Source organism: Scleropages formosus, chromosome 11 (genome assembly GCF_900964775.1).
Source record: "Scleropages formosus chromosome 11, fSclFor1.1, whole genome shotgun sequence".
Lineage (NCBI taxonomy): Eukaryota > Metazoa > Chordata > Actinopteri > Osteoglossiformes > Osteoglossidae > Scleropages > Scleropages formosus.
Genome location: NC_041816.1, coordinates 8,499,047 through 8,643,225, shown reverse-complemented (window position 1 = coordinate 8,643,225; position 144,179 = coordinate 8,499,047).

Below are 144,179 nucleotides of genomic sequence, written 5' to 3'. Positions count from 1 at the left end.
CTCGAGCGAGGACAGAAACACTGGCCATGAGGCAGGATTGTGCACCAGTCCATTTTAGGGCAAGGACACACACACTGTGGGCTATTCAGAGTCACCAGTTCACCTGAACACGTCTTGTGAAAAAATCAACACAAACATGGAAAGAACATGCAAACTACACAGGCTTGGATTCAAAGCACCCCAGGACCTGAAAGACACCAGTGATACTTACATTGCCATCCATAAACAGCAGTGGTAGGAATAGGACTTGAACCAACTGAGTCATTGTCCTTAACTGCTATACTGCTGGCTCTCGCTTTTTTTCGTGGCTATCTGGAGCTCAGTCTTACTGCATGGGTCATTGACCTTTTTTTACACAGTGATGTATGACACCACCAATGACAAAAATAGTTATGCCTTTTGTGACGATCTAGAAAAAAGTAATGCATGTATTTATTCATGAGTGCATTACATTATTTTATTCAAGGAGAGCTGTTCTCATAGAACACAGATTCTCGCTGATAATTTTTTTAGTTACATTTACATTTATTTAGCATAGGCTTTTCTCCAAAGCAGCTTCCAATGAACTCTATGTAGTGTTATCAGCCCACACACCTTATTCACCAAGGTGACTTAATTAGTTCTTTTTTTTTAAATTTATTCTCATTACAAGCAGTTTACAGAGAAGAATGAAAATATCATATAATTGTATCCTTTAAACAAACCCCATCCTCACCCAAACTTAACTGGGACTAATAAAATAAAATAAAATAATAAGAAACAGCATACATCCTATTCCTCCACATCTTCAGTGGCACAAAATACTGGAAATGAAGGACAAATCATTTTTAACATAATCATTAACATCAGGAAGAATTATATAAGATGTAGTTGGTTTATATAATGTGTGTGTGTGTGTGTGTGTGTGTGTGTGTGTGTGTGTGTGTGTATGTGTGAGAGAGAGAGAGATTATATTTTATATACTGAATGTAGATTGAGCTGCGGCACAAAAAGCTTCACACCCACACACTCCCCACAAAGAGTTGTGTTTGACACGCTCTTCAAAACATTCTTTGGTTTTTACCTCCTTTTTTTATGAAGCGCCAGTTCTTCCTTAGAGTGTCACTGTTCACAACAGGATGTGCTGTAATTCTCTTCACAACACACATTAGTAATGCACAGCTGGCTGACAGTGCACTGTCTTTAGAGTCCTTTTCTATCAGTATACAGTAAATAATTTTATGCCAGCTATCCAATATAAGCACTAATATTATTGTACAGTTCTGTTTCTGTACTGTTTCTATTCTGCTTCTACAGGGTGGCACGATGACACAGCGAGTAGCACTGCTGTCTCACAGGGCCTGGGTGGTGCAAGAGGACGTGAGTTTGATCCATGCTCAGTCTGTGTGGAGTTTACATGTTTTCCCCATGTCTGCATGGGTTTTCTCCCATAGTCCATCGGACATGCTGTTCACCAATCAGAGTTGAGGCCACTCTGAGAACAGTTGAAGTTAGAAGTGAACTTACACTGTTACAAGGCAGCATGGTGACACAGTGAGTAGCGCTGCTGTCTTACAGTGCCTGGGTGGTGCGAGAAGACATGGGTTTAATCCCTGCTCAGTCTGTGTGGAGTTTGCACATCCTCCCTGTGTCCGTGTGGGTTTCCTCCCACAGTCCAAAGACATACTGTTCAGGTTTTGCTATAATGTGTGAGTGACAGAGAGAGAGTGTTTCACTGATGTATGGATGAGTGACTCCTTGTAAGTAGTGTATCTAGCAGTGTAAGTCACCTTGGTGAATAAGGTGTGTTGGCTGATAACTGCATAGAGTTCAGTGCAAGTCGCTTAGGAGAAAAGTGTTGGCTAAGCAGTAAACAAAGTAATACAACTTACAAATAGTATTTTTCATAAATATGATTTCTTTCATCTGATAGCCAAACGGTTAACATGACATCCTCCACACCAGGCATCTGGACACACACGTAAAATTAATTATCACCAGTTTCACTGAATTTTACATGTTTTATTTACATTTTGCACTTCAGTGATGTGTGCAGTCACACCTGGGTGACTGCGCACTTCAGTGATGTGTGCAGTCACACCTGGGTGACTGCAGGACAGATGAGGCTATAATAAAGAGCAAATAGCATCAAATGCCGCATTCAGGAGTTCATGCACACACAAACACACACAGAGTGATATTATTTCTGGTAAATGACCTCTACAGATCATACATTCAAAAAAAGATGTGTAGATAATGACTAGGGATGAAGTTGGTTAACAGGTGTAACTCAACATTGGGTGAAGACCCACAATAGAGTGATGCCTTGAACCCAATGCAAGTGATGGATACCTACACTTTTATATAATGTTTTCTGACACGGTGTCACATTTATCTGAAGGCCAAAACAGCAGAGCTTCGTTGGAATTTCCACTTTCTGGTTACAGGTCCAGTTATGGCGCCACCGTGCCATGTTTATTGCTGCACCGATGGTGTATATTCTGTCCCACGGTACTGTGGCAGGGTGGTTATATTCCAAATCTCTCATTTTGTATGGTGCACCTGTGTATGGCAGCCATTGTGGATGGTGCCTTAGGCAGGAGTTCAGCGACAGGCCCTGAATGAAACCTACTGAGGGGCTGCTGGAAGAGAGACGCCAGGAAAGCTGGCGTCACTGGAAACACAATGGCTCAACAGCTTCTCTGACCTGCACCCACTTGTGGGCTGCCTTTCATCATGGGAAAGTGTCCCTTGCTGCTGCGTTTGGCAACCTGCAATTAATTTCAAATTCTATCCTTTAAAAATGACCTGCAGCATCAGGGAAGAGAGAACCGTTTTGGAGGTATTTCAAGCGGGTTGCCAGACACCCGACACTTGGCATGGTGGGAGTGCATTTGCCATCAGGGAACAAAAAAAGTGAGTCGTCAGGTGCAGCCACAGAGAATCTTGCAGGTGCTGCATCTCCTGTTGAATGAGAACCATGGTAACACTTTAACTTGAGGAAAAGTACATTACACGATCCACAGGGGGAACCCGCACACCGTCACCGATACTTTGCTTATAGAAGAATTTGTAATTTTTTGCATTCCATGTGACCATTTCTCATATATAGTTTAGTTCTATGGCAGCTCAGTGGTTAGCGATGCCCCCCAGGGTAGCCTTGGGGTTGTAGGTTTGAGTTCCACCTATGTGGAGTTAGCCTTTTTTTCTGTCTTTTTGAATATATTTTTAAGCTTTCCTGCTACACTGCAGGGCCAGCAGGTGGCACAGCAGTTAGAGCTGCTGCTTTCCAATCATTGCTGATATTTTGAATACCTCCCCTGCTGTCATGCCTTTGTTCTAGTTACTTACACTGAATTGATTTAGTAAAAGCTACCTAGATAAATACCACACTGCCTTGATTCTAAGATGCTCATTTTTTTCTGCTTTTTAAGAATTTGAAAATTATAATGTGTCTTGCTAACTGTCGCATTCATACTTGAGACAGACACAGACACACATTGCTGTAACATCCAGACACAGACGTACGGTATAATGACCCCACGTGCAGAGTGTATTTATAACTGTAGAGTGCAAACTGGGAAGTACAGTGTAGAGGTGAAATGATGAACAAGGGACCAAGATACACAGAATGTATTCTCAAAAAGTTGAAAGTGAAATACAGCTCTGTGAGTGGGTCTTAAATATGGAGGTTGGACAAAATACGGGACTGAAACACTGAACCTTGACAATAGCACAAATGGAAGGCGTAGACAGGACCATCATTTGGGTTTGGAACCTAAACACCTATGGAATAAGACTTGGGAAATGGGCAACAAAGGTTTGCAAGGAAATTTCAGGGTCTGGACTAGTGGAACTGAGGGCTGCCTTCTCTGGTCACTAGGGGTATTGTCCCTGTGGGTCATGACATAAGTAACTAAGGTTTGCGAGGAAAGGCCTTGCACAAAAGGCATGTGTTAAATTTAAGCAAAAATGTTTGATATTTTGGAGTATGACAGTCACTAATGTTAATGCTTATGAATGCAACATTGATTCAGAAGAATCTGACTTCACAGGCTGATAAAAAAGAGAAAACTGATTTAAAAAACTGATGAGAAAAGAAATCTTTTGCTCATTTGTTTTTGTGTTTCATCCCTCTATTGTTAATTATGGCAAAAATGCACATTTTATGTAAAATGTAACAAATCATTAGTTATTAAGTTTTGTGATTTGTTTTGTATGTGTATTGCTCGGGAGGGTGCGGTGGAGCAGCGGGCTTGGCTGGGTCCTGCTATCTGGCAGGTCTGGGGTTCGAGTCCCGCTTGGGGTGCCTTGTGACGGACTGGTGTCCCATCCTGGCTGTGTCCCCTCCAGCCCTACGCCCTGCGTTGCCGGGTTAGGCTCTGGTTCACCGCGACCCCGCTTGGGACAAGCGATTTCAGTGTGTGTGTATTGTGGTGTCGGTATTTCTTTTCCGGCTAAGATGCATGTATAAATCTGGGATAGACGCAGGGTGAATCATTATTTCCCTTTTGTGGTCAATGACAAGTTTGCTCAGAACAGAGTTCTGCAGATATGGCGGCTTTTCAAAGGAAGTTAAACATAAAGGGACATAATGAGCTGTGAAAAGGTGACCCCTTATTCAACCGCTACTCAGGAAACATGCTTCCCTGTGGGATGAAAATGTTGACTTGCATCTGCAGGGACCGACTGCAGTAATTCCTCTCCATCAACAGCCCTACCCTAAACCTTTGTCCATGCCTTTCCCTCTTCAGATGGTAATCACAGCAACTGATCGAGGTTGAGGCCCAAAGGAAACATGAGGGTCCAGTTTCAAGGTTTTTTCAGGCCTCAAGGTACTGATAAGATTGGTGATGAGTCACTGTGAAAGTGGGCAGAAACCCCATCCACCGAGTGCGAAAGTTTTCATAGTATTAAGATTCAAGATTCAAGAGTTTATTGTCATGTGTACAGTAAACAGTTCGTTACACCATACAATGAGATTTAATTGATAATAGTAGCTTATTATTGACTCAAACTTTTGATGAATTGCAGTGAACTTGATTACCTCTCATTCCACACATATAACAACATCTGGTTGGAGTTGCTACATGCCTAAACTTGTCAGTTAATTACTGCCAGAAAAGATAAAACTGACTATGGATGTAATCATGTACATACTACACCTTTGTTCTCTTAAACAGAAAAAAAAAAAAAAAAAAATATATATATATAATATTATTTTTTATATTTTATGTTATTATATTTATTACCATTCTGAGCTGGGGATTCAAGCTACCATACAGCAACAATATAATTTTTACTTATAATGTCTGGGTGGTGTTCTTGGATATAGCAAATGCTTATGGGTCGGTTCCGCACAGTTTGCTCTGAGGCGTTCAGGTTTTTTAAGGTTCCTTGAAGAGTTACGAGGCTGGTGAAAGCCCACTTTGCGGATATTCAGTTTTGTTTTAGTATGGAAAGTTATACAACATCTTGACATCGATTGCAGGTTGGGATTATGGCTGGATGTACAGTTTCACCATTGGCTTTCACAATGGCAATGGAAGTTATTATAAGGGCTTCCAAATGGGTTGCTGGTGGTGAGAGGCTTTAGGATGGGACACACCTACCCCCATTAGAGCATTTATGGATGACATGACGATCGTTACGGCTACGCCTCCTTGTATGCGTTGTTTGTTGTCTAAGCTCAATGAAAACTTGAACTGGGCTAAGCTGAAAGTTAAGCCAAGTAAATCGAGGAGTCTCTCAATTGTTGGTAGGAAGATGGTAAAGGAGAACTTTCGTATTGATGAGGAAGTAATTCCTTCTATTTTGGAGAAGTCAGTTAAGAGTTTGGGTAGATGGTATAGTTCTGTGTTAAGTGATAAGGAGCAGGTTGTTGCACTCAGGGAGGTGATTGTGGAAGGCATAAAGAGCATTGATGCATCCCTTCCTCCCTGGGAAGTTAAAGTTGTGGTGTCTGCAGTTTGGGCTCTTGTCATGTGTTAGGTTGCAGCTCATGGTGTACTAGTTTTCTGTTGGGGAGTTGGAGAAGCTCCAGTGGATTATTAGTGTGGTGATAAGGAGATGGCTGGGAGTGCCATGCTCTTTGTGTAGTGCTATATGGTAAGGGCATGTTGGAGCTACTGGTATCAAGTTTGGTGGAGGAGTATAAGTGCAAAGGTGGGTTTGGAGCTGACTCTAGTGGACTCAAAAGATGAGTTTGTGAGAAAGGTGGAACTGTCAGTGAGGACAGGTGGGGGGGTTAGAACCCCAGAGATGCTGTTCAGAGCATGAAAGGGATGCTGATGGGGTTGGGTATGTGCAGAGAAGGAAGGCAGGGTTTGGCTCTGGCCATTGGTGGTGGTTGTGGAGTGCTGCTCTGGAGGCAGACAGATGCTGGTTGGTTGTTGAGCAGGTCTGAGGGCAGGAAGAGGAGGTGAGGTGTGCAAAGGTGGTCACATTGGTGAAGCAGGGTCAGTGGGTGAACTGGGAAGGTGTGGAGAGGAGGAAATTGTGCTGGCAAGCTGTGTGGGTGATGGTGAGTTGCCTTAAGTTTGTTGTTGGAGCAACTTATGATGTTACAATGCCACAGAATGTTAAGCGATGGGCAGGTGGTGTTGTGACAATGTTGAGGTACATTTTGTCAGGGTGTAAGGTTAGTTTGGGGCAGGGGTGCTATACTTGGTGCCATAATCAAGTTCTTAGATGTTTAGCAGGTGTGTTTGAAAGTGGCAAGTTAATTCTCTGCCTGTTGGCAGGTTAGCTAGAGCAATTGGTTTTGTGCAGGCAGGAGAGAGTAGCACTATGCAATGGCAGATGTACCCTGGTAGGTGGGGTAATACATAGGACTGGAAGCTGTTGGCTGACCTGGGCAAGCAGCTCCAGGTCCCACAGGTCATTGCTGTTACTTCACTGCGGCCGGACATGGTGTTGTATTCGGAGGGTGAATGTACTGTTTACTTTGTAGCGTTAACAGTACTGTTCGAGGATGCTATTTGGGGAGGCATATGAGCAGAAACTGTTAAAGTATGGTGGGCTCATGTGAGGCCAGTAGAGGTTGGTGTTAGAGGGTTTGTGGCTAAATCGGCTACAGTATTGTTGGGAGAGTTTGATATTACAGGCCGCTTGTTAAAGGAAGTGGTGAAGCTGTCTGAAGCCACTGAGAAGGCAAGTCAGTGGTTGTGGTTGAAAAGAGAGCAGGGTAGTTGGGGTTATAGGCTGGAAGGAGGTGTGTGGTGGTGGAAAATTTAATGTCAGGTGATGAGTATTGGGAGGCAGCTGGCAATAATTAAGGTGTAGCCTTGTTAAGTAGGATAGTTTAAATTTGTGGAGTGAGACATTTGCAGTTGGTTTGGTAGCAGGTATGGAGGTAAGGTTAATAGGTATGTATAGAACTGTGGTTTAGCTGGCTGAGTTAGTGGGGTTGTAGTAGTTGTTGAGGATGAAGGGTATCAAACATGTGTATGGCAGGGGGTGTGTCTGGGATGCTGAATTGCACTGTGGAGTCTTCTGGAGGTGTTGTGTAATTCAACAAAACACTGATGAAGGGAGGTGCCCACTTGATGACTTCAATGAAATGTTCATGTTGGTGCCTGGCTGGTGTGGATTGTTGGTTTGGTTGGGTTAAGCTTGGTCTGATTTGACTTTTCTGAGGTTGGTTGGTGTTGTGTTGGTGGTGGTTCAGATGTGGTTTCTTTGTTGGTGGGTGGACTTTTTTTTTTTTTGTGTGGGTGGGTTAGACTTGGTTTGTTTTGGTTTTTGTTGGTGGGTATGGGTTGATGGTTGTTAGGCTTGGTTTGTTGGCTTGGTTTTGCTGATGGTATGGGTGGATGGTTCTGAGTTGGTGTCTTAGACCTGGTCTGTGTGATTTGGTTTTTTGTATTGGTGGGAGTAGGCTTGGCTGGTTCGATGGTTGTGCTGTGGTCTGTAGGTTTGGTTTGTTGGGTGTGGTTTGGTGGTTGGTTATTGTTAGTGGGTTGGATGGCTGGTTTTTTTGGGTTAGGCTTGCTTTAGGTGTTTTGTTGGTAGGTGTGGCTTGGTTGGTTATTTGTTCGTGCATTAAATTTTGGTTTGGATTTTATTGGTGGGATAATTTTGGTTTGGTGGGTGGGTTAGGTCAGTTAAGTGTCTTGGTTTCAGGGCATGATGTATGTTGGGTGTTCTCTGTGGTTTTAGGGTGGTGAGTGGACTGAGTCCATGTATGCAACTGTTGAAAAATATGCATGGGGTATGACATCTTTTCCTGTGTATCTTGAAATGTAACCTGGCTGAGAATTGTTACTTAAGAATTCCCAGGAGGGGTGGGCAGCCACTGGCCCTTGGACACCCAGAGGTGTTTCCTCCCTTGATTTTCAGTTGGGCATTTTTGTTCCTTTCCTCCATGGCCAGTAGGCATACTTATATTATAATGCTTTTATAGAGCTATGATAGTCAGTAGTCAGCTGTCTTCTGTGTTTTATATGATTGATTTTCTTGGCTTATGCCTGTGTTAAAGTGCTCTGTCTCACTGCATGAGAAGACATGCTATAAAAATAAACTGAACTGAATTATCATTAATATAATATTTGTAAAAGACCCCAGTTAATGTTTAAAAGTTGTCTTCCTTCATGAATAGACACATTTTCTGAACCACTTGTCCCATTTCAGGTCACAGGGAGCCGGAGCCTAACCCGGCAACGCAGGGTGTAAGGCTGGGGAGGGGACGGGACACCAATCTATCGCAAGGCACCCCAAGTGGGACTCAAACCCTAGACCCACCGGAGAGCAGGACCTAGTCCAACCCACTGCGCCACCGCACCCCCTTTTGTGAATACCTTTGTTAGGTTTGTTTTCCTTTTTGTATTTGTACTTTTTTGTCATTATTGTAATGGCATACAGTTATTAAAAGGGGGCTTTTATTTTGATATGGTCTCATTTTCACGAAAACGCGTTTAGGATTGCCGAATTAGTTTAATGCGGCTGGCGTGCAGCTATAACTTAGCCGAGACTATGATTAGCTGTACACTATCGAAGGAATTTAATTTAAGGATCAGCAATCCTCCGAAGAGGCACAAGGTTTGTACATATAATGTACTTTAAGTGTATTTGTTTTCTCTGTTACAACTGATGGCGGGGAAGGAGCCTGAGCTGGTGCAGGAGGTTGAGATATACCGTCTAGATATAGTCGGGCTCACTTCCACTCACAGCTTGGGTTCTGGAACAACTCTTCTTGACCAAGGGTGGACTCCACTATTCTGGCGTTGCCCAGGGTGAGAGGTGGCGGGCGGGTGTGGGCTTATTAATAGCCCCCCAGTTTAGCTGCCATGTGTTGGAGTCTACCCCGGTGAATGAGAGGGTCGTCTCCCTACGCCTTCGGGTCAGGGAACAGTCTCTCACTGTCGTTTGTGCTTATACACCTAGCGGCAGTGTAGAGTACCCGGCCTTTTTCGGAGTCCCTAGAGGGCGTGCTGGAAAGCGCTCCCACTGGGGACTCTGTCACTCTACTGGGGGACTTTAACGCCCACGTGGACAGCGACAGTGACACCTGGAGGGGCGTAATTGGAAGGAACGGCCTCCCTGATCTGAACCCGAGTGGTGAGTTATTGGATTTCTGTGCTAGTCACGGTTTATCCATAACGAACACCATGTTCATGCATAAGGGTGTCCATCAGTGCACTTGGCACCAGGACACCCTAGGTCGGAGGTCGATCGACTTTGTAGTTGTTTCTTCTGATCTTCGGCCGTATGTCTTGGACACTCGGGTGAAGAGAGGGGCTGAGCTGTCAACTGATCACCACCTGGTGGTGAGTTGGATTCGGTGGCAGGGGAAAAAGCTGGACAGACCTGGCAGGTCCAAATGCATAGTGATGGTCTGTTGGGAATGTTTGGTGGAGGCCCCTGTCAGAGAGGTCTTCAACTCCCACCTCCGACAGAGCTTCAACCAGGTCCCGAGGGAGACTGGGGACATTGAGTCCGAATGGACTATGTTCCACACGTTAAACACCTCCACTGTTGGGGTGGCGGTTCGGAGCTGCCATGAAGTCTCCGGCGCCTGTCGTGGCGGCAATCCCCGAACACGGTGGCGGACACCGGAGGTAAGGGATGCCATCAAGCTGAAGGAGTTCTATCAGGCCTGGGTGGCTCACGGGACTCCTGAAGCAGCTGACTGGTACCGACGGGCCAAATGGAATGCGGCTCTGGCAGTTGCCGCAGCAAAAACTCGGGCTTGGGAGGAGTTCGGTGAGGCTATGGAGGAAGACTTTCGGTCAGCCTCAGAGATTCTGGCAAACCGTCCGGCGACTCAGAAGGGGGAAGCGGTGTTCCACAAGCACTGTTTACAGTGGAAGTGGTGCATTGCTGACCTCAGCTGAGGATGTCCTCGTGCGGTGAAAAGAGTACTTTGAGGATCTCCTCAATCCCTCCGACACGCCTTCAGTACTGGAAGTGAGGCTGGGGACTTGGAGGGGCACTCGTCCATTACCCTGGCTGAAGTTGCTGAGGTAGTCAAACTCCTCAGTGGCAAGGCTCCGAGGGTGGATGAGATCCACCCCGAGTTTCTCATGTCTCTGGATGTTGTGGGGCTGTCTTGGCTGACACGCCTCTGCAGCATTGCGTGGAGCTTAGGAACCGTGCCTCTGGACTGGCAGACTGGGGTGGTGGTCCCTCTTTTTAAGAAGGGGGACCGGAGATTGTGTTCCAACTATAGGGGGATCACACTTCTTAGCCTCCCTGGGAAAGTCTATGCCAGGGTACTGGAAAGGAGAATCCGACCGATAGTTGAACCTCGGATTCAGAAGGAGCAATGTGGTTTTCTCCCTGGCCGTGGAACACTGGACCAGCTCTATACCCTCACCAGGGTATTGGAGGGTTCGTGGGAGTTTGTCCAACCAGTCCATATGTGTTTTGTGGACCTGGAGAAGGCATTCGACTGTGTCCCTTGTGGCATCCTGTGGGGGGTACTTCGGGATTATGGGATTCGGGGCTCGTTGCTACGGGCTGTTTGTTCCCCGTATGACCGGCGCAGGAGCTTGGTTCGCATTGCCGGCAGTAAGTCAGACCTGTTCCCAGTGCATGTTGGACTCTGCCAGGGCTGCCCTTTGTCACCGATTCTGTTCATTATCTTCATGGACAGAATATCTAGGCACAGCCAGGGAACGGAGGGTGTCTGTTTTGGTGGCCGCGAGATCTCGTCTCTGCTTTTGCGGACGATGTGGTCCTGTTGGCTTCATCAAATCAAGACTTGCAGTGTGCACTGGGGAGGTTTGCAGCCGAGTGCGAAGCGGCGGGGATGAGAATCAGCACCTCCAAATCCGAGGCCATGGTTCTCAGTCGGAAAAAGGTGGCTTGCCCCCTCCGGGTTAGGGGGGAGTTGCTCCCTCAAGTGGAGGAGTTTAAGTATCTTGGGGTCTTGTTCACGAGTGAGGGGAAAAATGGAGCAGCAGGTTGACGGACGGATCGGTGCGGCGTCCGCAGTAATGTGGTCATTGTACCGGTCTGTTGTGGTGAAGAGGGAGCTGAGTCGTAAGGCGAAGCTCTCAGTTTACCGGTTGATCTACGTTCCTACCCTCACCTATGGTCATGAACTCTGGATCATGCCTGAAAGAATGAGATCGCGAATACAAGCGGCAGAAATGAGTTTCCTCCGCAGAGTGGCTGGGCGCACCCTTAGGGATAGGGTGAGGAGCTCAGTCACCCGGGAGGAGCTCGGAGTAGAGCCGCTGCTCCTCTGTATTGAGAGGAGCCAGTTGAGGTGGCTCGGGCATCTGTTCCAGATGCCTCCTGGACGCCTCCCTGGTGAGGTGTTCTGGGTATGTCCCACTGGGAGGAGGCCTCAGGGCAGACCCAGGACACGTTGGAGAGACTATGTCTCCCGGCTGGCCTGGGAACGCCTTGGGGTTTCCCCAGGGGAACTGGAGGAGATGTGCGGGGAGAGGGAAGTCTGGAGGACTCTGCTTGGACTGCTGCCCCCATGACCCGGCCCCGGATAGCGGAGGAAGATGGTATGGTATGTTACAACTGTTTACATAATGTACCTTGGTTTCTGAATGGGATGGAAATAAAATGTTAAGTTTCTTTTAGCACCTACGTTAGTGGAGGTTGTCACTTTTAAAGTTTCAATAAATCAACTAACCATCAGTCAAGTCTTGGCCATCACTCAGGTGGGTCTGCTACAATAACATCAACAATAATAATCTTTAATCCAAGTTTTTTTTTCTTCAATTCCCAGTCAGGGAATGCTGTCTCGGGTGGAAACAAAAAAGGCCTCAAACAGCCCTTTTTTCTTCCTATCGGTCTTGTCTTCATATCTACTCTTTTGTCCAGTCCTATTGCATTTCTAATATGCAATATTCACATTTGATATTGTATTAGCACACAGGTATTTCATTTCTTATCTCCTGTATTAATCTTATTACCTTTCCTCTTTGTATTTGTCTTAATGTGTCTGCGTCTGTACATGTTTTCTAATTCATTGATTTATTGATGGGTAAACAAGCAAAAATATTTGGACAAACATTCTTGTAGAGCTAGATAACAATACTGCTCATTGCCTTTTCTTGAGAATGATGCTGTGGATTTTCAAAGAGCAAAAAAAGCACATTTACTGCTTCTCAGGACTTGTTCTGCCACCATTTGAAAGAGTGGTCCTACTTTTATTGGTGTCGATGGCCCCCCCCTTAGTGATGCAAACACTATTACAGGCCATCCAAGGAACTTAAGATGCATTCCTCTTGGAATGAAGCACTTTCTCTGAACATGTCATGCCCCACATCAAAAGTGCTGCTCAAAACAGTGGCTTGATGGGATGATTTTGGCAGGAATGTTAACTTTAATCCATTCTTTTGAGGTGAGCTGATTTACATAATGATTAGACTTGTGGTGGATGACCTTTTTTTTTTTCTTGGAATAAAATTACAGTGCAGCTGTTGCCCTATGTAAAGAGCCTCTGCTGAGACAAGGCAATGGGATCAGAAATATTCCTGACTCTCTTGTTCATTATCTTCACCTCAAGACTGAACTTCCTCATGGCTTCAGTAGTTCCCCACTGCTCCCTGCAGTGTCAGTGACTGCATTCACAGGAGTGTTAATCTTTTCATAAGACTGCATGTTTTTGAGTGAATTGATGTTCTTGTTTAACAGTCAGTATAAATGCACTGTGAAAAATGTTATGATATTGTTTTAAACAACTTATGTAAAAAAAAAAAAAAAAACATGAGAAATTCCATTTAACAAGATAATGTTGAATTAATCACATTTTCATATTTAAGAACTGTCTTCCCCTCACAAAGAATATGATTAACTAATGTAAAAATATTTTTTTCAAGTTCAGTCAAAACTGATTACCCTCTAAGTATATATCCTCTATATATACCCTTGCCTTTTCTGCACCCATTGTCATCTGCTGCCACAACTTAAAATCTTTCACTTTCCTGCTTTGCCTCTGCCATGCTGTCCACTCTCCCTTCTGCTGCACAATTCTTGGGTTAAGAGACAATGGCACTAATACTTTCCTCTGCCCTATCTTCCTCCCTTGACCCTCTGTCCACTATCTTTCAGAGCAGCATGCCGCAGTTCCACCCCATGGCTGACTGATACATTACAGGCTAACAGGACCACACTCCAGGCTGCAGAGCAGAGATGGCGAAAATCCAAGACTTGTTTGGACCTGGATGCCTAGAAACAACTCTTAGCTACTTTTCACTCTGCTGTTTCTTCAGCTAAAACTACCTTCTACCACAACCAAATAGGCTAAAACTATAAAAAAAAAAAACACCCAGACTCTTACCACCTTCTCATCCCTTGTGTCTTCTGCTGCCTCCTCCTTCTCCCACTGCTGATGACTTTGCTTTGTTATGCAGAGCCATTGTCAATGCAATCATGGACAAGGTCTCAGCCTTGCCCTGCCTGATTTGCACAGGGCCTCCCTGTGAAGTCATGCTCTCCCAATTCAAACCTCTCTCTGAATCTGAAATCTCCAACTTCATATCACACAGAGCCACCACCTGCCCACTTGATCTGATTCCATCATCACGCCTATTGAAAATTTTCCTGCAACTCTCCACCTTCATCTTTAAGATCATCAGCTCTTCACTTTCCTCTGCCTGTTTCCCATTTGCCTTCAAAACTGCTCTCGTTTCACCTCTGTTAAAGAAACCTTACCCGGATCTCAATTCGGTCCAAAACTACAGAGCAGTCTCCCTCCTCTCCTTCCTGTCTAAAACTCTAGAGTGGGCAGCCTGTGATCAAGTATCTGAATTCCTTACCTGGAATCATCTCCTCGATGGTTTTCAGTTAGGGGTGCGGTGGTGCAGTGGGTTGGACCATGGTCCTGCTCTCTGTTGGGTCTGGGGTTCAAGTCCTGCTTGGGGTGCCTTGTGATGGACTGGCGTCCTGTCCTGGGTGTGTCCCCTCCCCCTCTGGCCTTATGCCCTGTGTTGCTGGGTAGGCTCCGGTTCCCTGTGACCCCGTATGGGATAAGCGGGTGTGTGTGTGTGTGTGTGTGTGTGTGTGTGTGTGTGTGTGTGTGTGTGTGTGTGTGTGTGTGTGTGTGGTTTTCAGTCTAGTTTCAATGTTGGTCACTCTACGGAGACAGCGCTTCTGGCGGTGTCTGATGGTCTCCGGTCAGCTACAGCTGCCTCCCTCTCCTACGTCCTCATCCTCCTTGATCTGTCTGCAGCATTCGACACTGTCAACCACCAGATTCTACTCTCCTCTCTTAACCAGCTTGGGATCAAAGGAGCGGCACTAAGATGATTTGAGTCCTACCCATCTGACAGATCCTGTCAAATGGTCTGGCAGAGCTTCCGTTCTTCTCCTCTGCCTCTCTCAACCAGTGTACTGGAGGGCGCGGTACTGGATCTTCTCTTCTCAATCAACACCTTCTCTCTCGGCCCAGTCATAGACTACCATGGATTCAAATACCGCTGCTATACGGCTGATACTCAGCTCTGCACACGTTACTGCCTGTCAGATGTTTTTGCTTGGATGTCTGATTATCACCTCCAACACAGAGATTCTTCACCTCCAACTGCCGTATCCTCCTGTCATGATCTATCGATAAAACTGGATAACTCAGTCATTTTGCCTACCTCCTCGGCTAAGAGTCTAGGAGGGATAATTGATTCAAATCTATCTTTCTCTGAGCACATCGAAGCCACGACCCGGACCTGCAGATACAGTGCTATGAAAAAGAATTTGCTCCCTCCCTAATTTTTTTTTTTATTAATTATTTTGTGCATATTTGTCACAGTTAAATGATTGAGATCAAACTAATTTTAATACTACATAAAGATAACCCGAGTAAATACAAAATGCAGTTTTTAAATGATTATTTCATTGCCCTGTATTGCCGGGTAGGCTCCGGTTCCCCGTGACCCCGTATGGGACAAGCGGTTCAGAAAATGTGTGTGTATTTCATTTATTAAGGGAAAAAAGCTGTTCAAACCTACCTGGCCCTCTGTGGAAAAAGTAATTCTCCCCCCCCCCCCCCCCCCCCCCCTTGTTAAATTGTGAATGAACTGTGATTAACCACATTTTTTGGAAAGCTGAGTTAAATTTCACTTGCCAGACTTGTTGAATCAAGAAATCACTTAAAGTGAAGCATGCTAAAAGATTTCAAAAAGCAACACATCATGCCGCAATCTAAAGAAATTCAAGAACAGATGAGAAAAAGTTATTGACATGTATCAGTCTGGAAAGGGTTACAAAGCCATTTCTAAGGCTTTGGGACTCCAGCGAATCATGGTGAGAGCCATTATCCACAAATGGAGAAAACTTAGAACAGTGGTGAACCTTCCCAGGAGTGGCCGGCCTACCAAAAATACTCCAAGAGCGCAACGAGGACTCATCCAGGAGCTCATAAAAGAACCCAGAACAACATCTAAAGAACTGCAGGCCTCAGTTAACGTCAGTATGCATGATTCAACAATAAGAAAGAGACTGGGCAAAAATGGCATCCATGGGAGAGTTCCAAGGCAAAAGCCACTGCCGACCAAAAAGAACACAAAGGCTCGTCTCACATTTGCCAAAAAACATTTTGATTATCCCCAAGACTTTTGGGCAAATATTCTGTGGACTGATGAGACAAAAGCTGAACTTTTTGGAAGGTGTGCGTCCCGTTACATCTGGTGGAAAACTAACACAGCATTTCATAAAAAGAACATTATACCAACAGTCAAACAAGGTGGTGGTAGTGTGATGGTCTGGGGCTGCTTTGCAGCTTCAGGACCTGGACGACTTGCCATAATTGATGGAACCATGAATTCTGCGCTCTACCAGAAAATCCTGAAGGAGAATGTCCAGCCATAAGTTCGTGAGCTCAAGCGTACTTGAGTTATGCAGCAGGACAATGATCTGAAACACACCAGCAAGTCCACCTCTGAATGGCTCAAAAAAAACAAAATTAAGGTTTTGGAGTGGCCTAGTCAAAGTCCGGACTTAAATCCGATTGAGGTGCTGTGGCATGACCTTAAACAGGCCCTTCATGCTCAAAAACCCTCCAATGTGGCTGAATTAAAACAATTCTGAGAAGAAGAGTGGGCCAAAATTCCTCCACAGCTATGTGAAAGACTCATTGCCAGTTACCGCAAACGCTTGATTGCAGTTGTTGCCGCCATGGGTGGCACAACCAGTTATTAGGTTTAGGGGGCAATTACTTTTTCACATAGGGCCAGGTAGGTTTGGACAGCTTTTTTCCCTAAATAAATGAAATCATCATTTAAAAACTGCATTTTGTATTTACTCGGGTTATCTTCGTGTAATATTCAAATTTGTTTGATCTCAATCATTCAACTGTGACAAATATGCAAAAAAAAAAAATCAGGATGGGGGCAAATACTTTTTCCACAGCACTGTACACCCTGCCTAATATCTGCAGGATCTATCCTTATCTCACAACTGACTGTGCCTAACTACTTGTCTGGGCCATGGTGACATCCTGTCTAGACTACTGCAACTCTCTCGTGTGGCCTTCCCCCTACTGCAATCAAACCTTTGCAGCTGATACAGAATGCTGTTGTGGTTGACTTGCCAAAGCGTTCCCCTGTGTCTCCCTTACTCATTTCTCTGCACTGGCTTCCTATAGCTGCCCGGATCAAATTCAAGAGGCTGGTTATTGCCTACAACTGCATCAATAGAACTGTTCCTAGCTATTTAAAAGACTTGATCAGCTGCTACATCCCAACCAGACCGCTTTGCTCATCTACTTCTGCTCGCTTGATTGCATAGATTTTTTTTAGTGTTCTGTCTCCTTAAGTTACAGTATGCATAAAATTGGAATCAGAAGTTTATCCACTCGTTTTGTTCCGTTATGTTCAAACAGACAAAACACAGAAGTTAAATGTTAGTACTTTGTGTTACGTTAATATAAAAAATAAATGATTGAAAATAAAATGTTATCTCCACAGACTCTAATTCACTGTAGATTATTGACTGATTCATCCTATAAACACACACAATGTTCCTCATCTTTTAATTGATCACCAACCCTCAGGAACAATAAACATGAGCTATAAACACTATGGAAGTCAGTAAACTGCTAAATTATGACAATTTTTAAACAGACAGCTCAGAATTTATACCTTATCCAAATGAAAAAATACACTGTTCCAACATAACAGGAAAATGTATAAGGATCTATTGCTCTCCAGCAAGAGGAAGTGTGGTGGCACACCAGGTTTGGCCAGGTCCTGCTCTCTGGCAGGTCTGAGGTTCAAGTTCCACTTAGGATGCCTTATGACGGACTGGCATCCCATCCTGGGTTTGTCTCCTCCCCTTCCAGCCTTGTGCTGTGTTGCCGGGTTAGGCTCCGTCTCACTGCAGCTTTGGCCAATGTGTATGTCCTACAGTAGAGTAACCAAGTATACTTCATTAAAATTTTTAATTGGACATTTATACAAAATGTTTTGATTTTATTAACTGTTCTTACCTCAGAAATCCAACACCGGATTGAGTAAAGGCACAAAATAACTGCCTGATTCTCAAGTGAGCTTCCAAAAATGGCATACGTGGTCGGCAATTACAGGCAATGAGCAACACAATTAGTATTGAGAGATCTACCACTGCTGTCGTGATTTTCCACAAGCACATAATCGCTCACCTTTTATATTGTATTCTATGAGGGAGCAGGTTGCATGGTAGTTAGTGAGACATAAGAGGGACCCTGCTTTTGTACCCTTTGAAAAAGCACCAACTGCTCCAGTAAAGCAGCCTGCAATGTAGACAAACCATATTTAATTTTGGATGGCTAAAGGCATCAGATGAGCTAAATAAATAAAATTATAATAATGAACACAGGGACTGTAATTTGTAGTCAGTAAATGCATTTATTATTAAGAAGCCAAGTTTCGCTGCCCATGCCTGTTTCAGTCCCACAGAGGTATGAGCACATTCTGACCACACACACACACTTTCTGAACCGCTTGTCCCATATGGGGTCACAGGGAACCGGAGCCTAACCCGGCAACTCAGGGCGCAAGGCTGGAGGGGGGAGGGGACACACCCAGGACGGGACGCCAGTCTGTCGCAAGGCACCCCAAGCGGGACTCGAACCCCAGACCCACCGAAGAGCAGAACTGTGGTCCAACCCACTGCGACACCGCACCCCCTCTATTTAACAGACATTTCTTGAAAACAATGTAGAGTTCAGAATAATTAAAGTATAAGTAATATGACTAAACTGAAGGACTCCCAAAGTTTTCAGGAGCTTGGGAGGGAAAGAGGTCTGAAAGAAATTAGTCTTGGGAATCTTTTTGAATACTGGAAGGGATTCAGCATTTCTGAGGGACAGAGAGAGTTTCTTACAGCACACAGCTGAGAACTGACTGAGTTTAGATTTTGGGCACCTGACCACAGAAACAACCAGCTGGCCAGATGCCAGATACCTTATTAGCCCACATTGCTCTGCTGGTCTTCCAAATTGGTTAAGTCTCAGACCATTTACTAGAAGGTGCTTGGCTCATACTTTTCACTTGAGCAAAGATCTCCCGAGTGTTCCCGGATAAATTTTTCCAGTGTTCTGTAAATGGTTAACATGTAATGGTTACTCAAGTTGTTACCGATCCTACTCATTCCCGTAACCATACGCTCGATCTCGTCATAACCTACAGCGTAGATGTTCATCATGTTAATATTATTCCTTTAAACAAGGCTATTTCTGATCATTACTTATTAACCTTTGATCTATACCTGTCAGTGCCGTCTGACAATAGTAAGACCAAATTCGTGCGGCATATTGATAAAAATACTACTGTTAAAATTGTTGATATTAGAAGCTCAGATTTTGGAACGAGAGTAAATATTGATCAAATGGTTTCAGATTAAAATTCGGTGGTAAAATTCGCTCTAGACTCTGTGGCTCCACCAAAAACTAAATTTATTCAAACTGTAATAAAATTGCTGTGGTTCAACAAATCAACTTGTGCAATAAAGTTAGAATGTTGTAAATTAGAGCGTAAATGGCATTCAACTAAACTAAACGTTTATTATGTTGGCTGGTCCGATTGTCTCAAAAAAACATAAGAAAGCACTTTTTCATGCCAGATCCGAATACTGCGCAAAGTTAATTGATGAAAATCAGAAGAACCCTTGCTTCCTGTTTAATACCATCGCTTACTTAACTGGTAAACACAAAGATAAACAATGTATTTCTGCTACCATTGCTAATGATGAATTTATGTAGTTTTTCAATAATAAATTAGAGAATATCCGCAAATTCATAGTACCCTCTTGTTTGGTTTTAGCCAGCATAAGCGTTTTTGACCATGATAATATTAGTTGTCCACATCATCTCAGTAGCTACGACGTAATAATTGTAGAGAAACTTACCATGCTAATTCACTCTATGAAAGGTACTACCTGTTCTTTAGACCCAATCCCCACTAAATTACCGAAAGCCGCAGTTTCCGTGCTTGCAGAACCTATTGTTAATATTGTTAATACATTGTTAATAAATGGCTGTGTTCCAAAAGCTTTTAAAATCGCCGTTATTAGACCCCTACTAAAGAAATCGGATCTGGATTGTAATAACCCATGTAATTATAGACATATCTCCAATCTACCATTTTTATCGGAAATTCAAGAAAAAATCGTATCTTCCCAAATTGTAAAATATCTTAATCATCATAATATATTTGAAAAATTTCAGTCTGGTTTCCACACTGGTCACAGCACTGAAAAGGCACTCATACGTGTTGTTAATGGTACTCTCATTTGTTCTGATGCTGGTCAGATCTCTATTCTTATGTTACTGGACTTGAGTGCTGCATTTGATACTGTAAACCATAGTATCCTACTGAGTAGACTTGGAAACCTGGTTGGACTAAGAGGTTCCGTTCCGAAGTGGTCTGAATCGTATCTAGCTAACTGTGAACAATTTATACTGAAATCTGATGACTGCACCTCCTCCATCTCAACTATGGTTCAGTATGGTGTGCCGCAGGGCTCTGTGTTGGGGCCATTACTGTTGTCACTCTATATGTTACCACTGCGTGACATTATTCGCAAACACAATGTGAATTTTCATTCGTATGCCAGTGACACACAGCTATATGTATCATTTAAGCCTGATGATCCATTGCATGTGGTGTCATAAGCTAATTGTTTTACCAGTAGAAAATTATGGATGAGTAAAACCTCCAAATGCCAGTAAAACAGAGGTACTTGTGGTGGGTGGTGATGCCAAAACTCTTGACGTGACCTCATCAATCTTTACAACAAATGGTATTACCTTCAAGCGTATAGATTGTGTCAAGGATTTGGGTGTCCTGCTGGATGGAAAGCTGTCATTTGTATCTCATGTAAATGCTTTGACTAAGTCATGCTTCCTTCAGTTAAGAAACATAGCTAAATTGCGGTGATTCCTGTGTAGATAGGATGCTGAGAAACTGATTCATGCTTTTGTTTCAAGCAGGCTGGATTACTGTAATGCTTTATTGTCAGGTTGTCCATACCAGACTGTATCCAGGTTACAGTTGGTGCAAAATGCTGCTGCGAGAATTGTCACTAGAACTAGGAAGTTTGACCATATAACACCGGTACTTACAGTTTTTCTCCATCAATTTGACACATTACTCCAAACTCCAGTCACTGCTCTCAAAACAACACAGCCATCTGAACACTTCATTCATTGCCCTAAATAGACTGTAAGTTCTTGTCTATCTCATACTACTTTCAAATGACACGCATGCTTTTCCCAAAACACTGTGCACAAAATTCTGCAATGTTTACACAACAGTTCATACAGCCAACCAGAACTGTAATATATGAGGAAAAAAGCAATTGCATGACTTTCATTGGTTTAACACAAATCACAAACATTTATGTACCTTTTGCTAAACACAACAAGCAAAACTCTGTCATTTGTTCAATGCTCAGTTGCACATGGTATGTTCTCAATGAGCCCCAAATTGATATCTGCCAATTTAGTAATACACACAACACAGGAAATGCAAATTTTATAATTGATTACACAGTTATCACAATTTCTCCAACTAGAAAAGGGAAAAAGAACAAGAATGAGAAGGGGAAAAGGAAGACATGTAAGAGTGAGAGGTGGTGGAGAGGGTAGAGGAAAATGAAGAGTGGAAGAGGTAGAGGGAGATGAGGGGAGAGGAGGTGAGGATGTAGGAAGAGGAGAAGGGAGAGGAGTAGAGGGAGAAGAGATGGGTACAGTGGAGGGCAATGGTGTAGTAGAAAGCAAGAGAAGAAAACGTAACAAGATATGAGCAGATAGGAAGGGGACAGCAGGGTGGAAGAGGAGGGAGGAGATGCAGAAGGACTAGGTACAGACTGGTTTCAAATGAAATGAGGGCCACCCCGATTGACCATGTCATAAATCATGGTCTCTCCTTCAGAGAAGTTGGGCAGAGAGCTCAGCCCAACATAAACAGATCCACAATGACTTCAATTATCTGCACATTTCAGAGTGAAAACTGGTAAGTAACCATACCATTGTACTGCTATGGTTAGACTCTAGTACTCTAGTTCTCTGCTATAAATGTTCATACTCATCCAAACATTTGTCAGAATAGAAGTTTGACAACATTCAGGTGGACGAACAAGACTCTTTTCAATTGAATTGCATGCCATTGTTGACATGGTGGTCTAGAACAACACCACTGGCCTCAAAGAAATCCAGCAAAGAATAATACAGGACAACCAAGTATTCCAGAATATTCAGCAATGCAGTCTTGCCACAGTTGATCGTGTTGTAAGGAGAAATGCCATCTGGATGAAGCAGGTATACAAAGTGCCCTTTGAGAGGAACTCTATCAAAGTGAAGGAGTTGCAATTCCAGTTTGTTCAAGTACGTGTAAGCCACACAATTACTGCACTTTTACCGTAAATACAAAGATATTGTCTACATACTATTCTACTGTAAGTGGAAAAATTCAGGCATCTCTTGGCATAGTGCTGTGTCAAAGGGGGAACCCAGAATGTTCTGCAATAGTTACAGTATAAACTGTATCAGTGGCATTACTTTAAAAAACACTAACTTATTGTACCTTGCGTTCTTACTCCACAGGATTTTGGAGTTGGATAGCAGTGCTACTCATTTTGAGTACCAGTATATTGATGAAGCTGGCTTCAATCTTGACAAAAAAAGAAGAAGAGGGAGGAATGTGATTAGATGTTTTAATAGCAATATCACACACACACACGCTTGGGACAAGGACTTTTTGAAATTGGTTGGTTGTTTTTATTGATGAACCAGAGTACCCATGTGATAAGTTCTGGAACATTAAATGCACTTCTTCACAAATTTTTGAGCTAAACATTAATGGGCTACCAGAGCTGGACTTTATATAATCTGGTTAACCCTGCTGAACTAATTAGCTGATGCAGACCTTCATTAAGTTCTTCTTGCTACGGGGCTATTTAACAACAAAGACATTTTATGTAGCCAACTTTGCAAATTATTTACATCTGCAAAGCATTGCTGAATGAGTCAAAGTTACATTGTTTTGTGCAAGATCATAGAGCTAAATCAAAAGAATGGGGAAAACAAAAGGGTTTCTGTAACATTGTTGATTTGACAGTCCTTGCAAATTAGTATCCCAACAACTTAGTGATTTAAAGCCATGGTACTTTGGAGAAAGAGAGAGCAAAGTTACACAAAAAAGATCATGGGAATAAAAGGTTTTACAACTCAACTGACAAAAACAACATAGATCTACAGGGCATCGTTAAAAAGGTTCTTCACAAAACATCTTTTTTTTTTTTTTTTTCACTGTAGGTCTACGTTGTACCAATCGCTATACTGCATAACTTTATCTTTTGACTTTCAGAAAAGTGTTTCGGAACCATCCAGATTTGAAACACATGGAAAGGAATTGCTTGAAATAAATATGGGGTAGAAGCTCACACCACATTATATGCGATCCCGCGTTGTATTGAGCCGTGTTATATTGGGTCTACAGTGTACATATATATTTATAGTACATATATGTGTGTATATATGTACACCGATTAGCTACAACATTAAAACCACTGACATGTGAAGTGAATAACACTGATTTTCTCATTACAATGGCACCTGTCAAGGGGTGGGATATATTAACATTCAGTGGTCAAAAAAAAAAAAAAAAAACTTTTTAATTGGATCAGAATGGATTACCAGCACACCAAAGGTGTCTGGCATCACAAACTATCCAGCTCGAGAGGAAAAATTTCTCCATTCACTTCAGCCATACAAAATCTTTATTAAGTATACAAAATGTTATGGTGGTATTAAAATTGACAATACAACAAATAAAATCAAAAGCTTTCTTACTGAAACCTAGCTTGGTGAGTCTGACATGGTTCCGCTAATAGAAACCACTTGTCCTGAGTGGCATTGCGGTGAACCACAGCCTAACCTGGCAACACAGGGTGCATGGCTGGAGGGGACATTTTGACGCAAGGCACCCCAAGCAGGACTCGAACACCAAACCCGCCAGAGAGCGGAACGAAAAGATGGCGCCGAGGATGGCTGCCGTGTTGCATGCTCCAGCACAGCAATGTAGTTTTTTGTTCATTTTAACTATTTTAGCTATTTATTTATTGTTTTTAGTAGTAGAAGTAGTTAGTTTAATAACGTATGACAGAGATACACTTATAAGACTAGGCCATTCGGTTGCTCACCATAAACCGGACTTTAATTTCCTAAAGGCCAACGCTCTGTTTACAAACAATGGAGCAGAGCCCTCTGTCTGGGAGACCCGGCGGCGCCGACGGAAACGCAACCGGAGAAGGGGGAAGAGAGCCGGCGTCCTCGTACGACTGAGACAGCGGGCCTTCCGTCCTTCATTACCCACCATTCTGCTGGCCAACGTACGGTCTCTGGAGAACAAGCTCAGCGAACTGGGGGCGCGGATTAGTTACCAGCGAGAGACGAGGGACTGCTGTGAGATCTGTCTCACAGAGACCTGGGTGTCCGGAGAGGTTCCGGACTCGGCCATCGAGCCCGCGGGCTTCTCGGCGCACCACGCGGACCGGACGAGAGAGCTCTCAGGGAAGAGCGGAGGGGGAGGTGTGTGTTTCATGGTGAACAACTCGTGGTGTGACCGGAGGAACATACATCTCATCAAGTCCTTCTGCTCCCCTGACCTGGAATACCTCACGCTCCTGTGTCGGCCACATTGGTTACCGAGGGAGTTTACGGCGGTTATCATCACAGCTGTCTACATCCCCCCCAGGCCGACACCGAGCAGGCACTCAAGGAGCTGTACGGGAGGATCAGCGAGCAGGAAACTGTGCACCTTGAGGCCGCGTTTATTGTTACTGGGGACTTTAATAGAGCTGACCTCAGAACAATAGCGCCCAAACTCCACCAGCACGTAACCTTCAACACACGGGAGGACCGGGTCTTAGACCGCTGCTACTCCCCCTTCCCGAACGGCTACAAGTCCCTGCCCCACCCACCCTTCAGCAAATCGGACCACTGCTCTGTGCTGTTCCTCCCCGCCTACAGGCAGAAGCTGAAGCGAGAAGCGCCTGCCCTCAGGACGATCCGCTGCTGGTCGGACCAATCAGACTCTGTGTTACAGGACTGTTTCGATCACGTCGACTGGGAGATGTTCAGGTCCACTTCCAACGGTGACGTCGACGCCTAAGCAGACACCGTGACGTGTTTCATCCGGAAGTGCATAGACGACGTGGTCCCGACCAAAACAATTTGGGATTACACGAACCAGAAACCGCGGTTCAATAGTGAGGTCCGGGCAGCTTTAAGAGCGCGAACCTCAGCGTTCAGCTCTGGAAGTGTGGAGGAGTACAAACGAGCCAGCTACGCCCTCCGTTCAACCATCAGATCCGCCAAACACCAGTAGAGAGTCATAGTAGAGGGATATTTCAACTTCAACAATGCCAGAAGTCTGTGGCAGGGGCTTAACAACATCATGGATTTTAAAAAGAAAAATATCCACCCTGCACACACTGCTGCCTCTCTGCCTGATGAGCTGAACGCTTTCTATGCTCGTTTTGAGGCGGGTAATACCATCAGCACAGAGAGAGCTCCCGTGGCTGCAGAGGTTAGTCCACTTTCTGTCTCTGTAGCAGATGTAGCCCGATCCTTCCGTCGGGTGAAGACTTGTAAAGCTGCGGGTCCAGATGGCATTCCGGGCCGAGTGCTCAGAGCATGTGCGGTCCAGTTAGCGGGTGTATTTACGGAGATTTTTAACCTCTCCCACTCAGTCGTCCCACTGTGTTTTATAACATCAACCATTGTGCCTGTCCCAAAACAATCAAAAATTACATGTTTAAATGACTGGCGCCCTGTTGCTCTGACCTCCATAGTCAGTAAGTGCCTGGAGAGATTGATTAGAGACTATATCTGCTCTGTGGTGCCTGCCTCATTAAACCCTCTCCAGTTTCCCTACAGGAACAACCGCTCCACAGACGATGCCATTGCCTTCACTCTCCACACTGTTCTTTCCCACTTGGAGAAAAAGAACACTTACGTGAGAATGCTGTTCGTAGATTACAGTTCAGCATTTCACACCATTGTTCCCTCCAAGCTCAGTGTGAAGCTCCGGGCTTTGGGTCTGAACAACTCCCTGTGCAGCTGGATACTGGACTTTTTAACTGGCAGGCGTCAGGTGGTCAGAATAGGCTGCAACATCTCCTCTCCGTTGACCCTCAACACTGGTGCACCGCAGGGCTGCGTTCTGAGCCGTCTCCTGTACTCCCTGTACACTCATGACTGTGTAGCTACGCACAGCTCCAACGCCATCGTAAAGTTTGCCGATGACATGACGGTTGTAGGCCTGATCACTGACAGTGATGAGGCGGCCTACAGCGAGGAGGTGCACACTCTGACACATTGGTGTCAGGAGAACCACCTCTTACTCAACACCACCAAGACCAAGGAGGTCATCGCGGACTTCAGGAGGCAAGAGAGGGAACACACCCCCATCACCATCAGCGGGACACCAGTGGAGCGGGTCACCAGCTTTAAGTTTCTCGGTGTCCACATCACCGAGGATCTCACATGGACCAGTCACACTGATGCAGTGGTGAAGAAGGCCCATCAGTGCCTCTTCTTCCTCAGACGGCTGAAGAAGTTGAGGATGAACCAGAACATCCTCAAAGCCTTCTACACCTGCGCAGTGGAGAGCATTATTACTGGCTGTATCACCTCCTGGTATGGTAACAGCACTGGCCTCAACCGTAGGTCTCTCCAGAGGGTGGTGAGGACAGCCAGACACATTGTGGGGGTTGAGCTTCCCTCCCTCCAGGATATCTACAACAGGCGGTGCATGAGGAAGGCACATAAGATCATTAACGACCCCAGCCACCCTAGTCACGGATTGTTCTACCTACTCCCCTCAGGTAGACGATACCGGAGCATCCGGTCCCGCACAAGTCAGCTGAGGGACAGCTTCTTTCCTCGGGCCATTAGACTGTTAAACACGCAGGACTGAGACCGAAAAACAAATCTGCTGTTTTATTTCTCTGTATTCTTTGTACATACATATAGATAGTTTATGTTTATTACTTATTTATTTATGTTTCTGTTGTATATTTTGCGAATACAATTTTTATATGTACTGTGTTTAACGTAACTTATGACATACTCCCAATACAGCATTTTCTGGAGCTGCACTAAAGATTTTCACTCTTCTCTACATGTTATGTTGACGATGATATGACAATAAAACTTGATTTGATTTGATTTGATTTGAACCTGGCAAAGCTCGCCGTGCCACTGCGTCCCCCGCATCTGCTCCAGACAGATCTAATTTTTACCATATATCTTGTTCTGTATGTCGTGGAGGTGGAGTTGGTATTCTTTTCAATAATGGTGTGGCACACCTGGGTGAACAGAGAGCGGGGAGGGGAGAGGGAAGGACCCCCCACAACTGGGGCTAAAAACTACTGCTATTTCAAACATGGATGTGTGTGAAAATCCCAGTAGATCAGCAGTTTCTGAAATACTCACACCAGCCCGTCTGGCACTAACAACCATGCCATGTTCAAAGTCACTTAAATCACCTTTCTTCTCCATTCTGATGCTCAGCCTGAACTTTAGCAGATCGTCTTGACCATGTCTACATGTCCCATATGCATTGAGATGCTGCCCTGTGATTGGCTGATTAAATATTTGCGTTCACGAGCAGTCGAACAGGTGTACCCAATAAAGTGGCTTCTGAGTGTAAATAAACTCATAGGGGTTCAGCCTGTTTACACCAGTGTGTTTCACCCACAAACGGATGGCTTGGTGGAACGGTTCAATAAAACTTATCTCTAAATTTGTTGCTGAGGATCCCCGTCAATGGGATCTATTATTGGAACCCCTGTTGTTTGCCATACAGAAGGTGCCCCAGGCTTCCACAGGGTTCCCCCCTTTTGAACTGCTGTACGGCCGGCTCCCGCATGGCATCATTCAGGAAGTTTGGGAGATGGGACCTAACACCAGTGAAAATTAAGTGCTACTCGTCCTGGACCTGCGGGCTCCTATCTATTTCCTATCTTAACCTCCTTAAATGTTGGCAAGACATACTGGTCTCCTCGCTGGCTGCATGACACCCTGTACGGGATGAGCTGTGTCCGGAGCTGTCTGACTTCAACGCGGACCCTTCCCTCGTAACGTTAGGGTCATGTCTCTTGGACCAACAGCACAGGGAGGTGAAGCAGTTGCAGGAGGAGTCTGCTGATGTATTCTCCCCTCTGCTGGGCCAGACACCCCTCATACAGCATCATATTCGGAACCCTGACTGGAGAGACTGTTCGAAGCCACTCGTGTTGTGTTCCTATGCACAAATGCAAGGTGATGCAGGATGAAATTGACAAAATGCTGGGGGTTAAATTGGGATTATTGAAGAATCCCACAGTGACTGGAGTAGCCCGGTGGTGTTGGTTCTGTATCCAGCCAGCTCCATTTGCTTTTGTGTGGATTATCGAAAGGTTAGCGCGGTCACAAATTTGATGATGAACTGCTGGACCGACTGGAAACTGCTCCATTTTATTCCACACTGGACCTCACCAAGGGCTACTGGAAGATTCTCTTGTCACCAGAAGTCCAAGGAAATCTATGTAAGTACAGCACAATTGAAAAAGAATGTCTTGCAACCAAATGGGCCGTGCTCTCACTCCGGTTCTACCTCCTGGGACTGGATTTCTGACTCTGTACGGACCACGCCTCCCTGCAGTCCATGAAGGACTCAAACCCCCGTATCACCCTGTGGTATCTTGCCTTACAGCCTTTCCGCTTCTGGACTGTCCACCAGCCGGGACGGGGTCTAGTGGTCCTTGACTTCCTCTCACGGCGGGAAGGGTGGAGGGGAGAGCATGGGACAGAACCGTCACTCCCCCTGCTAGATGGGGCATGGGAGTGGCAATGGAGGAGTGTGGCACACCTGGGTGAAGAGGGTGTGGGGGTGTGGGAGGGAAGGACTCACCACACCTTGGGCTAAAAACGACCGCTCTTTCAAACCCTGTGCCCAACAGTAAGATAGAGAGATGGAGAAGGCACAACAGACGGATGCCACACGCACCCACTCGGAGAACAAAGCACAGACGAATTTGCCCAACCCCGACCGCACCTCAAGAGCCCCCTCCCCAAGTGTACCACTTCCCAGTTCTCCCCTTTCCTCCGCTCCCTTCCCCATGAACCCTCTGTGTTGAGCGACAATAAACACATGAGCATGCAGCAGCAGCCATCTTGTGTCACAAATGGATTACAAATCACTCCCAGAAATCAAGATCATTTTGCCTCATTTAAATTTCTACCGCTAGATATGAAGACGAAACCTAATACAGTTATGTTTCTTGTCTACCGACCAAATATATTAAAATCACTGCATTGCCTCCCAGTTACGCTTAGGGTTGATTATAAAATCCTAATTTTGACCTATAAGGCAATACATGGCATTGCATCGGTTTACCTTTGTGAGATTATTGATTCTTACATTCAATTCAATTTATTTTTATAGAGCACTCTTCTCACGCAGTGACAGAGAGCACTTTAACACAGGCATAAGGCAAGAAAGACCCCACACACACACACACACACTTTCCAAACGGCTTGGCCCATATGGGGTTGCAGGGAACCAGAGCCTACCCGGCAACACAAGGCATAAGGCCGGAGGGGGAGGGGACACACCCAGGACAGGACACCAGTCCGTTGCAAGGCACCCCAAGTGGGACTTGAACCCCAGACCCACTGGAGAGCAGGACCCAGTCCAACCCACTGCACCACCATGCCCCCCACAAGAAAGACCATTCCAAGATAATATCTTTGTTCATTAGATGTGGGTTACCTTAAAGTACCCGTGATCAATAAGATCTCAGTAGAAGGGCACACCTTGAGCTATAGAGCACCTAAACCGTGGAATGGTCTACCAGTTACTGTCAGAAATGTCCTGTCTGTCTCAGTCTTTAAATCCAGACTAAAGACTTATGTTTAGTCAGGCATATCACTAACAGATGTCATTCCACTTGGCTTTGTTTCTTTTTTTCCCCTCTCTGTATTAAACTGTCTAATTTCTAAGTCATAAATTACTAACAATTTCTTCTTGTTGAGCATTGTTTCCCTACAGTTAGACCTAAGAGGGCTGGCTGACCATCACATAAGCACCCTATGCTGACTGAAATTGATTACCAACTGCCATGATGGACAAGGCATACATTGGTGAACAGGGAAATTGAGTTATTTAGTAATGCTATTATTAGTTGTAAACTGACTTAGAAGTCTTGTTTAATATAGAATGCCTAGGAGGGGTCAGCAGCCACTGGCACTTGGACCCCTTGAGGCTTTTTTTTTGTCTCCCTTAGCTTTCCATTGGGAGTTTCTTGTTCCTTTCCTCCGTGGCCAGTTGGCATACTTATAACTTTGATAAATTCACTGATAATGTATTATGCTAGTCTGTAGTCAACTGTCTTCTTTGTTGTATTTCTTTGCCTTATGCCTTTGTTCAAGTGTTCTGTCACTGCGTGAAAATAGCGGTCTATAAAAATAAATTGAATTGAACCAACAAATATAAAGACTGCGTGAAAGGACCTTTAAGACACTAAAAGACATACACCAAGGTTAAACCATAAATAATTAAAGGAAATTAACCCGGTAACTCTACCGTTCAACAGGGGCAGTCCCCTGGCCTGTTCCCAGAGTCTTGCCGAATTCCTTACCTACCGTTCTTCTGGATGTTTTCATTTTCACAACATGTCTCCCCTACTCACATTTTAGTAAAACAGGTGAATGATACGAAAACACACACACACACACACACATTTTCAGAACCGCTTGTCCCTGACGGGGTCACGGGGAACCAGAGCCTACCCGGTAACACAGGGCGTAAGGCCAGAGGGGGAGGGGACACACCCAGGACGGTACGCCAGTCCGTCGCAAGGCACCCCAAGGGGGACTCGAACCCCAGACCCACCGGAGAGCAGAACTGTGGTCCAACCCACTGCGCCACCGCACCCCACTCTGATACAAAAACATTTAACCAAATACTCAAAATACACAAAAACAAGAAAATTCATAAACACTCACAAACACAAAACTAAACTAAACCCTGAATAAATAACAATAAATAAATAAATACAAACACCCCCAGGTACTCATTTTAAATGAATACTTAAAAGTGCATAAAGTACCATAAATTAGAAGTTATTGTACAATTAAATAACATGAGTACACACACACACACACACACACACACATACACTTTCTGAACCGCTTGTCCCATACAGGGTCATAGGGAACCAGAGCCTACCCTGCAACACAGGGCATAAGGCCGGAGGGGGAGGGGACACACCCAGGACAGGACACCAGTCCATCACAAGGCACCCCAAGCAGGACTCGAATCCCAGACCTACGGGAGAGCAGGACCCAGTCCAACCCACTGCGCCACCGCACCCCCATCGTGAGTTCAAATAGATATAAAACCCTACATGTAACATAAAACACACCACAAAACACAACCTTTACATTAACCAAAGATAAGGGTTGTGGTGTATTGTAAGTGTCAAAGAATGTGTGTTAATTACCCAAGGATTGAAAATCTGCCACAAACGTGTGGGATTACAGCCAAAAGAGGCCTTTCCACCGCTCTTTGGCTTCTGAGTAACCGCATTCTGTAATGTCCTTTTCCATCCTAAATGTTTGGTTGGCCAGGATATTATGATACACACCCGGGATGCCCAAGTCTACTTCTGCAGTTCCAAAGCATTTGCTTGGCAAAGCTAACAACCAGCTACGTTCGGTCAACTGCTAGGTTCTGAGCACCAGGGTTCCATCCCCTCAAGACTGTCGTATGTCAAAACCATCTGTGGATCAATCTTTCTGCATAGGCAGGTCACCATACGCCAGACCTCCCGCACCTGTCCTTAGTCCTAAAAAGCATGTGCAAGGTTTTTGCTCCAGCTGCACTGGAGTTACAGGGTGGTTTTTCAGATTGTGCCTGTACAGGACCACTTTGACCAGCAGCTTACTTTGTAAACAATGCCAGTTCAAGTCTTGCAGATGGTGGTCTAGCCCCTTCGGCTGAATCCTGAACCACGTGCCATCCTTGAGCCCTAAGAGAATTCAAGTTCCTCTGCTTTCGACCAGGGCCTTACACAAGGCTGTGTGGTCTTCCTCCATTTTACAATGTGGTTGTAACGAGTGGGCAGTGTCTTGGCATTTAGCCCGGTGTTGGACTAGGACTTCGCCAGCTTGTACATCAGAAGGACCAATCAAAGACGCAGAAAGTACTGGTGGGGGTGCTCGATCAGATCAGTTACATAACTGGGAGAGGAAAAGACAATCCAGTTTTAAGAGGAATGTCTGGCACATCCCTCCTTCCCCCCTCCTTTAGAAAGCACAACCTCCCTGCTCATGTACTTGTACCTGCTACCCCAGACAAGATCGAAAAAGTCTTTTGTAATTGTTCACCCATTGTGTGTAGTGGCAGAGAGAGTGTGTTCCACTGATGTATGGATGAGTGACCATTCTAAGTTTGTATGTAGCGTTGTAAGTCACCTTGGTGAATAAGGTGTGTGGGCTGATAGCACTCCATTCATCAGAGTCGGTCTGGAGAAAAGTGCTAAATAAATAAATGTAAGACTTCTCCACATCATGTGGGGCAAAGGGTACACCTGCGCAAGGCAGAGCAAGGGGGGGAGAATGTCCACCTTCAATGGAAGCATTTTTCTATCAAGGAGAGTGCCCTGGTCTTCCACAATCCCATTTTACATTTATTTATTTAGCAGACCCTTTTCTCCAAAGGGTCCTTGTATCACGGCAAACAGAGGACACAAAGGAGGCTGGACCCAAATGCAGGATCATTTATTCAAAACCAAAAGACTAGGCTAGTTCTCATGGTTGGGGATGGGCAACTGTTCAGTTGATTGGCAGACAAGGCTGGAGCAAGGATCCCAGTTCGAGGGACATAGCTAGTAGTTGTGACCAGGGAGACATGAAGCCGGGCCAGGGAATGAAGAGGAACAGCACATGGTTACGAGGTAAGTTGAGGAGCGTAGAGGGGCCAGTTATCTCAAGTCAGATTCCACAACTGGGCAGTGGTGCTCATTATAGCCGGTTGCTCTAATTAGAGCCAGATGCTTCTCGTTGAGGTGCAGGTGTGGTTGTGACACCTTAATTCTCATTTCAAATTAACATTAATTTTCCCACAAAGATTAATAAAATATAAACCATAGATAGAAGACAGCATCGTCTATTTACATTAAAAACAATTAAGTACATTTGCATTTATTCATTTAGCAAATGCTTCTGTCCAAAGTGACATACATCTCATAGAAAATAGAATGTGTGCATTACATTAGCAGAAAGAGAGGCTTATATGTAGACACGTGATTCTAAAGTAGCCTAAAGTTAGTTTCTTATTTTCCACCATGTGAACCATTGTACGTCACTCTAGTAGTTGCATAAAACTTCATCCCAATATCAATGATTCCTAATCACCTTTCTAATAATAATACACACACATACACACACATATATGTATGTGTGTGTATATAAACATTTTTGTCACATTACAGGAGTAGCTGTGTAAAGGTTTATCCATTGTTTAACAGGCATTAATTTAAAGTGCATGAACTCAAATCATGAATTCAAAGTGCAAGTGCATAAACAGAAAATATTTGGACTTAAGAGATCATGGATGAAGTAAGTCTGGAAGAGGTGAGTTGTGGACAGAGATTCAGAAGTTCTGAGCGAGAAAGAGAGGTCATTCCAGCACATTGGAGCCAGAACCTAGAGCCTTCGTGTTTTTGCTTTTGGAGCTTTTGTGCGTAGGACCACCAAGTAGGTAGAGGTGGAAGAGGACAGCAGTCTTGTTGGGGTGTAGTGGATGATCAGGTCTTGTAGATATCTGGGAGCAGTTCCACTGATGCTTTTGTAGGCCATAACCAGGGTCTTAAAGCACCGTCTTGGTGGAGCGTACAGCTTTGAATCCAGACTGATATCCTTCCGAAAGGAAGTTGACTCCCAACACCTTGAGAGGACCATCGCATCGGAAAAAACCTGTTATGCAGTCCTCTCTGCTTTTCATGCTGCTGAAATACTTGATAAGGGACTTGCTGGGGTTCAGCGCCATGATTGAGGCATGCCCAAATGCCCGTACCAGGCCAAGCGCCTGCCTGAGCAACCGGTCCAAGCACAAGAACAATGTAGTGTCGTTCGTGTACTTAGCCAGCTTCACCACCTCGCTGCCATTCACAGGCAGGAGCAGGCTGTCAATCCCCAGGTGGGCATGAATGGTGGCTGCCAGTGGCTTGATGTAAAGAGCACAGAGGAGCAGGGAGAGCAGACAGACCTGCCTAAGATGGGGCACCCACCCGAAGAAGCCATTGATGGCTACCTACCTAGGTGTAGTGTGCATGCACCCACCTCAGGAAATTGGGGCCAAAGCCCAATCTGCTCAGAGTACTAAACAGGAAGCAGTGATCTTCTCAGTAAAATGTATTCTCCTTGTTCAGACTGACCAGCACAAGAGGGACCTTTTGGTCCTCTGCTCAGGGTATCGGGTCCCGGACTAGCTGCAAATTCCAGACCGCAGAACGTGCGAACACTCCGCTTGTCTGATCACGATGGACCATGTGAGGGGTCTCCAGTTGGCAAGATTGGCTTTATCGCCTTTCTTGTACAACAAGGAGAACAACCCTGTCCTCATTCCCCTGTCCAGCACCTGCTCGACAACACGCAAAAAAGTTAGTCTCTAGACGTCCCAAAACATGGAATAAAATTCCACAGGTAAACTTTTGAGGCCAGGAACCTTGCACTGATTCACCTTACTAAGGACCTTCAACAGCTCGAGCAAAGTGATGAGGCTCTCTAAGCCACCTCAGAAACCCGCAATGTCAATTTCTCTACAAAGCTCCTTTATGTTTCTTGGTTTGTTTCCATTACTTTAAAAAGATTTCTATAAAAACAATATGCAAACATCTCCAAGATCTGGGCAGTGTCCATAAAGGACTCACTCTGCTGGTTCTGCAGAGAGGTAAAACTTCTCTTGCGTTTCAAGTCCTTTACCTTGATGAAAAAGTAGGAGGAAGACTTTTTGTTGTCCTCTATCTCCTTGACTCTGGCACCAAACAGAAAGGCTAAGGGCTGCCGCGCCTCATGCAGTGCCTATGCAGCGCCTATGCAGCGCCTCAAAGTAGCCTTTATCTCCAAGGCCATATCATGATCGAAGATTCCTCCGCTGTTGTGGCAGGAATAGATCCTCTGGAGTTCCTCCTCAAGCATGCTGCTTCCCTGCATTGCAAAGCAGCACATCCAATACAACATCTTATGGTGAGGGTCTTGGCTTGTGCCTTGACCCCTTCCCACCAATTAGCCATTGAGGAGTAAAAATCCATGGATTCCTGACAAATGCAAAAAAAATCTTATTAAAAGGTCTATATACTCCTTTTCTTGGAGGACTTTGATGTTCAGCATCCAGTAGCCACAGCCATGGGTCGGGGCTGCGATGGAAATCGTGGCCTCGACCATCATATGGTCCATGGGCTGGTGGGCAGTCAAGAGAACCTTCTTAAAAGTAACGGAGCGAGATGCTAAAATCTAAATGACTACAGACGCTGTGGCTGTTGTGACAGTTAATACCCTGATTGGTGGAGTTGCATTTTCTAAAACCGTCAAGTAAGCTCTTTAAGGGCTAGGAAACTGTTGTTTTACACCTCCCTTGTGACTGTGGTAGGAAAGAACAACATCAACTTCTCTCTCAGGTTACAGAAGCCTTTAATACAATACGTGCACACAGGTGAGCCTCCCCAGAGAGTCACACCGAGGCAGGCAAGCAGGCAGATGTTTATACACAGGGGTGGGGTTGTTACTTCCACCCCAAGCTTGTCTGTAGGTGTAGGCGCAAAAGACATCATTTTATCACAACATACCAGTCACGTTTAGTCATGTATGCAGGTCCTCATTTTCGGATACTCTCATTCTATTCTAAGCATACATGCCCTTAACTGAAACCATTGTGATTTCTGGTCTCGCGCTAGGGCGTTCTCGTACAAGCACATGCTTCCTTATCTTAGAGCAACAGTCTTCATACAAACAACAGCTCGAAAACGTGTACAAAGTTCACATGATTACTGCACAACAACTTAATGTTACAGAATAGAATAAGTAAAACAGAATTTCATTCCACTTGGCAGACTATACTTTGATCTTAGCCAGCCAGTCAGAAAGCAATTTGAGAATTTGACATCTATATGAATATTTATATCACCCATCTCTTTTTTTTTTTTTTTTTTACATCTGATGTATTTGTTTGTTTATTTGCCTTATGCTTGTGTTCAAGTGCTCTTAAGTCACTCCATAAAAATAAATTGAATTGAATTAGGAATATAATTATGTTAAGCCTAGACTTCAGATCTAGAGCTAGAACTGCAAACAAGGCAAAGTTATCATGATTTCTGGGGTTATTTCAAGAATTTCATGGTACTTGTACACGGTGCTTGTACCTATGACAATAAACCTTGAAACCTGAGACTATTTGTAATCTATTATTGGAAAGAATACCTGTAACACATAACATGTAATGTAATGTGTTCTCCTTAGGCCAATAGGTTCGTCTGCAGAGGCATAAATAACAAAGGACCACTCACTTTGGGCAATTGAAAACTGTATTCAACTTTACCAAAAACTCTGTGTTTCTCTTTTGGTTTTTCATATATACATTATTTTCAGTAAACCATTACCTTCATTGAAAAACATGAAACTGAACTCTTTGGTAACTTAAAGCAAAGGAAAATAACAATTTGGTTACGCAACAATACAAAATGCAACAACTAAGGGTGCACCCTAATAACTATTACGCATATACCAAAGATAATACATGTAGACAATGTTTAAACACACCAGTTATTAGTGAAACAAACAATCAGCATCAACAGTTCAACATCAACACTCACCTCATCTGAAATCGCTCGTCCCATACAGGGTCGTGGGGAGCCGAAGCCTCACCCAGCAACACAGGGCAAAAGGCCAGAGAGGGAGGGGACACACCCAGGATGGGACACCCATCCATTGCAAGGCACCCCAAGCGGGATTTGAACCCCAGACCCACCTGAGAGCAGGACCCGGTCCAACCCACTATGCCACCACGCCCCCTCACCAGCAACACTTCCAAGTATTAATTTCTGTAGTGGTTCCGGTTTCAACAGTTCAATCACCAGTTCAAAGTTCCAACAGTTCTAATGTGTCCGACTCTAGGATGAGGGAACAAGTTCAAGTAGTGTTCGTTACAACAGTTATGAAAAACTCCTCAACTCGAAGGTCGGAAATCATCCAAGTTAGTCGAGAAATTGGATGGAAGTTGAATCCTTTCTAAAACTATGAATATCAATTCAGAACTTTCCTACCACGCTCCTATGAGTATGAAACTTCTGCATACTGACTCCACACGCACGATGTACAGAATGAGATTTATAATTGTATCCTTCTGGAGTGGCTTCAGTTAGCAGAACGGTATAGAAGTCACCAAGCCAGGTGATCAGACTGAAATTTAGTATTATATCGTTTATCAAAGCAGGAAACCATTAATCATGTAAGTTGTTCTGAATGTAAATATAGAAGTGCTTGTCGATCAAGTCTTGTTGAGATCTATGACATTTAGACGACCAGTACAACGCTTTAATCATCCTTCAGTTACCCATGAACATGCATGTACTGTTGGTGCATAATACCAACTTTTTCCTCTCTTTGTGTAGTGTTACCCTGTGTGGGCACTTCTATTTATGTGCTATATTTTAAGTTTGCTGGTATTAATGTTTCACTATTTTTTGCCGTCAACAAATGACAGAATATCAGGTAATTAAAAATAGCACTAGATTATAGAAGAAGCGTGCCAGAATGGAGGGAAAACATTAAGCCACCAATTGGTTCCATGTAGTAACTAAATGTAAATAATCAGTTGTCAGACATGTCTGGATTTACAGAGTACACAAACATTACCTCAGTAGTTCTTACAAATGTGTTGTTGTGCGCTGCAGTCTGGGTTTGGACGGGGCGAAGAAGGACACATGAACATTTATTGCGACACCGGCACACAGAGAGAGGTATAGGCACAAACACAAGGAAAAAAATGTTTCTGGTCCAAAACCTCTTTTCCTTAAGGACCTGCAACTCAAGCCAGCCCTCCTAGCCTCCTTAGCGCCTCTCAAGCTTTCCTTCACTTATATTCCCCATAAGCCCCCATAGCAGTTGAACACTTAATCCACATTTTACCCAGAATTCTCAACTATTTACAATAAAACCATTTTCCACCTGAAACATGAAATTCCCCAATAACGTGGGTCATTGTACGATGTACATTTTAGACCGAAGCCACTGAGCAGTTGTTTCAATATGCTACTATATCTCTGCATTATAGTGTGCTTTTAGTTGAAATATTATAATTAATAGAAGCTCTATTAGTAAAATTAATGGGGGAGGAGGTGAATGTATCACCCTGTTTTAGATAAAAATTTTTAACACTCGGTTTATTTAAAAACTAAAGACTCTATTGGTCGACATGTTCAGTGAGAAGGAAATTCTGTAATGTGTAGTGTGCATTTCCACCTACTTTGAACACACTCATCTGCACTCCAAGCAAAGCAGAAGCATTTGCTGGGGAGAGAGGAAAAAACAAAAGAGCTAAAGGAAAATAGGATGAAGTTTGAGTTCTGTCACCATCTCTGGCCTCCCTGCTAGCGCGGACAGACTATCCTGCAAATTCCCTGCAGGAACAGGTCGCGCTCCAGGGAGGAGGAATGTGGTGCCAGGCTGTTTTCCGAACCTAGGAACATCTGTGTGAGCCATCTGCTTGCACTCGATGGCAGGCACCTGAAAGAGCGTCAGTGCCGTCTCCCATTTGCCACACGCAAAGGGGTGATGGGCTCCGATCTACCCTGCAGCAGACTTTAATGTCTTTTCTTTTCTAATATCAGTCCAAGGGCCACTTGTTGGCCAGCCAAAACACCATCTGCAGCATCAGCCCATAAAGCTGCTGAAATAAATGTGATTAAATGGTGGTTAGGTGAATTTTGTAATTGGTTAAGCTGAAATGAAGACAGGCAATTTTTAGTTTTTTAACTTATAAGCTGCAGGCTCATTTGAACCATTTGACAGGGCAAGTATTTTTCTTTGTGATCTGTTGTACTATTCTGTCTAATACTAAGTTTAAAAACAATGTCATGGTTTTGATTGTTTATTTTTATAGAGCATTGTTCTCACCAATGACAGTACTGAAAATAATGCAGTATTACATGATGCTATAAATGATCCAAAATTGCAGTTATAACAGTTTCAGGTGACCATAGAGTGACCCAGCTGGCAGGTGAGGAGAGGAAAACAAAACACTAAAAACTGCAATGAAAGGGAAAAAAAAAAAAAAAAAATCTTTGTACCACTGAAAAAAATCTGCCAAAAAGGTTTCTAGATGTTGGACTCTGTGCAATTTCTCATTTCAACCTCTTGTCAGCGTAACACCCATCAAGCATTCAGACGAAGGTGAAAGAGTTCCATAACAGACCACCAGTGAACTGATAACGGACTTTAGAGTTGACAGCTTTCTGCTGATAGAGTCTTTCCTTACATGGAAGAAAGAGCAGAGATCTTGTAATTTGTTCCAACATCCCATGTTTGCTTTCTTGGTCATCCACAGTGTCCAGCACCTCACTTGCAGCACGTTGTGAGAAAGTATCACAACATATTGCTGCCAGCGGTCAAATGGTGTTCAGAGGAAGAGGAGTAGACTGCGTACATCCAGTTTCACAACAGTGTAAACCAGCATACAACTTGATCTGACAACTGATGTGAAATGCAATATATTTAATGCAACAAAACAGTCAACCCTGCTGTTGTTTTTGGATTTCTCTTTTTTCTTTTACGAGGCCATATTTTGCAGTTTTCTACATGATTAGTTATGAATAATTTTTACAGTGTTTCTCCAAAAAGTTAGTTTGTTTCAATCCACTTTGGGCAGCAAATTAACTGAAGGAAAATATAATTATTTCTGTTTTGTCATTAATACTACTTAGCATTACTAATAATCAGATAAAGCAAAGTTACCCATTTTGATCACAAATCTTCACAAAATAAAAACAACTAAATTAAGTAGTGCACTACTGTCACAAACCAACAAAGTATGTAAAAGAGAGGCACATATGAATGGCAGACTGAATGTGAAGATATTGTGACACCTATATCTAATAAACTTCAAGATACTGTGAGAACGGACAATTCAGGGAGCATCAGGTTGCACTGGCTTTTGCAATAAATATGCAATGCACAAAACACTTAACGTACATCCAATGGAGATTGGCAAGGGCCAAAGGTGGTCATAGAAAAAAAACAATGAGCGACCAAATATTAGAGAAAAAGGCATGTAAAATAATATACCTGTGTGAGGAATTGTGTACTTGGCCAGTGGTACATGTATTTACAACAAAAGTCCAGTGCTTTTCATCCTCTCTTTGATTCGCTCATCCTACCATCTCCCCTGGAAATTAAACAATAGTGATAATTTCAGTAAGTTAACATTATCAATAGCTTTATTAATTTCATTTTATAGTTTAATTTTTTTAATTCTGAGTCATTGTAATTTTTTTCATTGCAGCTCATTCATCTTTTCTATTAATCTTTCTTTTTACTGTAAATAGGGGACAGCTGAGAGTGTAGTGGTTAGAGCTTTTGCCTTTGGACCCAAAGGTTGCAGGTTCAATCTTCACCTGCAGTACCCCTGAGCAAGGTACTTACCCCAAAAAAATTGCTCCAGTAAAATTACCCAGCTATATAAATGGATAAATAATTGTAGGCAGACTAACACTGCGTCACGCCCACGACCTCGTTGTGACCCAAAGCACCTGCGAATGAGCAGGGAGACGGAGCATAAAAGGACGATGTCAAACCGCCCGGATCGCGGAACCTCACTGAGACTTCTGCTCACACCCGCCTGCATTCTCCTGCAGTCTCTTCTGCTTCCTGGTTCTTCTCATTGCCCCAGTTCCTGTTCCTTCTCTTCCCTGCCCTGTTCCTGTCCTCCCTGAACTCAGTTCCCCATCTCCTGGATTTCTCAATACTGTGACTGTTGGCTTCATTTCATGGACTACGGCATCAGATTCTCCTTGGTATTGACGTCTGCCCATCGTTGACCCTCGCGATGACTTCCACTACGCATTCAGTCTGCCTGTTCCTTTTGCTGAACTTGTGGAGAATAAAACTGTGCAACTGCACTTGGGTCTGTTTCATCCTGGCTGACATGACATTACACATTGTAAGTTGCTTTGGAGAAAAACATCAGCTAAATGCATAAATGTAAATACCTTTGAGCAGCTGCTTTCAAAGGTGTTATATAAAATAATGTCTGTTCTTACATCATGTGAAAAAGAGCAGAAAGTGTCTCCATTGAGCCTTCCAGTGTTGGATGTGTTGTGCTCTAGTGTAAAAGATTTTCTTGAGGATCTGCTACTAAACCTTTTTAAACTGGTGAGGAATTTGCTTTCAAAAAGTTAGAATTTTCCCATATCTACAGTGTTTTCCAAAGTGCATTTTAATAGAAATAATGCCTTGGTCTTCATTTGGTAACTGTAGCTGTGACTTTTAAATAGGAAAAAAAAAAAAAAAAAACATAAAAATGCAGCTTTTCTCAATGAATGGTCAAACTAAGAATTTTTTTTTTTTTTTTTTTTGTTTTTGAAAGTCTTGTACCATACCAAAACTGATAACTTTACACTGAGCCAAGTTTTTTTGGAACTTTTCTCTTGTTGGACTAGCATATCTGACTTATACATTCTAAAAACACTATGTGTTGCTGCCAATAGATCAGTTTTACCGGCATCAAACTAGAGCCCTTGAGGTTTATTGCTTTAAATACTGCTGATTTTCAGTGCTCTGTGAGAAACTGTAGTCAGCAAAAAAGGTCAGTAAATAGATTTTACTCCACTTGCAAGTGAAATATTGACAGCTCAATCAGATGCTTTCATTCAATATGTGTATTAAACTCCAACTATGGCAGTATGGGCGAGATATCGACCCTGTGACCTAAATTCTTCCCCTGGGTTGTTTTTTTTTCTACTGTACTCCAAGCAATAAGAATTTATAAAACAAACCTGTCACTGTTTTGAGGGATGTCTCAAAGCTGATACCTTGACTTGTAAACAACATTGGAATGACTCACAGGATGGTATTTCTCATGATTCATGCAATTTATATGAAAGTATACACAAATAACAATAGTGTCAAATTCTTTGGTTCATTATCCCCTAAACATCTTGTGCACTTAATTAATATTCTGAAGAGCCATTGTTTAAGTGATCACAAATCACTTTATACATTTACAGAAAGTTGTATTTTGTGTACTCCTCCGTGAACCGCCACCTTATCGTGGTGGAGGGGTTTGAGTGCCTGAATGAGTCCAGGAGCTATGTTGTCTGGGGCTACATGCCCCTGGTAGGGTCTCCCATGGCAGACAGGTCCTGGATGACAGACGAGACAAAGCGCGGTTCAAAAACCCCTTATGACGGAAAAATCAAGGCGTCCGTTTACCCCGCCCGGTATGGGGTCACCGGGGCCCCACCCTGGAGCCAGGCCTGGGGGGGGGGCTCGCATGCGAGCGCCTGGTGGCCAGGTCTATGCCCACGGGGCCTGGCCGGGCTCAGCCCGAAGCCACAACGTGGAGCCGCTCTTCGGTGGGCTCACCACCTGCCGGAGAAACCGTAAGGGGCCGGTGCATTGTGATTTGGGCGGTGGTCGGGGCCGAGTGCCCGGCCGACCCAAACCTCGGGCGCCAACTCTGGTTTTTGGGACTTGGAATGTCACCTCACTGGCGGGGAAGGAGCCTGAGCTGGTGCGGGAAGTTGAGAGATACCATCTAGATATAGTCGGGCTCACTTCCACTCACAGCTTGGGTTCTGGAACCACTCTACTCGATCGAGGGTGGACTCTCCACTATTCTGGCGTTGCCCAAGGTGAGAGGCGGCGGGCTGGTGTGGGCTTATTAATAGCCCCCCAGTTCAGCCGCCATGTGTTGGAGTCTACCCCGGTGAATGAGAGGGTCATCTCCCTACGCCTTCGGGTCAGGGAACGGTCTCTCACTGTCGTTTGTGCTTATGCGCCTAGCGGCAGTGTAGAGTACCCGGCCTTTTTAGAGTCCCTGGGGGGCGTGCTGGAAAGCGCTCCCACTGGGGACTCTGTCGTTCTACTGGGGGACTTTAACGCCCACGTGGGCAGCGACAGTGATACCTGGAGGGGCGTGATTGGGAGGAACGGCCTCCCTGATCTGAACCCGAGCGGTGAGTTGTTATTGGATTTCTGTGCTAGTCGCGGTTTATCCATAACGAACACCATGTTCATGCATAAGGGTGTCCACCAGTGCACTTGGCACCAGGACACCCTAGGTCGGAGGTCGATGATCGACTTTGTAGTCGTTTCTTCTGACCTTCGGCCATATGTCTTGGACACTCGGGTGAAGAGAGGGGCTGAGCTGTCAACTGATCACCACCTGGTGGTGAGTTGGATTCGATGGCGGGGGAAAAAGCTGGACAGACCTGGCAGCCCCAAACGCATAGTGAGGGTCTGTTGGGAACGTTTTGCGGAGGCCCCTGTCAGAGAGGTCTTCAACTCCCACCTCCGACAGAGCTTCAACCAGGTCCCGAGGGAGGTGGGGGACATTGAGTCTGAATGGACTATGTTCCGCTCCTCCATTGTCGGTGCGGCGGTTCGGAGCTGCGGCCATAAGGTCTCCGGTGCCTGTCGCGGCGGCAATCCCCGAACACAGTGGTGGACACCGGAAGTAAGGGATGCCGTCAAGCTGAAGAAGGAGTTCTATCGGGCCTGGCTGGCTCATGGGACTCCTGAAGCAGCTGACAGGTACCGACGGGCCAAACGGAGCGCGGCTCTGGCAGTCGCCGCGGCAAAAACTCGGGCTTGGGAGGAGTTCGGTGAGGCCATGGAGGAAGACTTTCGGTCGGCCTCAAAGAGATTCTGGCAAACCGTCCGGCGACTCAGAGGGGGGAAGCGGTGTTCCACGAACACTGTTTACAGTGGAAGTGGTGCGCTGCTGACCTCAGCTGAGGATGTTCTCGGGCGGTGGAAGGAGTACTTTGAGGATCTCCTCAATCCCTCCGACACGCCTTCCGTAGAGGAAGCTGAGGCTGGGGACTCGGAGGGGGACTCGTCCATTACCCTGGCTGAAGTTGCTGAGGTAGTCAAAAAACTCCTCGGTGGCAAGGCTCCGGGGGTGGATGAGATCCGCCCCGAGTTTCTCAAGTCTCTGGATGTTGTAGGGCTGTCTTGGCTGACACGCCTCTGCAGCATCGCGTGGAGTTCGGGAACGGTGCCTCTGGACTGGCAGACCGGGGTGGTGGTCCCTCTTTTTAAGAAGGGGGACCGGAGATTGTGTTCCAACTACAGGGGGATCACACTCCTTAGCCTCCCTGGGAAAGTCTATGCCAGGGTACTGGAAAGGAGAATCCGACCGATAGTCGAACCTCGGATTCAGGAGGAGCAATGCGGTTTTCGCCCTGGCCGTGGAACACTGGACCAGCTCTATACCCTCACTAGGGTGTTGGAGGGTTCGTGGGAGTTTGCCCAACCAGTCCATATGTGTTTTGTGGACCTGGAGAAGGCATTCGACCGTGTCCCTCGTGGCATCCTGTGGGGGGTGCTTTGGGATTATGGGGTTCGGGGCTCGTTGCTACGGGCTGTTCGTTCCCTGTATGACCGGAGCAGGAGCTTGGTTCGCATTGCCGGCAGTAAGTCAGACCTGTTCCTGGTGCATGTTGGACTCCGCCAGGGCTGCCCTTTGTCACCGATTCTGTTCATTATTTTTATGGACAGAATTTCTAGGTGCAGTCAGGGAACGGAGGGTGTCTGTTTTGGTGGCCGCGAGATCTCGTCTCTGCTTTTTGCGGACGATGTGGTCCTGTTGGCTTCATCAAGTCAAGACTTACAGCGTGCACTGGGGAGGTTTGCAGCCGAGTGCGAAGCGGCGGGGATGAGAATCAGCACCTCCAAATCCGAGGCCATGGTTCTCAGTCGGAAAAAGGTGGATTGCTCCCTCCGGGTTAGGGGGGAGTTGCTCCCTCAAGTGGAGGAGTTTAAGTATCTTGGGGTCTTGTTCACGAGTGAGGGAAAAATGGAGCGGCAGGTCGACAGACGGATCGGTGCGGCGTCCGCAGTAATGCGGTCATTGTACCGGTCTGTTGTGGTGAAGAGGGAGCTGAGTCGTAAGGCGAAGCTCTCAATTTACCGGTCAATCTACGTTCCTACCCTCACCTATGGTCATGAACTCTGGATCATGACCGAAAGAATGAGATCGCGGATACAAGCGGCAGAAATGAGTTTCCTCTGCAGAGTGGCTGGGCGCACCCTTAGGGATAGGGTGAGGAGCTCAGTCACCCGGGAGGAGCTCGGAGTAGAGCCGCTGCTCCTCCGCATCGAGAGGAGGCAGTTGAGGTGGCTCGGGCATCTGTTCCGGATGCCTCCTGGACGCCTCCCTGGGGAGGTGCTCCGGGCTTGTCCCACTGGGAGGAGGCCTCGGGGCAGACCCAGGACACGTTGGAGAGGCTATGTCTCCCGGCTGGCCTGGGAACGCCTTGGGGTTCCCCCAGAGGAACTGGAGGAGGTGTGCGGGGAGAGGGAAGTCTGGAGTACTCTGCTCGGACTGCTGCCCCCGCGACCCGGCCCTGGATAAAAGCGGAGGAAGATGGATGGATGTATTTTGTGTAGAAATTGAGAACATCACATTTTCATTTATTTTTTTAGCAGACGCTTTTCTCCAAAGCAATTTCCAATGAACTCTATGTAGTGTTATCAGCCCACACACTTTATTCACCAAGGTAACTTACACTGATAGATGCATTACTTACAATGGGTCACTTATCTATACATCAGTGGAACACACTCTCTCTGTTACTCGCACACTATGGGTGAAGCTGAACAGCATGTCTTTGGACTATGGGAGGAAACCTCAACCTGGAAAGGCGTGTGACAGAAAGGTACAGTAGACGTGAGAAATGACTTTCAATGTACAACATTCTATTTTGTGCAGACATTGAGAATCTCGCAATATTAATTTTGTAAAAGAGGCAGAATCACAGGATTCCCATATTGATGAAGGCCATATTTTGAAGGCATAACAGCGTGTATTTAAAGTATGTGAAAATCTAGCGGAAGAGATCAATGAAATTGTGGGCATGCTAAGTGTGCTGTATTTGAATAGCATCTACATCCACAACAAGCTGAGCTCTGCAGTGTGACAACCTCAGCCCCTTGTCTGTTCAGTTAAAAATCATTGTTACATCTGACCTTCATTAATTCAGTAGAGAGATGGGCATGGCCATACTCTTGTGTGCCATAAAGTTTGTAATGTTATATTGACATGATTGGTAAAACAGTTATTTAAATCTGCAGTAACCATGTCCAAATTCAGTCATTTTAAAATAATCTACAGATGTTTCTGCTTTGTACACCACAATAATAATAGTTATAAGGAAAACATCACCCATCCTTTAGAGATGATCCATGGAACGATCTGTAGGAATCCACAATTCAGGGTCACTTTAAGATCAATTGACCATCTGTTTGTCCCATGTTGTCATGTGAAAACATCAGGATAATACACATTGCTTGTGGGTATTCAAGACAACATGTGTTGGATGATTAGATCAAATGTACAGTTGAATGGGACTGCCTGTTGATGTGATCACAGTGATTGCTTGTGATTGTTTGCATCTAAATGAAACTGTGTGAGAATGTTGACATATCCCAGTTCTTGTTACTGGATGGTGGTCAGACCATTTGGTGATGAGGAAGTTCGGTGTGGCTAGCAGTTGGGGGTTGGTTCCTGTGAAGGCTTCCTTGCCTTTGATGCTTTGTTTGAGAGTATCACCTCTAAAGCTTTGTGTAAGGTCACACCTTTAAGGACTGCCCACTGAATGCCTATAAAACCACAATGTATGTCTCCCTTAGTTAGACTTGATGACTACAGCGCGAAACGGCATGTTCTGATGTTGTAGACTGATGCTCTCATCTGCAATAAAGAATCCTGCTGAAGGTACTTCCAAGTCCCCTGGTCTCCTCTCAGCAAAATTCCCAGCAGAGTACATTCATCAAATGTTGCTGTGCTATCCCTTACACAAATAAGACGACATAAATGGCAATAAATCAGAGTTTGGTGTGATGCATTAGTGTAGCTTCACTGCCCTCAACAAAGGAGACAGGGGCTATGAGGGACCCAGATCTGCACCTTTGTGGCTGAATTCCTCTGTCCCATGAAGGCAGTGGCACCTTTAATGCCTTCCAACAGAAGTTTCTCAAAAGAAAATTCCCAACTGTTCCTGTACTGCCAAGAATTGTCAAACCCCTTTTCCAAAGTATCCCTTTCATTATCCTCTGAATCTCTTGGCCAAGCTTGCTTCCCACTTACAAGACATGAGACATTCTCTTGACGGAACTTCACTGTTCTGGTTTGCGCCAGTGAGTGTTACTCTTCAATCAATATGTTTCTTACTGATACATATTTACGAATTGACTCTTTCCAACATGTGTGTTGAACACAGCACGGGAAATGTTCACGTTATCTTGAATTATTTTGACACTGTTTTATCCACTTCCTGCATCACAGGCAATTTTACAGTTGAGAAAACACACCTGCAAACAGACACAGGTACCTGAAAAAATGTTGTTTTCATTATTAAAATGTTAGCTTCACTGAGCCTATGTTCAATTATAAAATATATGTAATGCGAATGTTTCCAACAGTGGGTGGCTTGGGGTTGACATGTAAGGGCTCTTTAAATAGAGTAGATTAGGCTTTGACAACATTAATGTAAACATGTATGTATGCATGTATATTTATGTCTAGGAAAGGACTTGTTGGACAAGTGAGGGTTTTGTAGGTATTTTCAAAAAATGGTACTTTTTTGCAGTAGCCCTATCTATTTTTATATTTAAGGCTAATATTTGTTCATTCTTTAACAGAAATAATTATTCTCAAATTATGTGCCTAAATTTAATGTTCTCAGAGTGGTATCTAACATTTTCTTGTTGTTGCGTTGATGTTGACTCTTGTTGACCACATAGAGTCCTTCCGGAATGTTCTGTCCTCCTTTTATGTCCTTAGTGTGGGGGTGTGTCTGCTGTGCCAGTGATTTTGTCCATCCATCTGGGTACTGCTTATATTCTTCTCATGACATATCCAAAGTATGATGAACTTAGTCTCATTATTTCTTCTTCCAATGAGAGTTCTGGTTTTATTTATGGTAACTGGTAGTGTAGTGATTAGAGCTGCTGCCTTTACATTACATTTATATAGCAGACACTTCTCTCCAAAGCAACTTCCACTGAACTCTATGTAGTGTTATCAGCCTACACACCTTATTCACCAAGGTGACTTACACTACTAGACACATTACTTGCAATGGGTCACTCATCCATACATCAGTGGAACACACTCTCTCTGTGTCACTCACACACTATGGGGGAACCTGAACAATATGGCTTTGGACTGTGGGAGGAAACCAGAGCACCTACAGAAAACCCACATAGACACAGGGAGAACATGCAAACTCTACATGGACTGAGCAGGGATCAAACCCATGTCCTCTCACACCACCCAGGCACTGCAAGGCAGCAGTGCTACTCACTGTGCTATCATGCTGCCCAAAGGCTGCATGTTTGAATCCCACCTAGTAACTTTGAGTAATGTACTTATCATAAACTTAAATTTCTCTCTCCCACACACACACACACACAAACACACACACACACACACACACACACACACACACACACACACACACACACACACACACAGAGCCTGAAACCGCTTGTTCCAAACAGTGTTGAGGTGAACCAGAGACTAACCCAGCTACACAGGGCGCAAGGCTGGAGGGGGAGGGGACACACACCCAAGATGGGAGACCAGTCCACTCAAGGTAATCCAAGCAGGATTTGAATCCCAGACCCACCAGAGAGCAGGACGCAGCCAAACCCACTTTGCCACCACGCTCCCTAAATTTAAATTTCTCCAAGAAAATTACCCAGCTGTATCAATGGATGAATAATTGTTAGTTGTTTTGAAGGAAAGTGCCAGCTAAATGCATAAACAATTTGTTCAAACATCCTCCATTTGCTCTCATCATCATCCACAGTGTCCGTACATCTCCTTTGGCACCTCATTATCAACATTCTTTGCTTCTAACTATAAACAATTAATTTAAACAATAATAACTTTTAAGCTATTTAGTTTACACACAGCACCAATGTCACAGACAGGGATGGGAGGCAGGAGGTAGGTGGTTTACATTTACATTTATTCATTTGGCAGATGCTTTTCTACAAAGCGACATGCATCTTAGCAAAAATACAATTTGTGCATTGCATGAAGAGAAAGGGACATGGCTGCAGATATGTGATTTTTAAGTAAACCTAGTTTGTTACTTTCCACTTGACGCGTTGATGTTCGCTCGAGCAGGTGCATAAAATGCAAGATAAATAAATACCGATAACCTTCTTACATTTTTAAAAAAAAAAATAAGTTACACAAGCAAGCATTCGTATACAATGCCGGAGTAGCAGCTGTGTAAAGGCTTATCTGGGGATGATCATGAAGTTACGGTGCATGAACATTTACACCATACAGGAGCTGGAGAGATCTTGGGCAAAGTGGGTCTGAAAAAGGTGAGTTTTCAGACCCTTCTTGAATGTAGACAGAGTTTCTGCAGTTCTGAGTGAGAGGGAAGGTCATTCCACCACAACGGAGCCAGAACCGAGAATCTCCGCGCTTTACTTTTCATGCGCGGGACCACCAAGCGAGCAGAAGTAGACGAGCAAAGTGGTCTGGCGGGGGTGTAGCGGTTGATCAAATGTTTGGACCCAAGCCTAGGTGAGGTCATATCGGATCCCACAAACCCACAGAGGCAGACAAAATCAGTGGTCAGGGACAAGCATTGGTCAGTTGAGGTGCAAACATCGTTTTGGGAGCAAGACAGTACTCAGAACAAGGGAAAGTAAGCAGAGGTTGAAAGCCAGGTAAACACGGGAACGAGGAACAGGGTGCAAGGGCTGAACTGCTGAATTTGCAAGCCAAGGCACTGCAAAATTCCACAACCTTGTGCAGGGACGGAGCTGTCTTTATCCCTGGCCTTGTTGATTGTCATTAGGTGTTGGCTGCTTAGCTTGTGGGCATGACAACCAAGCAATAAAACTGGTAATCATAAATAAAACCGTAGATATTTTTACCTGATATCTCAGGACATGCTAGCTGTGCTTTGTGTGCACATGTTGGAAAACTGTTTATTAGCATGAACAGTTTCAGCTGGTCACCAGGCTCTTGGGAGACTCTGACATCTGAAACATCAGCCTGGAAAGGTGTGCAACAGAAAGATGCGGCAGATGTGAGAAATGACTTTCTTTAGCTGTGCTTTTAACTCAGCCTGGAGTCGAGGAGTCATGGTTTTTGAAGTAGGTCCCTGGCAGAGAGGAAATTGAAGTCAAAGGTTCACACCACCTAATACCAAAAAAAAAAAGTCATCCGACACCACTTGGGTTTAAAGGGGAAAAGGGGAATTAACCCGAACATGTACTGTTAAATTAAAGACAAAAATAAAAAAGATATGTAAAATCACACACACATTTGCTAAAGCCACTTGTCCCGAGCGGGGGTTGTGGCGAACCGGAGCCTAACCTGGCAACACAAGGCATAGGGCTGGAGGGGGAGGGGACACACCCAGAACGGGATGCCAGTTCATCGCAAGGTACCCCAAGCGGGACTCAAACCCCAGAGCTGCCAGAGAGCCAAACCCACTGTGCCCACTGCACCACCGCGCCCCCTTTGATATGTGAAATGGGTACTAAATTAAAAGTGAAAGATGTAAGTGGCAGCTGTTCTGCAGGGTAGTCCCACCAAAGGCTGTTTGTCCACTGCAATCAGGCCATTCATTTTAATATGCGTGAAGGCAAGATGAAAAAAGTGTGGCTAACAAAAAATATTTATGTGACTTGCAGAACATGATTTACAGCTGTGAACCATTTACATGAAGAAATTCTAGAATTATCTGGTATACATTACTTTGATTACTTTGTACATAATTTATATTTGAAGTTGTAACATAAACAGTGTTGGATGAAGTTATGTTTTTTTCCTGATATAATGGGAAGTACAAATGAGCAGGTGATGGTTGGAACTGGTAATCCTGGACAATGAGCAATTAGAATGATTAATTCAGTGATGTCAGCGGGTTTCCTATGGTGCTTGGTGTGTCATTTTTGTCCATGCATCAGTTTCAGTTTATTTGCTGTGAGCTGTTATCACAGACCTTCTGAACTGGGCCCTGAGCCCAATGGCAGGGTGTAAACCTTGATCTCCGAGGCGCAAGAAAATTACTGGGTGGCTAAACCAGCCAGCTCCGTAACCAGAGGATTATCAAGGCCTCTTCTGATGATGTCAGCATCAGCAACTTTCTGGAAGTCACTTACAAGTTTGCACTCATGGACACACTTGGACAAAAACACACCCAGACACGCACACACTTATCTGGGTTCACAAATCTCCCCCACAAGGAAAAAACTGTTTCTACCTTTCTGAAGGATAATGTTAAAGAACATTGTACATGAAAATTTAAAGCCCATTAGTTCTCAGTCAAGGGGATGTGAGGAGGTGGTGGAGTGGTGGGTTTAGCTGGGTTCTGTTTTCTGGTGGGTCTGGGGTTCAAGTCCTACTTAGAGTGCCTTGTGACAGACTAGCATCCTCTCCTGGGTGCGTCACTTCCTCCTCTAGCCCTACACCCTGTGTAGCTGGGTTAGGCTCCACTTGGCTGCAATCCTGCTTGGGACAAGTAGTTCCTGTGTGTGGTTCACAATCTTGGCCCTAATGCGGTGGAATTATGCCCCTCAGAACTGCTGAATCCTTTTGAATACTCAAATAGGACCTCCTTCATACCAATTCCTTTCTCGATCTCTTCTATGAGTTAGTATTTCACCACCTGCTCCTTATTATACACATATTTTAATGTTCATAAATTATTTATATATTTCAATATATACATTATATGAAGCTGTGTTTCAGTAATGAAATGTTTTCATTTAAGCTCTCTACTGTTGGATACAGATTTGTTTACTCTGAGTTGTAAATCACTTTAGAGAAAACCATTTGTCAAATGTATTAGTATATATATTAAAAATTTTACCAGGATGGACATAATTTTTTTGTTTTTTTATTTCAAATTTCAGATTCTGTAACAATCAGAGGTAACAGACTGAAATCTAAATGCTTCTATGCTGTCTTCCCAGCTTGGCTCACTGTAGTGACAAGGGTCCCATTCCATAATGGAATGATTAGGAACACGTCTTGGCTGATGTCAGCTACTTGAGTCTGTCACTGGGTTTACTGAGTAAAGCTGTGCTTTTCCAAGCGGTGGTTTAAAAAAAGAAAAAAAAAAAAAAAACTATACAAAACTTTTCAAGCATAATAGACTCTCATCTTACACAGGATCCTGATGCATCTTCTCTGATGCCAAACTCACCCCAAAATGTCAGCTCCACATTAAATTCATCAGGTAAAATAAATAAAATAAAAAATCTTGCTAAAGGGGTTAAACACTTCACTGTGTTGAAGGTCTACTGCCAACATATTCATGCAAGGGAAAGACTAGATCGTCCAGTAAACTTTATGTTTTTTCGCTATCTTATAATTTCACACTTCACCCACTTATACAGCTGGGCATTTCACTGAAGCAATTGTATTTAAGGATCTTTCCCAAGGGTATAACAATAGCGGCTTCTTTAACTGGCCAGCAAACGGAAATCTCTTACTCTGACACATGCCCTTAACAGGCACCACAACACTACCTTGTTCCATGCTGTTTGCATTTGTAAATAACTGCTCATCCTAAGCAAACCAATAAGCAAATGGCCTTTCAGACTGAATTAGATTTATTACAGCTGAGGACATCACGAATTATACAGAATGAAAAACCAGTTTTATTTTTGTTATAATATTTGGACTATCGAGGGGGTGCGGTGGCGCAGTGGGTTGGACCGCAGTCCTGCTCTCCAGTGGGTCTGGGGTTCGAGTCCCGCTTGGGGTGCCTTGCGACGGACTGGCATCCCGTCCTGGGTGTGTCCCCTCCCCCTCTGGCCTTACGCCCTGTGTTATCGGGTAGGCTCCGGTTCCCTGTGACCCCGTATGGGGCAAGCGGTTCTGAAAATGTGTGTGTGTGTGTGTGTGTGTGTATGTGTGTGTGTATTTGGACTATTATCGGGGAAGATGTAGATTTTTGTTATCTGTCACTACAGACAGCAGCAGTAAGGAGTATCAAGGGAAAGAGGTATAATTTACTTATTGTTTACACAGGGAGAAAAATAACTTAATTGAATTCTTTAGGGAGCATTCTTGTAATGTATCCTTGTTTGTGATACATTTAAATTTTTCATTTAGTAGGGGCTTTTCTCCAAAGCCACATATAGTTGAAATGCATTTCATCATGGAGAGATTAAGATGCAGACATGGTGCACACAATTCCTGAAGCCAGTCAGTTTGTGCAGTATTGCTGTTTACACTGACACACATTATGTGAGTTGCTGCATATAGGATTGATAAGGAGTACAGAAGTTTGTTTTTTTACAGATAATGTTGTGCAAGTATATGTAGCTGTCAAGTTATCACAAAAGAAGTGGGATTGAAAGAGATGTCTTTGAGACAGTTCTTGAATACTGAGAGGGGTTCAGCTGCTCTAAGGGACAGAGGGAACTCATTCCACCACATTGGAGACAAAATCGAGAATTTTTGGGCCTTCAATTTTGGACATCTTGTGAGTAACACTATCACAGAGGCAGAGGTGGAAGAGTATAATGATCTTGTTGGGTTGTAGCAAGTGATCTAACCTGCAGGTATAATAAATGCTGGAGGATTTTACACACACACACACACACACACACACACACACACACACTGTCTGAACCGCTTGTCCCATTCGGGGTCCTGGGGAGCCAGAGCCTAACCCAGCAACACAGGGCGTGAGGCCGGAGGGGGAGGGGACACACCCAGCACAGGACGCCAGTCCATCGCAAGGCACCCCAAGTGGGAATTAAACCCCAGACCCACCGGAAAGGAGGACCTGGTCCAACTCACTGCACCACCGTGGCCCCCGCCAGAGGATTAGTGAGCAATATTTTCTGTCCCTGAAAAAAACTAATGATTCTAAATGTAAATGTGTCCAAAAAGCAAACTCTTAAAAAGGTGTCTGAAACGTGGTTCTGGGAAAATCATTTCTGGTTCCATAACAAGCCCTATATATTGATTCCCAAGATCAAAACCAATGCATGTGTCATTGCCAAAGAGCAGTAGCCAGAAGGCTTGCATTTTTGGACCAGAGAATATCAGTGAGTAGCATTGGGTATAGTAAAAATTACCCTGCAGTATAAATGAGATTAAACCCTCAGTCTTTTTATCAGCTTATCTTATCATCTTTCTAGTATTTTTATTTAAATATACTTATGTATTATTGTTGTTGTTTTTTGTTTTGTTTTATTTTGTCCAGAGTTTTTAGTTTCTATGTGGTCACAGGTAATGGGTTGGTTTGCGTAGTGGAATCTTCCACAAAGTATCTACTTGTTTGCTGTATCCTCGCTATATATGTATCTGACACTATTTAAAAAAAAAAAAAAAAAAAAAAATAGCAATACTGGCTACTGGAGAGAGACACACCTGCACTCCTCTGTCTAAGGCCATACCACAGTAAAACAACAGCAAAGTGTAAGGATGCCAGGCTGAGGTTTCCAACCAACACTCTTCCTTCCCAGTTTTGGCCAGACACATGCTAACAACTCTTACAGTAACATTTTATATGCTAACAGCTGGGAGCAGAACAACATTTTTGTTACTGTGGCACAGTGGCACAGCAAGTAGTAGTGATGTCTCATAGCATCTATGTGGTATGAGATGACAGTGGTTCAGTCCCACCTCAGTCAATATGAAGTTTACATGTTTTCCTCATGCCTATGTGGGTTTTTTTCTGGGTGCTCCAGTTTCCTCCCACGCTCCAAAGACATTCTATTCAGATGGATTGGTGACTGTAAAAGTCTCCCTTACTGTGATAGGGAGAAAGTACTATCTTTCACTGTTGTATCGATGAGTGACTCATTGTAAGTACTGTATTCACACAAGTCACCTTGGGTGAATAAGGTGAGTGAGTTGATAACACTACACAGGGTTCACTGAAAGTCGCTTAGGAGAAAAGTGTCTGCTAAATGAATAAGCATAAAAGTCACAGGTTCGATCCTTACCTCTGGCCGTAGTACCTTTTTGCTCCAGTAGAATTACCCAGCTGTTTAAATGGGTTAATAATTGTAACCTTAACATTGTAAGTTGCTTTGGAAGAAGTGTCAGCTAAATGAATAAATGTAAATGTAAATATAAATGTAACAGTAATGTACCATGTGTCATCTTTACCAATAGCAGAGGATAACTGGCTCCATGAACAACCAGAAAAATGAATATGGCCATGTATGTGCTAACAGCAGCAAGTTAGGGATCCAACACACCAACTGCATTGCAGTTGGGCATAGCAACCTCCTTGATAACAGGGATAGGCCTGGTGCCATGTATACAAACCACAGGCCAGCGGCAGCCATGCTGGCTTGCTCTGGCCATTTCATCTCCTTACAAAGAGAGTTCATTAGGCTGAGGGAAGAGGACTGCCCCAGCACCCACATAAACACTGATGTCCACGCCAGGAGCTCTACAGAAATCCATCACCACTTGTCTCCAAACCAAGGGATGCATTCAAAGCAATATCTCTGTTTAAAGTACAAAAACAATTTCTGTCTCTGTTTTACTCACCCAAGTTAGGGGAAAAATAAAACAGAAAGCAATTATAACAATTATAAGAATAACAACAGCAACAACAAAAAAGCAGACCTTGGCAAAGCACAACAGAAAGAAAATGAATAAACCACTCTGAATTCAAGTATATATTTAAGCATCTGTTTTTCTCAGGCAACTAAAATATATAGCTTGGTTTAATTATACATTAAAAACGTGTCATTTTAAGGTAAAATAGATGTTTTTCCATGTCTGTATGAGGACTGTGTCACACAAGCAAGTAATGACTTGTTGAGATACTGAGATAAAGATGTCTGCTGTTTCATTATGCAACAAATTTCTATAGAATAGAAGATGCTCTTATTCAGATCAATTTACAAAGACATTTTGCTGAGCTCTTACTGAAAATGCATGGATGGATGGATAAATGGATAGAATTTTAATGGATGGATGGATCTAATTTTGCATTGTGCTTTGCTCACTGATTCAGGTAAATGACCAGTCCAACCTTGTGCTTTTCATCCAGTTCCATAACTATTCCTCAACTTACTGCTGCACCTGCATTGCAAGGTCCTTCTCTCTGTCCTTCTGCTTGGCTGCAGTCTCAATTCCACATGGTGACAGGTTATTCAATTAGGGCCATTTCCTCCATTTTGTTGTAATCTGGGAGGAATTCCCAAAGTGACTGAACACCAGTAACTACAGTAGAGTCAAATTACCCATTGCCTCAAGGAGAACTATTGAGCATGTCACCAATAAGGTTTTCAGCAAGAACAATGTCATGAAGTAACTTTTTTCACCTCTCCTTTTTTATTATGATGAAATGTCTTAGGTAAACCATGTTTTTGGATCAGACATATCCCTCCACTGAAGGTCAACTGGTAAAGCGAGTCTTATTTACAGTGATGGCACACAAAAAATTTTTGGCCTCTTTAAGGAGGACATTTAGAAGACCAGCACAGGTTTAATTACAAGACGATACGGGGCCAAGCAGCCAGCCCGGTGATCTATGAGAAGTGACAGCAAAGACTCTGTGGAGTGGGCAATCCACCAGATTATACCGGCTTTCCAACTCTCCCCTCGACTGTAGTTCTGCTCCAGCTTTCCATTTCCTCCAGAAATAAATTAAAAGTCAGAAGTAATTTGCCTGATCGCGGATGCTGGTGGAATTCTTAGCCCCCACCCTTTTTTGAGTACAATTTCCCTTGACTCAAAATCAATTGAAGCCCACATGTGATGGGGGTTTAGGATGGGAGGGATGGCTACTCCTTCCTGGCAATGACAGCTTTGTGGCTGTAAAAGCAGTGATCTGATTAAAGTGGAGACAGTGAGAGATTGAGGTCTTGTTCCAACCAAGGGAGGATCAAGGCCTCTAATCTTGCCTTCAATGATACGGAGATGAACAAGGGATGTTAGCTGAGCGATAAACTGCCACAATCTCGCTGCTGTAACTTGTAGAGGAAAGGGGGCGGGGATGCAATGGTCAGCATTAATAAGTAATAGGACAGGATACAATGTATTTTTTTTAAGCTGCATTCTTCTAAAAAAAAAAAACAGAACAGGTCGTGTTCTTTGACAAATGTTTTAACTACGAAGGGGCGACAAATACTTTTTTATGTGTCGTAAGACAAGTTTGACAAAAAAAGGTGAACAAGGCAAACTTGAAAGGCTTCCAGTAGGATCTGGGGGATATTTTTTTAGAATCCTAATTGCCTGTCATGTTGTTTAATGAGTGATCTTCACAGGACCTGATTTATTGGTTATTTCAGCCAGGACTGCATCTTGCATTGTTGTTAAAGGGAAGGTGAAGCTTTCAAACATCAAACACCCCTTTCATGTCTCTTTCATTTTAAACAGCCTTGCGAACCTGAAGCCTTTTCACACTGCTTCGTCAGTGCAGTAGAATGTCTCAATGTCAATGAACCACCTGTGTGGACAATGCTGTGGTTTCTGGCTCCCAAAGAGGAAAACGAGATCCATGTTGGATGTGACATGAATGACTGATCTTGAATCATTCACTCTTGCCTGTAATTTGATGTTTTTTGTTTACGCTGTATTACAGTAATACTTCGCCCTACATCGTTAATTGGTTCCAAAGGGCATGACTTAAGTCGAAAAACGACAGAAAACGAAATAACCCCTAAAAAACCGATTTAGACCACCTATAAACCCCTAATAAGCATTCCCCTTAAGTGTATACACTTCAACTAATGCTAAAGCAAAGAAAAAAGAAAAAACTTTCTTCGTAGCCATGGGGGGCAAAAATTAAAGTCACAAATGCAACGCAAATGAGACACTGTGAATAGCACAAACACAAACATAAGTTTGAATTGACTGGCGGCAAACAACGACGCCACGTGGCGGAACTCAACGTTATTGGCGCCAAACGGCAGGCAAATAAGAAAATTTTTTTTTTATTTTTAAGCTTTTCATTGATTTTATAGATTACAATATATTATTTTATATATTTTAACATTTATTTTTATTTGATTTTACACTTTTTTTATTGTTTTTAAGTGATTTTTAAGTTTTTAACAATTTTTAATATTTTTGGCTGATCGACATAAAGTCGCGTCAGCAGACTGAAGACGAATTGTATTTTTCCATATATATTTAACAAAAAACCGACTTAAAGTCGAAATCGACGCAACATGAAACGACGTAGGGCGAGGTGTTACTGTATTGAATTTTACTTGGGCCCCCCTCTATAGGACATAGAGCAGCAACACTGAATTTTTCTTCACTTTTTTTAAAAGAGCTCACCTTTGCTATGTACCAATTTTCTCTTGCCATGTAACGTAATATTTCCAAAGCTGTTACCACATGAATGTTACCAAAGAAAGGAGAGGAAGAACAAATTAGTCTCCTTGTACAGCATCTGTATCACCTGGTACAATGGAGAACCACTCAGGCATGTCCCTGCCAAAATCAATGGTGGGATCTCGCTGAACATGTCTATAAATTCCTAACAAAAAAATATTTTGGGATTGATATGGCTATAAACCCAAAGGTTTCAAATGCCAGTGTTACTTTGTTTTGGCTTTCCTGATATTACCACTCTTGTGTCTAGCAATACATTTGTCACGCCCCTGGGAACAAGCGGAGCGGTAACACCTGCAGCCAATTGATGACACCGGGGAAAAAAGGAGGTCCAGATCCAAGACATGATGCGGATTCTTGCAATCGCCCTAGTGGTCTTGCAGTTTCAGCGGTCTCCTCATACTCCTTGCATCCTGCCTGGTTACCTCACTTTTGGTTCTTGACCCTAGTCTGTTTTCACCGACTATCGAGTTCGCCTTGCCTGCATCGTGACGTTCGTGCCCCAAAGACCTTCACCTGTCCTTTACCCATGAGTTTTGCCTTGTCCCAGGAGCCCAGTCATGAAATAAAACCCTCACTTGGGTCCAACACTCATCTGTCTCCAGTCTGTCTATCCTGGTGATGACAGAAGAATCTGCCACTTTCATGGACCCAGCAGAGTTAGAGCGCCTGAATGAAGCGGTATCTGCACATGGAGCCCTGCTCGGCGCCCACGACCAGACCCTGTGGCAGATCCTGGAGATGCTTCGAAACTTGGCACTTAAGTCCCCTGTTAGCAACCAAGCTACGGCATGCAAACTGGCCGCCATAAGCCCACCCACAACCGCCACCGCTGCACCGCCCGCGTCATCAGCGAGCACCGTGTATCTGCCAGTGTCAGGACCCCGGCTGGTCACCCCTGAAAGGTATGAAAGCTCACCTGAGAAATGCCAGGGTTTTATCATGCAGTTTGAGCTGGCGTTTGCTAGTGTACCACATGTGTATAGCTCCGATGCCAGTAAAATCACCTAGTTAATTTCGCTCTTAACCAGACCCGTGCTGGATTGGGTTATGGCAGCCTCGCACAAATGAGAACTTACAACTTATGAGCATTTTCTTAAGCAGTTTCTGGCGGTGTTTGACCACCCGCTGTCATTGTGCATGGCTAGCGACCGCCTGATGGCGATCCAGCAGGGGAGTCAAACCGTTGTTGCCTACTACCTTGAATTCCGGATACTGGCAGAGAAGAGCGGTTGAAACCAGGAGGCCCTCTTGGCCTCCTTCCGCCCCAGGCTGCACCCTCGGATCCAAGTAGAATTAGTGTTCCAGGGGGAGGACTGGACCCTGGATCATTTTATAGAAAACACCATCATGGTAGACACCCTTGCACAGAAGCATCTGTCCCGTCTCCAGCTATCCCCACGGGAAGCACTGACGTCCCTGGAGGAACCAGAACTGAGGCAGCAGGGAGCTGAGGTGAGTGCAGCCCTCCGCACTGTCACACAGCTGATGGTCCCCTTAGAGGCGTCCTAGGAGGACTCCCAGATACAGCTCCATGCGTTGATAGACTCCGGGGCCACCAGTTGCTTTATGGACACAGCCTTCACTGAGCTCCACAATATCCCAGTACGGCCTTGTGTGACCACATGCCGGATCTGTGCCCTGGACGGCCAACCACTGGGTAAGGGCGTAGTGGAAAAACAGACCGTGCCACTACGAGTCAGCGTCAGTGCGTGTCACACTGAGGACCTAGAGGTCTATCTTATCCGGTCTCCAGAAACCCGGGTAATATTGGGATTTAAATGGTTGGAGAAGCACGGCCCGGTCTTCTCCTGGAGCTGGGGGGAGTTAGTGGCGTGGAGACTGCAGTGCGCCGTCTCTTGTCTAACCCTTCCCTGTCGAGCAACCACTATAGAGAGCCCTGAGATGGCCAAGGAGTTCGTCATGCGGCGAGAGTATCGGGACCTAGCCGAGGTATTTAGTTGGAATAAGGCGGCTACCTTATCCCCGCACAGGCTATGGGATTTCACCATTGATCTGTTGCCAGGCGCGACTCCCACTAGGAGTCAGATTTACCCTTTGTCCCTGCCTAAGCAGAAGGCCCTCGAGGAGTACGTGAAGGAGGCGTTGGCCTCCGGCATCATCAGACCATCTACCTTCCCAGCAGCTGCTGGGTTTTTCTTTATTACGAAAAAGGATGGGGAGCTGTAGCCTTGCATTGACTATAGGGGGCTGAACGCAGTCACAGTCAAATACTCGCATCCTTTGCCACTCATCAGCGTGGCGCTGGAGCAGGTCCACGGGGCTCGCGTCTTTACAAAACTGGATCTGCACAGTGTGTACAACCTCATTCGGATCTGTGAGGGTGACGAATGGAAGACCGCGTTGCGTTCAACACCTCCCTAGGCCACTACGAGTACCTGGTCATGCCGTTTGGCCTAGCTAACGCACCATCTGTTCTCCAGAGCTTTGTCAATCATGTGTTCGGGGACCTAGTGAACCAGGGGGTGCCTATCTACCTTGACAACATCTTCATTTACTCCAAGATGATGGACCAGCATGTCTGCCTGGTGAGGCAGGTTCTGTGGAGGCTGTTGGAGAACTGCCTGTACATCAAGAATGAAAAATGTGTTTTCCATCAGTCTCAGGTCTCCTTCCTCGGATTTGTCCTGCAGGCTGACAGCATGGCCACGGATCCAAACAAGGTCCAGACGGTACTGAACTGGCCCCGGCCTACAACGGTCAAGACCCTGCAGTGTTTTCTGGGTTTTTCTAACTTTCATCGCAGGTTCATCCAGGGCTTCAGCTCAGTGGCAGCCCCACTGACGGCACTGCTGCGGGGAAAAGGGATGAAGCTGTCGTGGACCAAAGAGGCCCAGACCGCCTTTCAAAACCTCATAGAGTGGTTTATGATGGCACCGATCCTACGACACCCAGACGCCTCACTCCCGTTTGTGGTCAAGGTGGATGCCTCGGAGGTAGGGGTTGGTGCCATCCTCTCCCAGAGACAAGGTAACCCCCCCAAGCTTCACCCATGTGCATTTTTTTCAAGGCAGCTCACTCCAGCCTAGCGCAATTACGGTATCAGGGAGAGGGAACTCTTAGCCATTAAGTTGGCATTAGAAGAGTGGCAGCATTGGCTGGAGGGCACTAATCACCCATTCCTGGTGCTCATGGACTACAGAAACCTGGAGTATCGCTAAAGGCATGGCGGCTAAACCCCCTGCAGGCACACTGGGCCTTGTTTTTTACCCGTTTTTGGTTTACGGTGTTTTACAGGCCGGGGTCCAAGAACGTCAATGCGGTTGCCCCACATACATGGCTGGGATCCGGACAGAGCATTGCCTGCTTCCATTTTGCCAGAACATTGTGTGGTGGCACCTGTAAGGTGGTAGCTCCAGTACTAGCTGCACATGGCCCAACAAGAGGACCCTGGATCAGCGGAAAGGCCAGGAGGGAAGGAATACATCCCAGTCCAATTCTGACTGTGCCTACTACAGTGGGCTCATGACTCCCCAGCAGCAGGACACACGGGCCACCGAAGGACCCCGTCCCTTGCTCCAGGACTAGTATTGGTGGCCGTCCATGAGGGAAGATGTGTAGGAGTACATAGAGGTCTGTGAGGTGTGTGCCCAGGCCCGGACCCCCACTCAAAAGACGGCAGATCTGCTAGAGCCTCTCCCGGTCCCAGCTCAGCCCTGGTTGCACGTGTCCAAAGATTCCTTGGTGGACCTCCCACCGTCTGACGGTAACGCTGTCATTCTCATGGTCCTCGACTGGTTCTCGAAGGCCTGCCGCTTGATCCTCTTGCTGCAGCTCCCATCTGCTTTGGAAACTGTGGAAGCCCTGTTTCACCAGGTCTTTCGTCTGTATGGCCTTCCAGAGGGCATACTCTCCGACCGAGGCCCACAGTTCACCTCACAGCTCTGGAAGGCCTTCTGGTGGAAGCTGGGAGTTGCGGTAAGCTCGACATTGGAGTGTCATCCGCAGGCTAACGGACAGGTTGAGAGACTCCATCAAGACCTAGGGCGATTTTTTTTTTTTTGAGGTCTTACTGCAGCCGGAGACAACAGCAATTGGCCCAATATCTGCCCTGGGCCAAGAATGCACACAACTCCCTGCCTAACTCCTCCACTGGTATCACACCTTTCCAGTGTGTTTTAGGGTACCAGCCTTCTCTATTTCCCTGGCCTCTGGAGCGCACAGAAATTCCAGCCATTGACGTCTGGTATCAGAAGAGTGAGGGCACCCGGAGAGCAGTCACAGTCCGCCTATGCCGCAGCATCCAAAGGTACAAGCACCAGGCCAATCGCCACCGGCCGCCCATCACCTTCCATCCTGGCCAGTGGGAATGGTTATCCATCAGGGACTTGAGAATGCGTCTCCCATCCCACAAACTCAGTCCCCGCTTTATAGGCCCATACCAGATCATCCGCCAGGTTAATCCGGTCACTTACCGTTTACTTCTGCCCTTGTCTCTCCGAGTTCATCCCTCCTTCCATGTCTCCCTTCTGAAACCATATCGAGTGTCACATCTCCAGGCCCCGCGGGCTTCAGAGCCACCCCCACCAGTGCAGGTGGACAGAACCCCAGCATATCAGGTCAAAGAACTCATGGACTTCCGGAGACGTCGTGGCAAGTTGCAGTATTTAGTCAGCTGGGAGGGGTACGACCCAGAGGAGTGCAGCTGGGTACCAGTGAGAGACATTCTGGATCCGGACCTAGGTACGGCGTTTCACAGAGACTACCCAGATCACCCGGTGCCCTGGCCTCAGGGGCATCTGCCCAGGTCTCAGCAAGCGGCAGGAGCCGCGCGTAAGCGGGGGTGTAGCACGCCGAAGCGGCCGGGGAGGGGGCGGAGACGGGGGCAAAGCAGCCACAGTTGGGACTGATTTCACTCCCTATTTCTTCCCCGGTGCCCACCAGTAGAGAGAAGAGACTGAGGAGGAGACTGAGACAGAGGCAAACCCGAGCTCGAACTTGATCCCTGAGATGAACACCCGCGTCCCAACTGACCCAACTCTCCCAGCCCCCCTGACCCGTACGAAGCCTCTCCCTACCTGTTCCCTGGTCCCCCTTTCCTGTCTCCTTCCATCTCCCCTGTCTAAGGGCAAATAAAAGCCCACAGCAATGGGCAACTGCATCTCTTGTCTCCTGCCTCGTCTCTTATGGGGGGGTACTGTCGCGCCCCTGGGAACAACAGAGCGGTAACACCTGCAGCCAACTGATGACACCGGGGATAAAAAGAGCCCCGGATCCAAGTCATGACATGGATTCTTGCAATTGCCCTAGTGGTCTTGCAGTTTCAGCGGTCTCCTCGTACTCTTTGCATCCTGCCTGGTTACCTCACTCTTGGCTCTTGACCCTAGCCTGTTTTCACCGACTATCGAGTTTGCCTTGCCTGCATTGTGACGTTCGCTCCCCGAAGACCTTCACCTGTCCTTTACCCATGAGTTTTGCCTTGTCCCAGGAACCCAGTCACGAAATAAAACCCTCACTTGGGTCCAACACTCACCTGTCTCCAGTCCGTCTGTCCAGTCCGATGACAACATTAGCTTTCCTTGTGAATTACTTGGCCTGTAGATCATTGCACATGTCAATCCTGCTCACGTTGCAAACCCGTTTCTTGCCCTGACAGATGGTATCTGTCACATACTGAGCTGTGACTGGCATATTGGTAGCAAGGAATCAGTAAGATGCCAGTAAAAATACCATCAATGAAGTGCTGAACCTTGTTGCTCTTGTTGCCTGTTCACATGTATTTCACCTTGTGCTGCTACACTGCTTGTTTTGGTTCAGTATTCCACTTAACTTCTTTTATTTGAACTAGATTGGGTGCTGGGAAAGGCCTACCGGTATCTGTTTGTTTTTCATTAACTATTAACATTTCTTTTAGAAAAGTATGACAAGTACATGCAATTGGTTGTTAAAAGTAAATACATTTATTTTCAAAAATCATTTCTGTAATCCTTTTGCTTACCATTCAGCTGTTGGGCATTCTGTGGTGTTTGGTACCTTGTATTGCAAACTGGATACAGTGAACCATCTGGGGTATTTCTAGGTGGGAGTCCTTGGGCACAACCAACTTGAAAGGGGTGTTTTACTGTGCAATGGGATAAATGTTTTTATAAGCTGTAACAGGGATATTTACAGTAGAAAAATGTTTTGTATGGCTTGTATTTTTTTGTATTTATGTTGGATGTTATTTTTGGAGAAATGCATTTTGGAATAGTTGAGGCTGTATGGTGTAGCCAGAAGGGCGGAGTTACTGCTATATAAGCTTGAATTAGGTCACTAGTGGGGGTGGCCAATCGATGCAAACTTATGCAGACAGGCACTAACGCGGCAAATAAGAGAGTTGTGTATTGCTGTTGGTGCAAGAGATTAAGCCCATGGCTTTTAGGTCTTATGTTCTTTTGTAATTTAATGTTTGTTTTTATATTTGGTTGGGGTTAATGTGTTTTGAAGAACACCTTTTAAGTAAAGAAAAATGAATCTTTTTCATCCAACTACTGCAATTCTCCACTGCTGCCTCCATCCATCATCCATACCCTCACAGTATCTTTTCTCTCAAGTGTCAACTGATTACCACGAAATGGTTGCAAACAAAAATACTTTGAAAGAATCTTCGCATCAGCCAGCACCTCTACACTAGGCAAGAGGGCCAAGGACAGACTGCAAAAGGCCAAGTTGTGTCATTATCATTCAAAGCACAAGCATCTTTTCGAGTGCTGCTTACACACTTTCCTTTGCGTGTGCGAGCACACACACACAGTGTAACAGAAATCGCATGGAAAACTCTCTGGATTATCATAACCATGTTTAAGCTTTGATCAAAGCAAAAGAGCATCAATTTCAGGAGCACTAGAGTGAAGCAACAGAAGGAGACTGAACGTGTTTCCTTTCTTTGCATCTTGAAATAATTCCGCTCGAGCAGTAGGGGACTTATCCGTCATGTGAATGTCTTTTTCATGCATTTCTGGTTTAAAGTGTTTTAACCCATACACCTACAATGACAAGACATATTTTCTACTATCTTCAGTACATTAGCACAGTGTATTCTGGGCAGACACTAAGCCCTCTAACAGAGAGACATACATTACTGTAAGAAATTTATGCTGATGTTCAAAATACACGCAGAAGAACAAAATGGAATGAGAATGTTTCCCTGACGACAGGAAATAACAGATAACCCTTTTTTTGTCAACGTTTCTTTACACTACTGCAGTATTCTTCTGCCCCTAAACCAGTGAACCTTACAGGATGCACAAAGGCTAGACAATGCAGCTCCAGAAATGGTCTTTGCAAAAATTTTGTCAATATTTAATGATGCAAACCTATAAAACAGAAATTAAAAAGAATTTATGTTCACAGCTTGTTATTTTCAGGCCTTCGATATCCACCAAGATCTGGGATGGAGTCCTTTTATTTGTATTTTTTTCCTGAATAATGAGGATCAATAGGGGATAGCAAGTGATGTTTCACAAGGTTGGTAAGTTGCAGTGCAGTGAAATGGGAGCAACATAAAGTAATGCAAAAGTCCGAGTCAGGGCTCCTCAGCAGGAGAAGTAATAACTACTGCCCTCCAGCAATAACACCTTTGAACAAAAGATGTGGAAAATACCATTGCTATTTCTTCTCTAAAGCTCATTTTTAAACACTTACTTGGCAGTTCCACTCATAAAGGGTTCAAAATCAAAAATTAGTATTTTCTTGGTTTTGGCCCAATATGGTTAAATGAGCTCGCTCTGTACATCAGAGCTGCTTTGAAGCCTTTCATCAATAAAGAAGGGTCTCAAAATTTATCTTATCTGGACCCATTTCTGTCCTAATCTCCTTTCTGCTTTATAAGCTTGGACTACACTGTCTGTTAAAAACAATACTCCCTATATTTTCTACATGCAGCTATTTGTGAAATTGATTCTGGCAAAAGGGGGGGTGCGGTGGCGCAGTGGGTTGGACCGGGTCCTGCTCTCCAGTGGGTCTGGGGTTCGAGTCCCACTTGGGGTGCCTTGCGACGGACTGGCGTCCCGTCCTGGGTGTGTCCCCTCCCTCTCCGGCCTTACGCCCTGTGTTGCTGGGTAGGCTCCGGTTCCCCATGACCCCGTATGGGACAAGCGGTTCTGAAAACGTGTGTGTGTGTGTGTGTGTGTGTGTGTGTGTGTGTGTGTGTGTGTGTGTGTGTGATTCTGGCAAAAATGATGGTATTGCACAAAGTCTATGTGACTACTTTGAGAATTGTGTTTCGGTATCTATTCATCTGTTGGTAATAAACACTTTTGTGATGTTTTGTAGTTTTAAGATGTTGGGGGGTACGGTGGTGCAGCGGGTTTGGTGGGGTCCTGCTCTCTGGTGGGTCTGGGGTTTGAGTCCTGCTCAGGGTGCCTTGCAATGGACTGGTGTCCCGTCCTGGGCATGTCCCCTCCCCCTCTTGCCTTGCACCTTGCGTTGCTGAGATAGGCTCCGGTTCACCGCGACCCTGCTTCGGACAAGCGGTTTCAGACTGTATGTGTTGAGAGATGTCAGTTGTGGTGCGAATTATGTACATTGAGGGAAGAAACTCAGTCAGCTTCTCAAATACTGAAATTTCTTTATTTTTTTTCTTTCTAAACATTTTGTTTTTACCTGTTTTATACCATTTAAATTTTTGCAGAGATTAATACAAATATGTCACATTGTTAATTAAAAAAGCTTTGTGTGGCATTTACACCATTTTCTCTCTGTTGAACACTGCCCAAGTCACTCCTCGACCTTAAGTCATGTCAGGGGCGGGGGGGGCAATGATTGAGCAGGTCTGGGAGGACCTTGAATTAACCTCACCTGGGAATTTTAGCCTTTGAGAATGGCCACTGTGCACTCTTCAATTTCCCTCCCCTGAAATTGAATGAAAATTGAATAAAACTGTAGCTGAATCAACATCTTTACACTAGCACCCTTGGCTAGCTTTCAAGTCTTTCTCCTTCAAAAAAGACAAAAAACCTTTCACCCTCAGCACTTCCCCTCATTTGGTCTGTAAATCAGAGCAGTTTAACCTCCACCGAGGGCATCTCACTGTGATCAGGTGATGGTTGGCTCCCCAGTTTCACCATGTTTTGTACCTTTTATGGCATTTAACATAGAATGAAAACATATTTAAGTTTCCTGTGGCTGGGAGATTTTCAAAATGAGACAGTTGTTCCATGAACTTTGTGATCCATCCTTTATAGATCATTGAAGTTGAACCTTTATATTGTTTTCTGCACTTGTGTGATCCTAGCTGACTGAGGAACAACCTACAAGCAAAGAAATACTGTATGTCAGAATTGACCAAATAATTTATAAAATAATTGACCAAACACAATACATGGAATTAAAGTTACTATGCTTTGAAGGAATCAAATATCAGTTAAAACCCTGGCACATCCTGTAAGTAATCTTCATATTTAACTTAAATAAGGTTGAAAATGGATATTAACCCTTTATGGGTGATACCTTAGTCCAAATGTGACTTATATTGTCAGATAATCAGTTGCATAGTGCTTTACCCATTTTAAACAGCAGTTTTTTTTTTTTTTTGTTTTTTTTTTTTCTGTATGAATTCAGGGTAAGCATTTTGATCAAAAGCACTACCAGTAGAACCTGAACCTACCATCTAACCAACCATCTAAGTCCAAAGGCAGTAGTTTTAACCTCTGTGGTCACTGCTGCCCCTCCATATGACCACTATGGCTCCATCTGATCCTTATAAATTAATGAGACGTGACCAATAATCATGGAAATGTGTGTGGCCGTGGTCCTGAGTGCCTCAAGGTTAAAGCAGTCATATTTAAACGTGCAATCAAGACATTGTGTGACATTTTGAAAGTACATGAGTAGAAGAGCAATTGTAGCTGAATGTAGGAATCCAGTCTGTGGGGAGCACCCCCTTGATGAACTCCAGGACAAAGTGCATGCTTACAGTGAGGGACTTAGCTGGCACCACCATGACAGAGGACCATTTGGTGGAAGGGAGAGTATGATGACCTTAACGCTGCCAGTTGTAAAGAACTATGCTTGTGGAGATAAGTTCATTAAACGATAGGAGACGGAAAGACAGCACTTAAGATCCAAAGTCTGAGTTTAACCCTGCCTGGAGCACAGAGACTGCAGTCGAGACTAATAATTTTAACCTCCTTCATCACATTTCAAGTAAATACATTCTAATTCATCATTTTCTATATTCCATGGTTCATTGTCTTCGAATATGGAGAAATCATTTAGAATTCTCCACTCTATGAGTTTCTGCTGAGGGAAAATTACTCCACTGCATTAAATAGGTCTGCAGTGAAACAGAGTGGAAGCTCACCTTGGCTTAGCACAGAAGAAAGGGGGGGGGAGATCCTTTCCAAACTTGTGAAAGTGTCTGCAAACTGTAAAATAAAACTGTTTGCAATGAGCCTGTAATGATGTAACATATAAGAAAAGAAAAGAACAAAAAAAAGAAAAACAAAATACATGACATGACATGACATGACATGACATGACATGACATGACATGACATGACAAGAACCTTTGGATTCATGGGGGTAATTGGCTGGACTAGCTGGTGATTAGCATCATGCCCAGCTATAAATGGGAAGCAAGGTGGCGAGCCAATCAATTAAGGACTATCTTTGCTGCTGCGAAAGTGCCATGGGTTTGAACTAATTGCTTCAGCTGGGCAGGTGGACCCTACACTGATTTGTAGTGTCAGGAAATCAGGCCACTCCACATCATATCACAAAGCATATGCTAAATAAATAAATGTAACATCACGAATATCGTGCAATGAAGATGGGAGCAATGGACCAAAAGCATTAAATTAAATTAAATATAATTGTGCGTTATATTTCATGTTAGAGGATTATCGCTGCAGTTAGTTGTGATTACTGTAAGTTTATTTGTTGCTACCGCTATATCGCGACAGGCATTCTCATCATGTAGTATGGTTAGATAGAAGCAATCAGTCCTGTGTTGGTGCAGTTGTAGGTATATTTATTTATTGATTAACTTAAGTGAATTTGCGGTTTGTCAAGGTGGGTGTAAAGGTAAAAATACTGTGTCCCGTTTAATGGAGTTGGCGTGTCTCTGTCGACTTGATTAAAATGGCATCTCTTTGTTTTGGTTTCCATTGTCAGCGTAGTGTTGATTTTGATTAGGACTCAGCTGATGTGAATTAGCCTGGTTGAAATAGCAGCTGGTGACCTGCAGCGGTAGCGACAGCCTTTTGGTGCGAAGACTCAGGGTGCAAAGAGAAGGGAGTCCATCTGTGGCAGTCCACTGAGGGAGGCCATCGCCACTATGTGAAGTCTGCCATCATCGTGTTCTGCGAGGGATGATGCATCAAACATGTCAAACATCAAAGCTCTCTACAACAACCTATCTGTGCGACGACACCACCGCTGGAGACTCAGACGCTCCCTCTGCTACAATAACCTGGTTTATTCTCGTCTGTCAAGCCCTCCATCCTGCTTCAGTTTCTCCATGGGACTCTGGAACTGCCAGTCTGTGGTGAGAAAGGCTGACTTCATACCTGCTAATGCCTTCATCTGTCACTGCACCTCCTGCCCTTACTGAAACCTGGATTATCCCAAACAACATAGCTGCACCCACAGCCCTCTCCATTAACTACTCTTTCTCCCACACCCCCCGTCTCTCTGGCAGAGGTAAAGGCACAGAACTGCTCGTTTCTTCCCGGTGGGAATATTTTGTTCTCCCTCTCCACCTGCATGACCTGTCCTCCTTTGAATTGCATGTTGTCTCTATCACTGCCCCAATAGTTCTTCTTGTGGTTGTTCTGTACCACCCCCTGGCCCTCCCGGCCGCTTCCTGGATGACCTTGACATCTTGTTGAGCTCTCTCCCACGGGACAGCATGCTGCTGATTCTCCTGGGTGACTTCAATCTGCATGTCGAAGACATTCATGTAACTGGCTTTTGCCATTCCTGCAGTGCTTTGACCTCTCCCTGTCCCAGTCCCCTGCTACTCACAAAGCTTGCAATTGCCTTGACCTTGTCTTCTCCCGCAACTGTGACTGTCCTGTCGTCTCTGGTACCCCACTCCATCTCTCCAATCATTTCTTCTTCTCCTTCCAACTAAGAATAACCACTAATCCTTCTTATTCTGCACCCATCGTTACCTTCCACCGCAATTTAAAATCTCTCTCGCCTTCGTGCCTTGCCTCTACCACGCTGTCTGCTCTCCCTTCTGCTGCACAATTCTCAGATCTATCAACAGATGATGCTACTAACATTTTCCTCTCTGCCCTATCTTCCTCTCTTGACTCTTGACAGAGTGTCCAATATCTTCCAGACCACCACGCCCCACTACCACCCCATGGCTGACTGACACATTATGTACTAACAGGACCAAACTCTGGGCTCCAGAGAGACGATGCTGTAAATCCAAGACTCACTCAGATCTAGATGGCTACAAACACCTTTTAGCTACTTTTCATTCTGTTCTCTCCTCAACTAAAACAACCTTCATCCACAGCAAAATAGAGTGTGCAACTAAAAAACCACAGAGTCTCTTTGCCACCTTCTCATCCCTACTCTCTCCTCCTCTGCTTCCTCCTCCTTCTTGTCTCACTGCTGATGGCTTTGCTTTATCAGAGACAAAGTCACTCAGCATCACCTTGCCCTGTTCCTGCTGGACTTCCATGCGAAGACATGCTTTCTGAATTCAAGCCACTCTCAGAATCTGAAGTCTCCAACCTCTTGATATCACACAGACCCACCACCTTCGTGTTCGATCTGATCCCATCCTCACTCCTACAGACCATCTCCCCACAACTCTCCACCTTCATCTCTAAGGTCATCAACTCCACGTTCTCTTCTGGCTGCTTCCCATCTGCCTTCAAAACTGCTCTCATTTCACCTCTGGAAAAGAAACCCTCTCTGGATCCTAACTCGGTCCAAAACAATAGGCTAGTCTCCCTGCTCTCCTTTGTGTCTCAAACCATAGATTGAGCGGCCTGTGATCAACTTTCTGAATTCCTCACTCGGAACCATCTGCTCAATGGATATCAGTCTGGATTCAGAATTGGTCACTGCATAGAGATGGCGTTCCTGGCAGTGTCTGATGCTCTACAGTGAGCCAAAGCAGCCTCCCTCTCCTCGATCCTCATCCTCCTTGACCTGTCTGCAGCATTTGACACTGTCAATCACCAGATTCTACTCTCCTCTCTTAGTCAGCTCAGGATCAAAGGAACAGCGCTAAGATGGTTCAAATCCTACCTATCTGACAGATCCTATCAAGTGGTCTAGCGGGGCTACTGTTCGCCTCTGCTTCTCTCAACTGGTGTTCCACAGTGCTTGGTACTGGTTCCTCTGCTCTTCTCAATCTGCACCTCCTTCCTCAGCCTTGTCATGCCTCTCATGGATTACAATACCACTGCTATGCTGATGATACCCAGCTCTTCATCTCCTTTCTACCTGGAACATGAGACATTTCCACGGTAGTGACGATTGACTCAAGTCTATCTTTCTCTCAACGCACCAAAGCCACAACCTGGACCTTCAGATACATCCTGCATAATATCCGCAGGATCTGTCCTTTCCTCACAACTGACACTGCCCAACTACTTGTCCAGGCCATGGTGACATCCCATCTGGACTACTGCAACTCTCTTGTCTTGCCTTCCTGCTACTGCCATCAGACCTCTACAGCTGTTAAAGAACGCTGCTGCTGAAGTTGTTGTGTTTGACTTGCTAAAGCCTTTGTATGTCTCTCTTCTATTTGTTTCTCTGCACTGGCTTCCCATAGCTGCCCAGATCAAATTTATGACCCTGGTTATAGCCTACAAATAAATCAGTAGAACTGCTCCCAGCTATCTCCAAGACTTGATCATTCACTATATGCCGACCAGACTGCTACGCTCTTAAAAATCTGGCCGACTGGTGGTCACATGGATGAAAGGTAAAGCACAAAGATTCTCGGTTCTAGCTTCGTTGTGGTGGAACAATCTCCCCCTCTCGCTCAGAGCTGCTGAGTCTTTGCGCACATTTAAAGAGTCTTAAAACTCATCTCTTCTGAACTTATTTCGCCCATGATGTCTTAAGTTCATTTAAGGTATCAATCTTCCTGATCATGCTTGGCTCAATCCTTTGCAGAGCCACTTCTGCAATGTAACGTAAATGTTTCTATGTATCTGGAAAAAAAAAAAAAAAACTACAAGGAAGGCGACTAGGAATCAGCGATATTCTGGTAAGGTTTTATGCAAATTCTTGTGTGATGAACGTCAGTGCATATGGGGAAGGAAATTCCATCAATCCATTCATTTTCTTTCCCGCTTGTCCTAGTAGGGTCACGGTGGCAACAGGGAGAGCAGAGAGGCCCAGCAGCTCCTGTCCCCCGCAACTTCCTCCAGCTCAGCCCAGAGGATACCTGTTGTGTTTACTCAATAAACACACTGAGAATGATATTGTTAACTGGCACGTAGCCTCATTTAATGTTCACGCTGGGTTTTCACAACCATGTGCTTTTTACGTATTCCTCCTAAATCCGCTTCCTTGCTACCTAGGTATCCTTCCTGTACCTACCGAACACATCTGCCCTCTATCGGTAATAACAGAAACAACAACTGATCACCACAATACCCAGCTGTTCCCAGGCCAATTGTGATATAGTCCTTCTTGGAGGTCCTGAGCCGACCTCAGGGCCTCATCCCAGTTAGCCATGCCTGGTATACCTCCAAAGGGAGGCGCTCAGGGGGCATCCTTATCAGATGCCCTAACAACCTGTACTGGCTCCTCTTAATGTTGGGGAGTAGTGGCTCTACTTTAGTTCCTCCTGGATGTCCAAACTCCTCACCCTATCACGGAGAGTGAGTCCCAACACCTTGCGGAGAAAACTCATTTCAGTTTCATATTTTTTCAGTCATTACCCAGAGTTCATGACCATAGGTGTGGGTAGGGATGTTGATCGACCAGTAAATGGAGAGCTTTGCCTTATGGCCCAGCTCCCCCTTCACCACTACAATCTGCATTACTGCTTCTGCTGCTCGCAGTCTGTGGCTGATCTCATGCTCCCTTCTCCCCTCACTCGTGAACAAGATTCCAAGATACTAAAACTCCTCCACCTGGGGCAAATTCTATCCTCTTACCTGGAGGGGGCATGCCATTATTTTTTGTGAGAGAACCATGGACTCAGGCTTTGAGGTGCTGATTCTCATCCCAACCATTTCACAGACAAACCATTCCAGTGTGTTGGCGGTAACCATATAACAATGCCAAAAGGACAACATCATCCACAAAAAGCAGAGATATCACCTTCCAACTCCTACATAGAATGCCCTCCTGACTTCGGCTGCGCCTTGATATCCTCACCGCACCTAGGTGGTGCGAGAGAACGTGAGTTCGATCCCCGCTCAGTCTGTGTGGAGTTTGCATGTTCTCCCCGTGTCTGTGTGGGTTTCCCCCAGGTGCTCTGCTTTCTTCCCACAGTCCAAAGACATGCTGTTCAGCTTCACTCATAGTGTGTGAGTGACACAGAAAGAGTGTGTTTCCTGATGTATAGATGAGTAACCCATTGTACTGTTCTGTGAGATATTTTTAGATTTGTTTTGGGTTTCTGCCACCTAGTGGTCATTTAGGAGAATAACGTTATTTTTCACGTTATTTCGTACTGTTACATTATTGGATGGATGGGCCACGTGACACAGGCGTGGATACGGTTTAAGAATCGGGAAGTGTCTTCAGTCGATGTGTGCCATGCGGTCGGCTTGCGGCTCCAGTGCCTTCCCTCCTTGTTTGTGCCTTGGAAAGCAGCGCTTGTAAGTTGCATTTACGTTTTTAGTAAATTATAGTAGCGTGAATGTAATATTTACGTTATGTTAATAGTGTAGACATTATTTAGGTGTATTTATGGGTATTCGTATTTAACGATATGTAACTAATGTTTAGTAATTAGTGTTGCTTTGTATTGTTTTAGTTTTACAAAAAAGACTGTACTTTCATGAGAAGGAAGACAACAGTAAAAGCATTCAACTTTACTCCAGCCTCTGACTTTCTCTGGAAGCTTGCTAGCTATCTGTCGATTTGCGTTAGACGCGCACTGAGGACAGAATATCCATTGTAAGTAGTCTAGCAGTGCAAGGCACCTTGGTGAATAAGGTGTGTAGACAAGTAACACTACATAGAATCCATTGTAAACTGCTTTGGAAAAAAGTGTCTGCTAAGTGAATAAATGTAAATATCCTGTTCATAAAAACCACAAACAGGAGTGGAGACAAGGCACAACCTTAGCAGAGTCCAACACTCACACTGAACAGACCTGACTTAAGGCCGAGTATGCGGACACAGCTCTAGCTCTGCTTGTACAGAGACCAAATGGCCTGCAGTAGTGGCTCTGGCACCCCATACTCCCTAAGCACCTCCTATAGATTTTCTCAGGGAACATGATCATAGGCCTTCTCCAAGTCCAGAAAAGACATGCACACTGGATTAGCGAACTCCCATACCCCCTCAATCATGTGTGAGAGGTTAAAAAGCTGGTCCACTGTTCCACGGCCAGGACAGAATACACAATGTTCCTCTTCAATTCGAGGTTTAACCATTGGCCAAAGCCTCCTTTACAGCACCCTGGCATTGACTTTGAAGTGTGATAGCCCGATAGCTGGCACACAGTCTCCGGTCCCCTTTCTTAAAGATAGGGACCACCACGCCAGTTTTCCAATCCAAAGACACTGTCCCTGGGGTCCATGCAACATTGCAGAGGCGTGTCAGCTGTGACAGCCCTACAACATGCAGGGCCTTAAGCAGTTCTGGGTGAATCTCATCCGGTGCTTTGCCACTGTGGAACTTACCAACTACCTCAGTGACTTCCACCAGGGAAATGGAGTCTGACTGCCCAGAAGCCTCTGGCCCTGACTCCTGTAAGGGAGGCATATCTCTCAGGTTTAAGAGTTCCTCAAAATGCTCCTTCCATCTCCCAACAATGTCTTCATTAAATATCAGAGTTCTTCACCCTTGGTGAGCACGGCTTGAGCAAAGTTCCTCCGACCCCTCCTGAGCTGCCGGATGGTTCTGCAGAACCTCTTTGAGGCTCACCAATGGTCATTTTCCATAGCCTCTCCAAACTCCTCCCATGCTCTGGATTTTGCTTCTGCAACCGCAGCCGCTGCTGCCTTTTTGCCTGCTGGTACCTGTCTGCTGAGTCAGGAGCCCCCAGAGCCAACCAGGCCCTAAAGGCCTCCTTCAGCTTGACAGCTTCCCTCACCACAGGTTCCCACCAGCAAGTTCTTGGGTTGCTGCCATGACTGGCACCAACAAGCTTTTGACCACAGCTGTGCCTGGCTACTTCCACAGTGGAGGTTTTGAAAGAGGTCCTTTCAGACTCCATGTCCCCTACCTCCTCCAGGACATGGGAGAAGCTCTCCCAGAGGTGTGATTTAAAATCATTCTGGACAGGGTCCTCCGACAGTCATTCCCAGCACACCCTAACTAAACGCTTGGGTCTACCGGGTCTATTCATCAATTTTCCCCGCCATCTTATCCAACTCACCACCAGATGGTGATCAGCTGACAGCTCAGCACCTCTCTTCACCCGAGTGTCCAGAACATGTGGCCTCAAGTCAGATGAAACGACTACAAAGTCAATCATTGACCTTTTGCCCAAGGAGCTCTGGTACAAAGTACACTTATGAGGAAGCATCCTTGTGTTTGAACATGCTGTTTGTTATGGACAAACCATGACTTGCACAGAAGTCCAATTATATTTTACCATTCGGCTTTAGATCGGACAAGCCGCTCTTCCCAGTCACCCCCTCCAGATTTCCCAGTCATTGCCAATGTGAGCGTTGAAGTCCCCCAGCAGGACTATGGAGTCTGTAGGTAGAGCCCTGTCCAGAACCCCATCCACTCTATCCAAGAAGGTTGAATACTCTGAACTGCTGTTTGGTGCATAAGCACACATGACAGTCAAAGTTTTCCTCTCTGCGACCTTAAGTTGCACTGAGGTGACTCTCTCGTCCACCGGGATAAACTCCAACTGTATGGCAGCCAGCCAGGGGCTTGTCAGTATCCACAATCCCGCCCTGTGCTTCTCACCTTGTGCAACTCCTGAGTAGGAGAGAGACCACCCCCTATCAAGGAGTTTAGTTCCAGAGCCAACACTGTGATTGGAGGTGAGCCCAACTATATCTAGTTGGTATCTCTCAACTTCCCACACCATTTCCGCCCCCCCCCCCCCCCCCCCCCCCCACTGAGGTTACATTCCATGTGCCAAGAGCCAGTTTCTGTTGCAAGGGGCCGCGACGCCATGCACCACCCCATCCACTCCTGCTGGCTGAAAAGCATTGCACCCAACCCCCATGTTGCACTTTGCGGGTGGTGGGCCCACATGGCCCCCCTACGTTGCCTTTTCATTCTGAGCCCGGCCGGGTTATGTGGGCTGCCGGGCCACCAGGCGCTCGCCTAGGAACACTACCCCTAGTCCTAGCTCTAGGAGTAGGTCCCAGTGACCCAATTCCAGGCCATGTAAACATTACCCTCTTTACTTTTTTTGGGGTTTTTTGATCGTGTTAGTCTGGATCTTCACTCCAAACCTGTGTGCCTTGGGAGACCCTACCAGGAACATATTGCTCCCGACGATATAGCTCTGAAGCTCCCTAGATCATGCAAGCCTTTTCACCAAGCCAAGGCACTGATCCAGGAAGCCTGAAGGCTAGCTATACTTAAAGAGCACACATCTTCAGCTATGTCTCTTTCTCCTAAGATAATGCACAAATTGTATTTTCTATGAAATGCACGTTGCTTTGGAGAAAAGTGTCTGCTAAGTGAATAAATGTAAATATAAATCCAACCACACTAGGTGTGGAACCATGTCCTCACCACTTCAGCAAGGCACGGGTGCAGATAATATGGCCATGACAATGACACCGTGGTTTCTACCACTTTTACTGATGGTTCAGCATGATAATTCTATTGTGGAATATGTAACTTAGTGGAAAAACAATCATTGAGAAATGAATTTGTGCACAAGGCGGTGTGGCAATGGACACCCAGGAAGAACTATGGTTTATTTACCAATCTATTGACATATCTTTCTCTAATGTTTAATTGCATTTTGTCAGTCATATTAAAGAATAAGTGCTTTAGTCAAGGTTGCAACAGTGGGTGTGAGGATTCAACCTCAGGACTTTCAGACTGCAGGGCAGAAGCCTGAAATATTGCAGTTCTTGCTGTGCATGATGTTTAGTTGTGTTGTACAATCTTTCAGATTATCTAGCATTACATAATTTGCTTTGATACACAAACAAATGCTGTTCCATAATTTAACATTACATGATGCCTTGGAAAAAGCTATAAAATGATAATAAAAAAATAAAGTATCTTTGATGCTGATTTACACTACAGAAATACCAGGATATGAAATTTTGTAAATGTCATAAGTACAAAAAATAAGCACTTGAAGGATTGTTCTTTAATTGTGAATTTGGTCTTAAGACGTTCAGGTAAAAAGATGGCTGTTAAAATAATACATTTGGTGTTTTTTTTTTTCTCTCTTGAACATTTAGACTGACGTACTAATCTGCCATGGCAGCAGCATCGCCGCCGTAACAATGTGCTTGCATTAGAATACATTACAGTTGAATCATCTTCTTTCCAAAAACCAATGTTCCACCTTCTGGGTTTTCTGCAAATTGCCTTGGCGGCAACGTCTGAAGGCTGTGTTTATCAGGCGCGTCCTAGAGAAACTTGATTTGTGATTTACAAGGCCATTACAGGCAGAAACGGGAGCCAGTCGCTGGCATATTGTAAAGTCACGGCATGACAACGCAGTCCAATGATGGAGGCAAACCGCTTAGGCTCTTGGTGCTGAATGAAGCGTCAGTAATCATCCGTGTTATGTCCTGCCAATCAACCCCTTGAAATCTCGCTCAACATATGCCCTATATGTGATGTGACAACCTGTTGGATGAGCTAATTATGCATATAACAGACTGGCATGCACCAGAGCTTCCAGTAATGCTGCAATTGCTAGCTTATTCACCCCCACAGTAGATCTGACAACAGGAATTCAGACATCTGTTCCAGACTTGTCTTCTTGTTCTCATCAAACATGATCTCCAAAATCTGAACATCTGGTTATGGAAAAGAAAAGAGAAAGAAGAAAGGGTACCTGGAAAAGTGTTGAAAAACCCAAGAAGTATGCCATTATTATTTAACGCACCTATCTCTGCTCTTAACCCTCCACCACATCCCCACAGAGGATGCAGTTCACATTCACAGATGAGTGATAGACTATTTTTTGTGGGGACACTTAATAGGAGCTCAAGACCCCCCTCGATGCTAGGAGCCTTATCCTCGACCCACTTAAGTGGTTCTTGGTTTACATACCTGTCACCACAACAACGCCAGGACATCTCAGTGCATTGTCCTTACCACATCGAGGTTGGGAAGCTGTCAGTTCTCATTTAAAGAGCACCCTTATCCCATCAGACTGTTCATTTATTCAGCAGGAAATATGTGTTGACTCTCAACCAGACAACTTGAGCACACACATGCATGCATACACACACTCACAAACACACTCCAAACTTCCACCTTCTGGATGGTTTATAGTAGAGTGCTTTCCGATTGAACCTGAAACAAATCATAGAAAATAAATCTCTCACTTCTTCAGTTTCTAAGAAAAAGTGAATTCAGGGTCACAGGACTGACAAGACATGTGCTGAAAGGCCTCACCATCAGGGTATATGCTTTTCATAGAAAAAGATGTCTCACCCCTGCCTCCCCGCAACAACATGGTTTCGGAATTCATGGATGCAAAGATTGCGCACATGAAATCAGCATTGTCCGAGGTCATCTTTCAGTAGGGTGGACCAGACCTCTGGGATGTGGGGGAAAAATTTATTCAGGGAGAAGTGTCAGACAAGTGGCACCCCTCTGGCTATGGCGACTAAATCTACACAACCACCATCTACAACAATTTAATGCAACATAAATTTAGCACAGGCCACTTGGGACTGAGAATTCAATTCATTTTTGTAACAAAATGGAGCCTGGTGTAAAATTGTTACATGTAATCCATGCAGAAGTGCCTCTTCCCAACAGCATACACCCCCTTTATATGCTGAAAAAAGTCACCCCTCACCCACATATGGTAAAAATTTGCCAAATTTTATATCATGAACTTGTATCTAGTCTCTCCAAAAGGAAAGCACAACAAATGTGTTTTTTTTAGAAGCCTAAGACATTGACATTTCTTTTCGAGGCAATAGAGGCCTAAAGAAGCATTTATTGAATCTGGAATACAAAAATGATATTTGAAGGTCTCAAGTATAAGTGTGATAATAAATGTTAAAAGATACAGCTATTGAGCAGGTCTCTGCCTGGAAACTACTCATTTATACCATGTCCTTTCTGATTTATTTTATTATTTTTATTCATCAACTTGACACATTTCTCCAGGGTATTTACAATGTGAGGTTTATACACAGTGATTTATCTATTTATGCAGCACAGTACTTTATATTGTACCAGTTCAGCATAATTATGTTGATCAAAAAAAAACTCCAGTGTCACAGCTCTACAGGCACATATATCTTCAGCTGGACTGTTTATGCAATTATTTACTTTATTAAGGAACAGTACTAAGAATTACTGTGGTCCAGACATGAACAGAGCCACATGGGACACTCTACTCCAGTGAAAATTTATTTCAAAGTTTACAAGTGATGGATTTAAACATGATCTAAAACCAAAATGGTCTAATCTTAAATGAATGCACAAGATTAAAGTTTACTCCCCTGACACTATCTGTTTGTATGGCCAATCTTGTCCTAAGGCCAAGATCAATAAAAACCCTACAGTAGGATTTACTGGTGATTATGAGATTTTCTCCTTGCAATAGATTGTGTGATTAGTGTCAAATTTATTAAGAGGATGAGGTTCCAAATTGGATTAAAGAGATGCAGCGTGTTTCTGGCAGTTCACCGACTATAACCAACAAGCACAGTGTTTGGAGTACATACGTCTTAAATTTTGGAAAAAAGTTATCTGCATGAGTTGCAAGGTCATGTTAATGTTATTTATTAGAAATGCATATTGAGCATCAGTCAAATGATGAGACTGAAATTGAGATAGGAAATGATGGGAAAAGTTAAAGGGAAAACAAGAAGAAATGGTTGGACTCAATCACAGCGACAATGGACACAACCCTAACCCTAATCATAACCTTAATCTGAGCCCTAAAGACATAAATAGAGGACAGAATTTTCTGGAAGGGCTCTAATATTCGTGATTAACAAGGATCAACATGTACTCAACTGCACTTAGGAATGACAACCAAACATATCTTCTGTAAATTTATGTACATAAAAGGTTTTTTCTTTCTTTTTTTTTATTTTTATAGAGCGCTCTTCTCATGCAGTGACACAGAGCACTTTAACACAGGCATAGAGCAAGAAAAATTGATACAGACAAAGAAGACAGTCAGCTAATGGCTACCATAATGAAAAACTCTTTATAGAGCTATAAGTATATCCACTGGCCACTGGAGAAAGGAACAAAAACTTCCAACTGAAGGTTGAGGGAGAAAAAAAACCTCTGGGGGTCCACGGGCAAGTGGTTGCCCACCCCTCCTGGGCATTCTAGAAAGTAACAATTTGTAAGCCAGTGTGTAACAAGTAATTATAATGTTGGTAAATGGCATCTTGGATCCCATTATCGGATCCCCTATCCCTTGGATCGGCATGGAACGTCTCGATCGTCATGGCAGATGGACATCATCCTCTGTCAACACAGGATTCATATGTCACCACTGGCCGGCCTCCTCAGGTCTTATGTAGCGAGGTAGTGCTCAATGAGAAGATAGGACAGAGTTAGTAATTTGTTACTTAAGTAAATTTAAAATGCATTTGGACCCAACACAGAGCCCTGTGGCACACCATACTGAACCGTAGTAAAGATGGAGGGGGTGCAGTCGTCAGATTTCAATACAAATTGTTCACGGTTAGCTAAGTACGATTCAAACCATTTCAGAACGGTACCGCTTAGTCCAACCAGGTTTCCAAGTCTACTCAGTAGGATACTGTCACATTCTCCGCATCTGGCACATCTGCGACACCTGCCGTTCCCTGATGGGAACGACAATAAAGAGGGAAGCCGAGGAAGCCCAGATGCGGAACCTTGTTTTGCCTCCTTGTTTCCCTGCGAACCGTGTTACCGAGAGACCCATTCCGACTTCGACCCTTTGCCTGTTTCTTCCTGACCACGTTCTTTGCCTAGCCCTTTCTACTACGTTTGCTGATCGCCTGACCCTCGCCTGCCCCTCGACTCTGATTATGGATTCTGATTCGGCTTCCGTGCACGTCGATCCGAGAACTCTGCACTTGAGTCCGTCCGCGCTACGCGCAACTGTGACAGATACTATGGTCTACAGTATCAAACGCAGCACTCAGGTCTAGTAAAATAAAAACAGAGTTCTGACCAGCATCAGAAGAAATGAGAATATTATTAACAAGACGTGTAAGTGCCGTTTCAGTGCTGTGACCAGTGTGGAAACCAGACTGAAATTTTTCAAATATATTATGGTGATTAAGATATTTTACAATTTGTGAAGCTACGATTTTTTTCTAGAATTTTCGATAAAAATGGTAGATTGGAGATTAGTCTTTAATTACATGGGTTATTATAGTCCAGATCTGATTTCTTTAGGGGTCTAATAACGGCGATTTTAAGAGCTTTTGGAACACAGCCATTTAGTAAGAACGTATTAACAATATTAACAATAGATTCTGCAAGCACAGAAACTGCGGCTTTCAGTAATTTAGAGGGGATTGGGTCTAAAGGACAGGTAGTACTTTTCATAGAGCGAATTAGCACGGTAATTTCCTCTACAGTTATTACGTCGAAGTTACTGAGATGGTGCAGACAACTAATATCATCGTCAGAAGCGCTTTATGTTTGCTAAAACCGAACTAGAGGGCACTATGGATTTGCGGATATTCACTAATTTATTATTGAAAAACTACATAAATTCATCATTAGTAATGGTAGCAGAAATACATTTTTATCTTTCTTTGTGTTTACCAGTTAAGTAAGCGATGGTATAAACAGGAAGCGAGGGTTCTCATGATTTTTATCAATTAACTTTGCGTAGTATTCGGATCTGGCATGAAAAAGTGCTTTTTTTGTATTTTTTTAGACAATCTCAGTCTGACCAGGCTACATAATAAACGTTTAGTTTAGGTGAACGCCATTTACGCTCTAATTTACGATATTCTAACTTTATTGCACGAGTTGATTCGTTGAACCATGGCGAGTTTCTTACAGTTTGAATAAATTTAATTTTTGGTGGAGCTGCAGAGCCTAGGGCGAATTTTACCACCACATTATAATAATCTAAAGCCATTTGATCAATATCTACACTCGTTCCAAAATCTGAGCTTCTAATATGATCAATAATTTTAGCAGTAGTATTGTCATCAATATGCTGCACGATTTTGGTCTTACTATTGTCAGATGGCACTGACAGGTATAGATCAAAGGTTACTAAATGATGATCAGAATAGCCTTGTTTCAAGGAATAATATTAACATGATGAACATCTACGTCGTAGGTTATGACGAGATCGAGCGTAATGTCAGCAGGTGCAACCAAACAAAACATGTTACGTGATACACAACACACAGGTATGCCGTCAGACGATACATTCAGGAGAGAACATACGTCGAACAGGGACTCCATTCTTTCCAAAGACGTCGTCTCAGCAACCGGTGTGTGACTCCACGCTCTGCCTTGCTCTGGACGCCTTTAGTGCTAATTAGTGCCTTTAGTGCTAATTGTGTCCAAAAACACGAAACTTGGCAGTTTTTGGATACATTTACTTGACAGCAGCTTGCTTTTGTGAGTTTTTATTTTGTCACCGTTAAGAACAGTTTACACTGGGCTGTCACTAGAAAAAAGACTGAGAGGTTTGAGAGCAGGTGGTGCTATTTGTCTGTGGTACAATAAAAAGTGGTTAACCATATGGCACGGTGTACTCTATGTATGTGTGTCTGTGTGTAGGTTTGTGTTTGATGAGTGCATATATCTATAGTCCATATCTAGTGATCCAGTGATCCACTCCACCATCAAGTTCAAACAATAAAAATGGTTTTGTCTCTAATAAATATATTCAATTCAATATACTGTACATCAATTAGTGTTCTGCCAATACAGAGACTATTGTATCTGTTTATTTGGAACAGATATCTAGAATTTGAATAAGAATGGGTATAATCTCATTGATACATCTGACTGTGTTAATCTAATACTATAGAATTTATAGCTCATGCTAATTTCAAAACCTGTCTTCAGTGCCAAATTGAAAATTTTCCTTGTGTAATTTTGTATGTAATTGATAAATCAGAACTGTTAGAGTGGCATTGTGTGTGAAAATGAAAGATTTAAAAAGTGCATTACTGTAAACAGTTTTTTAAAAAAGTGCCCCCAGATGCACACAGATTTGGGCAAGGCAAATTTCTCCCCCACACATTTTTCACCCACAAAAAAAGACTGATGGTGACGAGTGGCACTCACTTCCTCCTGTCGTGGCTCAACCAGCCTGACCTTTTCACAGGCAAATGCAATCTGTGCAGGATGGTGAGTCCATGGCATCTGTGCTCTGTGTGTGTGTGCGCGAGCAGTTAAATTGCAACTTCTCTCAAACTAGTGCTATGCAAATTATTGTTCTTTTGTGACATTCTGAAAGTGTTCATTCTGAAAGGGTTTGTGCCCAGTTGATATCTCTAATAAGCAAATCAATTTGTTTTAATATTTTCATTTGCACTTTTTACATGGCACACCTTTTTTACATAGGTGGTGTAGTCATTACAGCTGTCACCTTGCAGTCAAACGACCTAGGTTTGAATCCCATCTTGTGCTGTACTAACCCCTGACCAAGGCTTTTACCTTGCATTAATACAGAAAAATTTACCCTGCCATATAAATATATGTATAAACTTATTATTATTATTATTATTATTATTATTATTATTATTATTATTATTATTATTTTTATTATTAATCCATCATACCTACACAGGTGAGTGTCTGCATGCGTGTGTGTGTGTGTTTGTGTGTAATCATTTACTGTAATTCAAGCTAGTCTAATTGAAACTGGGCTTCCTTGTACACCATACTGTTATGCACTGGGAAACAACGGGATAATAATAATAATAATAATAATAATGTGATAATGATACTAGTACTAGTATAATGTACTATAATGATACTAGATACTAGTAATAACAATAATAATAATCATCATCATAAAGTTTTAGTGAATTATCACATTTTTATCAGAATAACGTTGCAACAGACTCCAACACCACAGCAACAAAACAAATTGTGTTAAGATGTTTGCAAGTAATGTATTTGCTGGGGGGGTGTGGTGGCGCAGTGGGTTGGACCGGGTCCTGCTCTCTGGTGGGTCTGGGATTCGAGTCCCGCTTGGGGTGCCTTGTGGCGGACTGGCATCCTGTCCTGGGTGTTGTCCCCTCCCCCTCTGGCCTTATGCCCTGAGTTGCTGGGTAGGCTCTGGTTCCCTGTGTGTGTGTGTGTGTGTGTGTGTGTGTGTGTGTATTTGCTCACTTTTCTGAAAGATTGGGCCATTACTACAAGTGCTCTGTTTTCTGAAGATGGCTCACATTCAGGGCTAGATCATTTGGTCTCCTGCTCTAAGAAAAGGTGCATAGCAACCCTTAGTTCTACAGAACCTGTCCATCATACCTACACAGGTGAGTGTCTGCGTGTGTGTGTGTGTGTGTGTGTGTGTGTGTGTGTGTGTGTGTGTGTGTGTGTGTGTGTGTAATCATTTACTGTAATTCAAGCAAGTCTAATTGAAACTGGGCTTCCTTGTACACCATACTGTTATGCACTGGGAAACAATGGGATTTTAATCAACTGTATCAAATTTAATCATTAAAATTAGGGCATGGGGAGTGCAGCATGATAACACCATGAGGAAACATTGTTTTTTTTTCAGTCTTCAGCATGAAGCATGACGTTCAGATTTTGCCTTATTTACGTATTTTTACTTTTCATGGCATCCAAGCACTGAGTTTCCTGTTTTTTCTGTCTTTGAACCTTGAAAGCTGCCTGTTATCAATTGGTTTGGACACCCGAGGTAGGTGGTCAAGGGTGGTTATTGTCACAGTAAATCAACACCGACAGGCATCTTGGAGAACCACTCTACCAGGAGTAGAGTAAAGGCAGTTTGGCCCTTTAAATGACATCTTTGCCAACCTTCAGACAAAGTCACAGGAAAGAAAAGGGGTGGGGTTTGGAGCCTCATACTATACTGGGGGGGCACCCAGGATCACTCAATATAGGTATCTCCAAAACCGGTGCCCATCCACAGTAGCCTTTGGAAAGGAGAATAGCCAGAGCCAGAGGCTCCCTCCACCCACTTTCAAATGGGCTCTTAATGATTTATGGACATTTTCTTTCAAAAGCCACAGGCATTAATCCCATGGCTCATTAATTGTTTAATTAAAATTAAACCTGTTTGAGGAGTTAAGTTCATTGAGGAGACGAGAAGCACTGTCGTGGCAAGTGGGTGGCCAATTACCTTTTCTGGATGCTCCTTCGTCACAGGGAGAGGCTTTTATTTTTGTGAAACTGAAACACTCTTTAGCCAACAGACACCATGAGAGGCTGGCAAACACATTGGTATTGACAGTATAATCTTTTCTGGTAATTCTGTTGGACATTTTTCAAGTACAAAAATTGCTGTTGTGCTGTTCATTGGATGTCAACTCTTGTTGACTATTTACAGTATATACAGAAGGGGTGTGGGGCCCCTTCTAACCAGTGCCTCAATTCCCTCAGGGCTAATTTAAATGGCCAAGTGCACTCGATTTCTAATGTCATAGCTTTGCTTGGCTGGAGACAACTTACACGAGAAGTACGCTCAGGGGTAAAGTTTTGGTGGATCACCTTGTCTTTGGGACAACACCCCCCCAACTCCGACTTCTGAGGCATCCATCTCAACTATGAAATGACAGTGTGGGATTTGGGTGTTGTAAAATCGGTGCAGCTGTGAAGCGACTTTTCAGCTCCGGGAATGCTCACTGTGCCTGCTCATCCCAAGTCAGACAGGTATCCTTACCTGCTGGAAGGGTCACGAGGGGGGCAGAAATGGAGCTGAAACCCCTGATGAATCTCCTATAGAAATTGGCAAAACCCAAGAACAGTTGCAAGGCCTTCACAGTTCTCAGTTGTGGCCAGTCAATCACTGCCTGGACCTTCTCTGGATCCATAGCCATGCCCAAATCGCTCAGAATGTAGCCCAGAAATGGCACTCATGACTGGTGGAACAGACATTTCTCTCCCTTGACATAGAGGTGGTTTTGCAGGAGCCGTTCTAATACTGTCCTTACCTGAGGGACGCATTGTTCTCAGATCTTGGAGAAGATCAAAATGTCTTCCAGGTACACCAGGATGCAGTCATCCACCAGGTCCCCTAGTACATGACTGACAAATGCCTGGAGCACTGAGGGTGTGTTAGACAAACTGAAAGGCATAATCAAGTACTCACAGTGGCCCAGGGTGGTGATAAAAACAGTCTTCTACTCATCCCCCTCTCTGATCCGGATTAGGTTGTATGCACTCTGAAGGTCCAATTTCGTGAAAATTTTTGCACCATGCACTCGTTATAACGCTGCCGTGATCAAAGGCAGGGGATGGGGGTATTGCACCGTAATAGCACTGAAACCATGATATTCAATGCAGGGGCGCAGACCTCAGTCCTTCTTCCCCACAAAAAAAAAAAAGAAAAAAACCCATGGAGGCTGGTGAAGAGTCGAATATAGCCTACTTTCAGCACTTAAGTAGTATTTCCAGAAAGCATGCCGATTGAACCCACGCCAGGCCCGATGGGCCTTGTTATTCACCAGATTTGATTTCACTGTATCATATCAGCTGGGCTCTAAGAACACAAAGACCAACACCCTGTCACAGCCATGTGCCAGTGACGTGCTGACCAAAAACCCCATACCAATCCTACCAGAGAACTGTGTTGTAGTCCTGGTGCGCTGGCACTTTTTTCAGGAGCTCCAGGATACACGGGCAGTCAAGCCCAGTCCACCCGAGGCACCGGAAGTTAAGAAGGATGCGCCGGTGAAAATGCAACCAACGCTCCTGGAGTGGGCCCATGACTCTCCCACAGCCGGCCACCCTGGCATGTGCTGAACAATGTCCCTCCTCCAAGGGAGGCTCTGGTGGCCCTCCATGCAGGAGGATGTCCAGGAATATGTGGAGGCCTGCACAATCTGCTCCCAAGCCAGAACCCTGACGCAAAGACCCGCTGGCTTGCTGGATCTGCTGCTAGTGCCCTCGCGGCCTTAGTCTCATGTAACAGTGGACTTCCTAGTAGACCTCCCTCCTTCAGATGGTAAGACTGTGATACTAACCTTGATTGACCAATTCTCCAAAGCCTGCCGCCTGATCCCTCTGCCACGGTTGCCTACGGTCCTGGAGATGGCGGAGGAACTATTCCGACAGGTTTTCCTCCTATATGGACTACCTGAGGACATTGTGTCAGACCATGGGCCTCAATTTACCTTGTTCTGGACTAACCTGGGGTTCTTGGTGAGCCTCACCTCTGGCTACAACCCCCAGTCCAATGTACAGCAGGATATCAGTCGCTTACTCTGCAACTACTGCGTCTATCAACAGCACCAGTGGGCACAGTACCTGCCCTGGGCCGAGTACGCCAACAACGCCTTGACCCATTCCTCCACAAGTATGTCACTGTTCCAATGTGTCTTAGGGTACCAGCCTGCTCTGTTTCCTTAGTGCCCTGGCCCAAGCAACATACCCACAGTCGACGCCTTCAACAGGCCAGTGGGAAGACATGGCACACCATCAAAACTCACCTCCAGCGTAGCACCCACTGCTACAAACAGCAGGTGGACCACCATCGGCGCAACCTCACCTTCTAGCCAGGGCAGAGAGTATGGCTGCCCACCCGGGACCTGAGGTTACGCCTCCCGTCCAGGAAGCCCCCGCTTCATTGGCCCCTTTGAGGTCCTTAGCCAGGTCACGCCCATCTCCTACAGGCTCCATTTACCCCTGCACCTGCAAGTCCACCCCACTTTCCATGTTTCCTTGCTCAAACTCTGTGGGACCTCTGGTGATGTCGTGCCACACCAGCTGGCTGAACCGACTGTGGTGGATGGGGACCTGGTCTATGCCATTTGGGTGCTCCTGGACTCCTGTCAGTAACGGGGCGCCCTGTAGTACCTGGTTGACTAGGAGGGTTATGGCCCAGAGGAACAGTGTCCACACGTGATGTTCTTGACCACATTCTTATTGCCGACTTCCACAGGACCCATCCCGACTGGCCCGCGTCCCGTCTCAGGGGCCGTCCTCCTTCATGTCGTAGGGTGGCAGGCACCGGCCGTAGGGAGGAGGTACTGTCACTGGCATTCCTGGCGTCCCTGATGACTGCCTGATGACCGTGCATCCGATGTCCGCGCACCTGACAGCTGCCTGCCAGACGATCACCATGACCCCCCTGGTGACAATCCCAGAGACACAGTATAAAAGCATCTACTCCAACGCACCTGGCTGCGGAACCTCCAATTGAGAGATGTTCTCCTCACCTTTCTTCTAAGGCTCTCTGTTCTGCTCCATTCTGTGGGTGCAACCCTCGTGTGATACAAAGAAAAAGTGACTTAGCATCAGCCTTTGAGTCTGCTCTCCTGGTCTCCTACACTCAACATGACATTTATCTTCTGTACATATATAATATTTCCATTTGTGTAAATAATTAATAATAATCGGCGAGGCCATGGAGGAAGACTTCCGGTCGGCCTCAAAGAGATTCTGGCAAACCGTCCGGCGGCTTGGAAGGGGGAAGCAGTGTTCCGCTAACACTGTTTACAGTGGAAGTGGTGCGCTGCTGACCTCAAAAAGGATGTCATTGAGCGGTGGAAGGAGTACTTTGAAGATCTCCTCAATCCCTCCGACACGCCTTCCGTAGAGGAAGCTGAGACTGGGGACTCGGAGGGGGACTCGTCCATTACCCTGGCTGAAGTTGTTGAGGTAGTCAAAAAAACTCCTCGGTGGCAAGGCTCCGGGGGTGGATGAGATCCGCCCCAAGTTTCTCAGGTCTCTGGATGTTGTGGGGCTGTCTTGGCTGACACGCCTCTGCAGCATCGCGTGGAGTTCGGAGACGGTGCCTCTGGACTGGCAGACCGGGGTGGTGGTCCCTCTTTTTAAGAAGGGGGACCGGAGATTGTGCTCCAACTATAGGGGGATCACACTCCTTAGCCTCCCTGGGAAAGTCTATGCCGGGGTACTGGAGAGGAGAATCCGACCGATAGTTGAACCTCGGATACAGGAGGAGCAATGCGGTTTTCGCCCTGGCCGTGGAACACTGGACCAGCTCTATATCCTCACTAGGGTGTTGGAGGGTTCGTGGGAGTTTGCCCAACCAGTCCATATGTGTTTTGTGGACCTGGAGAAGGCATTCGACCGTGTCCCTCGCGGCATCCTGTGGGGGGTGCTTCGGGATTATGGGGTTCGGGGCTCGTTGCTACGGGCTGTTCGTTCCCTGTATGACCGGAGCAGGAGCTTGGTTCGCATTGCTGGCAGTAAGTCAGACCTGTTCCTGGTGCATGTTGGACTCCGCCAGGGCTGCCCTTTGTCACTGATTCTGTTCATTATCTTCATGGACAGAATTTCTAGGCGCAGCCAGGGAATGGAGGGTGTCTGTTTTGGTGACCGCAGGATCTCGTCTCTGCTTTTTGTGGACGATGTGGTCCTGTTGGCTTCATCAAATCAAGACTTACGGCGTGCACTGGAGAGGTTTGCAGCCGAATGCAAAGCGGCGGGGATGAGAATCAGCACCTCCAAATCTGTGGCCATGGTTCTCAGTCGGAAAAAGGTGGATTGCCCCCTTCAGGTCAAGGGGGGAGTTGCTCCCTCAAGTGGAGGAGTTTAAGTATCTCGGGGTCTTGTTCACGAGTGAGGGAAAAGTGGAGCAGCAGGTTGACGGACGGATCGGTGCGGCGTCCGCAGTAATGCGGTCATTGTACTTGTCTGTTGTGGTAAAGAAGGAACTGAGTCGTAAGGCAAGGCTCTCAATTTACCAGTGGATCTACGTTCCAACCCTCACCTACGGTCATGAACTCTGGATCATGCCTGAAAGAATGAGATCGCGGATACAAGCGGCAGAAATGAGTTTCCTCCACAGAGTGGCTGGGCGCACCCTTAGGGATAGGGTGAGGAGCTCTGTCACCCGGGAGGTGCTCGGAGTAGAGCCGCTGCTCCTCCGCATTGAGAGGAGGCAGTTGAGGTGGCTCGGGCATCTGTTCCGGATACCTCTTGGACGCCTCCCTGGTGAGGTGTTCCGGGCATGTACCACTGGGAGGAGGCCTCGGGGCAGACCCAGGACACATTGGAGAGACTATGTCTCCCGGCTGGCCTGGGAACGCCTTGGGGTTTCCCCAGAGGAACTGGAGGAGGTGTGCGGGGAGAGGGAAGTCTGGGGGACTCTGCTTGGACTGCTGCCCCCGCGACCCGGCCCCGGATAAGCGGAGGAAGATGGATGGATGGATATTTTAACTTTTCCTTCTTCAGTAGAACTTCTTACTTTTAGGTAATACGTATTTGAAGCATGAATCTAAAGTAAGCAAGCATCATGTATCTGGGACTTTGCATATTAGGTATGGAAAGGAAGTGAGATTTCCATGTCTTCTAAGATATTAGCATTTAATTTGTGAAAGATTTATGAAAAGCACTATACTTCTAATACCCTATGTTAGATTTATACACTAACCTACTTGTTGGTGGTTTTCACTGTATCAGTTCAGGGTAACTGCCTTTAAGAAGAGCACTACAGCAGGAGCAGGGATTTGAATGCGGAGCCTTCTAATTCCCAGACTCGAACTATGCCACTTCATGTACTCAGCCTACTTCCCTTCCTTCACTGACCTGTAATTACCAATATTTTACATTATTGAGTTTTTAGTTTGATTTGACTATCATCCATGCAGAAGCCCGTGATAAGTACCATTTTACTGGGACAGTGTATAAACACTTTGGTGTCTCATAATTTTAAGTGAGACCATAAAAAGGCAGCAGTGCATCCAATACTCTGTATTTAGATGGAGCTCTGTTGACATGGCCATTATAATGCCTTTGACTAATGGATTATTTACAACAGCTGTGAGGTGCAGTTCTAAATTTTGTACACTTCAGTACTTTTCTCTTGCTTCTAGTAATATGTCAAATAGATGAACGGAGACACATTAGTGGGGCAGTAATCTCACCAATTATTATCTTTTTGCCCCTTTTTATACAAACTGCTTCTTTAAATATTCTCATGACAGTGAATTTGGTAGTTCTAACAGATATTGCAGCGAAAAATTCATTTTTTTCAGCCCTGGAACTAATAACATGGAAACAAAGAATTTCAGGGCTTTATAATATTTGAATGCTTTTATGGAAGCATGATAGGGGATAATTAAGAGAGAAAGCTTCTTTACAAGGAGGGGAGTGCCTTAAATTACTACCTAATGGGCCTTTGTTACCGAACTTGTGCTTTTAATGCATGTTTGAAGATAGAAAGGCGGGACCCAAAGAAAATCTTGCTGACCGTTTCTGAGATTGCTGCCGGTAATGCAACCTCCTGCCAAGCATTTCCAGGTTTGAAACACTAGAGATAGCCATTTAGAAATGGCAACCTTGGAGAATTTCCATGACATGCTGTAGTTTGTATCTCCCTGTAACAATCATAAAGGACGCCATTAAAAAATCCTTCTTCTTAAATTTGAGGCATTGCCATACATTATTATAGCCAGATCATGTTTATTTAATTTATGCCATTCATCCATCCATCCATTTTCTTTCCCGCTTGTCCTAGTAGGGTCACAGTGGCAACAGGGAGAGCAGAGAGGCCCAGCCGCCCCTGTCCCCCGCAACTTCCTCCAGTCCAGCCTGGGGGATCCCCAGCCATTCCCAGGCCAGCTGTGAGATATAATCCCCTCAGCTGGTCCTGGGCCAACCTCAGGGCCTCATCCCCGTTGGCTGTGCCCGGTATACCTCCAAAGGGAGGTGCCCAGGGGGCATCCTTATCAGATGCCCAAATCACTTAAACTGGCTCCTTTCAATGTGGAGGAGGAGCGGTTCTACTCTGAGTTCCTCCCGTCCGAACTCCTCACCCCATCACAGAGAGTGAGTCCCAACACCCTGCAGAGAAACCTCATTTCAGTCGATTGTATCCGTGATCTTATTCTTTCAGTCATTACCTAAAGTTCATGACCATAGGTGAGGGTAGGGACGTAGATCGACCGGTAAATGGAGAGCTTTGCCTTATGCCTCAGCTCTCCCTTCACCACTACAATCTGCATTACTGCTGCTGCTGCTCGCAGTTTGTGGCTGATCTCACGCTCCCTTCTCCCCTCACTCGTGAACAAGACTCTAAGATACTTAAACTCCTCCACCTGGGGCAAGTTCTCTCCCCTTACCTGGAGGGGGCATGCCATCCTTTTACATGAAAGAACCATGTGCTCAGTCTTTGAGGTGCTGATCCTCATCCCAACCGCTTCACACTCAGCTGCCAACCACTCCAGTGTGTGTTTGAGGCAACCATGTGACGGTGCCAAAAGGACATCATCCGCAAAAAGCAGAGACGTCACCTTCCGACTCCCACACAGAAAGCCCTCCTGACCTCGACTGCGTCTTGATATCCTGTCCATGAAGACCACAAACAGGAGTGGAGACAAGGCACAACCTTGATGGAATCCAACACCCACATTGAATGGGCTTGACTTAATGCCGAGTTTGCGGACACAGCTCTCGCTCCGTGTCTACAGGGACCGAATGGCCCGCAGTAGTGGCTCTGGCACCCCATACTTCCTAAGCACCTCCCCCAGAATTTCCCAGGGAACACTGTCATAAGCCTTCTCCAAGTCCACAAAACACATGTAGCGATTAGCAAACTGCCATGACCTCTCAATTATCTGGGAGAGGGTAAAAAGCTGGTCCACTGTTCCACAACCAGGATGGAATCTGCATTGTTCCTCTTCAATCTGAGGTTCAACTATTGGCCAAAGCCTCATTTCCAGCACCCTGACATAAACTTTCCCAGGGAGGCTGAGAAGCATAATACCCCGATAGTTGGCACACACCCTCCAGTCCCCTTTCTTGAATATAGGGACCACCACTCCGGTTTGGCAGTCCAAAGGCACTGTCGCTGAGGTCCATGCAACGTTGCAGAGGCGTGTCAGCTGTTACAGCCCTACAACATGCAGGACCTTAAGCAATTCCAGGCAAATCTCATCCACTACCTGTGCTTTGCCACCGTAGAGCTTACCAACTACCTCAGTTACTTCCACCAGGGAAATAGAGTCTGACAGCCTGGAAGCCTCTGGCCCTGACTCCTGTAAGGGAGGCATATCTCTCAGGTTTAAGAGTTCCTCAAAGTGCTCCTTCCATCTCCCAACAATGTCTTCATTAGAGGTCAGAGTTCTCCACCCTTGGTGAGCACAGCTTGAGCAAAGTTCCTCCGACCCCTCCTGAGCTGCCGGATGGTTCTGCAGAACCTCTTTGAGGCTCACCAATGGTCATTTTCCATAGCCTCTCCAAACTCCTCCCATGCTCTGGATTTTGCTTCTGCAACCGCAGCCGCTGCTGCCTTTTTGGTAGCAGGCTTCTCCCAGGCTTTAGTTTCTGAGCCAACTGGAACAAGTTCTCTCCCAGTGTTTTCATTGATTTAGTTTCATCCACTTTCTATAAATCTTAACAAGATGCCCAGTCCCTGCAGATGAAAAGCATTGTTATACTTCCACTACCATACTTCACTGTAGGGATGGTGGTTTTTGAACGATGGGCAGTGTTAAGTTTGTACCATAACACTTTGAATGTTGGCTGAAAAGCTCTGTCTTGGTTTCATCTGACCACAACACCTTTCCTATACCCTAAAATTGTAGAGAACTCCAGATGTACCTTTTTATGGCTAATCTTGAGTAGTGGCTTCGTTCTTACCGCTCTCCCAAACAGACCAGTGTTATGGAGCGCTCTAGGTATTGCTAACTGATGCACACTGGGAAAGAAATTTTCTCCTTCCTGTTCAGCCATAGAAGACACTGAAAGAAACACACTCCGACACACAAAGACTTTTCACAGTATCGGCCGATGGGAGAGCCCCAGAAATTGGGTGTCCCCCGATCAAGCTTGATTGCTTGCTTCTATTTGCCAAGGTCATGCACAATTCATTTAAGGGTGTAATAATTATGTATATAAATAATTTTCCATTTGTTGGGCCTCTGAACTTTCTTCTTTATCAGTTTCTGCTCTTTCCTTGGAAGCAGAAACAGTTACTATTTTTCTCAATAGATTTGATACATTACTCCAAACTCTGGTTACTGCTCTCAAAACAATTAACACAGCCATCCGAATACTTAATTCATTGTCCTAAATAGATTGTAAGTTCCTGTATATCTCATACTACTTTCAAATGACATGCATGCTTTTCCCAAAACACTGTGCACAAAATTCTGCAATGTTTACACAACAGTTCATACAGCCAACCAGAACTGTAATATATGAGGAAAAAAGCAATTGCATGACTTTCATTGGTTTAACACAAATCACAAACATTTATGTACCTTTTGTTAAACACAACAAGCAAAACTCTGTCATTTGTTCAATACTCAGTTGCACATGATATGCTCTCAATGAGCCCCAAATTGATATCTGCTGATTTAGTAATACACACAACACAGGAAATGCAAATTTCCTAATTGATTACACAATTATCACCATCCTTACAATTACAAAAGGGGAAACGAAAAAAGACAAAAAATAATAACAAGAATGAGAAGGGGAAAAGGAAGACGTGTAAGAGTGAGAGGCGGTGGAGAGGGTAGAGGAAGACGAAGAGTGGAAGAGGTAGAGAGAGATGAGGGGAGAGGAGGTGAGGATGTAGGAAGAGGAGAGGTGGGAGGAGTAGAGGGAGAAGAGATGGGTAGAGTGGAGGGCAATGGTGTAGTGGAAAGAGCAAGAGAAAAAAATGTAACAAGACATGAGCAGAGAGGAAGGGGGCAGCAGGGTGGAAGAGGAGGGAGGAGAGGCAGAAGGATTGGGTACAGACGGGTTTCAAATGAAATGAGGGCCACCCTAATTGACCATGTCATAAATCATGGTCTCTCCTTCAGAGAAGCTGGGCAGAGAGTTCAGCCCAACATAAACAGATCCACAGTGGCTTCAATTATCCGCACATTTCAGAGTGAAAACCGGTAAGTAACCATTCCATTGCACTCCTATGGTTAGAATGTAGTACTCTAGTTCTCTGCTATAAATGTTCATACTCATCAAAACATTCTTCAGAATAGAAGTTTGACAACATTCAGGTGGACGAACAAGACTCTTTTCAGTTGAACAAGAGCATGCCATTGTTGACATGGTGGTCCAGAACAACACCATCCGCCTCAAAGAAATCCAGCAAAGAATAATACAGGACAACCAAGTATTCCAGAATATTCAGCAATGCAGTCTTGCCACAATTGATTGTGTTGTAAGGATAAATGCCATCCGGATGAAGCAGGTATACAAAGTGCCCTTTGAGAGGAACTCTATCAGAGTGAAGGAGTTGCGATTCCAGTTTGTTCAAGTACGTGTAAGTCACACAATTACTGCACTTTTATTGTAAATACAAAGATATTGTTTTCCTGGCTGTTACTGTATGTGTCTGTATACTATTCCACTCTAAGTGGAATAATTCAGGTGTCTCTGGGCATAGTGCTGTGTCAAAGTGGGAACCTGGACTGCTCCGCAACGCTTACAGTATAAACTTTGCAATCAATACCATTACTTTAGAAAACACTAACTTATTGTACCTTGTGTTCTTTTTACTCTAGAGGATTTTGGAGTTGGATAGCAGTGCTACTCATTTTGAGTACCTGTATATTGATGAAGCTGGCTTCAGCCTTAACAAAAAAAGGAGAAGAGGGAGGAATGTGATTCGCCATTGTACCACAGTCAATGTCCCTGGACAATGGGGAGGCAACATCACTATATCTGCCGCAATTTCAACTACTGGTGTTGTGGCACACAATGCTGTCTTGGGGCCATACGATGCCGAAAGGATGTAAAAGTTTTTTAACTCCCTCAATGAAATTCTCTTCCCGCAGGTTAACCAGAAGCAAATCGAGCAAAATTTTGTAGTTGTTTGGGACAATGTGCCATGGTGGACCATTCGACCATTCGGCGTTGGTGCAGGAGTGGTTTGAGCATCACCCACATTTCAAGATGGTGTTCCTTCCACCATATTCTCCTTTCCTGAATCCAGCTGAGGAGTTTTTCTCCTGTTGGAGATGGAAAGTATATGATCGCAACCCTTATAGTCAAGTCAGTCTTCTTCAAGCAATGGAAGAGGCCTGTGGAGATGTTGAGGCACCAGCTTGTCAAGCATGGATTCATCATTCACGACGTTGTTTCCCACGATGCATGGCTCGCGAGAATATATGCTGTGATGTAGATGAAATTCTCTAGCCAGATGTGAATGAGAGGCATGATCAATAAAGTTCAGTGACTGCAGTGCATATTTTGTTCTTTCAGATAACTCATTGCTATACAACAGAACTCATTAGTAGAGAACGTCACAATAAATGTGCATTTGCATTCATGTATTGGTGTATGTACATCAGACTACATTATACAATCAACAGAGCACACACTTATACTTCTGATGTTAGTATTTAATTTTAGTAAATGCATTAGTAGAAGTGGAATTGAATTGTTTGGTCAAGGTAAGAGTGTGTTTAGTTGGCTGTGTTAATTGTTTTGACAGCAATTATTCATTTGGAGAAATGTGTCAAAACGATTGAGAAAAACTGTAAAATTTATTTAAAAAGATAAACACATGTTTATTGAAAACTTAGCAAATAAGTGAAAAAAATTTTGCATCCTTTCGGCAAAAACTGTAGTAATTTGTTTAATGATCGCAAAACTATATGCAGCTGCTTGTATAATATGTAATAGTTTATATGGTGGTATGTTACAAATCGACTCCCATGTAAGTTGTAACTGAACAGGTTTTGCAAGTAATTTACGTAAGCAATTAAAATAAATTTGAAAATGCCCATTATCAGCATTTATTTTATTATTAACGCTTGTGTTTGTTGAATGCTACATATAATCGTAGAGAAGGCACTTTTCAGGGGTGTAGCTAATATACAGCTATATATTTTTACTATGGTATTTCAGAGAAAGTACCTTGATCAAGGGTACAACAACAGGAGTTAGAACTGAAACCGTGAATCTTCCGTTCTTGATGTGACAGGTCTAATACTTGCTCCACTCATTGTCCTCATAACATAATAAAAAGTAATGGCAGTGGCACATTGCCTTTATGATGTCTTCAAAATGATGTCAAGATGATGACAAGAGCGTAGCCAAGACTCCAAAGTTTTTACGAATTTCCACATCTGAAGTAAAATCTGAAGTCACGGATTTCATAAATGCTGTGAAGTGCTGAGTGACAGCAGATGCAGCAGACTTGTCACTGGTGCTCTTTCATAGTGTGGCGTTGACTTATGACAGCAGTGTCACATTTGATGTGCCCTGACAGGTGACATAAGGCGTTGAGAAAGAACGCTTCTTCCAAAGTCTCACATCATCACACCTTGAACTGGGGTATGGTACATGTCATCAGAAACATGACACCACAGTCTTTCAAGATGTCTTGCAACCTGTCATTATGACATATTCACAACGTGGTCATGATGTCATTGCGAAGGGTTTGTAAAGGCCCCATAGTCTTTTTGAAACATAAGTTGAAAAATAAAAAACACAAGCACTTTTGCTTGAATGACATTAATTGGGTGGCTTAAGTTATATTTCCACCTTCTCAGTAAAAGTGAAACACATTTGGGTACATGGGTAGTCAAAACAGCTCAGGAAATCATCGGCACACAGCTACCAGCAGTCCAGGGCACCTACACCACACGCTGCCTCAGAAAGACGATGTGCATCATGAAAGATCACAGTCACCCCACATGGACACTTTTCTCTTCTCTGCCATCTGCAAAGTGGCTCAGGTCTATTCGAACCCGCACTGCTAGGTACAGGAATAGCTTTTACCCCAGTGTTGTAAGAGTATACAACACTTACCAATGTGCCACCTTTAGTAAATAGAGTTGGACTGTTCCTTCCAAGCACATTGGTAAATTACACTGTCACTTTAAGCATTCACATTCTCACTCTCATGTTCTGAGTTCTCTGGCTGTCTATTGGCATTATTGTTATTAGTGTTACCGTTATTTATCATTATCGTTATTGCTGTTGTATTACTCACTGTCATTGTTTTGTGTAGCATTTGTATTGTCTCTATCTTGTCCATAGTTTGTGGAGAAACATTCAAGAAGAATTTCATGATACTTGTACATGGTACTTGTACCTATGACAATAAACTTGAAACTTGAAAGAGAACGAGTTCTTGCAGAACTAGCACATCAATATCTTAACCAGCCACTGGAGTACAAGGAGCGGTAAGGGACATTAAATGCAACTGCAGGTAAGTTTCTATCTGCTCCCTGTGTACATCACAGGTTCAAATTATTTTAAAAGATGGGGAACATTTTTACGAAGTGCAATCATTAATTGATGTTGTTTTCACAAAAATAAAATTTTTCAGAGTGCAGTGGAGTCGGACTGACCTGGTCTTTAGGTTTGACAAGATTTCAGTGTCCTGTTAAACATCCCACTTCACCATCATAGCATTATATGACAGAGGTCATCACATAGCGTGGACTTGGGAATCTTGCAAAATTGATTCAAGATGGCGCAGATACAGATGGCTGCCATCCTGCAAGGTCCCACCCGTTTTTGGTAGTTTTTTCTTTTTCCACAAGATTCTGGGGGGGGTGGTGGTAAAAAAAGTAACCACATATATCAAGATTTCAAATAAGTTGAGAACATTTACAAAATACAACACAATACGAATTGTGTAACACTAATTAAAACTGTAAACAAATGAAAGCCAGATGAGTTGTTGAATAAAAAAATGCTCACACTCAATCAATCAATTTTCACATCAGAGCATTAATTAAGTTGCACAGCTAACACTCAAAGCAGCGTAGTCAGATTGGTTAGATTCAATCTCATCAGTGCTGCTTTGAAACTACATTTCATAGTATTCTTTTAAAGATTTTTGTGTCTGACAGTCACACTGGAGAAAATATTATTATAAAAAACATTGTATTCATTTGCAGATATGCTTGTGAACATTCTGGACATTTTTTTGACCTGATCCTGTTTTATTGCTTGCACAAAATTTATTTCTGAATTTTATTTCTGCTCAACTCAAATCCATAACCTATTTAATCATGTACCTTTTTTTAGCAAATATTTTAGGCAGAATTATTAACAGGAGACAGAGGGCTCATTTTCACAAGTCTCATGGTTTATTCCCTTGGTCCTACTTCACACATGGTCATCTTCATCTTGGGATGCATCATCCCATGGAGGGATCTCCCATCAGGCCCTGTTGTGGTCACTGCCCCAATTCCATCTAATGTGGTTTCACACGCAAATAATATAATAAGCCCACCAGGGAGGTGTGAACAGGGGTCCACATTGGGTCAGCATCAGAGGTACAGGGGCCTGGCTGGGGCTCATGCAGGGCCATCGCTTGTGGGGTGACAGGTGGTGATAGTTATAGGGCCCCCCACTAAATCCAGTAGTTACGCTATATAGGCCCCTACTGTATGAATAATTATTACAGATTCAGCTTGTATGCCTGAGAGTTTAATGAAATCCACAGAAACATAGTTTTGTGAAAGAAGTTTTCGAAATATCTCCTCGTCCCTCCCTAAAAATGGTTTAGTCTAATGGTTATTAATTATTTAGCTCAGTCAGTGACAAACAGCGGAGGGACCCAACAAAAGGGTAAGTCCCACCCCAGCTAGTGAACATTACCAATCAGAGTTGAGGCTGCTCTGAGAACAGTTGAATTTAGAAGTGAAGTTACAGTGGAAGAAGAGGAGACTGAGTGATTGAAAATGTTGGGAAAAAAAAACAAAAAAAAAAAACATAAATCTGGGTACCAGAAACGTTATGAAGAGAAGGAGAGGGAGGCCAGGAAAACTGCTAGATCCCAGTCTATCAAGACCTTCTTTAACAAGACAGGTAGTGCACTGTAGGGATGTCATTGTGATGGGATGCCATGCCCTGATTGTTTCGCCACCCCATTTACTTTTGCGGGAATAGGACACCTAATAAGAGCTGCTGCCCTCCTGCCTACCCACACTCGCCCCCCTGCCGGTACTGTCACATCATTTTCTCATTACTGTACTACCGTGCTCACAGAACGATACACGGTCAAAGCCCCCATGTTTTTGCGCTATTATGTAAATAAAGTTGATTTATATAACACATGGAAAAAATGGATATGTGCCATGTCACAAGGAATAAAGACCTCCCAGCTGCTGATGTGATAAGTTTTAAGATGACACTATTCTCAAAAAAACTTGAATAGAACTCACTTCTCTTGGATAGATACATTTATTAGCTTTATGTATAACATAATATAATATGTTCATTACTAATGAAAATTTGTTTCAGTTAAGATTTTTTGCTATCTATTTATTTGTTTTTATGTTTAATTTATATTTCTGTGTTTTGATTTTGCTGATGTTCAGTAAAAACCTTTATTTAGATTATTTATGTTGTCTGTTTTCCTATTTTTTTAAGAAATCCCTACGGCACCGTAGATCTGGGCCTCCGTGCACATATCTTATAACGTATATAATTTGGGTGGAGGGCAATGGGGGCCCAGAACTCCCTAGCTACGGCCCTTGGCTCAGAGGTCACTGAGCTGCAGTTCCCATGCTCCATGGGCACATGGTTGATTAATCTGCCCTGACAGATATGCTATTGGAGGCCAGGATCGGCACGTTAGACTCCCATCCAGATGCTACAGAAACAAAGAAAACAGTTGACTACAGACTAGCGTAATACATTATCAATGCATTTATTAAAGCTGTAAGTATGCCTAATGGCAACAAAGGAAAGGAACAAAAAACTCCAAACTGAAAGTCAAGAAAGAGAAAACCTCTGGGGTGCCAGTGGTTGCCCATCCCACCTGGGCATTTTAGATTAAATAGGACTTCTCAGTCAGTTTACAGGTAACAATGGCATTCTTGCTGTATGATAACTCGATTTCCCAGTTCACCATGGCATGTCTCATCAATCATGGCAGTTGGTAATCAACTTCAGTCAGCATGGGGTACTTATGTAACGGCCAGCTGGCCTCTTCAGGTCTTATTGTAAAGAAATAATGTTCAACAAGAAAGAAATTGTTAGTAATTTATAACTTAAAGAAATTAGACAGTTTAATACAGAGGGGGGGAAAACAGAAAAACAGCCAAGTGGAATTACATTTCTTAGTGACATGCCCCAGTGAGCATGTGTAAGTCTTTAGTCTGGATTTAAAGACTGAGACAGACAGGGCATTTCTGACAGTAACTGGTAGATTATTCCGCAGTTTAGGTACTCTATAGCTAAAGGCACACTCTCCTACTGAGGTCTTATTGATCACAGGTACTTTAAGGTAACCCGCATCCAATGAATGAAGATATCGTCTTGGAATGTAAAAATCAATGATGTCACAAAGGTAAACTGGAACAATGCCTTTGTGACTGCCTTATAGGCCAGAAGTAGGATTTTACGATCAACTTTAAGTGTAACTGGGAGCCAAGGCAGCAATTTTGGTACCGGTGTTATATGGTCGTACTACCTAGTTCTAGTAACAATCCTCACAGCAGCATTTAGTACTAACTGTAGCCTGGATATAGTCTGGTATGAACAGCCTGATAATAAAGCATTATGATAGTCCATCCTGCTTGAAACAAAAGCATGAATCAGTTCCTCAGCATCTTGTCTACATAGGAATTGTCTTACTTTAGTTACGTTTCTTAACTAAAGGAAGCACGATTTAGTCAATGTATTAACATTAGAAACAAATGACGATTTTCCGTCTAACAGGACACCCATGTCCTTAACACAATCTGTACACTTGAAGCTTATACCATTTGTGGTAAAGATTAGTGTGATTGTGTCAAAAGTTTTTGCATTACTACCCACCACAAGCATCTCTGTTTTACTGGCATTTAGAAATAAAAAATTATTACTCATCCATAATTTTATATTGGTAAAACAATTAGCTAAAGACACCACATGTGGTGAGTCATCATGCTGAAATGAAACCTATAGCTATGTGTCATTGGCATATGAGTGGAAACTTACATTATGTTTGTTATTAATATCACTCACAAGTAACATATAGTGTGAGAACAGTAATAGACTAAACACAGAGCCCTGAGGAACACCATACTGAACCACAGACAAGAAGGATGGGGTTGAGTCATCAGATTTCAATAGCAACTATTTACGGTTGGCTAAATAGAAATTTAACCACTTCAGAACAGTACCCCTCAGTCCAACCAGGTTTTCAAGTCTACTCAGTAGGCTACTGAGCGTAAATGGCGTTCAGCTAAATTAAATGTTTATTATGTAGCCTGGTCCGATTGTCTCAAAAAAATATAGAAAGCACTTTTTCATCCTAGATCCGAATACTATGTAAAGTTAATTGATGGAAATCAGAAGAACCCTCACTTCCTGTTTAATACCATCACTTACTCAACTGGTAAACACAAAGATAAACTTTGTATTTCTGATTACATTACTAATAATAAATTTATGTTGTTTTTCAATTATAAATGAGACAATTTCCTTGAATCCATTGTGCCCTCTAGTTTGGTCTTAGCCAGTGTAAGTGCTTCTGACGATGATAATATTAGTTGCTGTCCGCACTGTTTCAGCAGCTTTGAGGTAATAACTATAGAGGAAATTACCATGGTAATTCGCTCTGTGAATGATACTATGTGTCCTTTAGGCCCAGTTTGCACTATATTACTGAAAGCTACAGTTTTCAAGCTTGCAGAAACTATTGTCAATATTGTTAATACATGCAAACACACACACACACACACACACACACACACACACACACACACACACACACACACACACACACACATTGCCTGAAACCACTTGTCGCAAGCGGGGTCGCAGTGAATCGGAGCCTAACCCGGAAACGCAGGGCCTAGGGCTGGAGGGGGAGGGGATGCACCCAGGACAGGATGCCAGTTCGATGCAAGGCACTTGTAACATGCCAGGGCGGTCGGAAGGGGGGGCGGAGCCGGGGAAGGAACAATGACAGCTGAACGTAATCAATGCCCCTATTTCTTCCCCCGGCTCGACCAGTGAGAAGAGAAGAGAGTCTGAGGAGTTCACGCTGGAGACAACCCTGGGACGTGAGCGAGAGAAAGCATGACCCCGGTCCCAACAGCAAACCCGACCACAACCTCCTCCTCCGAGCACCCCCATGAGATACCAGTTCCCTGCACCCCCGTTTCCCACTCCCCCTTCTGTCTGCTGTCCCTCCGACCAATAAAACCCCCTCTCTGTAGCAATCCTGGTGACTGTGTCAGCACCTTCTTCTTACAGCACCCCAAGGGGGACTCAAACCCTAGACCCACCAGTGAGCAGGCACAGGTCAAACCTGCTGCACCACCACAACCCCTATGTTTAACATGTCGTTAATTAATGGCTGTGTTCCGAAAACTTTTAAAATCGCTGTTATTAGACCCCTACTAAAGAAATTGGATCTGGATTGAAATAACCCATGTAATTATAGACCCATCTACAGTCTACGGCTTTTTCCAAAATTCTAGAAAAGATCGTAGTTTCCCAAATTTTAAAATTTTTCAATCATCATAATATGTTTGAAAAATTTCAGTCTGGTTTCTGCACTGGTCACAGCACTGAAATGGCGCTCACTCCGCCACCTCCTCCGCCTTCTTCTCTTGCTGCTAATGACTTTGCTTTGTTTTTCAGAGACAAAGTGAAAGCAATCACTGATAAGTTCTCAGCATCACCCTGCCCAGTTCGTGCTGGACCTCCCTGCAAAGCTATGCTCTCCAAATTCAAACCGATCTCCGAATCTGAAATCTCCGACCTCCTGATATCACACAGAGCCACCACCTACTCATTTGATCTGATTCCATCATCACTCCTACGGAAAATTTTCCCGCAACTCTCCACCTTCATCTCTAGGATCTTCAGCTCTTCGTTCTCCTCTGGCTGTTTCCCAGCTGCCTTCAAAACTGCTCTCATTTCACCTCTGTTAAAGAAACCCACCCCGGATCCCAATTTGGTCCAAAACTACAGAGCAGTCTCCCTCCTCTCCTTCCTGTCTAAAACTCTAGAGCGGGCCACCTGTGATCAATTATCTGAATTCCTCACCCGGAACCCTCTTCTCGATCGATAGCAGTCTGGTTTTAAAGTTAGTCACTCCACTGAGACGGCGCTTCTGGCGGTGTCTAATGCTCTCCAATCGGCTCGAGCTGTCTCCCTCTCCTTGGTCCTCATCCTCCTTGAGTTGTCTGCAGCATTCGATACTGTCAACCACCTGATTCTGCTCTCCTCTCTGATTCAGTTTGGGATCAAAGGAGCAGCACTAAGATGGTTTGAGTCTTATCTGACAGATCCTATCAAGTTGTCTGGCGGAGCTCTCATTCTTCTCCTCTGCCTCTCTCAAAAGGTGTCCCACGGGGCTTGGTTTTGGGTCCTCTTCTCTTCTCAGTCTACACCTCCTCCCTTGGCACATTCATAGCCTCCCATGGACTCAAATACCATTGCTTTACTGATGACGCCCAGCTCTTCCTCTCCTTTCCGCCTTGAGCATCAGACATTTCCGCACGCATTGTTGCCTGCCTGTCGGACATCTCTGCATGGATGTCTGATCACCATCTCCAATTCAACCTTGCCAAAACAGAGATTCTTCACCTCCCAGCTGGCCTGTCCTTCTGTCGTGATCTATCAATGAAACTGGACAACTCAGTCATTTTGCTTACCTCCTTGGCTAAGAGTCTGGGAGTGATGATTAACTCAAGTCTATTTTCCTCTCAGCACATCAAAGCCACAACCAGGTCCTGCAGATACATCCTGCATAGTATTTGGAGAAACCATCCCTACCTCACAACTGACTCTGCCCAGCTACCTGTCCAGGCCATGGTGACATCCCGACTGAACTACTGCAACTCTCTCTTGTGTGACCTTGGCACTGGGGCATGCTGGTCTAGAAGACAGTGGACAGAGAGAGTCACAGGTGCAAGCTAGAGCAGAGAGGAAAACGTTACTGGCATTGTCTGTGCAAAAATTGTGCAGCAGAAGAGAGAGCAGACAGCATAGCAGAAGCAAAGCAGGAAGGTGAGAGATTTTAAGTTGCGGCGGAAGGTGACAACGGGTGCAGAAAGAGGCTAGGAATTAGTGGTGAGGCAGGGTGAAAAGGAAATGAAGAAGTGGTCAGAGACATGCAACGGAGTGACAGAGAGGATGGGACAGCCACAGCGGTGTGAAAATACAAGGTCAAGACAATTGCCTGCTTTATGAGTAGCAGGGGATTGGGACAGGGAGAGATTGAAGGACTGCAGGAGCAACAGAAGGCGCTTGCATGAATGTCGTCGCCATGCAGGTTGAAGTTTCCCAAGAGGATCAACATAGCATTGTCCCCAGGGAGAGAACTCAACAAGATGTCAAGGTCATCCAAAAAGCAGCCGAGAGGGCCAGAAGAGCGATGAAGAACAATCACAGCAAAAGTGATTGGGGAAGTGATAGAGACAGCATGCCATTCAAAGGCAGACAGATCATGCAGGTAAAGAGGGAGAATAGAGTATTCCCACCTGGGAGAGATGAGTAGGCGTGTGCCTCCACCTCGGCCGGAGGAACAAGGGGTGTGACAGAAGGAGTAGGTAGCAGCGGCTCTACTCCGAGCTCCTCCCGGGTGACTGAGCTCCTCACCCTATCCCTAAGGATGCGCCCAGCCACTCTGCGGAGGAAACTCATTTCTGCCGCTTGAATCCGCGATCTCATTCTTTCGGTCATGATCCAGAGTTCATGACCATAGGTGAGGGTAGGAACGTAGATCGACCGGTAAATTGAAAGCTTCGCCTTACGACTCAGCTCCCTCTTCACCACAACAGACCAGTCCAATGACCGCATTACAACGGACGCCGCACCGATCCGTCTGTCAACCTGCAGCTCCATTTTTCCCTCACTCGTGAACAAGACCCCGAGATACTTAAACTCCTCCACTTGAGGGAGCAACTCCCCCCAACCCAAAAAGGGCGCAGTCCACCTTTTTCCGACTGAGAACCATGGCCTCGGATTTGAAGGTGCTGATTCTCATCCCCGCCGCTTTGCACTCGGCTGCAAACCTCTCCAGTGCACGCTGTAAGTCTTGGACTAGAACTTGACTCGAATGCAGAGATCTTACTTCTTCTGGGTAGAGATGTATTAAGACTACACAAAGTAAGACAGCAGGTAAACGGGCCACACAATGCACCGTTTGCGCAACGTTTGGACCTTGGCTGGGTAGTAATAGGAGAAGTGTGCCTAGGAAACATTCATAAGCCAATCATCAGCAACTTCAAGACCACCGTGCTGGAAAGTGGTCGTCACTCCATCTTCCGGCCATGCACAAGTTACATGCAGATAAAGGAATCATTACCCAACCTCAACCAAGCCCCTAAGATAACAGAGGAAACACTAGGAAAAACAGTGTTCAACAGAACTGATCAAGACAACAGACCTGCTCCATCAATCGAAGATGCAATGTTTATGGAAAAGATGGATACTGAAGTCTACCGAAACAGTAAGAATACCTGGGTAGCACCACTTCCGTTTAAGGAGCCACGACCGCACCTTCCTAACAATAAAGAGCAGGCTGTTAAGAGATTCATGTCACTGCAGAAAATGCTCAAACGGAACCCTGTAATGCAGAAACAGTACTTTGCATTCATGGACAAAATATTTCAAAATGGACACGCTGAAGTAGCACCACCACTAAGGGACAATGAGGAATGCTGGTTCCTTCCTACATTTGGAGTATATCATCCTCGGAAGCCCAACCAGATTAGGGTGGTGTTCGATTCAAGCTCACAATACCAAGGAATCTCCCTAAATGATGTATTACTGACTGGCCCAGATTTAAACAACACGTTGATCGGTGTTCTGCTCCGCTTTCGCAAGGAGAAAGTAGCCGTGTTAGCAGACATCCAGCAAATGTTCTACTGTTTTGAGGTAAGCGAGAACCATCAAAACTTTCTTAGATTCCTGTGGTACGAAGAAAATGATATCAACAAAAACATCATTGACTATCGAATGAAAGTTCATGTTTTCGGCAATAGTCCTTCGCCTGCCGTTGCCATCTACGGGCTGAGAAGAGCCATTAGAGAAGGTGCACCACATTATGGCGATGATACTGTTCAGTTTGTGGAAAGACATTTCTATGTCGATGATGGTCTCATATCTGTACCAACTGATCACGAAGCAATTGACTTGCTTAAAAGGACACAGACCTCTCTAGCGGAATCAAACCTTCGCCTTCACAAGTTCACCACACACACATTTTCAGAACCGCTTGTCCCATACGGGGTCACAGGGAACCAGAGCCTATCCGGTAACACAGGGCGTAAGGCCAGAGGGGGAGGGGACAAACCCAGGACGGGACGCCAGTCCGTCGCAAGGCACCCCAGGCGGGACTCGAATCCCAGACCCACCGGAGAGTAGGACTGTGGTCCAACCCACTGCGCCACTGCACCCCCACAAGTTCACCATAAACAGTCAAAACGTCTTAAAGGCCTTATCCCCAGAAGACTGTGCAACAACTGTCAAGGACTTCGACCTCAGCGGAGAGACACAATCCATCCAGCGCAGTTTGGGCCTCCTGTGGGAGATATCGACAGACACCTTTACCTTTTCTGTATCAACAGATCCAAAGCCCTTCACTCGTCGTGGTGTGTTATCCACTGTACACAGCATTTTTGACCCTCTAGGTCTGCTGGCCCCTGTCACTGTCTGTGGGAGAGCCCTTCTTAGAGAGCTTACTGCTGACCTCTCCGATTGGGACACTCCTCTCCCAGAAGAAAAACGTGATAAGTGGGACTCATGGCGCGAATCGCCTCACGATCTCAAGCAGATGAACATACCACGAACCTATACGGACATGTCACTTTGCAACAGTGAGCACATTGAGCTTAGTGTATTCTCAGACGCCTCGACAAAGGCGATTGGAGCCGTTGCATATCTCAAGACCGTTCAAAAAGATGGTCACACTGAGATCGGATTTGTCATGACTAAAGGACGGTTAACACCCAAATCCGAACCTACCATCCCACGTCTAGAACTCTGTGCGGCTGTTTTAGCTGTTGAGTTGGCGGACCTCATCCAAGAGGAGCTAGATGTAAAGTTTGATAAGGTTAATTTCTACAGTGACAGCAAGGTAGTACTCGGATACATCCATAATACCACTAAAAGGTTCCACGTCTATGTGCACAACAGGATTCAGCTTATACGCCACTCTTCCAAACCAGAACAATGGCACTATGTTCCCTCTGAAGAAAATCCCGCGGATCACATTTCAAGATTCCTGCCCGCCTCTTGTCTAGCGCAAACAACCTGGTTCCTTGGACCATCATTCCTACGAAATACCCCTGGAGAAGGCAAGCACACATGTGAAAGATTTGACTTAATACAACCGGAAAGGGACATTGAAATCAGGCCAGAAATAAAAACTTACAGTACACACCTGATGAAGAACACACTCAATCCAGATTGCTTCCAGTGCTTCTCTAGTCTTCATTCACTCCTTAGAGCTGTTGCATGCCTGACTCACATAACTAAATCCTGCAAACAATCGGGCAAAGTTAGGGCGTGCAAAGGATGGCACTGGTGTAAACAACCACGTTCACCCAAGGAACCTGACCAAGCTATGAATGTTATCCTCCAAGCTGCACAAAGATCTGCCTTCCAAAAGGAACTTGTGGCTCTGCAGGCTAAAAAGCCCATTCCAAAGGATAGCTGTCTCCAAAAGCTTAGCCCAATCATCACTGATGGCTTGATTCGCATTGGAGGCCGTCTAAAACATTCGAACTTAGAAACTAATGAAAGGCATCCTGTGATTTTGCCTAGGAACAGTCATGTAGCCTTACTGCTGACACTCCATCACCATGAGCAAGTGAAACACCAGGGACGCCACTTCACGGAGGGAGCCATACGAGCAGCAGGATACTGGATCTTGGGCAGCAAAAGGCTCATCAACACAGTCATTCATAACTGTGTGACGTGCAGGAAGCTTAGAGGTAAAGTTGAGGAATAATACATGGCAGACTTACCTACAGAGCGTCTCCAAATATGCCCTCCATTCACCTATGTTCGACTAGATGTTTTCGGTCCGTGGATGGTTACTGCTAGGAGGACCCGTGGAGGACACGCAGAAAGTAAAAGATGGGCAATCATGTTCAGCTGTTTAAGTTCTAGAGCAGTACACATAGAGCTGATAGAGTCTATGGATGCATCAAGTTGCATAAATGCACTTAGGCGCTTTTTCGCCATCAGAGGACCAGCTAAGCAGTTGAGGTCCGACTGTGGCACGAACTTCATCGGCGCAAGCAAAGAACTTGGAATGGATAAAAACCAACTGGACTCGGGAATACAAAGATACCTCAGTGAGAAAGGATGTGTTTGGGAGTTTAATCCTCCTCATGCTTCGCATATGGGCGGCAGTTAGGAGAGAATGATAGGCGTTGCTAGAAGGATCTTGGACTCTATGTTGCTAAATGCCCGCCTCACCCACGAAGTTCTCTCTACATTAATGGCGGAAGTTGCTACAATTATGAATGCGCGACCATTAGTACCGGTTTCTACAGACCCGGACAACCCTCAGGTTCTTTCTCCATCCATGCTTCTCACCCAAAAGTCAGGTGCTCCACCACCACTTGGTGACTTCTCGGAGAAGGGTATGTACACTAAACAGTGGAAACAAGTACAAGCACTGGCAAACCAATTCTGGACACGATGGCGCAGAGAATACCTGCCTTATTTACAGCGCAGACAAAAATGGACCACCCATCGCAAAGACTTGCAAGTTGGAGATGTGGTCCTGCTCAAAGACAAGCAGGCCGAACGCAATTGTTGGCCTATGGCAAGAATAAGCTCCACATTTCCTGGAACCGATGGTCATGTTAGACAAGTCGAGGTTAAAACAGTTGAGCAGGGTGCTGTTGAAGACATTTCGCAGACCAATTACAGAAGTTGTTTTACTTCTCCCTGAAGATGTTTAGGTTGACCTGTGGTATACATATGGGTAGTGACCTCACTAAGGTCAGACGGGGAGTGTCATGTCTAGAAGACATTATTAGTTCATTTTGAGGTTTGGAACGTTTTCCGTTGTCGATAAAGCTCATTCAAAATTGAGCGCATCACTTCCTGTTTTCCGAGCGCATCACTTCCGGTTGTCAGACCAGGAAAAGCAAGGAAGCCACATGGCCAGAAGCACAAGGATCTGATTACATCCACAGCTAAGGACTGAGAAATCAATGTCGTAAGTGACTGGAATTTATTATTTAGAGTTTAAAGATAGGATATTAAGAATTATTTTATAAAAATATAGAATAATTTACGTTCTAAGAATGTTTTTACAAACGAACATGTACATGTAAGCTGTATGGTTATGTTAATGTTTGCCACATGTATATGTTTTGTTATGTAAAATAATGATACAGACTATTTTTGTAAATTGATTTTCTTTAATTTTTTTTGTATTTTGGTTATAGTTTTCACCCCATGTCTTGGTGAAGGAGTCATCAGTAAAGTCTCAAAAAATACAACGACGACTCGTCTCTTTATCTTGAATGGAGTTTAGCTTGGTGTTTAGTCTGCGGTTGTTACACCTTGACGAGAACACTAAATTAACTTTGCGAGATTACTGATTCTTATTTCCCAGGACGATATACCTTATACCTGTGTTAAAATGCTCTGTCACTGCGTGAGAAGAGTGCTCTATAAAAATAAACAAAAATTGATACTATGTTCCACAGTATCAAATGCAGCACTGAAGTCCATTAACATAACAATAGAGAAATCACCAGCATCAGAGAAGATAAGAATATCATTAACAACATGTGTGAGTGCATTGAAGCCTGTTGAAGTCTTTCAATGACCTGTGTTAGATTCACTTCTCAAGTCTTCATAGTACAGGCATCTCCTGTTATACGGTCCTAGGTCATTTCTGAAAAAAAGTCCATATACCAAGGTTCTGTACATTGGAAGGTCCTTTCTCATTCTTTTTAATGAAAAAAAGATGCATTCCTGGACTTTATGGACATGCCCAAATATTTCCAAAAATACCTTCCAAATTCCCTCTAAACACTAAAAACAGCCTAAATAGTAAACATGATCAAATAGTAATCAAAACATTATGATGATAAGAGATTAACATCAATAATGAAATTAATAAACACTTAATTAGGGCTGAAATTTTATTTTTTTTATTAATCTGTGCAGTACATGCAAACATACAAAAGACTATTTGTTTATTATTATTTATTGAAGAGATGGTTTTTTCAAACGCGACGTAAATCTCAGTAAAAACACCATATAAACCAGTGTACGTTACACAAGTAGCTGTGTATGGCCCTTTCCATTATTAAGCAAATTATCAAAAATTATTTAACACACCTACATGTTTATCGAGCATTTACAAGATTATGGGAGAAGTGGGTCTGAAAGGGGTGAATTTTGAGACCCCTCTTGAATGCAAGGAGATGCGTGAAAAACATGAGAAAAAATAAAAGGAAAACATTTCTCAAAACTGTAACAAAAAAACTTTGGAAACAATCTACAATTAAGAAGTGTTTATTATACATTGCTGAAAAGTCTGTGCCTCATTAGCTAATGACTTCTACATCATTGAGGAAAAGTCTCCCTCAAACATCCAAGGTCTGTAATACTGCAATCAGTCTGTCTGTATACGGAACATAGGTACAATGTTCCATCTATCCATTTTCCATCTTCCTCCGCTTTTATCCGGGGCCGGGTCGCGGGGGCAGCAGTCCGAACAGAGTCCTCCAGACTTCCCTCTCCCCGCACACCTCCTCCAGTTCCTCTGGGGGAACCCCAAGGCGTTCCCAGGCCAGCTGGGAGACATAGTCTCTCCAACGTGTCCTGGGTCTGCCCCGAGGCCTCCTCCCAGTGGAACAAGCCCGGAACACCTCCCCAGGGAGGCGTCCAGGAGGCATCTGGAACAGATGCCCGAGCCACCTCAACTGGCTCCTCTCGATGCGGAGGAGCAGTGGCTCTACTCCGAGCTCCTCCCGGGTGACTAAGCTCCTCACCCTATCCCTAAGGGTGCGCCCAGCCACTCTGCGGAGGAAACTCATTTCTGCCACTTGTATCCACGATCTAATTCTTTCGGTCATGATCCAGAATTCATGACCATAGGTGAGGGTAGGAACGTAGATCGACCGGTAAATTGAGAGCTTCGCCTTACGACTCAGCTCCCTCTTCACCACAACAGACAAGTACAATGACCGCATTACTGCGGACGCCGCACCGATCCGTCTGTCAACCTGCCGCTCCATTTTTCCCTCACTCGTGAACAAGACCCCGAGATACTTAAACTCCTCCACTTGAGGGAGCAACTCCCCCCCAACCCGGAGGGGGCAATCCACCTTTTTCCGTCTGAGAACCATGGCCTCGGATTTGGAGGTGCTGATTCTCATCCCCGCCGCTTCGCACTCGGCTGCAAACCTCCCCAGTGCACGCTGCAAGTCTTGACTTGATGAAGCCAACAGGACCACATCGTCCGCAAAAAGCAGAGACGAGATCACCAAAACAGACACCCTCCGTTCCCTGACTGTGCCTAGAAATTCTGTCCATAAAAATAATGAACAGAATCGGTGACAAAGGGCAGCCCTGGCGGAGTCCAACATGCACTGGGAACAGGTCTGACTTACTGCCGGCAATGCGAACCAAGCTCCTGCTCCGGTCATACAGGGAACGAACAGCCCGTAGCAACGAGCCCCGAACCCCATAATCCCAAAGCACCCCCCACAGGATGCCACGAGGGACACGGTCGAATGCCTTCTCCAGGTCCACAAAACACATATGGACTGGTTGGGCAAACTCCCACGAACCCTCCAACACCCTAGTGAGGGTATAGAGCTGGTCCAGTGTTCCACGGCCAGGGCGAAAACCGCATTGCTCCTCCTGGATCCGAGGTTCGACTATCGGTCGGATTCTCCTTTCCAGTACCCTGGCATAGACTTTCCCAGGGAGGCTAAGGAGTGTGATCCCCCTATAGTTGGAGCACAATCTCCGGTCCCCCTTCTTAAAAAGAGGGACCACCACCCCGGTCTGCCAGTCCAGAGGCACCGTTCCCGAACTCCACGCGATGCTGCAGAGGCGTGTCAGCCAAGACAGCCCTACAACATCCAGAGACTTGAGAAACTCGGGGCGGATCTCATCCACCCCCGGAGCCTTGCCACTGAGGAGTTTTTTGACTACCTCAGCAACTTCAGCCAGGGTAATGGATGAGTCCCCCTCCGAGTCCCCAGCCTCAGCTTCCTCTACGGAAGGCGTGTCGGAGGGATTGAGGAGATCCTCAAAGTACTCCTTCCACCGCCCGAGATCATCCTCAGCTGAGGTCAGCAGCGCACCACTTCCACTGTAAACAGTGTTCGTGGAACACCGCTTCCCCCCTCTGAGTCGCCGGACGGTTTGCCAGAATCTCTTTGAGGCCGACCGAAAGTCTTCCTCCATGGCCTCACCGAACTCCTCCCAAGCCCGAGTTTTTGCCGCGGTGACCGCCAGAGCCACGCTCCGTTTGGCCCGTCGGTACCCGTCAGCTGCTTCAGGAGTCCCATGAGCCAGCCAGGCCCGATAGAACTCCTTCTTCAGCTTGACGGCATCCCTTACTTCCGGTGTCCACCACCGTGTTCAGGGATTGCCGCCGCGACAGACGCCGGAGACCTTATGGCCGCAGCTCCGAACCGCCGCCCCAACAATGGAGGCGCGGAACATAGTCCATTCAGACTCAATGTCCCCCACCTCCCTCAGGACCTGGTTGAAGCTCTGTCGGAGGTGGGAGTTGAAGACCTCTCTGACAGGGGCCTCCGCAAAACGTTCCCAACAGACCCTCACTATGCGTTTGGGCCTGCCAGGTCTGTCCAGCTTTTTCCCCTGCCATCGAATCCAACTCACCACCAGGTGGTGATCAGTTGACAGCTCAGCCCCTCTCTTCACCCGAGTGTCCAAGACATACGGCCGAAGGTCAGAAGAAACGACTACAAAGTCGATCATTGACCTCCGACCTAGGGTGTCCTGGTGCCAAGTGCACTGATGGACACCCTTATGCATGAACATGGTGTTCGTTATGGATAAACCGCGACTAGCACAGAAATCCAATAACAACTCACCGCTCGGGTTCAGATCAGGGAGGCCGTTCCTCCCAATCACGCCCCTCCAGGTATCACTGTCGCTGCCCACGTGGGCGTTAAAGTCCCCCAGTAGAACGACAGAGTCCCCAGTGGGAGCGCTTTCCAGCACGCCCCCCAGGGACTCCGAAAAGGCCGGGTACTCTACACTGCCGCTAGGCGCATAAGCACAAACGACATTGAGAGACCGTTCCCTGACCCGAAGGCGTAGGGAGATGACCCTCTCATTCACCGGGGTAGACTCCAACACATGGCGGCTGAACTGGGGGGCTGTTAATAAGCCCACACCCGCCCGCTGCCTCTCACCCTGGGCAACGCCAGAATAGTGGAGAGTCCACCCTCGATCGAGTAGAGTGGTTCCAGAACCCAAGCTGTGAGTGGAAGTGAGCCCGACTATATCTAGACGGTATCTCTCAACTTCCCGCACCAGCTCAGGCTCCTTGCCCCCCAGTGAGGTGACATTCCAAGTCCCAAAAACTAGAGTTGGCGCCCGAGGTTTGGGTCGGCCGGGCACTCGGCCCCGATCACCGCCCAAATCACAATGCACCGGCCCCTTACGGTTTCTCCGGCAGGTGATGAGCCCACCGAAGAGCGGCTCCATGTCATGGCTTCGGGCTGAGCCCGGCCAGGCCCCGTGGGCATAGACCTGGCCACCAGGCGCTCGCATGCGAGCCCCCCCCCCAGGCCTGGCTCCAGGGTGGGGCCCCGGTGACCCCATACCGGGCGGGGTAAACGGACGCCTTGATTTTTCCTTCATAAGGGGTTTTTGAACCGCGCTTTGTCTCGTCTGTCATCCAGGACCTGTCTGCCATGGGAGACCCTACCAGGGGCATGTAGCCCCAGACAACATAGCTCCTGGACTCATTCAGGCACTCAAACCCCTCCACCACGGTAAGGTGGCGGTTCACGGAGGGGATGTTCCAGGGTAATTATACCAAAAGTCTTTAAAGTAGGAGTCTCTATACTGGTGTATACCTGTATTTACATTTTTTCATGTGGCTGACACATTACTCCAAAGCATCTTACAATGTTACCTTTTCTACAGATTCATTTATTTGTCTAGCTTATTCATTTACCTAATGCTTTTCAACATTTACGTTACTTTTGTTTAGTATGTTGGATGCAGACACTCAATTCCAGAGCACAGGCAATCTGTTACATTTTACTGTGTGAACCAGTATACATCACTTGAGTAGCTGCATAAAGGATTACTTACACTTACACACACACACACACACACGCACACGCACACGCACACGCACCTTCTGAACTGCTTGTCCCATTCAGGGTTGCAGGGAGCCAGAGCCTAACCTGGCAACACAGGGCATAAGGCTGGAGGGGGAGGGGACACATCCAGGAGAGGATGCCAGTCTGTCACAAGACACCCCTAGCAGGACTCAAACCCCAGACCCACTGGAGAGCAGGACCCGGTCCAACCCACCACACCACCACACCACCACACCACCACGCCACCGCATCCCCTCCAAGGATTATCCATTATTCAACAATTCCTAATCAAAAAATTATTAAACATAAACACTTACACATCATGTTTATCATCCAATTCATGGCAAGTACCTTGCTGAAGGGTACTACTTCTATATGTGGAATTTTGAATTTTCTTCTTATCGATAAAATTGTAATTTAATCCATATGAGAATGCATAGGAACTCTGCATACGTTTTTTTTTTCTTTCTTTCTTTCTTTTTTTTGGCAATACATATGAGTCATTATTTTTGATAAAACAGTTCTGTAGACCATGAATTCCAAAAGGAAGTGTGGAACTTGACATAATGATCTAGAATGAAGTTGGTTACAGTGTTGCAAAACACTAGGTGATCATCTGTTTTTATATTTACTTTATGAATAATTAGAATGGGGCACCCAGTTTTAGGGGAAAACAGCAGGAAAAGAAAGCTGGGGTGAAACAGCAGTTCCTGACTTGTCTTCTCTGATTTGAGGCCCATGAAGGGAAGCGAAGAGACTGCTGTAGACAGGGGAGCACTGGAAGCAGGAGAGGAGTGACACTGTTTTGTCTCTGTGCGTGTCTCCAAACAGATGCACAGCTGTCACTTGGCAGCTGCCTTTGAAAAGCCAATGTCAGATGCAATCTCTAGAGGCTATTCCCACAGATGAGTGTTTATTCCTGCAGCTTCTTTCAGGTATCTACTGGAAAAAGCATCTCCAAGGCCCACGCACAAAAAGCTTTGCAGATAAATATAGAAAGCTTTTAAAGGCAGCTCCATTCCACATACCTTGGCAATAAAGTAATCTTAAGGACAAAGTGGCAATTGTTTTATGACACTGGTGCAAGGAGCCCTAATCCGTCCTATATATAAATAGCATATTAAGTGATTCTCTCCCTTTTTGCTGCAACTTTCCACCAGATGTTCTTCGTAGTTACAGTTTGCCAAAAGTCAGCTAATGACCCAGTTCATTAGAAAATTATCTCTAAGGGATGTCTCACTTGATTAGCATTTTTCTAGTTTTCCTGTGCATGAGAAACATTTGGTGCAGGTGTCAGAATAGGAATAGAAAAAAAAATCAAAGCATGCAGTATAATGGTGGAAGGATGGTGTACAGGTTCATGCAATTATTTAATAAACTGTATATAAAAACTATTTTCTGAATAAAATGCAGTTTTTGTTATTAAGCTTCTCACATCTGACTCTCTTCTTTGAGACAGCTTACTGTGATAGTCAACAAGCAACACATTGTATGTTTATGTTTCATGTTAAAAAATGGTTGAGATTTTCATATTTTTGACTTCACAGGTTGACTTGTGAAGTTAGCACTCTAAGCCGCTTATGCCCATTTATACAGCAGGGTAAATTTTACTGTATCAGTTAAGGGTAAGTATCAAGTATCAACCAAGTATCAAGCAGGAGGGGGTATCTAAACCAACAACCTTTGGACATTTACATTTACATTAATTCATTTAGCAGTCACTTTTCTCCAAAGCTACGTACATCTCAGAGAAAATACACACACACACACACACACACATTTTCAGAACCGCTTGTCCCATACGGGGTCGCAGGGAACCGGAGCCTACCCAGTAACACAGGGCGTAAGGCCGGAGTGGGAGGGGACACACCCAGGACAGGACGCCAGTCTGTCACAAGGCACCCCAAGCGGGACTCAAACCCCAGACCCACCAGAAAGCAGGACCGTGGTCCAACCCACTGCGCCACCGCACCCCCGCGAGAGAAAATACAATTTGTGGATTACATTAGGAGAAAGAGAGACATAGTTGCAGACATGTGATTCTTAAGTAAACCTAATTTGTTTCTTTCCACTTTATGCACTGATGTTCATCGCACGAGTAGGTGCACAAAACTCAGGATAGACTACAGATAACATCAATGATCACTACAGTTCTATATATATGTAGGTGCCTCTATGTGTGTGTACACACACACACACACACACACGCACAACATTTTATCAATTTTCACTGTATATTGTAACAAAAATAACAGATGGAGCTGGTTTGTAAACATTCAAATATGCTAAAATATAATTATTATAATCTGGTAAGTAACTTATTCATAATGCTTTATGTGTGAGTATATTTCAAGTCAAACTAAAACAATTTCCATATATGGAAGGCTCACATGAGAATGTGCTAGCACACAGGCACACACACACACATGCACAACACAGAAATGCACTCAGGCTCCTATTATTCTTAGGATGTGTTTTCAGTTCCTTCCAGGCATGTTACATATTCCCTTTAGAGCCCAGGTAAGCTTCCACAAAGTACAAATGATCTGACAACTTGTACATGACAGAAATACACTGTGGAAATTGGAAGTGTCATCTAATCTGCAACAGAACTCCAGAAAGGCTGGGAAAGAAGAGAAGAGAAGAGAAGAGAAGAGAAGAGAAGAGAAAATTCATCATCCATCATTCAGTAGATCACTCTAACTGCTAAACAACCTGCTGCCTCGCATAACTTTGTCTTGTTTATTTGAATGATGCAGTGACCTGATTGACACAGAAAAAGTTACGTTTCGTTCTGATGAGCTTTCTCATTTAACAAGAGAAAAAAAAAAAAACTTGAATAATGAGTAAATCCTTAGCTAACTATACATTGTAAGTCACTTTGCAGAGAGAGTAAAATGAACAAATTTAAATGGAGATGTAATTATTGACCAGCAAATGGTATAATGATGAAAAAAATTTGGTCTGTTACAGCAGAATGATATTTAAAATTAATTGTGACATGAAGGAAATGTGTGTTGTTGTGTTAATTAGCTACAAAAATTGGAGGGTTTTAACCACTTTTGGGGCAAAAAAAAATCGACAACAAAAACAAATTCTACAATGTCATTGCTCATTCTTCATTGTTGTATGCCATTAGAGGATTTATGGAAGCCATCAAGCATCATGGATTGATTTAATGCAATGTTAATGTACTATTCAACTGATGTTAGAAGTAAACAATTTACATTTAAAGAGCCACAAACCATTTGTAGTTTGCTTTTGATTCCAAGGCCAGCAAGCTGAATTATTGTGTGTGAAAGGTCCTCCTTATCATTGAAATATTTACACTGCTAGTGGACAGTTTGTTGATTTCTTTTTGTTCACATCATAATATTTGGTCTGTCAAAGTGAAAAGTTTTATTGCTGCCATGTTATTTGGTGGTCTGCAATAAATACATCAAGCGAGAAAACAATATTTCTGATGACTTGTGGATGTTTTATCTCAAGGTTTTTCTCTTTATTTTAGGATTTAGGATGTGATTAAATGTAGCCCTACATTTAATTCTACATTCACTTTAAATATTTAAACAGAATAATCTTATCTTATATGGAGGAAATCAAATCGGAAATGCCACTTGAAGAGCAATTGATGAAGATGTGTTTGTTATATTTCGGTCATACGGTTCGAAGGGAAAGATCAGTGGAGAAGGATGTCATGACTGGAAAGATCGAGGGTACAAGGTGCAGAGGAAGACCACCAATGAGATGGATCAATGGGATTACAATGATGACAGGGCGGACGCTCGAGGATCTCATCAGACTAGTACAAAACCAAGCCCTTTTTAATTCACTGGTCTATCAAGTCACCAAGACTCAAACCCGAGTTGGTGGCACATGACATGACAATCTTATTTCAGTAACACTTTGCTTGTGTTGCCATCGTTGATTCTGCCTGTAAAGAGAAATAAAAATTTAGTAAAATGTCTGTTCGGCAAAGTGCCTTAGAGGAATCGATGGATCTGAACCTGCTACTGACCTCCTTAATAAGTGGAATCAATCAGCTCATGACTTACTATGGATCTGCAGTCACACACTTTTCACCTGCCAAGATAGTCCTGAATGAACAAAGAGCTTCATTCACATTTCTGCTCAATACCTCCTGTAACATTAAAATTGAGAAAAATATATTTAAAAAAATAGAGTAACATGAAAAGCTTTGCTTTTGTTGTGTGCACAAGAGACCCTTTGTTGTACCTTGCAGGAGCAACATTATCCTTAAGTGCTCGAGTGTAATGTCCAGTCTAGTGTGTATACATACAAAATTGAAATTTATGCATTTAGCAGACACTTTTCTCCAAAGCACCTTGCAATGAACACCATGTAGTATTATCAGCCCACACACCTTATTCATCAAGGTGATTTACAATGGTAGATATAATACTTCATTGATACATCAGTGAAACTGAATCCTTCTCTATCATCCTGGTGCTGTGAGACAGTAGCACCACTCACTGTGCCACCATGCCACCTGGTGTCCAGGCACACATTTATACACTATCATATGTATTATGTACAATATATACATTTATTCATTTAGCTGACGCTATATAATATATAAAATTAAAATCTGTCCCTCTCTCTCTCTGTCTTGACTCTGTAAACAAAGATTAGGAAGGCTGAAATCCACGCCTGCTGCGGGCATGCTGATGGCTACTTAGGCTGATGGGAGACAGGCAAACTCTGCCACAACGGCTGCACGGGGACGACTGATTTATAGTTGGTACTGAGGGAATAGGGTTCTTTTGCCTTCTTCTCTTCTTCTCCATCCTGACCCTGTGGTTAATCTCGAACAGTGCAGTGGCCTGCTGAACTCTGTGCTGTCACGCATCCCAGCTGGTGGCCAGGGATGCCCACTGACTGTGATCTGTGATGTAGCACTGTCTGCCTGATGAGGATACTGGGGGGTTTGTACTCTTCTTTAGGTGTAGATTGATGTAAGACTTCTGTCTTTTTGGTCAGAATGATCACTTTGTACACCCTGACTTTCATGTCTGCTGTCAAAAGTCTGTTGTTCCAGACACATCTGGAAAGTCTGCCAAAAGCACTGCTGGCTTTGGCCAGTCTGTTGTCCACCTCTTTGTCAATCTTGCCATCAGAGCATATCACACACCGCAGATAGCAAAACTGTTGGACTGCTTTTAGCACTGTCTGCCTGATGAGGATGCTGGGGGGTTTGTACTCTTCTTTAGATGTAGATTGATGTAAGACTTCTGTCTTTTTGAGGCTGACCTCCAGTCCGAAAAGCTGGGCAGCCTCTACAAAGTAGGATGTTATGCACTGCAAGGCTGATTCAGTATGAGCAACAAGGGCAGCGTCATCAACAAAAAAAAGCTCACAAATCAGCAGTGCCCTGATCTTGGTGTGAGCCTGCAGTTGCCTCAGGTTGAATAGGCTGCCATCAGCACAGAAGTAAATGTAAACGCTATCATTGTCATTGAGGCCTCAGACAGCCTGCTGGAGAAGCATACTGAAGACCAGGATGAACAGGATGGGAACAAGTACACAACCTCGTTTTGCACCATTTGCAATTGTAAAAGGCTATGAGATGTTGTTTCCTTGTCTGACCTGGCCGAGCTGACCCTCATGGAGCTGCATGATTGCATCCAAGAACATAAGCGGGCAGCCTAGCTTTTCCAGGATTGACCAGAGCTCGCTCCTGCTCACGGTATCAAACGCTTTGGTCAGGTCGACAAAAGTGACCTACAGTCATTTGTTTTGTTTCTGCCATTTCAATTGGATCTGTCTCAGAACAAACACCATGCCCGCTCATGCTACGATTGAAACTGAATCAACATTGGCTCTCAGGAGGTGTTCCTCAGCAACAGTTGGTATCAGCCTGTTCAGCAATATTCTTACAAGGATTTTGCCAGCTATGAAAAGAAGGGTTATTCCACGATAATTTGAACAGTCTTTCTCCCCCTTATTCTTATGCAGAGTGATGGTGACTGCGTCTTATAGATCTTGGTGGAGTTTTCCCTGTTCCCAGCAGTGGACAAAAAGCTTGTGAAGTTTGACATGCAGTGCTGGGCCACTATCCTTCCAGACCTCAGGTGGAATACTATTGACTCCTGCGGCCTTCACAGTCTCTTCAAGTGTTGGTGTTTCATCCAGCTCATGCTTCAATGGTTGCTGGGAGATTCAGTCCAGTACTGAATCTTCCACTGTGCAATTGAAGCTAAAGAGGGTATGAAAGTGCTCACTTCAGTGATTGAGTATAGATTTCTTGTCCGTCAGCAGCTCTCTCCCTTCAGCACTCTGAAGCGTCTCTGTATCTGGTAGGATGATCCATAGACCGCTTTCAAGGCTTTGTAAAAACCCCTATAGTCGCATCTGTCAGCACAAAGCTGAGTTTTTAGTGCAAGGTTTGTCCACCATACATTTTTGATGACTCTAAGCTTTCATTGGATAGTGCTACATGCAAGATGGAAGACCATTTTTTTGTATGGGCAGGACGGTTGCGAAAGATGGGCCTGATGTGCTGATCTCTTCTTTGCCAACAATGCTTGAACCTCTTTGTAATTTTCATGAAACCAGTCTCTGTTTTAATTCATGCGGAAGCCAACTACTTCCTTGAAAGTCTGCAAAATGACAGTCTGTATGGTTTCAAAAAGTTTCTGGAGGTGAGTCGTAACATTGTAAGTCGCTTTGGAGAAAAGTGTCAGCTAAATGTAATAAAAATGTAAATGTAAATGTAAATGAGTCATCAGTGCAACTAAAGTCTTCAAGTGTTAATTGTAGTCTCTCCTGAAACTATGCCTTAACTTCAGCAGTCTGGAGGCGGCTGTTTTCAATTTTTTCTTTTCCTCGTGGAGTGACTCCTTTCCTTGGCTTAGGCTGAAAATGGAAGCTAAGCTTGCAGAGGACAAGACGGTGGTTTGTATGACACTCTGCACTGGGCATCACTCTGGCATGCCAGACATCTTTCAGATCACGTTGGTGCACTAGGGTGTAGTCTATCAAATGCCAAAGTTTTGACCGAGGATGCATCCAGGTGGTGGGGTGCGGTGGCGCAGTGGGTTGGACCACAATCTTGCTCTCCGGTGGGTCTGGGGTTTGAGTCCTGCTTGGGGTGCCTTGCGATGGAGTGGTGTCCTGTCCTGGGTGTGTCCCCTCCCGCCTTACGCCCTGTGTTACCATGTAGGCTCCGGTTTCCTGTGACCCCATATGGGACAAGTGGTTCTGAAAGTATGTGTGTGTATGCATCCAGGTGATCTTCAGACTGTCCTTCTGCTAGAAAACGGTGTTGGTGATGGTAGGCTGTTATCGAGCACAGAATTCAAGAAGCAGGTGCCCATTTTCGTTACAGTTTTCTACACTATGCTTACCAAGCGCGCCTTTCCAGGCTTCAGAGTCGTGGCCCACACTAGCACTGAAGTCACTAAGGATGAGTATTTTGTCACTGGCAGGGACATTCTGTATCAGACTGCTCAAGTCATCACAGAACCTGTCTTTTTCTGCAGGGTCTGCCTGAAGAGTTGGTGCATATACACTGAAGTTAGTGGCATGCTGCTGGTTTTCCGAGTGGAAATCGCATGGAGATGATACGATCTGAGTGGCCAAAAGGCAGGTTTGTAAGCTTTGTAACGACGGAGTTCCTGACCATGAAGCCGACAGCAGACAGACGTTTTTCCGTTTCCAATATTCCTGACCAGTATAAGGTGTGGCCTGCGCCATGCTCTTGTAGACTACCTTCCTCAGAAAGGCGACTTTGCTGAGAGCAAGTTCGAGTGCAACTAAGGCGGAGCAACGTTTGGGGTGATTGCTGTATTTCGAGTCCAGCATGGTTCTAATGTTCCTCTGGGTGGAATATGACTTTTCTTTATAGCATTTTGACCACAGTTTAAGATGTCCGTTGCCCGCGGTAAACCAACTGGGTGTTTAGGAGATGAGCTTTGCTTGGGCCACCTTTTCTAAGCCTGTTTCTGTGTGGAGCGAGCAGTTCTATCCCTGAAAAGGGCTGCTTGGCTGCTCAGGGTGCTGATAATATCATTTCTGGGTCAACATCAAACAAACCATATACCTGAACCGCCTGTATGCAGAGTTGGGACTGCAGCTTCCAGTGACATCTTCCACCTGCTGTTTTCACCCCTTTTCTATCACTACAGGACTTGCAGGAATAGACTGCAGAAATTAAATGGAACTTGTGGACATATCCTAAAACCTGCGCAAAGGAGCTTTTAGGTGGAATACAGTGTGCGCAGAACTGATCCCACCCTTTAAGCCCAAGGTTCATCTGCCATGGCCTAGCAAACTGGGATGGGGGCAACGAGGTTCTCAGGTTGTAGGTTTTGTGTTAGAGTGTCCCTCTCCTAGGCAGACTGCTGGCCAAAGCCAAAGAGGTCTGCTTCCCGCTGCTATTTCAACCATAGCTGGTAGACCACAGTTGCAGTCTACAGTTAACTGATGGCGCGCCCTGGTCTTAATCCCTTGGCCATTGAGATCCCCATGGGTCCCTTCTGCCCTGACCCATGACTTCATCATGGAAGTTCATGCGCCCAGTGATGCAATGTTAGCATCACCCCCTCACATGGTTTAGTCGGCCAGTTGAGACTGTTGCCCGGGTTGTGGCACTTCAAGGGAAACGAAAGATTTAGGAGAAGGATGGGGACTAGTGTTTTCCGTCCACCCTACTAGTAGGGTGCAGCTGTCAAAAAGCAAAGGTACGACCCCTATCCAGAGCTCCCAATACCCCTACAAAAACTGTAAAAGACCTTATCTATAAATTTCATGCTGTAATTGGTCTTTTAAATATTGAAGCAATAATAAAAGATTATTAACAAGAATTTAATGGTTAAATATAAATTAATGATTAGAGTGGCATTTTTTACTGCTTGGACTAATGTAAAATTATAGTAACAATAATTGTACAAGTGTCTTATTTAAAGGGTTTCATTTTAAACAGCTTTTGTGTTAAATTCCAACTTGGATCAATTTTTTTCTCTTTTTTTAGTCAAAAACTTGCCATTAACGCCTGAATTTCAGCCCCTTTTTTCAGGGATTTGCCATGTTTTCCTTCACTGTTGGGTTCAGGTTTAATAAATATTACAAATTATGTTGCGCAGAAAGTTATAATTTGTGTGTGAAAAAGAAGGCGCAAGTGTAACGTCTGTTATTTTACTGAGACTGATAGCAATGTGTGAGAAACTGAATTAGAAACTTTAAAGGATCTGACAATAATGGAATAATACAACTCCATTTTGTACATTACACACACACAATGTCTACAACCACTTGTTCTGGTGAACCAGAGCCTAACCCGGCAACAGAGAGCATAAGTTTAGAGGGGGGAGACCCTGGACGGGACACCAATCCACCGCAAGGCACTCTAAGCAGCACTTGAACCCCAGACCCACCACACAGCAAGTCCCGGCCAAAGCCACTGCATCACCGTGCCACCATGCCACCACGCCCACCATTTTTATGTCTTAGATTTTTGTTAATCTCAGCACCTGTATCAGAAGTTGTGCCTCATACATTGGAATATTTCTGCTGTTTCAGGTGGAAATATAGACATATTGGAAGGCGGGTCTGATCTAGTGATTGCATTTATGCATTTAACGCCAATGCTAATTACACAGTGTTACCCATGTAAACAGTAGTGTAATTTTCTTTGCTGTGTCAGTTAAGGGTAAATACCTTGATCCAGTGTTCTACGGAAGGAGATGGGACCAGGACCTGGGTTCCTTGCATACAAGGTGGCAGCACTAATCAGTGTGCCACCTTCTGGCCCTGCTCATTTCTATACTAATTTTCCTGCACTCTTAATTTGGTGGCTGCCATGAATGTGTAAATATACTGTTAGTAGTTGGAAAAGTGTGGCCCTTTCAACCATAATGTCATTTAAATGCAGCAGATGTGGTGAATCGGAACGCCGGGGGCAACAACACTCTGGCTTTATTCAAACAACGTCCTGCTTCCCGATTTGTGGTAAAAACGACTGTCAGGTCACAATAAACACCGGGGGAAAAAATGCTGATTTGAGGAGCTGTCAGGAGACTGCTGACCATAATTGCTAGTGTCAGGAATTTTGCAAGTTCATTTATTTATCTATTTGGTAAGCCGAAAGGTTGTTTGCTGAGGTATACAATATCTTTTAGGGCCACTCAGGGCATCTTCATGATTTTTTTATAGATATGTTTAATATTTTACAATACCTCCAAAATGTATAGATATTTAAGACACCTTAATGTTTTCCGACATTTAAAAATGGCCTCGCTGCTGGTAGGGGACCATGGGACGTTTGGTTCCATCTCTTTAATAACCTCTCACAGGCCAGGTCCACAATGGGGTGGTGAGGGGCGGGGGGGCTGGGGTAGGATTAGGACAGAGGATGAGGAGAAGGTCATGTCTCCAGCAAGATGAAATGCTTTGTTTAAGGATCGAAAAAGGCCAACTGTATAGGTGCGTAATCATTCTCCCTAGACTCTATCCAGAAAGTTTTGTCCTGCCAAGCTACTGTCATCAGTAATGTTTCCAAGAGAATCTCAATAAAACATTGTCAAGGCCATCTTCAGCCCTCACACATACAGTAACGCAAAACTATATTAAAATTCTTTGCCCTGACGTTTCTAGAACTTTGTACAGAGATGTGCAGAACAGCAATATGAGCAAGTAAAATAGGATGAAAAGGATACGAACAGCTGGTAGTGTAATAGTTGAAACTACTGCCTTTGGACCTTAAGGTTACAGGTTTGCTTCCCACTTCCACCTGTAGTACACTTGAGTGAGGTACTTATCCTGAATTACTAAAATTAACTTACCTACCTGTAGAAATGGGTAAATAATTATAAGCACCTTTACATTGCAATTGGCTCTTGAAAAAAGTGTCAGCTAAATGAATAAATGTAATGTCTCTGGAAAGAAATGTATATAACAATATGAACAATAGTGTATAACCAGGGGAATAAGAGGGAAATTAATAGTGAAAAAAAAAAAAGTTAATATACTCCATCACCAGGGGTAGGATAGTAGCTTGCCCCAGCTGACTTGGGATACCATGACATACACACACACACACATTTTCAGAACCGCTTGTCCCATACAGGGTCACGGGGAACCGGAGCCTACCCGGTAACACAGGGCGTAAGGCCGGAGGGGGAGGGGACACACCCAGGACGGGACGCCAGTCCGTTGCAAGGCACCCCAAGCGGGACTCGAACCCCAGACCCACTGGACAGTAGGACCGTGGTCCAACCCACTGCGCCACCGCACCCCCTCTACCATGACATACATTACAGATGAAACAATTAATACTACACACAGCAGACAGCCACATTTACATTTACATGTATTCATTTAGCAGATGCTTTTCTCCAAAGTGACGTACATCTCAGCAAAAATATACATTTATGCATTACATTAGGAGAAAGAGACATAGCTGCAGACACGTGATTCTTAAGTAAACCTAGTTTGCAACTTTCCACTTGATGCACCGATGTTCATCGCGCGAGTAGGTGCATAAAATGCAGGATAGATTAATCCTGATAACCTTCCTACTTTTTTTTTTAAAGTAACAAACATTTACATACAATTCAGGAGTAGTGGCTGTGTAAAGGCTTATCTGGGGATGATCATAAAGTTACAGTGCATGAACATTTACACCATACATGAGCTGAAGAGATCTTGGGCAAAGTGAGTCTGGAAAAGATGAGTTTTCAGACCCTTCTTGAATGTATACAGAGTTTTAGCAGTTCTCAGTGAGAGGGGGAGGTCATTCCACCACAAGAAAAGCAGAACCAAGAACCTCTGTGCTTTACTTTTTTGTGAGCAGGACCACCAGGCGAGCAGAAGTAGACGAATTCACAGACCAGATTGTAGCATGCCGAGGCGGTGACGGGGGCAAAGCAGCCACAGCTGGGGTTGATTACACTCCCTATTTCTTCCCCAGTGCCCAGCAGTAGAGAGAAGAGACCGAGGAGGAGAACGAGACGAATCCAAGCTCAAACCCGATCCCAGAGACGACTCTCCCAGCCTCCCTGACCTGCACGAAACCTCATCCTACCTGTTCCCTGGTCCCCCTTTTCCATCCTCTTCCTTCTCCCCATTGTAATGGCAAATGAAAGCCTTCACCAACGGGTAACTGCACCTCTTGTCTCCTGCCTTGTCTCTTACAGAGATATTTTTATTAATGTTGTGGGGCACGGTTACAGCTGTTTCATGAATGAAGGACGGAGGCCATCTTTTTATGACGTGCAGAAAAGAGGGTCATGGGAATTACACACAGCATGCTCTGTTGTCCCCTATTATCAGTCTGTGGTTGTCCTGCTTGTTGCCTTCCTTCTTTCAGTATTTCACCAGCATAATGGGCCTGGCCTACAGATGTTTAATGAAGGCTTGCTTTAAACATCCACTCCAGCAACTCCTTTTTTTCTTCAATGAGGTACAAAGAAGATAAATAAATAAATAACAGGAATACATAAATACAGAGTGTTACCGTAAGTCAAAGAAAAGGACAATCACAGCGGAAAATGGGAGCAAGGAGGGAGGGTTTTTGGAGGTGATTGAGAACGATGTGGGACTGGAATCTGAACAAGAGCATGGGAAGTTCAGAACAAGGACAAAAGAAGAGAGATGATGCCTTTGCAAGGGTTTGGGTCAAAATGGTGGTGGGTACAAAGTCTGCAGTCTGGATGGGCAATCCAGGTCAAAGAGGTCCTCATGAAAATGACTGACTGCACACATAGTCTCAGCCAAAACTGAGCATGGAAAAATCTACTGAAAACTCCTATACTGTACTATACTATACTCTACTATACTATACTATGCTATACATTGCTGCCTTGTAATCTAAAGCTTTCAGGTTTGAGTCCCCCTCCTGCTCTAGCACCCTTGTTCAGAGTCCGTACGCAGAACTGATACAGTACCTTGCTATGAAAATCGGTAATTTATTTCAAAGTTTACTGTGTTACTGGTGTTAGCCACCAAGAGCTAAATACACTAATAAATCAAGGTAATATGATTAATATGAATAAGATCATAGTCACCCCGCATGGGCACTTTTCTCCTCCCTGCCATCTGCAAAATGGCTTAGGTCTATTCGAACCCGCACAACTAGGTACAGGAACAGCTTTTACCCCACTGCTGTAAGACTATGACTCTAACCAATGTGCCACCTTTAGTAACTAGAGTTGGACTGCTCCACCCAAGCACATTGGTAAATTACACCGTCACATTAAGCATTCTCATTCTCTCGTTCTGAGTTCTCTGACTGCTACCTTTATTGTTACCACTGTTACCACTATTTATTTTTATTTCTGTCATTGCTGCTATTGTTATTTACTGTCATTGACACTGTTTTGTTTGTCATTGTTTTATCTGTGGAGTATTTCTATTGTCCTTGCCTGTAGTCTGAGGAGAAGCATTCAGGAAGATTTTCATGATACATGTACATGGTACTTGTATCTATGATAATAAACTCGAAACTTGAACTTAATAAAGCTTTATAAAAATGTTGCTCTACATTTCTACGTTCAAAGAGGTTTAATCTGCAGCAACAAGAACATAATTCAAATTTGGATATTGGGGTATAATATACAGCACTTTACTTATCTGACTCAGCCTGAATTAGCCTAGTAAAAATTTCCCAGCTGTATTAATGGGTATGTAGCGTCCGGACGGGAGTCCGACACGGACGCGCGTTGCTATTACGTCCAAACACAGACGAAATATATAATGACTTCACGTGCAGTGTGAGGTTAGACGTGTACGGTGAGTATTGTAAGACACTCAGTGGAAGTGAAACAAGGAACACGAGACCAGGAAACACACACGGTGTTGGAACTACGGTGAACAGTGAAATGCTAATCTGTGAGTCTGACCGCAACCCTGAGACGTGACGAAATACCGGACAGGAACGATGGACCAGGACTGAAGAACAAGAGGCAGGAACTGACGGGACGGGCACTCGGGACTGGAACATGCACACCTAGGAAACAGACTGAGGGAACAAGAGACTACCAATCGCCAAAGAAGCACAAGAGAACTGCTGATTAAGAATCCGCGACTAGTTCTGCTCCGCTGGCTCCTTTTATACCTCCATGTCCTACGAGACTGTGAGGTGATAGGTAAGCGTTAACTAGCGGCACTGAGTGGCGCCGCCTCTGACCAGGAGGGGCAGTGACCCCGTGGGATGTGACAGTACCCCCCCCTCCAGGGGCGGCTCCAGCCGCAGAACGCCGGCGGGTAGGCGGTCGCCCCCGCCGTCGCGGAGCAGGCCGATCTGGATGACACTCATGGAAGTCCTCAATAAGAGCTGGGTCCAAGATGTCTCGTGCTGGTACCCAAGACTGCTCCTCCGGCCCATAGCCCTCCCAGTCGACCAGATAGTACAGCGTACCCCGTCTCCGTTTGGAGTCCAGGAGGGCCCTGACGGAGTAGGCAGGAGAACCATCCACATCCAACGGTGGAGGTGGAGAGACTGCTGGGCTCTGCAGGGCGGAAACACAATGGGGCTTGAGGCGCGAAACATGAAACGTGGGACAGATACGATAATGTGAGGGCAACTGAAGACGGTAAGAAACCGGGTTGATCCTCTTCAGGATCTTGAATGGGCCGATGAAACGGGGGGCAAGCTTCCTCGAGGGCAAATGTAGTTTGAGATCCTGGGTGGACAACCATACTCTCTGCCCTGGTTGGTACAATACAGTCCTACGCCTTTTGTCGGCCTTCTCCTTTTGGCTGGACACCACCTCCTGGAGACGGACATGTGCGGATTCCCACACCGACTCACTCCTCTTGTACCAGTCGTCCACAGCTGGCAACCCACTGGTCTCCATCGTCCACGGGAACAGCGGAGGCTGGTAACCGAGCACACACTGGAAAGGAGTTAAGTTTGTGGACGAATGGACCAGGGAGTTCTGGGCGTACTCTGCCCAGGGGAGGTATCTGCTCCAATCCGCTTGATTCTGAGCACAGTAACTCCGCAGGTAACGTCCAACCTCCTGGTTGAGGCGTTCCACTTGCCCATTAGACTGTGGATGATAACCAGAGGAGAGGCTGACTGAGACTCCTAAGCGGGCAAAGAAGGCCTTCCAGACCCTTGAGGTGAACTGGGGTCCCCTGTCCGAGACGATATCCTCTGGCAGGCCATACAGCCGGAAGACATGTTGGAACAGCAGTTCCGCGGTCTCCAGGGCTGTAGGTAGACCTTTCAGAGGAATCAGTCGACAGGCCTTGGAAAAGCGATCTATGACGACCAATATGGTGGTGTTTCCATCAGAACACGGAAGATCAGTAAGGAAGTCCACCGCTATATGGGACCATGGACGGTTGGGAATCGGGAGTGGTTCTAAAAGCCCTGCTGGCAGCTGCCGTGGGACCTTGGCCTGGGCACATGTGGTGCAGGCAAGGACGAAGTCTCGTACGTCCTGTTTCATGGATGGCCACCAGAAGCGTTCAGAGAGAAGCTTCAAGGTTCGGTTGACCCCTGGGTGTCCTGTACTTGGACCATCATGGGCCCAGTGTAGGAGCTCGGACCGAACAGTGGACGGGACGTATTCTTTGTCTTGGGGCTGCTCGTTGGGACCGGGTTCTTGACGTTGGGCTGCTTGGATATCGTCCAATAAAGCCCAACGGATAGGAGCCACAAACTGCGTCGGGGACAAGATGGTGTCCGGTGGGGAGAGCTGAGGCGATACCTCGAACAAACGGGACAGGGCATCGGCCTTGCCGTTCTTGGAGCCAGGACGATAGGTCACCGTGAAACGGAACCTGGTGAAGAACATGGCCCACCGCGCCTGTCTGGAATTGAGCCTCTTTGCCTTCTGCAGATACTCCAGGTTCCGGTGATCAGTTAACACTAAGAATGGGTGCGTAGCCCCCTCTAACCAATGTCTCCACTCTTCCAAGGCCATCTTTATGGCTAAGAGCTCCCTGTTTCCTACATCATAATTCTGTTCAGTAGGCGACATCTTGTGTGAAAATACGCACATGGATAGAGCTTCAGGGGACTTCCCTGGCGCTGTGAGAGCACTGCCCCTACCCCGGCCTCAGAAGCATCAACCTCCACAATAAAGGGCAGTTTGGGATCAGGGTGCTTCAGGATTGGGGCAGAAGTAAAACGCTTCTTTAGGTCTTCAAAGGCCTGACTAGCCTCAGGAGTCCAGGTCAGACGCCTAGGGGCTCCTTTTAACAGAGCAGTCAACGGGGCTGCAACGGAACTGAAGTTCCTTATGAAGCGCCTGTAGAAATTCGCAAAACCTAGGAACCGTTGCAGGTCCTTTACTGTCTTTGGCTGGGGCCATGACAGAACTGCCGAGACCTTCTGTGGATCCATCGTGACCCCGTTGGGTGTTAGGATGTACCCCAGGAAATCCACAGAGTGCACATGGAACTGGCACTTCTCCCCTTTCACGTACAGCTTATGTGCTGCCAGCTTTTGCAACACCTCCCTGACATGTCCAATATGCTCCTCACGGGACCGAGAAAAGATCAGGATATCATCCAGATACACTAATACTGAGCGATTAATTAGCTCTCTGAGTACTTCATTAACAAAAGCCTGGAATACGGAAGGTGCATTCGCCAGGCCAAAAGGCATGACCAGGTACTCATAATGGCCGAGGGCGGTGCTAAAAGCGGTCTTCCACTCATCCCCTTCCCTAACGCGAATCAGGTTATATGCGCTCCTAAGGTCCAGTTTCGTAAAGATGGTAGCACCGGAAACCTGTTCGAGGGCCGACGTGATAAGAGGCAAGGGGTGCGGGTACTTCACAGTAATGGCATTTAGCCCCCGATAATCAATACACAGGCGCAAACCCCCGTCATTTTTCTCAACAAAGAAAAAGCCAGCGGAAGCTGGAGAGGTAGACGGCCGGATGAGTCCGGCTTCTAGTGCCTCCGTTATATAAGCCTCCATTGCCTGATGTTCAGGTTGAGAAAGAGGGTATACCCGCCCCCTAGGGGGTGTAGCGCCAGAAAAAAGATCTATAGCACAATCCCAAGGCCTATGAGGAGGCAGTTCTGCAGCCTTGTGTTTGCTAAACACCGCCACTAGATCTGCATACTCCCTTGGCAGCTGCAGGGGCAGATCTGCATTAGGGCTCTCTATGGATGTGGAGTTACAAGACGTCTCCAGGTGTTTGGGACACTGCTTTCCCCACGACAGCAGTTTCCCCTCACTCCAAGAGATAATAGGGTCATGGGTGCATAACCATGGATATCCCAAAATAATGGGGTTATCAGGGGACTTAATCAGATAGAACCATATCTGTTCCTTATGGAGTGGCCCTACCTGCATAGTAACGGGCTCTGTGCGCTGCTCTACACGCCCCGACCCGATTGGAGCGCCATCAATAGCTTTAATAGCCAGGGGTTTAGGGCATCGGGCACAGGGCAAGCCCCAGGACGCGGCCATATCATGATCCATGAAATTCCCTGCAGCGCCACTGTCTACCATAGCTTTTGTCTGCTGCTGCTGGAAACCCCAGGATACTGTAACTGGTAATGTCAACAGGGAGATATGGAGAGATACATCACTCACCAGCAAGTCGGTCCGTTGGGATCCACGGGGTGGCCGCACTGGACAGGAAACCTGAACGTGATCCGCAGCCCCACAGTAAAAGCACAAGCGTTGCAGAAAACGGCGCCTCCTTTCCTCCTCTGTCAAACGCCCGTTACTGAGTCGTATTATTCCCTGCCTGACACACTGTTCTTCGAGCCCTGCACAGCTGACAAGGTTGCGTGCTTTAGCCGGCTCATTGTCCACAGGGCTGTAGGGCACCTGCTGCCCTGGCGGCGTCGGGGTCCGGCTGGACCCGGAGTTGCTTCGGTAATCCGGCGAGAACTCCTGAGAGAGTGGTCTTGACAATCGGGGGCTGGATGTCTTCTCCACTGGAGACCAGGAACGCACCTGAAAACTCTTGGTGCTGGGGAAGAACTGTCTCTCTGTCTTTCTGTCTGGGCTAGAGGGTGACTCAGGAGAGTAGGGCCCTGGGAACAGAGAGGCTGGACTGGAGATTGAGTATTCTGTGTAATTCTGGTTCTCATCTCTGCTACCTTGCAAAGCCTCCTGGAAGGGAACGGACAGCTGCTCAGTAGCGCTGATCCCATTGGTCTGCACAGGGCTCGTGGGCTCCGCGCGAGGACCCGAGGAAGCATAAAGACGATCAAAAAGACATGTCCGCCAATCATCATGCGTTTGTGAACTGGTCGGATCGGCGCCCCGCCCACCGTGACTGAGGAGTCGTGTCAACCGCTCCAATTGATCTGTGATGCGGCTAGCGGCGTTTGTGCAAACCAGGAGTTGTTCTTGGTTCGCCTCTGTCAGATCCGCCAGCTCACGCCATTCCGCTGAAGTCATATTAGCAGGCGGATTCTTCTGTAGCGTCCGGACGGGAGTCCGACACGGACGCGCGTTGCTATTACGTCCAAACACAGACGAAATATATAATGACTTCACGTGCAGTGTGAGGTTAGACGTGTACGGTGAGTATTGTAAGACACTCAGTGGAAGTGAAACAAGGAACACGAGACCAGGAAACACACACGGTGTTGGAACTACGGTGAACAGTGAAATGCTAATCTGTGAGTCTGACCGCAACCCTGAGACGTGACGAAATACCGGACAGGAACGATGGACCAGGACTGAAGAACAAGAGGCAGGAACTGACGGGACGGGCACTCGGGACTGGAACATGCACACCTAGGAAACAGACTGAGGGAACAAGAGACTACCAATCGCCAAAGAAGCACAAGAGAACTGCTGATTAAGAATCCGCGACTAGTTCTGCTCCGCTGGCTCCTTTTATACCTCCATGTCCTACGAGACTGTGAGGTGATAGGTAAGCGTTAACTAGCGGCACTGAGTGGCGCCGCCTCTGACCAGGAGGGGCAGTGACCCCGTGGGATGTGACAGGGTAAATCATTGTAAGCTGCTTTAGGAGGAGACATGAAAAAACCTAAACATACAACTTTTTAATCTAAATTTTCTTTATTATCCTCCCTTATGTCACATTCAATTGAAATCTGTAATACAACATTTGGTTGTTAATACACAGTTGTTGTCTTCTACAATGACCAGTGTTTGTGAACAAAGCACATTGCAGAGTTTACTGCTTGGCCTGTGTCTGTGGTGTTCCTGTGTCCTTTGGTGAAACTTGCTATAAAGCGTTAGCTTGATACAATGTGTCTGCTAATGTGGGAGCAAGCAGGGCCCGTGGAGCTGACAGAGAAACGTCCCTATGACCACACCCTGCCTGCTATCCACAATGATGTCAGCCTGTCCGGAGAAAAATACAGAGGGACGTTGGAGGTGATATTCAACCTGACCTCCACCAGACAATGTCAACATTATCACAGTGTGTGAAGTTCATGTTTTCGTTGTCAAGGTCGACTGCATGAGGATATTGTGTAGCTGGGCCAAACTGTGCACTCGCAAATTGCATGCACACATTCAAATGTGTATTTAGGACATTCTAATGACTATCAGAACAATCCTTCATGTCCTTCCAGTCTGCAACAAGAGGAGCAAACTGAGAAGAAAACACAATAAAAGAGTATATTGAAAAGATTATGCATAATTTATGCAACTGCAGTCTGAGCAATCAGTAGTTTATGTAAAATAGTAAAAGTGTTTGCATTAAGTTTTCATAAATCGCTCACCAATTCAGTTTTTTTAGATCAGTATCAGCAAAATGGACTGGAAAGCACAGAGAACATTTATTTTCCATAGGGTGCATTTTGAAAACCAACCAACCAATTTCAATAATCGTTTGTCCCGAGTGGGTCGCGGCAAGCCTATCCTGGAAACATTGGGCGCAAGGCTGACGGCGGGAAGGTACACCCTGAACAGGACGCCAGTCCATTGCAAGATGAGCACTACACACCCAGCTGGGCCAAGTTACTGGAGCAATTCACAGGGCAGGTACTTGGCTCAAGGGCACTACAGCCAAAGGCAGGGATCAAACCCGTAACCTGTGGAGCCAAAGCCAGCCGCTCCTATCTATCTATCTATCTATCTATCTATCTATCTATCTATCTATCTTTTTTCTTATTTCTTCTTTCTTTCCTGTCACGATCTATTGATCTATTGATTGAGCCTGGGAGTGACAATTGACATCAGTCTGTCTTTCTCTCAGCCCATCGAAGCCACAACCCGGACCTGCAGATACAACCTACATAATATCTGCATGATCTGTACTTACCTCACAACTGACTCTGCCCAACTACTTGTCCAGGCCATGGTGACATCCCATCTGGACTACTACAAGTCTCTCTTGTGTGGTCTTCCCGCTACTGCAATCAAACCTCTACAGCTGATACAGAATGCTGCTGCACGAGTTGTGTTTGACTTGCCAAAGCGTTCCCCTGTGTCTCCCTTACTCATTTCTCTGCACTGGCTTCCTATAGCTGCCCGGATCAAATTCAAGACCCTGGTTATTGCCTACAAATGCATCAGTATAACTGCTTCTAGCTATTTACAAGACTTGATCAACTGCTACACCCAACCAGACTGCTTCGCTTGTCTACTTCTGCTCGCTTGGTGGTCCTGCGCATGAAAGGTAAAGCGCGGAGGTTCTCAGTTCTGGCTCTGTGTGGTGGAATGACCTCCCCCTCCCACTCTCACTCGAAACTGCAGAAACCGTGTCTACATTCAGGAAGGGTCTGAAAACTCACCTTTTCCGGACTCACTTTGCCCATGATCTCTCAAGCTCATGTATGGTGTAAGCGTTCATGCACCTTGACTTTAGAATCATACCCAGATAAGTATTTAAATAGTTTCTACTCCTGTTTTGTATGTAAATGTTTGTGTACCTTAAAAAATGTAGGAAGGTGATCAGGATTAGTCTATTCTGAGTTTTGTGCACCTACTCGTCCAATGAACATCAGGGCATTAAGTGGAAACAGACTAGGTTTACTTAATGATCACATGTCTGCAACTATGTCTGTCTTTCTCCTAATGTAATGCACAAATTGTATTTTCTCTGAGATGTATGTCGCTTTGGAGAAAAGCATCTGCTAAATGAATAAATGTAAATGTAACATCTAAATGTGTAACATATTGCTCCACTGAGTAATCTTCTTTTTTTGCCTATATTCCCTTCCACACTGTTATATCACTCATTTTTGTGCATCATCTTGTAGGTACTGTCACGGTTGCGCGTAGCGCGGACGGACTCAAGTGCAGAGAGTTCGGATCGACGTGCACGGAAGCCGAATCAGAATCCATAATCGTAGTCGTGGGGCAGGCGAGGGTCAGGCGATCAGCAAACGTCGTGGAAAGGGCTAGGCAAAGAACGTGGTCAGGAAGAAACAGGCAAAGGGTCGAATTCGGAATGGGTCTCTCAGTAATACGGTTCGCAGGGAAACAAGGAGGCAAAACAAGGTTCCGCATCTGGGCTTCCTCGGCTTCCCTCTTTATAGTCGTTCCCATCAGGGAACGGCAGGTGTCGCGGATGTGCCAGATGCGGAGAATGTGACAGTTACCTGAAAAACAGTTGCAACAATCCCCTGGATTGTGACTCCTTTCCCCTTTTTTCCCCTCAACTTACCCTACAATGTTAAAAAAAAAGAAAATGGGTAAAAAGATGTTTCTTTGTCACAGGACTGGGCAGATGGGACTAAACAAATGAAACTGGATCACAAAATCAAGGTTAGTGTTTCCAGACAAGTATATTTCTTGTTAAAGTTTGTTCTCTTTTAGCATGAGGACATGACAGCAATTTCAGATGTGCTGCTGCTAAGAGCTGATAGCCCACCACAGGTGGATGTGAACTTCTGGACTGTTTATGTATTATTTATTTGCCTTGTAGGCACCCTCATTTAAGGCTGACTTATGACAAACACTTTGGTGTGAACATAAGCACATTTACGAGTTGATCAGTAGTGTGGCGCTTCAGGAGCTTTGCTCCAAACTGTGTGCCTTTTCACATCTGAGCAGGGCCCCTGTTGCTGGCCCCTAGAGAAAGGGACTTAGCCTAAATTGATTCTGTTAAAAAACCTTGCTCCGTGCATGGTCAATGCATAAACTGTGAACTGTGTAAAGTGCTTTGGGGAAAAAGTGTGTCCAATAAAATAATGTACTCTTATAAATATGGAAATAGATATGGCATGCTTGCAAAAAATATCCATGGACTTATTCTGGGTTTTAGACTAATCAGGGCACATTGTGGACAGGATGCAAGTCCTTCACAGGGCAATCACACATACTGAAGGCAATTTGGAATTGTACATCCAATTAAAACACATGTGTTTGGGCTCTGGGAGGAAACCCATTCGAACAAAAGGAGAACATGCGAACTTCACACAGATTGAGCCACACTGGAACCACTGTCCAGGAGCTACCTGCTGTACCACCATGCTGCCAAGTCCTCAGATATTTGAAGTAATACTTACACTGAACTCGTGAATTGAAAGAGTCACCTTCTGTTCCTCCTCCTGCCTGTTTGTACCTGTGAATGAGGTGCTTAACCCAAATAGCTGAAGAACATATGCAGCTGCCCCATTGTACTGCCAACCCAGGCGCGTTCAATAGACATGTTCTGTGGAGTGCTCCTCTAATCTTCTTAACAACCAACCAACGTCAACAACCACTTGTCCCGAGAACAGATGCTGCATATATCTTTCACAGCAGAGGTGTCCCAGATTCAAACTAGACATATGGGCCTTCTTTTAAACTTTCTGTTGCATTTGCATTCCCTGAGAGAAGTTTACTTTGATGTACTCTATGAAACTGAGCAACTGACTGCCACTGAAAAAATATAATCTGTAAATCTGTCCAGGCTCATAAATAATGGTTTCAATCAGAAATGCATAAACACTTAGTCTGTGAGCCCCTTTTATTTCCTCAAATGTTTCTGACACTCTCACATGGGCATGGAGAGGATACCTGAGGATTCAAATCAGTTGTGGTCAATGTGTACACAAGTGAAGTTGTGTTGTGGATATATGTATCACCCTTTCACCATTTGAAAGTCTAGAGAAGTTACCCTGGAGAAAAATAGCTCTACAGAATGTTTCTGATGATGAAAATGTAAACATCATACATTTGAAACTAAAACTGTACATCAGAGCATTCCTTTTAAATTAATTTGTAAGAATATATTTTTATAGTTCTGCACTGTATGTAATATGGATTGCTCCACATAATGTTGCTAAGTGTCATAAAGTTGATGCTAACTCTTGATAACTCTACTGAGCATTTGACTTCATCTTCGCGCTCAAACTGCTTTTGAATCTATCCAACAGTATGCTGTGTGGTCTTTGTTATACTAGAATATGGGAACACTGGCATGGAAAAGTGTTGGGTGCACCTGGTTGCCTGAAATGGGTTCAGGTTCCTGAGATATTACCTGACTTCACAAACCATCATTCGGCCCAAGGAGACTGTCCACAAAATAACAGCCAACACCGTTGTTGCTATGTATAGTTTTCTTTATGCCAACTTTTGGTGACCTCATGCAGAGTTTTTCCAGAAATTTCTGATCTCTGCTTGTGGAGCATTGCTGTGTCTATTGTCACTGTGATGGAATCCATTCATCTTGTTGTTGCTTTTCCTTTTTTTTTTTTTTTTTTCCTTTAGCCTTTCCAACTTTCTCCATTCTTTTTGAGAGAAAACAGCCTTCTCACAATGTGTCCAAGGTGCAATAACCTCATTTGAGCTTCCAATCAGATTGCTATATAGAAAATTTATATTTACATCCAGGATTTTATAACAAACCCTTTCCAAGCGTCTTTGATTGTTGATGTGGATACAACCATCAACTCTGTTAGCTGTGCAAGCGCACAATGTGAAAGTGATGGCCTGAATATTTTCATATCATCTGTTTGTTATTTCAAAGTGACACATAAATAAAGCCTTTCAAAACAGGCACTTACTTACTCTGTGGAATCAAGTGTAGCCCAGTCAGTAGTTAACTTTTTACTGTAATGGAATTCGGACAAGAACACTGCTAACAGATTATTTCTCAGAACGCTTCACTCCCTTTTGAAAGGGTACATTAGTCATATCCAAAATGCATTGCAATAAGGAAAATGCCAGTCCTTTGTGGTCTTGAAGTAAGTGCCACCATGGAATGGGTGGAAACAGGAGAACTTACGGGTAGAAAAGTACTCAGCTCTTCCCCTGTCTCATGGAGCCATATCTCAGGCACTAATATATTCAAACTCCAATATGCTAAATTGTCTCACAATGTTGATGTGTCCATTAGGGCCTCAATGCCTAACTCTCCCATACCCTTTCCCATATTGATAGCAAGCCCTTGACTGAGCACCGTATTGAAATACTGTTAATATATGAAGTGCTACATTACATTTATTATACAATCAATCAAATAGCACACATAAGCAAGTAAACCTTAGCTATACACAGATTAATCACTGCCAGCCAACATTATAGCTTTCTCTTTCTTTCTTTTTTTATTACAAAAAAGCAGTACTCCAATATTTTTCCTAATAGGTAAGCAGATCAGAGTAGCATTTCATGTTTTTACCTCTACATCTTTCTTACGTCTCCCTTATCTGGGAGCTCAAAAGTCACTATGAGTCGAACATGCCATTTTAGAATAGACCTACTTTCCAAATGCCTGTGTTCCTCCCTCCTCACAGAAATGAATGTCATGTTGCATGCAATCTGAAAATCTAAAGTAAGAAAAATGGAATCAGCTAGTGTGGCCCCATTTTAAAAGTTTTTTTTTTTTTTTTTTTTTTATGTGCAGGTTGCAGAATCAATCATTATGACATGAGTATTGAATGAGAATAAATTCAAGCTATTGTTGCTTTTGGCCAATTCCTACAATACATTAGACCTTCTCTCTGTCAGAAAAATGTTGGGTTAAGGGCTATAAAACTAAGTTCAATAGGCAGGAAACCATCACAGTTGACCCTAAATCATATAATGACAGGACTGGCAACATTGTACAGCATTTCCTCAAAGTCATGAAGTATCTACCATGTTTTCATGAGCATAAAGCAATCATTAATAATGAATGCACAAATGAATGAATGCCACTGTACTGTGAAGTTAAGGTTTAATACTGCACAGCATGTAATGGAAAATATGAAGTCAGAATTTAGCTATCAAAACAACCCTATAAATGTGTGTAGCTTTATGTATCTAACACATCTGTAGATTGAACTACTCAATGATTTACTCATTTACACAGCTGGGTAACTTTTACTGTATCAATACAGATTAAGCACATTGACCAAGGATACTACAGCATGTTCAGAGATTCAGATTCTCAGGTTAAATTGAGGACAATAGCTGTCCCAGCTGTGTGGCCTGTTTCATTTCAATGTAAGGGATGCTCGCTATAAAGACAACATTGTTGTATGCTGCGCTGTGGGTTCGGATGGGACAAAGAGGGATGCACGGACAGCTTTCATTACAAATGTTTATCAGAACACCAGCACACGATGAGGTTATACTCGTGCTCAGATAGAAATAATGCTCTCGGTACAAGGACCCCTTTTTCTCAAGAACCTGCACCTCAAGCCACCCTTTCCCACTCTTTGAACCTTTTTAAAGTTTTTCTGAATCTTTTCACAGTGTCCAACAGGCACTGACGCTCTTATAATCCCTTTCAGCCCCCACAGTGGTTGAACAATTATTTTGCATCTTTCCTGCAGTTGCCAACTATTTACAATAAACATCTCTTCCCACTCGAACATGACACCCCTCAGCAATGCGAGTCAGTACAATATAGATGAATGGATTTTTTTTTTTTTTTCAATTTTATATAATGAACTCAGGGGAGTGCGTTGGCGCAGTGGGTCGGACCAGGTCCTGCTCTCCAGTGGGTCTGGGGTTCGAGTCCCGCTTGGGGTACCTTGCGACGGACTGGCGTCCCGTCCTGGGTGTGTCCCCTCCCCCTCCGGCCTTATGCCCTGTGTTACCGGGTAGGCTCCGGTTCCCCGCGACCCCGTATGGGACAAGCGGTTCCGAAAATGTGTGTGTGTGTATAATGAACTCAAAATGGATATAATGGCTGCAAAAAAAGCTTTACTCATTTTCCATTTAGCTTCAGTATGGAGATAAGAAGGAGCAAAATCTCACTTTCAAGCACATTTGAAAGTCTGCAGAAGACATGTCATTGTAACTTTGTCCTGTGAGTCAATACACCTGATAGAAACAGGAGAAACAACTCAAAAATACATGTGCGCGCACACACACAAACAAACAATATTGTAATGAATTCCACCTGTCACTTGCAGAACGACTTCAAGCCTAACGTCTTGAGTGGTGTGACCTCCGTAGGCATTTGCAGGTGCCCTCTATTTGTCGAAATCCAGTGGGCTTTCTTTTAAAATTGCTTTCATGCAGAGAGGGGATTGCAATGAGCAAACCTGTTGTCCACTCCGTCTGCTGTGGGAGCGAGGTCCACCGCATGGTCTTCAAGTGCATCTCAGTCTCCTAAATTGACTCTCCCCAGGAAATGGAGCCATGTGGGCTGTGTGCACCACCTATTAAAGCCAACCTATATTTCCCTCTAACCCAGTGGCAGTCAGTAACACATATAGTTCAGACACTGACAGACAGAACGGCAGGCAGCAGGCAGCAGGCAACCAGATAGATAGATAGATAGATAGATCTTTATCACCATAAGTCCACACTATTGGCAAACCAGTGTTTGCTCTCCCTGCTGGCCACCTGCAAGTATCAACTTACCTTACTGGTCCAATGCATCATTTCACTTTTTGACTAGTGGAAACTTTATAATATTTTTATTCCACTGAAGATGAAGGCAAGTCACACTGTGACTGTGGTACTAGATCAACACCAATAATAATCAGATGGTTAGAGTTCTGATTAATGTCACATAACACACACACAAACTGCTTGTCCCAAGCAGGGTCACAGTGAGCCAGAGCTTAGCCCGGCAACAAACGGCATAGGGGGAGGGGACACACCCAGGATGCAAGGCACCCCAAGCGGGACTTGAGTCCTAGACCCACCAGAGAGCAAGCACAGGCCAAGCCTGCTGCATCACCATACCCCTCCATGTCACATAACATTATTTAAAATTTAATATTTGGTGAAGAAAAATGTCTCACCATCTGGGTACTGAAAATGAGATATTGTGACTGACTTTACTACCTGGCTTTTCTGATTTGTCAGATTCCAATTTACTACATTTCACACTTGTTTCTCTGCACATTTCTGCCATATTCCAGCAGTGTCACACAACAGTTCTGAAAAATGCATCATATTTTCTATTTTGAGTGGAGTGCTTGTTTAACATAAAGGCAGTACTAGTAATAATATTAATACATTAATGTGTTTTGTGCCATTGTGACTGTGTTATATCATCATATGTTAAATAGACCCTGAAGAGATAAAGCAGGGTACATCCTGGCGGGGGCACTAGTCTGATGCAGTGGTAATAAGCTTTCTTGTCAACGTTACGATCAAAGATCTATCCGCTTACTTGCTTATCTGATTCCTCTTTGACATTTCTTGTCAACTTTTCATAATCATCATTATCATCATCCTCATTCAATCTATCAATCTAGTATTTACTTAGTTCATCTATGTATTTATTTTTTGTAAATTGTTTTCAGGGGGGTGCGGTGGCGCGGTGGCGCAGTGGGTTGGACCACAGTCCTGCTCTCCGGTGGGTCTGGGGTTTAAGTCCTGCTTGGGGTGCCTTGCGACGGACTGGCGTCCTGTCCTGGGTGTGTCCCCTCCCCCCCAGCCTTACGCCCTGAGTTGCTGGGTTAGGCTCTGGTTCCCCGTGACCCCGTATGGGACAAGCGGTTCTGAAAATGTGTGTGTGTGTGTGTTTTCAGAGGGGGCGCAGCGGTGCAGCAAGTTCGACCGGGTCCTGCTCTCTGGTAGGTCTGGGGTTTGAGTCCCGCTTAGGGTGCCTTGCAATGGACTGGGGTCCCATCCTGGGTGTGTCCCCTCCAGCTTTAAGCCCTTTGTGTTGCTGGGTTAGGCTCTGGCTCACTGCAACCCCACCTGGGACAAGCGGTTTCAGATAATGTGTGTATATGTTTCAAGAATTTCAAGCTTTCTTATTTTTTGGATTTCAAAGATGTTTAAGATAGCAAAAGCATAAAAGGACAGTCAATGAGATGTCCTGACAATGATTTGATTGATAACCAATGTTGCTTCCACTTCCTGGGTTACCGATTTTCCCTTGGCATTTTTGTCAGCCCA